At 40.3% G+C, this 112,418-nt stretch overlaps 1 protein-coding gene across 1 annotated transcript; it reads left to right on the forward strand.

The window, feature by feature from the left end:
• The first annotated feature begins 33,448 nt into the window (after nucleotides 1-33,448).
• Nucleotides 33,449-108,865, forward strand: NCOA2 (nuclear receptor coactivator 2). Its single transcript, XM_084280141.1, has 21 exons — nucleotides 33,449-33,552; nucleotides 34,429-34,601; nucleotides 56,395-56,498; nucleotides 61,365-61,542; nucleotides 62,933-63,118; nucleotides 63,944-64,045; nucleotides 64,127-64,267; nucleotides 67,678-67,825; nucleotides 69,845-71,114; nucleotides 80,116-80,326; nucleotides 83,490-83,699; nucleotides 85,769-85,984; nucleotides 86,663-86,792; nucleotides 89,827-89,989; nucleotides 91,856-92,134; nucleotides 92,986-93,063; nucleotides 93,576-93,810; nucleotides 95,414-95,591; nucleotides 97,856-98,054; nucleotides 103,264-103,353; nucleotides 107,619-108,865. The coding sequence occupies exons 1-21, from the start codon at nucleotides 33,470-33,472 to the stop codon at nucleotides 107,628-107,630; spliced, it is 4,386 nt and encodes a 1,461-aa protein (XP_084136267.1). The 5' UTR covers nucleotides 33,449-33,469; the 3' UTR covers nucleotides 107,631-108,865.
• The last annotated feature ends 3,553 nt before the right edge of the window (nucleotides 108,866-112,418 follow it).

The raw sequence follows: 112,418 nt of genomic DNA on the forward strand, positions 1-112,418 counted from the left end.
TGAAATTATAAGGTCAAATGTTCTCGTTTATTTTTAGCCTCATTTCCTATGGAAACAAGGCTCATGAGGTCACACTGCATTTGTGTACATGCATACACATCCCTTCATCTCCCCCCCAACCCCGGTAGCTTTTGTACCTATTGGTGATTTTGATCACCTTTTTTTGCACAGGGGAGGTCTCGAGATTTGGATCCCACAGATTTTGTGAAAGTAAGTAGCTGAGTATAAGTGGAGGCACCTAAAGGTGCCCTGTCAGAGGGAAAGGTTACAGCATGAAATAATCTGATTAGTTGCCTGGGAATCCTAGTGATGAGAAAAGAGAGACTTTAAACAAATGTCCCAACTGTGGGAAAAGCTTTGTTCACAGCTTTCACCTTTCTAGACGCCAAAGTCAACTAACTAGGATGTGTAAATCTGTGGGAGATGAAGTTTAATTAATTCTGTTGTTCATGGGACTGCTTGTTCCTTAGATATTTTAATAATAATAATACTATCAGTAGTATATGTTTCCATGCAGTATTATTTTTGCATATGTAATTTCCAAGGTGAATGTGTAAGGATATTCTTATGGCAATCCTAATTTTCAGAGAGAATTTTTGTTTTCGCTGTGAACATTCATTTTAGTCTCCCTATTAGGAAAAACTGAGGAGTTGCTTCCCCCCCTTTTAAAACATCCAGTCCCATGAATGCCGTGCAGCCTGGTTTTGCATGTGGTTCTGGATTGCAACCAGCCAGAAAGGCTGTAGCGTTTTGCAGGGAGAGTGCGTGGCACCACGGTTGTGCTCCAAGGGAGTTAAATGGGAAGAACGAGGTCGGTACAGTACGCTTACTGAATATGGAAATAATAATAATTATTAAGCTAACCAACAAGAAGTGTATTCTTAATAAAATGTGTGGGTATTTTCAGTGTAATCATATGACTGAATAATACAAAAATTGCTTTGAGAGTGGGTCAAAGATTACGCATAGCAGAGACGTGTGCGATTGGTTATGAACAAGCAAAAATAGGGTAAACTTTTGACCCGGCAGCAGCAAATGGAACTGTGTAAAGCACCTACAGATGGCAGGATTTAACATATAGTCGGTCTCTCGCCCTTTCACAGCAATTACGATCATATTACAGCAGGCGCAGAGGGGAAGGCTCTCCGTAACTGTAATACAGTACGTCTTTGAAAGTTTTGAATATGCAGTTGCGTGTTTCGTTTTTGTAGGACCATCAATTAGCTTAGAGAGAAGAATTCCACTTTTGTTGCTCGTGTTTGACTCGACGAGTTCCTGACCAGCGTGCCAAGTCCATTTGGAACAAAAAAATCATTTGAACGGTCTGAACAATTTTGACAATTCAGACTGCAGCAGATTTATTGCTAAGCTTGAAAGGCTCGGTGAAAAGTTTTACGCTGCTGTGCTGCTGCTCTGGGGTTGAAGGGATGAGGGTAATGTGGCTTCAGAGAGAGATCTGGGAAACTACATTCCCAACTAGTGCCTTACATCCTTGTGTAGATGTGTAGATCTTCCTGGTTAAGTTTTATGTTTGCAAAACTTAAATAGCAGAAGGACCAAGTGATAAGCTGTGTCTATTTGACAATACTGGGGAATTTAGACCGTTCGGTGGCTTTCAGTTTTGTTTGGACCTATGAAATACCTCACAAATTAGAAAAAGCGAAAGGGTCTTGTGAATTAGGGACAAATGATTGTTGTTTTCCTGGGCAATTTGTTGGTTAACAAAATCAGAAGCCCAGTTGCACTTTTGGCACAGAGGGACAGTTCTGAAGTCATCCAAGCATATTTCATGTAATTCACTGCCTTTCGGGGAACTGATTGAAGCCGGGAATGGGGTGGTCTGTTTGTGAGTCTGTCCGCACACGTGTGTGGACTTCTGCCATGTTTGGTCTTATTTATCACGCTTTGACATATCGGCATTCAGGAAAAAAGCCTGGCTTGTAGAAGGCATGCTTCCTTCTAGTTGTGATCCAGCCACTATCTCCTTTTCCGTCTCTTTGCTTTGCCTTCTGGCCTGTAATCTGATGCGTGTGCCAGATGTGGGGAGGTGGAGCAGAAGCAATCCAAGCTTTTAGACCATTTCATGGAGGGGTTATTTTATTATATCTGTGGTTCACAAAAATTTTCCTTTGGTTTTCCAGAATGACTTCTACAGAGAGTAGAAATTGCAAGCATATGGTAATAAGCTAAATAAGATACTGAAAAATGCATTTTGGAGGAAGGGAGAATTTCCAAATATTGATAAAATAAAGGGTAGTTGGTTGGGGTTTTTTTCCTCTTAAATCATGCTGAAGCTTGCACTGTACATATACTGCTGGGTTTAATTCCATTTCTTTTTGGAGACAAATTGTATTCATTTTAGCCATGCCTGTACCTGCAGCAAAGAGCTGCTGCTGAAAGCTTTTTAAGGCACGTAAACGGCTCAACGACTGCTACCGCATGAGTTTGATCTGATCACAAAAATTTCAAAACTTTCCTGGTTGTTAAAATACAGTGAAATGAAAACTACTGAAACACCACGGCACATGCTGTCATAGACGAATTCCTTCTACGGTTTTCTAACCCCCTCACACAAAAAAACCCCGACCCAAAACCACACCACCAAAACAAACTTTAAGTAATTTAAAAATACCACCCATGCATTCCCCATGAGCAGCCTTCAGATATCCAGGTTTGAGCCATGCTCGAAATTTGCCTGGACCTGTTGAAGCCCCAGCTCTTGAGAGGCAGCTCGTGAGCCAGGGTGCTGCCCCGTGTTCCCTGCCGAGCCTGGGCTGCAGAGGCTACGGCCACCTCCGCAAGAGAGGGTGGATTGACAGAGTTACCACTATAAAACCTAACTGAGTCATCTTGATGTAAAGGAAGAAGTGTAATACTTCAGAGGGAGGTGGTTGCCTCAGTGGTGTTAATGACTTGGGTTTATTTGGGCTGTCTGCCTGGCAGCTATGCCACCTGAAAATTGGGATGGTTGTCTCCAGCTTTCTGCTTCATAAGAATCAACTTCAAGTAGGTATCCTGGATCTGTTGGACATGGGAGATGCAAAACCCAAAAGCAACTGGGTAGAGGAAGAAAAGGTTCTAATAGGTGGAGTAGAAAGGAAAATGAACTAGAGAGATGGGTTTCATACTTGAGAAAGGAAGCAATTTTATCTATTTATGTTCTTACATGTTCTTTTTGAAGTACAAAAAGATATTGAAATGTTATTACTGAACTGTTATTATTGGAACATTATTGAAATATTATGGCATTATTCCCATAGTTTCACTGATTAAAATAGAAATCTAATTGAAGGACGTGTACTTTTCACAGCTATTTTAAATAATAGACTAACTAGTTTTGTATTCCAGTAACTTAAATATCTCCAGCAATTACTTCTACTTAATAGATATGTAATATGCTTCAACAAAATGTAAAACATGTTAGCACGTCAACCAAACTGAGGGATATATTAAGCATTAATATACTATATTCTATCTCTCTCTGTGTATATATATATATATTTACTATGTATATGTAGTATATAGTATATACCACAAGTGACATGTGCTTTGTAGTACCCACATTTTCTTCTTTTAAATTCTGATCATTCTTTCTTGACATGATATAACAGAGACATTCATATTTCCTAATTGTTGTTGGCAATAAAATAGTTAAAGTGAGTCTCCTAGTATACTCAAAGCTAAGTAGGAAGGTTTCCATTATGAGTTGCTCAAAATGTTCTTATCTACGCTTTGGTAAGTAGGTGAAACGCCTGTGTGTAATATATGTAAGCTTAGTTTCCTTTCGGTGTTATCTAAATATCTAATTTAGTTTTCCTTTGTATGTGCACTGAAAGAGTAACTGACAAAAGCTATCCTTTCTTAGACTGCATCTCGCATACAAATACACGTAAAGTGTGACGAGCTTTTTCTGCTCCCAGAAGACAACTTTCCAAACCTGATGGGAGTCTTTCCTCCTTGTCCGGTGTTGAAGCATTGCTCACCTGTGGCCGTACTTACCTGGTCTAACTCGGGTTTGAAATTAGCGTAGCAAGAGAGCACTGTCACCACTGCACCGGTAGTATTTAGGTTACTACAAGTGAATTATGGTCACAGGAATATTCTGGGTATTGAGGTGTTTTCAACCTGTCACATATATTATATGCAGTTGTATATATATTATACCACTGTATAATCATTACAAATAAATTAACACATAGATTGTAGCTACAGCATATAGTATAACTCATAGTTATTTGTGTGCTGCACACCCAGCTAAGTGCTGGCTTTGTAACTGGAGAATAAAAAAAGGTAATTTGCTTGTACATGTGTAGCTAAAAGAACTGTTTTTCCTGGTAAATTTAATTTGCCTGAGGAATAGAAGACAAGGTGCAGATGCAGACTTTTTTATTTTTATTTTTATATAATACACAAAAATGAAGGTGAAATATTTCTTACAAGGAAATGTTGACCATGACTCTCCTCATTTGTAAACAAGTTCGGAACTTGGAATATCCCTACTCCCAAGATGCGTGGACTTCTGAGAGAGATTTTCTCTTCAAACAACTCCCTCACAAGCTGTAGAGATTGCTGGCTTCGCACGACATATGTGACATAACACATACCTGGCAAAAAGAGAAAAAAATAGTAACTAGACACATTTTTTTTCCATAGAACTGGGAATTAGATTAATACGGCTTTTAGCAGAAGAGAAGGAGACAGAAACATGTCTTTTGTGTCCCCCGTTGGCTCAGGGGACAGCTTTGACCTCCTGACAGGCAATCCTGAGGTACAGTGGGAGCACTGGTAGGCTTAGTGAAAGCTGATTGCGCCAAGCGCCAGCCCTTCCCATGTTTGTAGACGTGACCACTTCCAGCTAATAAGCTTGTAATAATTTCTGCTTAAGCACAGGTAGTGAAAGTTGTAGTGAACAAAAAGGTGAGGGGCTTAAAAAACAGAGAAGGTTTGGGGTGCACTGTGCTGAAATGTGTGCTGTGTTTGGTAGTCGTAATTGTCCAGCTCCTTTCGCGTGTTCATCCCGGTCCGTGATGGCGATATTCCTGATTACACGTCAGCTGTCGGGGAGCCGGAGACTGAGCTCCACCAAGGAGCATTACTTATCTCTCCAGTACGTTAAAATATTTTTGCAGACGGGCATAAATACCAAGTCTCTCAATGGCTTCTTGTAAAGCCTGTGCAGGATTTTTTGATGACCTAAGCACATTTTGCTTTACTGTCTGAAGGAGTCCATTTGCACAGAGGAATACATTTCATTCCGTCGTCCGAATGATTTTACATTTTGAAAGCTTAAAAAAAAAATTTCTCTAAACCAGATTGCTCTGCTGTGGATGACTTGATTGGGAAATGGCACATGCCTCCCTGCCTGCTTTGCATTTGTTACCTAAATGGAGTAAATTCAGCTTGGAGAGGCTTGGGAAGAAGAGAGGGATTTAAAATGTTTCTTCTTTAATTAATCCCAGGAAAATTCTGTCAAATCTGTCTTGTCTTAGTGAATGCTGTATGTCTTTGAATCCATTTCCTTCTCATCACATAGCACAAAATCAGGGTATGTGTTGGGTTTTTTCCTACTGTGATATTTTGGTTTGTCAATAGCCGGGTTTTGCCTTTAACTCATTTTAGTATATGCAGAATAAGGAGCGTGTGTGGTTTATGTTTGAGGGTTGTTTTTTTATTTCTTTTTAAAAGCTAATTTTCTGTAAAGAAAACATTCCAATGGTGGTGTTAGTTAAATCTAGCTTTGATGGCCTTTTGTGAAATAAGTGTTTTACTACCAATTCTTATAAGTCAGTGGTGATAACAGTGGTGATATTCCAACCCCCTCCACCCCCCCCTCCTCCTGTAAAATATAAATCTTGGGTTTGTTTAAACATCATGTTATTTGAATAGAGTGAGCTCCCTCTGTGGCAGATTGTTCTTTCTTTTGGGGAAAAAGAAACAAACACAAGCAAAACAAATAACAACCCAAGGCTTATTTCTTTGTTACCTTTCTGGCTAACGCATAAGGACAGACCATTTATGCACCCTATATGCTTAAAGTCCTCAACAGTTTGAGACAGCATAAGGACTCTGGTCCTGAGAGGTAAAGAGCATTCTGATCTTACTCCAGGAAAGCATTTACACATAATTGTTACAGTTAAGGGCATGAATGGAGCCTTGGACTTAATGTTAGGTGAGACAGTTCAGAGAACTGCAAGATTAAGTATTTAATTTACAGCAGTATTGCTGTGGTGTTAACTAACAAATAAACTGTCCTCCCACAGCAGTACATTCTCATAAATATTCCCATATTTACATATCAGCTTGGGGTTGCAATTGAACAGTTTTCTATACAAAGATTTTTGCACTTTTTTTTTTTAATTCTTTAAAGTATTTTCCAGAAGTTAAAGTGAAGTATTAACACCAAGGAAACCACCACCTTTTAGTTCATGAAAATATGAAAGACTGTCTTAGATTTCCTAGAATTTTAAATGTGCTCTCTTCTGTCTTACGTAACTCAAGTCCTGGTAGTGTACTTTCTTCTGGTAATGCTGCTGTAAGGAGAATCAATCTTTCTAAAATGAGTTATTTTCTGTTTGGACTGTTGTCCTTGTTTGGGCTGGGACAGAGTTAATGTTCTTCATGGTAGCTAGTATGGGACCGGGTTTTGGATTTGTGCTGAAAACAGTGTTGGTAACACAGGGATGTTTTAGTTGCTGCTGAGCAGAGCTTACACAGAGCCAATGCCTTCTCTGCTCCTCACACCACCCCACCAGTGAGTAGGCTGGAGGTGCAACAGGTGCTGGGAGGTGACACAGCTGTGACTGCTGACCCCAGCTGACAGAAGGGATATTCCATACCATATGACGTCATGCTCAGCATATAAAGATGGGGGAAGAAGGAGGGGTGGAGGTGTTGAATGAAGGGATGGGAAGTGGTGAATGAATCCTTGTCTTGCTTTGCTTGCGCACGCAGCTTTTGCTTTACCTATTAAACTGGCGTCATCTCAACCCACGACTTTTCTCATTTTCACTCCTCTGGTTCTCTCCCCAACCCCACCGTGGGGGGAGTGAGTGAGCGGCTGTGTGGGGCTTGGTTGCTGGCTGGTGTTTAACCACAACAACTGTTCACAAGTTTTCGTAAAACCAATATCAGAAAATAATCTGCTGAAGTACCTCTCTGTACGATTCATATAATAGTATGCTACAACTACTACTACTTCAAGTTCAGTCTGGTATCTTCTACAGTGTCCAAGAAATTGTCGATGTAGAAGAGCACAGATTTGTTGATCCCTGTTCAGCGGGTCCTTACAGCTCTGCCTGTGGATCCAGTGCCCTTTCCAGGGGGGTTGCACATGATGATTCTAGGGCATTTCTTTCTCTGGCATTTCTGTATTATTCTGGTGCCATATTCCTAGAGTTAGTAATTTTTTCTTACACCCCCACACCCCTTCTGTATTTGTAAAAAAGCTAACATCCATCATGCTTTCTCATGGGTATCATTGAAGTTCAGGGCAGTATCTGACTGTTTTCATAGTGCCACTGTAAGTTGCAACCTGAGTTAAAAAGGCAGTGTGCCTGGTTTTACCCACTTAAATACACCTGGCTTACTGAATGACCTTGAATAGGTCATTTTATTTTCCTGTTCAGCCCGAGATCTATAAACTGCAGATAATAAAACATATACCCACCTTTGCAAAAGCTCTTTGAAATCCATGAGTAAAAGGTATCCCATAAGGTCAAAATATGAATTATTTATTGCTACATGACATGCACAGCATGCTGACTGTCGGGTTATAGAAATCTTGTCTGTTCCTTTTTCCCCTGAGAATAGAAGTCGTACCTTCAGAGCTCTACTTAGAGAAGTATTCGTCGTATGAAACCTAATACAATCTTTATGTGTATGACTATGTGATAATATTGAAACCTTGGTTGGTATCTTCAAGGAATTGGTTTCAAGTCCTAATACCCAGCTTCCTCTGACAAGTGCAAATGCAGTTTTCAAAATAATAAACATTTTAAAAATAAAGAATGAATATGAGAAGATTAGAAAGAATAGTCAAGAGTCAAGGGAAGATTGGGTTTTGAAGTAAAGGAATTAGAGTTTCATGGCATCAAAACTGTGATAGGGTTACTACAGGGTAGCAGATGACTTGACATCCTGCTGATTACCAATACTTGTAGCCATTATCTATTTCATGATATTTGAAATGCCAGCAGCAGTATGCTTTGAAAGAAACTGTTTTTTAGTATGTTTCCTAGAGATTTTTTGTAGGCCCTACTTAACATCAAACTATAGAAGTGGGAAAAAAAAGCAGTGTTCTCTGCTTACTGTTTGTATTAGTTATTTGATTAATTTAGGTACGTGTTATTCATAAGATATATATGTATGTAGGTAGATATAGATAGAAAACATATGGAAAGCAAGAGTAGGCATGTTGTAAGCCAGTTAGGGGTTTATACTTCAATGTGAGCATCTTCAACTGTGCTTTGAAATCAGCGGGCAGCTAGCACATATTTTGAAGAACTAGTAGACAAGTTCCTGCTGAGATAGGCTACTTTAATAATTGGGTTTCTCTATATCTGTTTTGGCCTCTGAAAGAGTTTAAAGAATAGTCTTTAGAATTATCTAGCATTGAGATCCGTGACATTAGCATAAAGTCTTTGGCCTTTAATCCAAGTCAGAATTGTAACGAGCTAAATCCAAAAGAGCCTGTAACTATTTGGGATAGACCCAGACTTTTTAATACTGATAACAGAGGCAAGAGGGTTCTTGCACAGTTTTTAAAACTCCCCTGGGCATAACAGACTCCTAACTTTGGTTCTCTCCTGCACTGTTGGATGAAGTGTAGTTTTACAGCTGAAGTCATGTCCAGCTGGAAAGACTGGGGAGATATTACTAGAAAGAAATTTGTGGTGGAGAAGGGAAGCAGCACTATGCCCAAGTAGGAGATTTTTGAGAAAATTCTTCAAAAAAAAATTCCTTCTACATGTAGAATACAGTTGGTTTAGAAGACTTGTACTTTTAGGCTGTAGTAAATCATCTGGTTAAAAGGAGCCATCTGCTTGATAATATTTCCCTTCATGTTGCCTTCCATCTTGGTTCTCTTCCATTATGCTTTAGGCATCATTGTGCTTGTTCATTGTATTTATTTGATACTTTAATCTAGCCCTATTCACAGCTGTAGAGTCTGAGGAGTTTGCTAGTCTGATTTTTCTTATTTGCCCACTGCTCTGACTCTGAGGTACTGCAGGCTATATATTAATAAAAGTAATTAATCTATATAAATTTACATATAACATAGAAATTATGTGAGTGTGATGCATTAAAGGTTGCCAGGATCCTGTGTCGTCAGTTTCCCGAGTACCTAGAACCTAAATGGGTACTTTATCACTTCCTCTTCTTTCTCCTTATCCTTCTCAGTAATCTCCATTGCAAATACAAGTGTTAATGTCACTATTATATAGGGATATACTCAGCTTAATATTCCCTATGTTGTTTTTTCACCTCTTGTAATATACAGTATTTAATCTTGTAAAATAATATTGCTACCACAGAAGTTGGATTTTTTTTTTAAACCCTGCTTTAGTAGGGAAGAGCAACATCTCAGCCAGGAGCTCTGCTGTCATATAGTCTGGTTTTCTAAAATCGAGGCATTTTACTTCCAGTGGGGGCTCTTCTTTCTTGCTCTTCTCAAAAAGTGTTCTCTCATGTACCCCTCCTCAGTGCTAACTAGTATTTGTATGTATATAGTATGTACAACTAGCATACTCAGAATTGTGTTAAATCCGGTCTCCAGACAGCAAGTAATTTAAGAAATTGCATGTCTCCTGGCTAATAGGGACATAGGTTTGCCATTCCATATTTCTTTTATTTTAAACATCTTTGCCTACTGATCTGTTAAGGCTTATGTTTCTGGACAGTCACCACTGTATGCTGCACCCACTGCCATATAAGATGAAAAAAAACAGAGGTGGTCTTTTTTTCAAAGGCTTTTTAAGAAAAAAAAATCATTTAGCTGCCTGCTAATACCTTAACTTCCTCTAACAGTAACATCAGCAAGCACATGAGGTATCAAACATGCTTATCAAGAGAATCGCTCCAGTTTGAGAGCAAAACTCCCTTAGTTCGCTTAAATTATATTGTGTCCACCCTCATTAGGCTCTTGTCTGGGAGAACAAGCATTACTGTCCTTGAACTTTGGCTCTGCTGAGCTAAGTTAGAAGCAATTTCCAAAATCTGAGCGGCTATCAGAGTGTCTGGGGAGATATTCCAAAACAACAGCATCCCAAACCCACAATTCCCATCATGTGCAATAAAGAGAAAATTAACCTTCCCGTGTCTGGCACCCTACATGGCCTTATCAGTCAAAATTAGGACCACAGCATCATCTGTAAAGCAGTTGATAGAAATGTACGTCATAGAACAAAACCACAAGATAGTCTTGAAATATTCCTGAGCGAGTGAGGCTGGATGGATTGCCCTTGGATGACGGCAGTGTCTGTACACATGGTGTTGAAGGTCACCTTACGGGGCATCTTGCTTCTTAGCTGGAGGCGTAGTTTGGGAGCACAGAGCACATCAGATCTCTGATGGTTACTTTGGTTGTCTGGTGGCTTGTGGTTGAATTTCTGACTTTTGAAAGCCGTATATGACTTTACGTCCAGGTTCTTTCACAGATCATCTCTGCGTCCTTTTGCTGTACAGCTGTTAAAACTGTCAGCAAAATGTTCTCCGTGAGGCCTTTTTGTCCTGATGTGTTGCATGCCCTGATTCTTCCCTCTGTGGTTTTGGGTAAGAAATTGCACGGGAGAAAGGGCAGTTAAATCTCAGGGGCTTGGCTGATCTCTTCTCAGAAGGATACCCTATACAGTCAAGGTAAATGGCTTATACAATGTTATTTTTTATTACCTTATTAACTTCAAGTTCAGAAAATGTAGGTTCTTAAGAACCTGGGACACAGGCAATTTGTAAATATGTGAATAACTTATATTAAGGGTGAATTGCTAAGGGTTTTAAGAAACAGTGCTGTGAGCTGTGAAGTACCATACTTTCAGGATGAAAGAGTCAGGAAAACCATGTGCTTACAAGATAAAGACAGGCGTCTCTTTGCCAGAAGCAAAGCAGTGAAATAGCCGAGTATTCTTCCAAACTTGACTTTTCTCCCTGTTTAACTGACCTTGTATCATCTTGTGCTTCAGAACAATATGCCTAAGCACAGTCTTTAAGAAAATTTAATGTGCAGTCCATACTGTTGATATTTTTGTTAGATTAGAGAATGCTTTTGAAATTGCTTTTCTGGAAAATTTAAAATGTGCAAACATGGTAGGGGCCACTAATACTACACTGAGGGAAGATCTGTCATCCCTGTTATTTGTAGTTGGAAGCAGTTGTAATGTGCCTGCCATCTCTTTTCAAGGATTACGTCTGACTAACTTTTCACATTGATATACAATATGACATCAATCTGTGTGTGTGAGCTCTCAGGATGGGATGGGGTTTTCTATATGTTCGAAGTATTTCAAATTAAAATGCCCGAGCCGTTTCTCAGCCTTTCCCTTTGATCATACACACACACCTACTTTGAAGTTCACTTTAGGGGACACCTAGAACAAACTGAAGTTGGAAAAATAATTTCTGGTTTGGAATTTAGTGTGTTGAACTTTTCTTTTACGAGTTAGCAACAGAATCAAGTCCTGACAGGTTTCCTCTCTTAAATATATCAAAGTATTTCATTATTTTATTGTAAATCAAATTATTTTTAGCTGCTGGTACTTTTCCTTTCACTTCTGTTTTACTTGGTAGACTGCAGTCTCTGACTTTCAGTTTTCTCATGAAATAGCGTTATCTCTGACAGCCCTTGTAATTTTAAGAAGTATTTGTGCATGGGCTCAGTAAAACCAAGTTTTTTTCATGATTCCATCTGACACTGAGAGAAATTATCACCAGAACACTTTAAAACTCTTAACAGAAAAGCTAACTTTCTTTAGTTTCTGTTCTGTACCTCTCTCCCGTATTATCCACTGATATTCTGGATGTTTAATAATAACCAAAATTTGGGGCATGGCCCTGCTTTACTGAGCACTAAATTCCTAATGGCTAAGGAAAGAGGTCAGTCCTTAGTGTTTACTGCTTATCACTGTTTACCATTCAGCATTTACTCTGACTTAGTGCTGTTTGTCATGTTTGCAAGGTTTAGCTAGAGTAGATGATGCAGCATTAAATGAGCTTATTATTTATTCTCAAATTTGTAAAGAGCAGCTGTCCCAGTGCTCCAGTTTTCCCCATGGGAAGCTAGTTGTAATGGGTAGCGTCTCCCTTCTTCAGTGGGGTCTCCTGGAGAGGTGTGAAAGCCCAGGATTTCGGGGTTTGTGTGTTTCCTCCTTGCTGCTCATGGGAACCGGCTTCTCAAATGTACTGCAAGGCCTCACAAGCCATGAGTAGTTACAGACAACTACTGGATACAGACAGGCGACTTTTACGATTTACTGGGGAATGTTAACTTTCTCTTTGGACAGAGGACTGGGTGCATTGACCCACAGGTACGTCACCAGGTACGGTAGAGTAATTTGCTGTGTCCGGAGCTAAAGGCAGAGGTCCCACTTGCATTAAACACAACAGCAACTTTCCGTTTCCGGGAGAACCACAGGCAGTGTATCAAATCTTGCTGAGTTCATGCAGTGTTGCTGTTGCGGCCAGACAGAGTGTTACACTCTGCTGCCCTGCTTGGTTGTCAGAGACCGTGACATTCTACCAAATTATTTCTTCCTTAGTCCTCCACTTCAGTTGAGTTGTATGATGTTATTTAGAAATTCATTTGTTTCTAGCTAAGACTACATGAATGAAAAACCTACCTTGTCCTTGGATGAATCAGTATGATTTAGTTCCAGTATTAACACTAAGTGTTTTCTACTCTGACTTTTGTCTAATTTAAACTTTTGTCTAATTTAAATCTCAGTCATTGAATCTTGCCAGCTGTTGGTCCACAGGTTTCAGGAATTCCTTGTTAGCAGAGGTCTTTTCCCATATAAGTAATTCTGAGATGAGATGAAGTAAAGAATTTGAGCTGATTTTAAAAATATGCTCATTGAAAGGCACATTCTATAGAGCTAAAAGTAATTTTTTTAAAAAAAACCAAACAGACTCTTCATAATTTTGCTACTTCCTGTTAAAAATAGATGGTAGCACTGGATTGCATTTATGTAACGTACTGTGTTAATACAACATTTATTTCTGTGCTGTAGTATTTCCATTCTAGTTCTGTTTTTTTCTGCTTGCTCAACTTCCTGTGCAGAGTTCCTCTCGTGCCGTCAGCACGGATGGAAGCAATCTGCTGCCTTGAACTTGTCTCTCTGTGGGTTGAGGCCCATATCCACCAGAGAGCACCTCTCTGTATATAACCCGTAGAGAGCATCGACAAGCACCCCGAGGCAGAGACTAAGCAGGGATTCTGACCCTTTTTTACTTTGTGAGAGGAGAAAGAGCTGAGCCAGGAGCTGACCATTTCCGGATGGCGCTGAAAGTGCCCCTTTTTCTTCTCTCATATGCCTTTAAAGGTAAGGGAGTGAAGCAGTAGATTTATTTTTTAAAAGAAGAAATCCCAACCAATCCTTACTCAAAAATCTCAGTTAACCTTAGTCATCAGACTTGTATTTAAAAAAAAAGAAGAGTTAAAATGTCAATGAACATGCCCATACAGAACTTATATTGCTATATATAGCACACACCACACTACTGAATTCTCCAATTAGATATTGCAGAAACTTGCGCACAGGATACTCTAAGTGGGTGGCTGGGTGCGTGCTTAGGAAGTTACAAGAGCCTTGGTAAGCCGTGTTCAAAAAGCACAGACATTTATATACCACAGCGAGAAGTCAACAGTAATATCTGAGAGGCTGAGAGAGGAGGGAAGTGTCTTTTCATTGCCCTCCTATGGACAGAAGTTGCAAGGTCCTTAGCACTGTACGTGTGAGTACGGCTAATACAGAGGCTGACTGTGAGAAGTGCCAAGTGCTCCAAATTCCAGTGGAAGTATAGTTGATACGATTTGTGTGTCCCTCAAGAGGAGATGCAAAGGTCAGATAAACTAGACTTATTTACAGGTCCCTATTTATTTTTCCTCAGCTGGTAAAAGGGAAAAGAAAAAATCTATTTAGTTTTCAAGCAGAGGTGGATTAGGAGTTCCTGAGCTGGTAAAATGTTAATATTGTTGAAAGGTAAGTCAACAGGTTTCCAGTCTTGACTTGAAAACCCTAAACATTTTTGTTACGTGTTCAGATAGAGGAATTTTTAAAAATTGACCTAGTATTTGAAAACTCTCTGCTTGGCTTCTATGTCTATTGAAATGTAACACATGAAAAATCATTGTCTTTTTTCCTGACCTGAGCAGCAATACACCCACTGTGTTTCCTGGAAGTGAATCCTGGTAGTTTCTGCTTGTCGTTCTGTGCCGGTGAGGGACTTTGCCCTTCCAGTCTTTCTCAAAAGCAGTACTTCATGCTGCCTAGTCAGCTTTCCTAAAAGTCAGCAGCCTCTTGGCCTTGAATAAAGCCTTGCAAGTCAGCTTTGTAATCTCTGAAACACATTTTGAAGTGTCTTACTATATTCTGCAGGGTAAACAAGGGCTGTGACTATAGCTGGTGATTTTAGTATCCCTTTGCGTACTCCAAACTGAGAGGGCTGACGGGTGTGGAATTAGATCCTCCTAAGTATGGTATAGAGAATGAGAGAAAGGACTAAAAAAATTCTATTTTGAGACTAAAAAGACTGAAAAGATGTTGGAGAATTTCTTTACCAGCCCTTGCCTTGGGTGTGAGTAGAAAGAAGAGCAGAGCGCACCAGCTTGTGTCATGGTGTGTCCTTGTTTCTGCCTAATTCACTCTTAAAAGAAAGGAAAAAAGAAAACACAATCTTGAGAGAACTGTGAAATGCAGGCAATGAGAGCAATTTTCTGTCTATCAGTTTCAGTTATTTAATCATGTTAAAAGAAATTATAAATGTTTCAGAGAAGGTATGGCCGCCCTGTGCCTACTGCCAAACCACCTGTGGCTGGGCAAACAGAATGTCTATTAATGAAACGCCTTTCTTAGAGAAAACTTAGACGAACCTCTTCTGCCACGTAAGATGTTTGTCTTATCCTCATATGAAAAGTACTCTAGTGCCAGAATTAGTTTTACAGGTCACCTGCTCATCCCCAAATTATGTATATGATTTTGGTGAAACTCCAGTTAAAAGAGAGCAGCAATTCAGTTGTTTCCATTGGAAGCATGTATTTGCTGCCTGATACAACCAAAAAGCCGTTCCTTCTTTGCAGTTGTGTGTTTCCTTATGTATATTCAGACTGGTGCTTTCTAACAGGAGTATTTTTTCACTGATTTCTTCTTGCCCTTTTTGTCCAGAATCAGCCTGTGCACGTTCCTTCTTCTCCATCCTCTTTAGCTGTACTCTGTGCTTCACTAAGCAATCTTGTTAACAGCATCCGTATACCTTCACTCCTTTCGGCCTTCCGATCATATTTTATTGTTACAATGACCCTTTTCAGTTACCTCCTTTTTATTTACACATAATTCCTTCCCTAACGCTGCAATTATTGCATTTGTGCTCACTGTCCTGTGTTGGTTTTGAATTTCTCATCTTATAATTCCTGTAAATATCAGCAGCACAGTTCTTGTTACGGTGTCTGACTGGTCTGCTCCCATTTATTACGTTTTCCTTGCATTCTTACTTCACAGGTGAAGTGTTTTGTGTCCGTGTTCTTGTGAAAGCTTGGGTTTTTTCTGGTGCTTCTCTATTAAGATGTTTTTGTGAATGTCAGAGATGCTCTCTGGGATCTTCACTGTTTCTCCCACATTTGTGTCCTTTTCCAACTTGGCCAGTGTGCTTGATGCACCTTCCTTCAGCTGAGGAGTTAAGATGGAAAATGCAAGTTGCAATTTGCTTTAGTGAAAGAAAGCTAAGATTGCAAAGCGGTTCTAGTTCAGTTGGGCTTGAAGTTACATGTAGCTCTGAATAATGTTCATTTTTCTTCTCCCATATAGTATGGCACTTTGAGGTGGAAGGACATACTTCCACCTCAAAAAAAAAATCAATTTAGTGTTTATATGTTTTTCTGCTGAATATAGTGTACTATATGGTCTACTTATGGCACCACATTATTTCCTCATGGATTTAGGATCATTCTCATAGATTATCCCTAAAGCATGGAAAAGGGAAGAGCAGAAAAAAGGATTCATCTGTTGCAGGAGGACCCCCATTCAGTTTCCAGGTCCTCCGCCACAGAAAGGTGGGGTCTGGGCTTCTATGGTAGCCATGGAGCAGGAAACCCCGAACCTTGGGCAGGACCGCTTCCCTGAGTAAGGCTGTCCCTACAGGGAGGAGTAAACAGAAGAGATGACAGGGCAACAATGGCAAATAGGGTGTGTATAGGATAGCCACTATTTCCTTGCAGTTTCCACCTTGTCTTCCTATATGTATAACCACAGCCTTTAACAGTAACCTCTTCAGTTTCTGGAGAAGCCTGTGAGTTTGCAATCAGTCTTTAAGGAGAATCACCTGGTGTAATGTGAAAAGATGAAAGTAGGAGAAAAGGAGCTAAATCTGTTTCCCATCTCGGATTGGAAAAGAGTAGGTACAAAACCGCAAAAGTTGCTTTGCAGGCTTGAAAATTGCTTTTTAAGATGCCTTGTGCACAACTAACTTAGAGAGTTTACAAACCCTAATGCTGAAAGGTCAGGTGGGAGGCAACACTGGTCTGTGCTCTCCTGTGCTGTCAGAGGTGGACAGACCGGCAGTGGTAAATTGGGTGCCTTCACACTCTGTGCCAAGGTGACAGGGGGATGGCATGCCGGTGCAGAAGAGGAAAGGTTTGTTCTGCTTTCAGTCTGTGAAATGCTTCAGTGAAGGTAGGACAGAGCAGTATGTTGGTGTGTATACTTTGCCGTTTATGAGCTGGAAACCTTCCAAGCAGTGAGGTGCTTGGCACTCTGTCAAGGGAGGGATGAGAAGGCTGAAGCTCAAGCTTTGGTGGGTTTCCCCACTCTGGACAGTGTATTTTCAGAATGGTTAAGGTGGTTGTCAGGATACAACCTGAGTTAAAGAAAGATCAATGATGTTCCTTTTAAAGAAAAAAAGGGGGAGGGGAGTGGGAATTTCTCATCCTGGAAGTTGTAGCGCAAATCATTTGTTCTTAGGGCTTTGCTTGTATTTGCAGGAGAGCTGGGTGCTGGGAGGAGTTGATCCATAGGATATTGCTGAAAGAGTATTTGTTGCAGCAGAACTAAAATTCCGGACAAAAAAAATACTCCAGGGAAAGACGAATAATTCTGGCATGCCATATACTCAGTATTAAGCATGCTTAATATTCAGTTTAGTCTCGGGTGACATATTTATGACCAGTGTGTGTGCCCCAGCTGAGGCACTGCCTAAAAATGTATTCGTTAATTAGTTTTGGCGCAAGAAGTAGAAAGAGTGCCTGCATTCCTCTTCTCCACTGACAGAGCAGTTTGCTTTCTTGATAGAGGAAGAGGCAAAATGATTTCAAGTGTGCCGAGTTCGGATTTCTCCTGGAGTTGTCCCCTTAAAATCAGCAGAAGGGAGGGAGGGGAGTTACTCTGTCTATTATCATCAAGCTCTGCTAATGTAGCCCAGGCGCCACGTGACTGCAGAAAAGGCTATTATCTCAATGAAAAGGAAACTGCTTTTTAGAGCAGCAACAGAACAGAAGCAGGAGGAATTTTCGAGTACTCCACCATGCTGGATTGTCAAAGGGGGATCTCTCTGATCAGCAGTTAGGGAAGGATTAGCGTGGCCGGTTTGTCAGCTGTCATTAGAAGCAGATGACAGAGATGATAAGCTGCTGTGTGTGCGCACGTCCTCACTCAGCATGTGCTTTCGTTTACATCAAGACATAACACCGGTTTGGGATAATGGAGAGCTGATATTTTTAAGGCTGTAAATTGCCTCCTTTTTTTTTCTTCCCCCCTCCTTCCCCCCCCCCCCTGTTTTTAATAAAATGCCAGTGTGATGGATGGGGAATTTATCTACATCTTGATCTGAAGACGAAGATAAACTAGTGAGATCTGCCTTCAACTGCAAAGGCTGGAAGACGACAAGGTGTGTTTCTGAAGTGCCGTGACTTCATTGTCAGTTTTGCACGTACGTGTGCTCGCTCCCGTGTGTGCATCATAGGTGTCTGGATGGGGGCGGGGGGTGGAGGGGGGTGAGGAGGGTGTCGGTTTGGGGGAGTGGGAGGAAGAGCTAATTTCTTTTTGAGCAAGAGAGTTTAAAGATAATGTTTCTAAATAACAAGTACAAAGAAATAATGTAAATTTGATTCTCTAGCGTCTGTAGTTTCCCCCCTTTTTAATGGCTACAGGTGTACTTGTGGTTGCCTGTGACAGTTTTATGGGTTTATGAGGCTAAATATATCTTAGTTCACAGGAAATATTTTTGTAAGCAGGCTTTCTGGCATGCAGAATAATACACAAACCCGTCGATATTTTCCCACTGTCAAGCAGAGGTGGAGCCTGAGAGTGTCTTTTTCATTGCAGTAATTACTATTCAGTGTTCAGTAATTTCTACGCACATGAAAAAGTACAGAGTAAGTCAGACTGAGACAGTTTTGCAGTAAAGCTTTCTCTTTCTGACCAAGGGCTTAAGTAGGCAAAACACACTGAACCATTCGTAGCTGTTATATAACTTCCTCTAATCTTAATAGTTATCTTTCTTTAGGAGTATGAGATTCCGTAAAACAGAATGACATTCAGTTAATCTTCAGACCTCGTAGTTATCCCGTGGTTGTGCGTGCTGATGTCATTAAATATCTTGGCAGTATTTACCTTTCTTTTAACCTTGGGAGGGCAACATTTAATGTTGCAGATTAATGAAATAATAATATCCCCTGAAAAAGGTTATAGGTGTTTTCTTGTAGAAAGTGAGGATGCTGTCTCCCCGGCTTGGGAAGTTATTGCAAGCTTGTTACAGGTTTTATTTTCCTGCTGCACACAGCATTAAGCTCAGCGTTGCTTCTTTACCTCGCAGCAATAATACTAATTCTACAGCACGAAAAAAGATAAAATTAAGTGTTTGGATTTGCCTGGGTGTGCTGACCGTCCCTTCTCTATAATTTTTGTCTCCAAACTTCAAGGCAGGATTGCAAAGACACGTCTAACCCCTCGTTACTGCAGTGCTCTGGCAGTTCGCTAAAAGTGTGTTTTCCCGGATACATATTGAAACAGTGGTGGTGACTATCATGCTTAGAATCCGTTTAATAATTAACTAAATACATACAGGAAATGCCTTAGTTTATTTTATTTAGGACTTTGAAAAACTCGTGCTACTTTGAGATAGGAGGGGGGGGAAGGAAAATATTATTGTTTTTCAAATTAATGTAGTATGTGTTTGAAGAGACTTTATTTCATACCGCGAGGGCAGAACCAGGAACGTAAACAAGTTAGTGCTATTTATTTGCTTGTTCTCTTTTGTCTTGGTTTGATTATTTTAATTGCAGTATACCTACATTTGATACAGATGCCTGGGGCAGGCGGTGCAGTTGAGCGGAGGCTTGAGAGCCCGTCACGTTCGCGGCACCAAATGTCGAAGCCGCAAGAACAATGAAACTTCCTCTCTGCCTCTCGTGTTTTCTTCCTTTATTTCATTACGGAAGATCTAACAAGATAGCGGGGCTCAGCGGTGCTTACTGAAATGTTGGCATCTGTGTTTTGTAGAAAAATAGATTTTTTTTTTTGTTGCTTTTACTGTTGATTTGCCTGGTGGCACTTAGGATGTGTTAAGGGAGGAGGAGATTTGAACAACCTCTGGTGTAGACTGTGTTCTTCAGGTGGCTCTGTGTTCTCACAAAACCTGAGTTGGTGCGTTTTCTTTCGTAAGCAGTTTCTTACTGAAGTATGGTATGCAGCATATGTAAAACTTCAAGCACTGTCTTTGACCAGACACATTTTGTTTGCCCACTCCTCAAAATTCTGTATACTGCTGCAGTCAGCAAGGCAATTTTCAAAGGTGTTCCTCTAGGGTTTTTAATTTAGTTTTTTTTCTTTCGTTGTTGTCATATCTGTAAGGTAAAGTTCTTGTGCAAGGAAGGAGGGAATTCATGAATGCATTGCAAAAAAACCCCACCACATTATAAGAAAAAAAACCCAAAACCCAAACCCTTCTTGGAAAGTGTGAGCTTGAGGAGTACTTTGAAATATTTCAATTCACTCCAGAGTTCTTAGCAGAATATTTAATAATAGATGCTATTAGGAAGTGAACTGACTGGCTGTATTTTGTAGTGCCATTTAATTTATTTATTTAGACTAGTAGCAGGGGGAAAAATTATTAAAGTTTGTGAAAAACAAACATGAATCTTGTAATCTACTTCATTAATAAATTGATAAAATTTTTTAGTGCGCTACTGTAGAATAGCTTTATAAGTGTAATATGAAAGCTGTGTTAAGGAGTGAGGACTGGATGTACAAGCCAAGATGTCTGAGCTGAGTGAAGAAGAAGACTGTAAGTTGATAATCACTGTACCTGCAAGGAAATCCCGATGGAGTCATCTTACTGCCCGCATTCCTCATCAGCTTTTCTTACTTGCTTATGCTCAACTGTGGCAGGCCTAGAAGGATGCCTGAATTGGACTAAAAATTATTATTAGCAGGTAAAGCTTTAGTCTCTGAAGGTGAGGGGCAATGTTTGAAATGAGCTACTCGCAATACCCATGAGTCTGTGGCTGACCCTGTGGGTAGCTTCCCTGGTAGATGGAGTTGTGCAGTGAAGGACTGGGAAGGGCTGGCTGGGATGTGAGGACACAGAGCATAAGGAAGATCACAGAGATTTTATGAAAATCCTAAATGAAGAACCAAACCAAAAGTTTATGATAAATGCCCTTCCTTTGCTCTTTGTGTGGTACCCAAATCTCCTCCTTGCTGTTCCTCTTCCATTTTCTCCTATGCATGCTGTCCTCAGACTTCATTGGGATACTGTATTGCTCTGATTTTCTTCCCCGGATAGCAAGGCTGTTGTGATTGAGCAACCTTCTAACACAAGATTCTCATGAAGAAACTTCTGTTAGAGCCATGTGGTAATGAAATTATTTTTGCTGCTTTCCCTGAAATTTTTCCAGGTGTTCAGTCCAACTGCTTTTAAATGTGTGTTATTTTTACTTCGGGGCAGTGTATTTCAGGCTTCTGGTCAACCCTTTCTATGAATGTAGTGAATGCTGCTTCTCCTCTTTAGCAATTTTATTTCATTAAATTCTGAAATTAAAAATACTTGGAAAATCCACTAATTCATTCTTAGCAATTGTGAGTCTGCTTTGCCATAAATCATTTCAGTATTAGCACAAATTTATTTCAGTGTATTTTTACAAGGAGAATAAAATAGCTATAATGAATATTCAGCTTTAATGGTAGAGTAACCTTGTTTTCCTTGGGCTGTGGGATACAAGCACAGTTGTGTCAGGCCCATGGAGCAATTTATGTCCTACCAAAGAGCAAAATAACAGTTTGACGTCTTCCTCTAGTAGACTAGGAGGAAAATCTAAGCTTCAGTGAAGTCAGTGATAAAATTCTGATTTATTTCAGTTGAGTCATAACATCCCCTCAGAACTCTCCTATTTTTTTTCCAAAATGTCATCTCTGCTTTTAAGGGAGCTGCACTAAAGCTTAGAGGGTGTTACCTGCACACGTTGTGGAGGCCAAAGGTATATATGGATTTAAGAAGGAATTAGGAACAACTGAAGATAGGTTCAGAGGGAGGAGGAGGGACAGCAGCGCCACAGCTAAGCTTGAACCACTGATTGTCAGAGACAGAGAGAGGAGGTATTGGGGATCATTCTGCAGCTGCCTTGTACTTTTTCCTGAGGCATCTGCTAATAGCTTCCATGACAGACTAGTTACTCGCAGAATGTCTCTTTCATTTGACTCATACAGCCATGTCTACGTATGCTTTATTTGGTCATAGTCTGTATTCATATATTGTGTGTTTGTGTGTGTGTGTGTGTGTGCACACATGCTTGTGGCTACAAAGCTTGTGCCCACAAGGTTTTATCCCTTTGTAGCTGACTGACTAAAGCAACAAGACTTTTACGAGTCGTGTTTTCCTTTTAAGTGACAATTAAACTTTCATCTTCTTTTGTTATTGCTGATTGCAGTATTTTACTAAAGCAAATAGAAAAGTATGAATGAAGACTAACATGAAATTTGAAATCATTAATAATTCTTGTTTGTGTTCATGGATCAGTTTTTAAACTCATGGGTGTATTAAGAATGTATTTTATGAGGGTGTACAGGCTACTATGGACATTTAGTTTTTATCAAGTTAATCATATTTCGTGTTTGCAAGACACTTGTGTATGGCTCTCACATAATTTATTCTATTAGTTTTGATTTTTGTGGTTAGTAACAGTGTGTGTTGTTACTGCTCTCAAGGTCTTTGCCAGGAGTTTAACATACATCTAGCACACATCCGTATTAAGTACAGAACTGTAATTTGGCATGCTGGGAGATGATACAAGTATAATCTTTTATGCATACAGCTGATCTCTCCAAAAGCATGTATTAAATTGGTTGTTCTTCAAGCTTTTTTTTTCTATTCTCAGCTCTTACTCTGCTGCTTCAGTACAAATGGATGATACTGGCATGGGTACCAGTATCGTCAGGAAGCACCTGCTATGGGGAACTACCTGCTCATGCAGATACAGGATAGGAATCGGGGCCAAAGCCTGTCTGGTCTCTTGGATCACATCCTTGTTGCCAGAGCACCTTCTGGGACCTCGATTTAGGCAAGTGCCTTGTAGCTGGTGAGGCAAGCAGGTCTGGTGCTGGCACGATCACTGGAGGTACTTAAAAGACATGCTGATGTAGTGCTTAGGGGCATGGTTTAGTGGCTGGACTAGGCAGTGCTGGGTTAACGGTTGGAGCTGATGATCTTAAAGGTCTTTTCCAACCAAAACGATTCTTTTATTCTATGATAGGCTGAGGAGGATGCTGGGCTTTCCGGAGGAGATGCTCTGAGTGCATTTCAGAGGCAGAGAGGATGGGTAAGCCAGGCACCTCGCTGAAGAGGATGACTAGGGTATACAATTTCAAGAAGTGGTGCAGAGTTCTGAACCTTGTGTGGGCATTAGCCACATCCCTTACTGACAGAGGATGTCAACACGAAGTTGAATTCACCTCATAGACAGCTATTAACATTACTATGGCCATTTGTGGAGCCAAGTACTAGCATTTATTTAACTTGAATATAAGTATGTTTAACTTTGGTCTGTTGTTAACATGCAACCTTCTGGAACAAAGAAGATTGAATTATTGATTCTTAAATTGAAACTTTATTTTTATATGCTGTTAAACTAAATGTATGCTTATGAGAGCATCTCTGTTTTAGAAGGAAGTGTGGACTATATGAGTGTATCTTGTAGGTATGCATGGAGGGGGTTGTTTGTTCACCATGATAACAATGTCAAAACGTGTAGAAATGCTTCAGATAACGTATAGGTTACACTTCCTGCAAATCAGAGTTTTAGTTCAGTGCTTGACATTTGAAAGAATGGCCTGAAATTTCACCATGCTTCCTAGTGGTTGGGTAGAAGAGAAAAACAAACCTCTTACTGCTGCAGCTATGTGAAAAGCAGAAACAGGAATTCAGTTGTTGATTAGGCACCAGCAAAGGCACATAGAGCTGGCCTTTCTGTACTGCAGCAAAAAATTCAGTAAGATCATGCGTTTTCAGTAGCAGTATCTACTCCAGGACTGAAGGAACACTGTTCTGATGACCAGGCTAGAGCTATGAAAGGTGGCATGCAACATAAGCATCTCCTGCTGAGGCTCCAGTGCAAGCTTGGGTTGCATATCACATAGCACCTTCGAGATGCTAAGTTGATCCTAATGACTGGGAGGACCAACACCTCTCTAGCTGTGTGATGTCATTGAAACTGAGCTTGATAAGTGATAGAACTCAAATTCAAATATGATAGATCTCTGTGTATAGGTTCCATAATTCTATCTGTTGCTTACTGCATACAACTGAAGTAGAAATGACACTACTCTCACGGGCTTTCCCCTCTGCTTTTTAGTTTTTGTCCTTATGGAACCCAGTTTCCTGAGCTTTTTTATTAATGTATTATGTTTTATCTAAAGTAAACAGACTGATCTTTGACAGGCAGTTAACTGGAGTTAAATCCTAATGTAGGCATGCCCACGACACAGAGAAGCATAAATAAATGCCTTTATTGCGTTTGGTCCATATTTTTCTCACTGTTAAGGTAGGCATCCTGAAAATGACACTGAATGGTATAAGCTCACTGATGTTTTATGTGTATCTCTGTATCAGTTATATTTATGAGATTAGAAAATGTTCCCAGATTTGAGTTTTTCCACAGTGCCTTACTGTTGTGAGAGCAGTTGTTTCCCTCTTCCCTTCTCTCTGGTCTGGTTTTCCCCTTGCTCTTCGGTGGTTTCTGGGGAGGGAAAGTTGGTGAGAGATTTTAAGTGGACAAATAATAGTTTTGAAACTGAGACTGGCAGAAGAGGATTCAGTAGGAGTTAAAATATGCTTAACTCACTGTTCCAGAAGTACCATCACTGGAAATCAAAGCTATTTAAATACAAAGTTTCCTATAATATTATCCTTTCCTGTGTTATTAAATTTGCTTCATTTCTCAGCTGTGCTATGCACAAAGTTTTACTTTAAATCACAGTAGATTTGAAATACTGTGCTTCTAAATCTGTCTCATAAGTAAATTTGTTAGCAATTGTGAACTATAAGAAAAAATCTAGATTAAATTAACAGCCTATGTGGGAATTTGGACTTTGACAGTGAAAATGTTTGCAGGCTTAATATTTCTTTGCAGCCATAGCTTGATACTTGTCAAATGCAGACTAGAGGGTTAGATTGTTTTGGAATGACTTCTCTTCTTCTCTCTGCTCTGCGCTCTGCTGTCTTCCCTTTCTTTTCTTCTTTTCTTTCACCACAAACAAAAGTATGCAAGAGTGACTGGCATATATACAAATAATGTCTTGGTATTGTATTTTGGGTTTAATCTGGTGCTTTAAGGGCAGCTTTAGTGGTAATAAGCTGCATTTCTTTTATCATTGAGTACTGAGAGTAAGGAGAGGTAGAATTGCAAACCTGAAATTTCTGCACGGGGTCTTGAACAGTCTTTTGCAGTAGTACCACTTGAATCCTCTTTGACAATGTTTTGATGAAAACAGACCTTTTCCTCTCTACAAGTGGAAGTTGAGTAAACGCATTGTAAGTTAGGTAAAAACCCGACAGTACTTTCTTCCTCTGCTATTTTTATTCTGTTGTCCTATTAAAGCCTAGTCTTGCTATTCCTGGGCATATTAGAGGTGGCTGACGTAGGCTAATCCGTAAGCAGCTGCGTGCACGGCTCGGTTAAGAGCCTTAGCCTATGGCAGTGCAGAGGGTAGGAGCCAATTTACAGCGCTGGGGTCAGCCTGGATGGGTTTTGTGCAAAGTCTTGAGCAGAATCGGGGCTTTCTCAAACCTTTGCGTAGGATTTTAAAGAAAGTCCTATTAAATAGCAGTCTGTAACACCGAACGTTAATGTTAGCCGTTTATTTGATTGTTACAGCATGTGTTAAAGAGCTGCTGCTGCCCATTTGCAGCCTAATGTGTTTATTAGATGGTCTTCCCAGTGGCATCTTGAAGTGTCTTTCAGCTAAAAAATTCATGAGCATTATTGGCTTTCAGGCTGCAAATGGAATATGTCTTCTTACTGTCTAATACACCACTCAAAAGCCATTACATGTGAGTAAGGGAAAAGATATTGTTGAGGAAGGAGCCTTCCGCTTAAACATTTGTTGATAGTCTGTTAGGGCTTTTTGTAGACTGAGCAAAAATGTGAGTACTAGGTTTTGGAGCCAGTTTTCTGTTCTTTTATACATGGGCTCAATGGCACTTGGTAGCAAATTACGCTCCTTTTCTTAGTTCTAGTTTGTGGAGTGCAGGAATGAAGTAGATGTTAGTAAATATTATCCTAAATCTTGGTTTAATGGTACTTGTAATAGGCTCTCTTTTAAATGAAATTGTATCTTCTCAGGAACAAGTGTTATTTTCAGATAGAAAAGGTACACGTCAGATTTTAGTACAAGTCCTTTAAGAGCGACTAGGGTTTTTTCAGCTTGCTAGTACCACCTTCCTCATAGATACTTGTGTTTTCCATTTTCGCTTCATGCTGCATGACTGGTGTAGGATAGCAAAGATTTTAGGCAGTTTCATCTGTACTGAAAGTGGTCGTGCTGCTTCAGGAAAAAAGCATACCCTTGAGTAAGTCAATTTGTATTTTTAACATGAGGCTACAGTCACCAAACAAGGAATTGGACATCTTTCTTACTTTGACAGGCTGGCATTGTTTCCCTTGGGGTTCAACCAAATTCCAGGTGTTCAATGATGAGGCATGGGTATACTAGTTGCTTATGTATACCAGGGATGCAGGAGGATGATTTAAGATATCTTTAACTTTCTTTTCTGTCAAATATTTTGTTGTGGGTATCTTGCTTTATTTTAAATTTACCAGACAGTACAGTCTTTTCTTTCTTTTCCTGCTCTTTTTTCCCCCTTGATTTGCACCTCTGTTTTATTACTCATTTCCAAACCGTTATCCATGTTTCTCCAGATCTGTCAAAATACCCATGCCAGAGAAGGTTTGCATGTGAGGAGGCTGAGCTTTTCCCAGCTTGGTGTGGGGGCGTGAGGTGGGTGGGCTCCATTAGCCAATTGAGATTCTGATGGGTGCTACAAGGCAAAGTGCTAGGAGTCAGCACAACCCTTCCTCCCCAACGGCTGTGGCTCACCAGTGAAGGGCTGGCCTTAGGCTCCAGTGGCTCCAGTCTCTGATCGTGCATCTTATCCTGCCTCTGACAGCAATTTCCTTTTGAAGCCTGGGAAAGTGGCTAGTAAGTGCCTTCTTCAGAAGGGCTGAAGATGTTGGTATGTATCAATATTAAATATTTTCCGACTCAGAAATGGAACCAGTGAAAAAAGAGTTCATAAGCAGGAAAAAATGTGAAGAATCAGAAGTTGCATGTGACTTCCAACTTTCCTCTGGCTTCTACCAGAATTAATACTACACAGAGTACATCAGTAATTTTGAAACTGAGACTGAAAGCTTCTAGTCATGAGAACTTCACAGGAAAAAAGTGTGAATTATAATGGATGTATGTTTGAGTGTAGAATTACCCACAGGAATATGAGCTGTTTATATTTTTAAATTGGGCTGTTAGAGAAAATTTTTGCCAAACTTTTAACTTGTAATGGCTGTCGGCATAAATAGTATTTTTGCTGTTTGTTTCTCAAAAAAACAGTGGCTTTAATAAGTCACTTCTGTATTTAATCAACGGTATCTATGCTAAATGCTGGAAGGCTGGTAGTATAGTACTGCTACCTGATTGTCTGCTATATGGTACTTTACTTTTTGTTTGCTACTTTTCAGATTGAAATAGCAGCTTTGAAGGTGTAATCCTCATTTATTCTTTAACTGCATTTGTTAGGCTTATAATAAATCTGACAGTTTAACAGGCCTTGTTTGGAAGATGGCCTGCCCTGATAAGAGATAAAATGCACATTATCTTCTTCTACATTGAGTCTGGATGATTAACTGGATTCACTGATGCTGAGGATCAGTGCTGGAAGGTTCACTCTCAGTGCCATGTTCCTTCATTGCATTTCAGCAGTGGAGGAGATGTTAAAACTTCACACAACCAATTTGTGCTAGACACCTTCATGGGGCCCCTATTGTGGTTTTTTTTTTCTCCCATGTGTTTTATTTTTGGGTTTACATTGTTTTATTTTTTTTTCCCTTTGAAAGACCAATGTCATGTAAAATTATGTTTACTATTGCTTTATAATTAGGCTAAGTCTCTCTGTGTACTCTAACTTAGAGCGGTTGCTGGTAGAGGATGTGAAGGAGGATGTGCTGTCACGATGAGAGCAGAAACACTATTGTTTTATCACTGATAACAAGACAAAAATGAATTGAAGTCTGTTTCAGGCATTTGTCGTTTCAGTCTCCCAACATCTGTTAGAAACCCGTTAGGTCTCGATGGCTGTAATTACTAACATATACTGTCCAAGGGTTTATTCGTGTCATTCTTTAGTGTTTGTGATTTACATTTAACAACTGGAAAAAATAGTGGATTTTGCCTCCAAGAATTTTGGATGCTTAGGCTTGTGGTAGTGAAACAGAGCAGGAAAATACACTTAAGGTGTTAAATGAAAATGCAAAGAAAATATTTACTTACCTGAGGTGTCCTGTCGGTGCAGATCACCTGTTAGATCCTAAAATTAGTTCGTTTGGTATTTTTAGTAGCAATAATTCCGGTTCTCTATTATCTCCTTCCTTGAACAAAAATACTGCGGTGAGGGTATTTATCTTTCCACTGCTGCGTTGCCTCTCCTTGATGCCCAGTGGAATTGAAGCTTAAGGGGCATCTGAGTCAGCACTAGAAGTTCAGCTCTTAGTTATTGTTGTAGGGTTTTTTTGTAGGACAGATGGAAAAAACCTTAATATATATTTAGAAGAAAAATCTGCTACCACCACTGAAGGCAGAATGTTAATCTGGCCGTGGGATATTGTGTTTGTATTTTGGAGTGCAGTACAGCTCCCAAACAACTTACACAATGAACAAGGGAGTGCCTGGTCTTGCATGACAGTTCATTCTGCAAGACACGCATTTAAATTCAGCTTTGTAAGACATTTTCTTTCAAGCAAAAACTGGTTTAGTTCATCATCTGACATAGCATGATGCTATTTTTTTCATTAACAAGCATGTCTCCGTCTCTCTCTCTCCTCAATGCAGTGATTACTATTGGTTTTGTTTTTACTAATTCCCAATTTGATTAATCCTTTTCCTGTTCTATACTACACTTAATAAGCCTTACCCATTTTCTCTTGACTTTTGTTGCAGAAGACATATGGTAAAGCCAATACTACATTTCCATTTCTTCTAAAGCACTAAATGAACCAAGTTGTTCAATGTCTTTATCTTTCTTCTTTCTGGAAATTCCTGCAGAGATGTATGAAAAGATCAGAGGGGCAGGGTGAATGCTGCTTTCTAATCTAAGGTAGTTCCCTATAGGGGAGTTTTATTAGAGTAAAACTTGCAGCCTCTGATTTGTCATTCTACTAGCAGTGGCTTAAGTTGTGAATTGTCATGTTTCCTGGAAAAAAATATCATACTTCAAGTTTGGGAGTTTTATTTTCTGGTCTGAAAAGCTATCTGTGTGGCTCAGGAACCTAAGAATATTTAGAGCAAGTTTAGAAATTCCTAAACTATCTTGTTATTTCATGTTTTTGTGTATTATACAACTTTTCGTAATAATGAATAACCAAGACATTTTGAGACAGATAAATTAATGAGTATGGAGGGAGTTAGGGCAGAACCTAAAAAGCACTTACATGCAGTTTCGCTGGTCCTGACCCACAGATGTTTGTATGTCTAAAATATATCTATCAATTCAATCTAAATTCATGAGGTTTTCCCCTTCTCACGTGAAAGTTTCCTACGTGTCTGTTCTTTGGTACTACGTGTGCCCAGAAGTACTTTCTTCTGAAAAGTGTGGGTTTAGTTCCTTGTTTATGTCACATTAAATCTGTAGAGGTTCCTAGACCTTCCAGAGATCTTCATCTAGTAGTATGCATAGATCTCTAATGCGAATTAGCTCACAGAAAAAAATCCGAGTAGCTGCTCTTTTAACAGAAGAGACATGAGGAAACTGGGAGGGTGTTCATCTCTTTGGCTCTGCTTGACTGGATAGAGTCATTGCTGAGAAATAGGAGATACCGTTCTCAGCCTAAGGAATTCAAACCTCAATCCCTTGTGCCTTAAAAGAGTGTTCGAACTACTTCCCTTGGAGTTTTGTGGTGTGGGCTGCACACCTAAATATTCCTGCTGCACTGCAAGAGTTAATGAACCTTGCTCTCTTTGCTTCATAAACATCTACTTTTGGCTAGCGTATAGCCTGCCACCTAGGAGGCTGTCCTGAGTGATGAAAAATACAGGTTTGAAATCCCTCTGGGAAGAGGGAACTGAATGTCCATCATTTTTGTTGGTACTCCTTATTATGGTGGAACAAGGCAGAAGATTATCTAACTGCAGCTCCTAAAAGTGATTCTTCCTCATTTCTCCTAACTAAGGAGAGGATTTTAGTTTCTGAATCCCAAGAGAACAGCAGAACTTCACCTATCCCAGCGAGTCCCAAAATCCCCGGGGAGATAGGCTTTGGTGGCACATCCTTTTGATTTTAGTACTGTGTACTCCGGTACTGCTGAGTGACTTTCACTTTGACCTTTTTTAGATTGCCTTGGTATCCATTTGTCTAGCTGTCTGCTCTTCCAGGCACATAACTCTGGGGTTTGCCTTCCGCTCTGAAGCGGAGGCATCAACAGCACAGGAGATGCAGAGACTATACAGATCTTTGACATGCAGAATATGATTTTTAATGGAGACCAAGGGGAGAGCAGAAGCCAAACCTGGTAATAGGTGGAGTGGGTGGTAGATTTCCAGAAAGACTTTTATGATGAGTAAAAAGAAATGGGTAACTCATTCTAAGAACAAACTGATAGTGGTGCTGAGAAGAAGACATAATGGCCTGTAAGTGCAAACAAAATTTTTTTAAAATAATAAATTTTTTAGAACTGTTTACTATATTTAATAAGGAGAGAAAAAGGTGCTAGTTTAATAACAGCAATACCATTTTTGTTCTCTTAAATACAGATGGGTGACATTTAGATGTTTGTGGTGGGAGGCTAGTTTTACTGTGTCCCTCCAAAGGGTGATACCGTAGACCTAGTGGAATCCCTACAGAATATTATCAGTGAGAATGCAAGAAGAATTGAGCTAAGCATTGGTGGAGCTACAGGTGAGACTTTGGTTCCTGCAAAATTAAACTTCCCTTTCAAGTAAGCCTGATATATTAGGTGGGAATTCTGTGAATAGCCGTTCCTGTTCGCTTTCTTGGTGGGGGAAGGGAGTGTTGCCCATAAATGCTTACCTCTGATTTTAATTCTTACTACTTTTGGGAGAGAAGATGACCCTTGAACATTTTACATGTTTTTGTAAATCATTGTGCTTGCTTTTCAAAATAGTTAACTTAACCAGTTTACATTTCTCAGGTATTAATTGGGAAACATAAGAAACAGAGGGATTCCCCAGCCTAATTTTTATTCTGAATTTTAGGTCACCATCTGAGTCTGGATGGAGATCAGATGATCTCGGGAATGTACAGCTTTCATCATGCTGATGATTTTTTCTCACCCCAGTCGGTGAAAAATTTAGTCATTGGAATTGAGCCTCGAGGACATTTCCGGCTTTCCCCTGACAGAGATGAGGAGCTGCTGTCTCCTCACAACTTCTCTTTAATTATCATCACAGTTTTCTTATTAGAATCTTGTTCCTTCCTTGGAACTCTACTTGGGATACTTGTGAAATCACCAGGTGCTTAACTCCAAACCAGTTAGATAAATGTAAATTTTTACTTTTGTATTTAGGTAAATTAGGATGCGAATGACTACTGGGGCTAGACATCATGAAGATAAATAGTTGTTAAGGAACAATCAGTGTCACTGTCCACTCTGGAGACTGAGGTTTCAAGCTCTGCAGTAAGGTCAGCTTTGGTATGCCACTGTGAATGCCTGGACTGGTGTCACTGGGAGTTCCCCATCCAGTACAGAGTGGTGGAGTTTATGATGGTGCAGCTTCCCTGGGAGAGCACAGCTGTGCTCTGCTGCAGAACAAGGGTCATCTTGCTCTCCTCAAAGAGGGGTGTTCTCAAAATGTTGGCAGTATGTACATACATGTAGATAGACAAGCATATGCATGTATAGACATAATTGATAAAAAGATAATCCAGGTATTTTTCAAATAGAATTTAATACTATGTGTGTCAAAGTCAGATGGGAACTATATATTTCAGAGATGGTCTAGTGTTTTTACCTGTATCTCAGAAAAGGAAATTATTCCACTTTCTTCTCAAACCGGTTAAAAAGAAAATATTTTCAGTACTCAGAAACAATTTCTGTGTTCATAAAAATGTTAGATGTCTGGATCTGAGACAGCTCCAAGTCTTCACTTGATTGCTCGAGTTAAAATAAGCAGCCTTTCTCAGCATTGCTGCAGAGCTGCTTCGATCCCAGTCTCCAGGCTCCTTCTGCCCTTCTCTTCATTCAGCCAGGTCATTGGAAAAAACTAAGATTTCCCATTTATTACCAACACAAGCTCTGGCTGCTAGAATTTGCACAGCATCAAAAATTAAAAGTAATTAGGAAGGGAACCACAGTTTTAACCCACAACAATTCCTTCATGGAGTTCAGTGCATGGCTGACCAGGCCAGCAGCATGTAGGGAACTGGTGGGGCAGAAATGAATAGCTTGAAGGTCCTGGTGGTGGACCCTCTTGTTTTAATACTAGACCAAGATTTCCATTTTTTGCTGTTGTGAAGTAATCATGGAGTTACAGGCTCCGGCTATCATTTTGTCATGCTACGTATGAATCATCCCCCAGGGACACTCACCGCCTTCATGGTCCTCGTGTTTATTTTTCTGCTAATCCCAAACAAAGCAGGAGTTCTCTGAAATGTCTGGCAACCTCTCTGCCATCATCCTTACAAAACTGGCAGCAGCTATGCAAATGGTGAGCTAGGACTGCCCTGTATTGCGTGAGATTTTTGATCATTTACATCATCTCCCTATGCCCTTCGTAAAGTGGTTTCTGCCTCTGGAATATTGGTATTTATTGAGGGGTGTGTAATCTGGGACAGGCGAGTTTCATGTGCTTCTGCAGTGCATCGGACAGCAGACAGGCAGGGTTTCCACAGGCTGTTTGTTGCACAAACAATAAGCTTTGTTGTTTTAACACATGATCGTTTGACAAGTTACTTTCCTCATGAGGTAGATTATATATACGAAATATTTATCAGTTCCTCAGCGATCTCTAGTGTTCTGTTTCTCTGATAGTGCACACAAACTTCTGCAAGCCCTGTCATCTGCTTTTTAACCGAAGGTATGTGTGCTACCTTTTTGTGCAGCTGGGATACCCGTTTCATGTGCTACCTTTTCGTGCAGCTGGGATATCTGTTTTGTTTCATGTATTTCAGTTCTGTTGTGCTTTCCCTGTTGTATGGCACTATGGCTTTCCCTTTGTTTTTCCTCATTCAGCCTTGCAAAATTGCCGTGAAAATTCAGCGAGCCAGGCACAAAAGGTACCTATCTGTCCTTACATAACTGGTGTCAATCAAAGAGATGATAACACTGTGCTTGCCTACCACAAATTTTCTTCTTAAGGAGTTTTGTATAGTGTTCTGTGTGGTCATAAACACGGTCTTTCAAGCAACCTCTGTTTCAAATTATAGATTTGCTGAGTTGAACTGGGTTCAACATGGATCAAGAAACTCAGAAATGTGAACAAAGACCTCATGGATTTTCCACCATAACCCTTTCTTGCACTTTCTTCCTTTTAGTTGCTGATATGTGTTCAAGATGAGTGGGATGGGAGAAAATACCTCTGACCCATCCAGGGCAGAGTCAAGAAAGCGCAAGGATCCCGATCAGCTTGGACCCAGGTTAGACCATTTATGCCTGAAGACATTGAAAGTGAAAGGCTTTTAAAAAGCCTGTTTCATGTGTACATATTTTTGAGTTGGAAAATGACAAACTTAACATTCTCGAAAAGAGAAGTCAGTACCAAACTGCTCTTGTTCAGTAATTCTCTGTTGATGTGGGTTTGGGATGAGGGGTTGAGGGTATTGTATTGGTGGTTGGTTGGTTGTTTTCAGTCCAATGTAGTGCCAAAATACAGAATTTTGGGGGCTGTATGGGAGCTATACAAAAATCTTTTTTGGCTGATCACTGCAAGGAGTTCTAATCATTCATCTGGGAATCCCAAGATTTTTTTACCACCGCTCCTGTACGTCATAATCAGAGACTTGAAAAATCTTTTCCAGTTTTATAGCATTTGCATTAAGAACACAAAGTTTAAAGCATAGCCGCTCATTCAGCATTTTTTCTTACGACTGCCTGTTGTAATTTCATAAGGAGGCAGGGAGTATGAAATATTTGGTGTAACTTTTTAAGCTGCTTTATTTTCTCATACGCCATCAAGCTGTGGTACTCCTTGGATTCTCAATACCATGTGGAGGGATACTTGTAAATGTTTAAATCTGACCCCACCAACTGAATTTCAAATCCCAAACCCCTTTTGAAAGAAAATTCATAACTGATGGGAAAAAATAAGTAATGTCCTTTTTTTAATGCTCCTGTCCTCGTTTCACAGGAACCCTTTCTCCTTGAGAAACTTGTTACATTTTTTTGCAGTGAGAGCAAGCAGTTGCCTCTGTTTTTGTTAAATTCCTCTCAAACCATTTGAAATAATCTTTGAGCTGGCCAGAAGGCAAGTGAACTGACATTAAACACAACGTTTTTATAAACTCCTCTTTCAGCCCTAAAAGAAGCACTGAGAAACGCAATCGTGAGCAAGAGAATAAATACATAGAAGAACTTGCAGAGCTGATTTTTGCAAATTTTAACGATATTGACAACTTTAACTTTAAACCTGACAAATGTGCAATCTTGAAAGAAACTGTGAAGCAAATTCGTCAGATAAAAGAACAAGGTAAGAAGACTTTGAATATATATTCTGTGTTGACTATTACTTTATTTTTGGCAAACCCGATAGTCTCTTCAGCTCTTCTGTAGCAAATTCCCAGGTTTTTCATTAATCCATAATGAAAAATGCTGTGATGTCATGTGAAAAGGGCGTATTATGTATCATATCCACTATTTTAAAAATAAGCTTCACAGAAACTTCAGAAATTGCCGAGAGAGTCATAAAATTGGTCAGTCCGATCTGTATATCTAATGGAGTTTAACTCAGTTGTGCTTTTACAAAAGTTAAACTAGCAGATGGGTTTGGGGGGTGGAATAAAAAGACTACCTGTATGCTCTGACATGAATGGTGAATCTATGCAAAATATGAACAATCCAGGAGAGTGGGGTATGAGGGTATTTTGCATTCCCCCTTTTGCTTTCTTTTGTTGATATGAATAGATATTGTGGACTAAATTATCTGCGTCCCTTAAATGATGACATCATATCCTCAACTACAATAGATTTGAAGCTATTCTAATCTCTAGATAGGGTCCTGTTATAAACGTAAACCAGGGAACGTGACAGTTTTCTTCCTGTTCTTATCTAGAAGATTAGTTTTGCATTACTTTTCCTTTGATATATTTCCTATTTAAAGAATAAAGAAATCTTTTAGAAACTCTTGAATTTTTGGGAGTGGGTTTTTTGGCGCGGGTCTGTCTGGTCAGGCATGACTGGCACTGCAGGTGTTTGGGGCAGGTTCAGGGTGTCAAAGGAGGTACATATTGTTCTTCTAGTTCAGAAGTTTGTAGTCTTTTTATAAAACTGAGATCAGTTCCTTTGGTTTTCAAACACTGTAATTAACTTCTTTCAGTTTTTCAGCATTCTGTGATTTCTGTGGGATAATAGTGCTTCCTTTTCCATACTGTTACATGAGAAATTGTAAAAGTAGAGATTACCTGTTGCATAATTTAGATACAGATTTCTCTCTAAAACAAGTAGGTAAGTAGAGCTGTAGTTTCAGGTATCAGCCTATTCCAAGCGGAATGGAAAGTGGGAAATGTCAAATTCCATGTCGGTTGCCTCCAACATGGCTCTAATTGAATAATCTTCTTGGATGTTACAATTTCACAGCTTCTCTTCTTATTGCTACTAGGTCGCCGTAATTTGTTTAATGGCTGTTCTAGTGGGGTTGCTGTGCCCCATATTAGAAGTATACTTATAAACCTGGCACAATTGCCATCATCATTTTGTACCTTGCTGGCTTTTGAAAAATATTTCTTTTCCTTATTTTCTTATTCCTTTTCTAATTTTCAGTTTCAGAATTTTGTTTTGCTTTCACCAAGAAAGACATTCTCCTTATCCTTACCTGAGAAAGGATAAGGAGGAAAAAAATGTGTTTTCCTGGGACATGGGAGCACAGAGAAAAATCTGTTAGTCCACTTGGTAGCTCTCTCAGCAGTTCTAGAGCATCTCATCTGAAAATCTGGCTCTAAATAATGGCAGCTTTGGCAAATCCAGTGTTTTCTTGTTCAGGACCAATATAGTAAAACCAGGTTCTGTTATTTTGGTATTTGTAATTGTTGTAAAATGTTCACACTCATCAGATGAAGTTATGTGTAAATTATTTAAGTCAGTAGAGGCCAGAATTGTACCAGAGCTGGAAATGCACTTCGTTTTCTAAGCTCATAAACTTTCATTGCAAAAACAACTGAAAATATGGTTCTGAAGACAAACTAAAAGGCTGTGAATACTTTTTCATTTCAACAAGTAGAAGTAGTTTGTAACCCTTGAGCAATAAAGATACTAAATTACTCTTTATGATGTTGATTTCTTGCACAAGGTTCTTCAAATGAGAACACTTAGACTGTCTGATAACTGTTCTGGTGATTCCGTAAAACTCAGAGGAGATGCAGACTACACTTTAGGCCTCTCTAAGAGACACTGCAAAACACTGAAACCTTCAGTGTGGCCATTAATAGCATCTCAGGATGTAGAAACAAAGATCAGAATATTTGTAATTATTCCTTTAAACTAATGAAAAAGTTTTATACTGGTTTCTGTGTAGGACCTACGTCTCTGTCATTATAGCAAATATGAAAGGCTTTTCCTTTCACAAAAAAATCTGAATGACAGCATATTCTGAAATGTAGCCTTGTTTTGGAGCAGGCATTTCATTAACAAATACCACTCACAGTAAACTGATTCAAACTGCAGGATCAGTGCAGTATGCCTGTTCTTCTGTTGAGTGCCACAAGAAAACCCTGACATAAGCAAGGCAAACAGATGGAAGTCCTAATGAGGCTATTACTATTGCTGTCCCATGGTTTTTAGGTAGTTTATGACCTCATGTTGGGAATCCTGGGCTTACACATGTATATTAATCATTTAAGTGCATTAACTTTTAGGTTGTTCCAAATCTTTCTGATTGCTTTTCCACTGCCAAGACATGTTAAAAGACCTTTACAGTGGTGGAACACTTGCATTATCTTAACAATATATATTTCAAAAAACGAATACTGAAAATAATACTACACTTGCATAAAATGCCATGAGATTCAGGTTGAAAATCATGTTTTCATACAGACAAAATATTTTGTTGTTTTTAGTTTTACACTGAATACCTGTAGGAGAAAACTAAAGGAACATCCAGAAATCCCCAAGTGATTCTACACTAGCACAGGCAAATTAAGGTGGCTCAGGTTTTACGCAGTGGGCCTGCTTTGCGTTTTTTCAAAGACAGATTAGATTATATCAGTGAAAATTTATTTTACAGTTTTATCATTTTGACGTTTTAGTTAAGAAGCTGGATTTTTAAAATAAACTCTAAAAATTTTTCACGAATTTTCTTCTTCATCTATAAATAGAATTGTACATTAAGGTTTAATCACTTACAAAAGCGCAGTCAGTTATAAATACCTTGTAAAGCCACTGAAAGCAACAAGTTTTATAGCTGCCACTGCGACTTGACAAGGAGACTTTATCCTAGGTTCTAGGAATGGAAACGAGGAAGGAAGAAATACAGATTGATATTCATTCCCCATGTCAAGCTTGCTGGGCTGGTAGTGGAAAAAAGTAATAGATTTTTTTACGGTAGTACTAGTATATAATTTAGTATAATGTTATCCTGATCTACTTTATATGCAAATATGTATTTGCAATAGTGTACATGTTATCTTTATATCATTTCTCACAGTATATACTTCAAAGATTCTTTAGTTGTGGCATGTTAGCGATTTGGTTTATTACAGTTTGAAAGGAAGATGTAAATGCATGCATGCAACTGAATCCATTAGAAGAATGAAAGATATTTTGAAGATTTAACTATTGCATGTAGTTTTAATGTGGGTTTTGAAATGGTTTTAGTACTTGGGAAAATGAAGACAAGTTCCTTTACAAAAGCTTGATTTTCTACTGCGGACTTTTACTGTATTTTATTACAGTGATTGGACGGAGATTTGTGGTTGTCCAGAGGTGAAAAAATGTGATTTTAGCATGAAGATGAAACAGTTGTATTGAAGTAAATCTTAAGTGGGTAATTCTGCTGTGGATTTGAGAATTGTGGTTTCAGAACTTGGGAAAAAAAAATATTTCTAGCCTAGAAGTGATATGAAATGGTGGACTTAGGATAGTGTTACATGCTACTGAAAGTGTAAGCTCTCCTGTTGTTTGCAGTCTGTGAATGTGAATACTAGTCATATATGTTGCAAATGTGTTCATAATGTACACAGATGAGTACAAGCACAGAAAGTTCATATTTGCGTGTGCTTAATTAAAAAATCTTGGCTTAGGCAAATGTAAAGACCGCTGGAGATAAATGCCCCTTTATATGTCAGCCAGCCAAGAAGCTATAAAGCCATTTGTTTGTACTTCAGAAAGATACTCAGTAAAATAGTGTCTGTTTGATTTTAGGATCCTACCTTATTGTTAAGAAACAACTTTAGCACTTAAAGACAGATTCATTTCATTTGTGTAAGTTCTGCTGAAAGTGTTTTCACCTATCTGAAGAAAAGAAATTTCTCACAACTATAAAGAGAGTCCGGATTCTCTTCTTCCTTTAGAATCAGTTGAACTGTTACATATTAGTCTCATTGATTCCATACCTGCAGTAGTCCTTTTCCCTGAATCTTATCATCTGCCTGACTTCTGTCATTGTGTTAGTGCTTTTCTTTCTCCTTATTGTTCTTTGTTGCTCTGTCCCCCTTTAGCTGATTTCTTCCCTTCTAGGTATTAAGCAGGATATAAAAATTAAACCTTTGCCCTTAGTTTAAAGCTCTTTTTATCCATCAGGCTAACCACAGTTGCAGCAGGTAAATAGCTCACATTTTAAAGCAAAGACTATTTGTTACATTTCATTGCTAGAAGATCTCCTAGTTCAGGCTTTGAAACCTCCTTTTCTTCATCATCTAGCTGTGCTTTTACCCTCTTCTCTGGGTATCAGCAGTGCGGAAGATAACTGAAGATCACTTTAAGCTTCTTCAGCAATTTCTCTAGCTAAGCAGTCTCCTCTGACCCCTTCAAGTAGAATGTGTCCTGACATCAAATACAATGTTGTACTTGATAGTATGTATTGGTTTTTTGGATTGTTTTTTTTCCCAAGTCCCCTGAGTACCTTTTATTAAACTCCAGGTCTGTATCTCTTATTTTTCTCCTACTCTCCATGCCTTTCTGTTTTCTGGAGTTTTTAGGATGGCATCCACCTGTCTTATTTAGTTTCACATATGGTGGGATATAACCTTCTGTGCCAAAGTATCCTCACTTGCGGTTTTAAGTCTCTCTTCCACTTTACTCCAGAGTCCAGCTTTCACGTGTCACCATTTTCTAAAAAGGTTTTGTGTTCTGTTGATCAGATTTTCAGTACTACAGGGAAAGGGTATCAAGGTGGTGATTATCAGTCTAGCTGTTAATGTATGCTTTTGAGTTGTCAGATCTTGTTTTCAAAATAGCCTTACAAGACAAACCTTGGACAGAATGAATCACCATGTGAAAATTAAATGTTGGGAGAACTGCTTGGTGAAAAGAAACATGGAAAACCTATTGAACCTCTATGAATTAAAAAAAGAAGGCTTGTTAATGATGATATATATATATATATCTTCTTTTTCTGGTTTCACATTTGATAGCAAAAAGAGTTTTTGCTTCCCTATAGCAGCACTACTTTGTAATCTCAGGGTCACTCTAGTAGATAGTTTATTGTTGCTTCCAGCGCCAGTATGCAAGTAAAATATGCTTGCTAAAGGAAAACAGCATGGTCTTAAAGCTGTAATGAGGTGTTACTTTGGCTGCTGCTACTTTGAATTTATCAGATCTGAATTTAGATTCATATTTCACAAGGTATTTAAGCAACTGCCTAACTTTAAGCAGATGAGTAATCCCTGTTAAGTCAGTGGAACTACTTAAAGGTTTAAAGTTATATGCATAAATATCTTACCAAATCAGGATATTAAGACAAGAGAGTGCATGCAGACTTGGTTTTTGTTTGTTGTTTCATGCTTTGCAAATATTTCAGTTGGTCAATTTTACTGTAATTATATTTTCTTTATGTTAATCATGTTTGAGTTGGCAGGAGATTTAAAATTGATGCCAATTTTTTAATCCTTTTTTTTGAAGGACTTCTCTATGGCTATTATTATTTATATGTGCTATACTTTCAGCCTGATAGGATTTTAAGACTGAATTCAGTGTCAGAGGAATTTGTGTTGTGAAGCTGAGCAATTTATGCAGAACATTTACAAAAAAATCTATTACTGAATTTGCTTTGCTGTCTCCTCTACCTACAGCTGAGAGTGATGCACTGAAAATGGCTTTGATCTTCCTCTGAACATTGTAAAGCTTTTTGGCTAAATATCCAGTTACGTTGACTTTACTACTTGCATGCCTCCAGAGAACTGCTGATTAACTGAAGAATTTAGACTGGTTTTAGGTAATGCAGACCATCGTTTCTTTTCTGGCTCTGATGAAAAGTAGTCATTAGCCAGCAGACCCATCAAGTGGGAAATCTCCTGAGGTTTGCTTATTTTACTGAAGTAGCGTATCATGCAGACTAGTTGGTTTAAGCCTTATCTTCTCATAAGTTGTGTCATTTTAGCTACACTAATAGTTTTCTGCGGAAGCAGCGTTATAATTTGATTGAAATAACTTATGAGAAGAGTAGCTTGAAGACAACTTCATGACATGTAGCTCTGTCCACACTGGGCTCAAACTTGAGATGAATTGGGATTGTTCAGCCTGGAGAGGGGGAGGCTCTGGAGAGACTGTACTGCAGCCTTTCAGGCCTTAAAAGAAAAGCAGAGACTTTTTATTGAGTCCTTTAGTGACAGGACAAGGGCCAGTGGTTTTAAGGTGAAAGAGTGTAGACTTAGATTGGACATAAGGAAGAAATGTTTTACATAATGAGGGGCCCTGGCACAGACTGCCCAGAGAAGCTGTGGCTGCCCCTGCCCTGGCAGTGTTCAAGGCTGAGTTTGATGGGGCTTTGGGAAGCCTGGTCTAGTGATGGGTGTCCCTGCCCATGGCAGGGTGTTGGAACTAGGTGGTCTTTGAGGTCCCTTCTAACCCAAGCCAGTCTGTGGTTCTGTGATTCTCTTGCTTCAAGAAAACATAAAAATAATCAAACTGGTAATGAAAATTGTGAAACCAGTGTAAAATATATGCACTTTATGGATTTAGTGGATTGTTGTCGGTTTTTGCTTCTTAATCATGGCTAAAGCCCTATCTCATGCTTTAGAGTAAATATAGTCTTGTTCCTCAAAGCTAATGAGAATGTTTACTTGTCATCTGATTAGGATATTTAGGTAAATTTTGGTTTTCTGTATTTTGGCTAAGAGGAATAATAGATTGGTCATCAAGATGTTGATGTGCAGGCTGTGGACTAACCTGTGGGAAAGGAGTCAGCTATTGAAAGCCCTGGTTCCACCACCCCTGCCCTCCTCTTGGCAGGGAGTTTCTCTTCCCTTCCTTACCCTGGCAATACCATTTTTGCAGCTGTGTGGTGAGTCTGAGAAGTATTTTTTATTCGGTCAGTCTAGTGAGGGAGGAGAGGATCTGTCTCCCCATGGGTCCTTGGTGGCCCCCCTCCAACACAGGTCCAGGAGTGCCAGCAGTGACTCTGCTGTGGGCTAATGCCCGCGGCTGTCTTGGCACCGTTCGGCCTTACAGGGTGTTTGGCGATGACTGTTGCTTAACAAGATATGTCTCTTGTCTGTTGACTTCAGCTTCGTTGATGATGGATGACTTCAGTTCTAGAGATAATTTGCTTGAAGTTTTAGACCGGAAATCAAAGCTTTGACTCCAAGTTGTGGCTCAAAGCTGAAGAGAAACTAAATATTCATTCCTAATTAAGATACTGGTCTTTTAGGTAGAAACAGTTATTACTGGTAGTTGTTACAGGAAAACTTGCTTGCTTGTTTTGTTTTACATCCTACTTACACTTTTCTTTAGTCTTTATTTTATTTTATTTCATTCATAGCTTCTAAATGACCAAGAGATAAAATCATTCAAACTAGTGCAGCATGGTTGCAGTCTAAGAGATCTGTAGTACCAACATTGGGGGATGCTATGAAGGATTGAGCTGCTTCTGCTTTATTTAACATGCTTTGGGGGATACATCTCAAAGACTTCCTTCTTTGTTCTTTGCAGGAACATTTTCATTAAAGTTTTGATTTTGTTACTTTAATATTTAATGATCATAGAATGGTCTACGTATTTTTTACATTTGGGAGTGTAGTAAAAATGTCTTGTGTAATAAAAGACAGAGACATTTTTTCCTGAAATTTAGGATTTTGAAGGCTACCTCCTTGCAGAGAGTGTATCGTTCTCAGGCTGCATTTAAACTGTCACTGTATACTTTAAACTTCAAAACTTTACAGTTTTTCTTTTGCAGTTTATCGTATAACGTGTTATGACCTGTAGACATCATAAATGCATTTAGCATTTTAAATTTGGGAGAAAAATGAAATACAGGCTAGCATCCAGCCCGCCACAATATAAACTGAGCTCTTGAGTCTAGTGTTTCTCAACAGCTGGTCTGTTTTCAGAGGTGTCTGATCAATAAGAAATACAGACTTTAGGTGATAAAGAAGAAATACCAAGTTTAGGTGCTAAAGAAGAATCGGGGTCTGTCGATTCGAGTCTTAATGTTTGTGTTTGCCATCTCTTATGGCTGGAAGGTATGCTGCCTAAGAGGTGCTGGCTGTAGAAGGCCAGTGCTGTGTGCTTTAGGCCAGTGAATGCAACGTACCAATCTCAGCAGCATGTAAAGCAAGTAAATGAAGGAGACATCGTGTTACCTTGACTGTCTCTGTGGAGTTTAATTTATGGAATAGCAAATTAATTTACTGAGAGTAGTGATGATACTTCAGTCAAAATAAGATCATCTATTATAAGGAACCTAGCTTTTGTCACACAGCTTTTATCTTTTCTTTCTAAAGACTGCAGCCTGAAAAGCGATAATATAATATTTACTCACAATAGGGTGCAGTGCCTTTCATAACATGTTTGAATCCTGAAAACCTGTGGATTCACAGCACATTAAAGAGGTATTGATCAAAGGCTCCTCAGTGTTCAAACCAGAACCAAGATAATTGCGCCTGCTCTAAGTCATGCAGTTTGTTATTCCCGTAGAAGATTCTATGTATGGACAACTGCACAGTTAGTTAGAAATAGGGGTCCTTTTATGTGAAATGTCTGAAGATATGCAAAACAATTACTACTTCAGCTTTCGGTTTCTTTTATGAAAACCCACAATGTGTAGCTGGGGGAAAACACAGACTGAAGTTTGAAGGATGATGTGGCAAGTGATCGGTTACTTGCTCTGTCATGTACATGGTTGAGCCCCTAGTGAATATCCTCAGACAGATGGTTAGAGAGCCAAGATACATGTGCCTTCTGTCTCCTTTCATCATTAAAGTTTGTACATCTATATGTACTTCACAAGACAATGGATACTCTTGTGTGTGTACTTACACACACATGCTCTCCCTTGTCCCTCTGAAAGCAAAACACTCTTCTTCAGCTCACACAAGATCAGAGGAAATGTCAGAAGATGCAGACAGAAAAGTACATAAATTTAAGTTCTGCTGAAGTATAAAACTTTCAAAGTAGATAGGTGCTCCATAACTGTAGATACTCCAGATACAGCCGTGTTACCTAGAGTACCAGTGTGCCCCTTTGAAGAACCAGTAGGGTGGTAGCTCTGGTAGCTGAGGCTGTATTCATCTTGAATCGGGAAGGCATTGAAATTTGAAGCAACCAAATGAAGAAATTGGTAGGTTCTGTCAGACCTCCTGAACAGATTTAATGTCCTTCAAAATATATGTTGTAATTCAGAGGATGTTCTTGGCATGATGCAGGAATCACTTGGTGAAACATTTGGGGATGCATTACAGAGCTCTGGCTAGACAGTTAGAGTGCTCCCTTGTCACCTTAAGATGTGTGAGCATGAAAAGCACTAACCTTTTACTGGTACTTTTTCTTCTGAGGCACAATTTCCTAGAAAGACTTGGAACAACACACAGTTCTCTTGATCCTTTTGAGGGAGGTGTCTTTTAGACACAGGTTATTCTATGTCAAATTAGGTCTGGGCCTGTGTACAGCATTGAAGAGGAAGTGTGCTCAAATATAACAATTGATTCACTTGGAAATAAAAAAAATAATAAAGAGGAAGGGAAGTCAAGGTTATAATGCTAAATATAGATCGGAAATTCTAAATATAGATCAGAAAACTCACAGAGACCCTCATTTAGATTTTTCTTGGTTTGTTTGTTTTGGTGTTGGGTGGAAAAATATCTAGGCGTTTTGTGCCAATAACATAAAATTCTTCCTGTCTTCCTTCTTTTCTAGAAAACCTTTTACCTCCTTAGCTTGGAGGAAATATTTGAACATTTGAGTTTATTTTTCTATCTTTAGTTATTTACTAATATCTTTCTTGACTTTTCTGAACATAATACTCCCTGTCACTAGCTGTTCAAGAGTAGTATTTTATGTAGGACAGATTTTCTTTGTATTTCAGCCTTTGTGGTTTTCTTTTCTCTCCTTTTTAATAATTGTCCTGCATTTTATTTTCCACTTCTTCCCCAGTTACACTCTCTCTTGCCTTCAGTGTGGCTTTAACCATAGTTTTAGGACCAGTATTCTCTATACCTGTGACAGTTTTATTCCGTTCACTGTTGTCTCTCTGATAACTGTTTTTTCTCTTATGCCGCAGTAAGAAATCAAGTTGTTTTAGGGACTGTGACAAAACTTACTAATAAATCGTTGAGTGTTACACAGATCGATATCAAGCATTATTGTGATTACCATTACACTTGGAAGTTGAGTCACCATCTGTCTAACTGCTAGAAATGCTGATTTTAACTGGACATTATACCACAGCTTGTCAGGCCATTGTGCTTAATCCTCAAAATATAATTACGTGTTTGCAGTTGGCAATCTAAAATGTAAAGATGCTCTGTAAGCTTTTTTGTTGTCGATGCATTTCTGTATCAGTGATACAGGCAGAGGCAGAGGAGCCAGTCCATAAAACCTTCATTAAATATAAGTGAGGGGGAGGATATTGGCTTTCTTGGGGTTGCTGTGTAAGAATACTCTTCCTTTCCCTCAGCTCTGTGATGGTTGTGGGTGTTGTCATTCATTCTTTCTGTGAAGTTCAGACAAGAAGCGTATATCCTTTATCTCAACAGCTTAAAACCCTTTCCAAAGATGGAGATTCAATTTATTTTATTTGGGTTTTGTTTGTTTGTTTTAATAAGGACTTTGGCCTATATCTACACATTACTTAGAATTTAGATGCTTAAAGACCCATATCCTTAAATATTTAGACTAAGGCAGATCCATCATTCTGTGGAAATAACTATCATTTAAAAGGCCTCACCTATTGGTGCTGTAATGAGGGAAGTGAGGAGCAGACACCCCTGTTCCTTTTTACAAGCGAGCAAGTAAAGTGCAGACTGGAGGAAAAGGTTCAGGACTATCACTTCGGACCGGATGCACAAGCTTGGTGGCAGGGAGGGACAAGGAGGGACATGACTTCAACATTTCCAATTCCATGACTGTCAGAAGGGGACACCTCGCTCCCAGGCTGCGCTGTGTCAGGAGTCTGGGATTGGGGAAGAGCAGCAAGGCTCCAGAGCTGGCTATGGCAGTGCCCACTGCCACGATGTGGAACAGCCTTTCCAGTGAGCAGCTAATTGCCTGCAGTTAAGAGGACTGTTTTTAAGGCAGGTCAAAGTTCTTCTTCGAGGGGAACTGATAAATCTTAGGAAGAAAATAGAGAAAGCAATACTGTTTGTGTTTAATTGTTTTTCTGTTTACGGATTATTTAAGTCTATGTGCTGATCCCTACTTCATGACTCTGATATGCAGAACAAGAAATGATAATGCCTAATTAAGTTGTAAGTATGGCTCAGTCTATCGAAGGGAGCCCATTTGTACCTATCAGTTCTATTAGCAGGCATTTTAAAATGTGACAGAACAAATTAATGTAATTGAGATTAAAAGTGACTTTGTCTGGTTGTAAATCTTAGCAGCAAGATAAGCCAGGCTTTTCTAGGGTAATGAAAAAAGATATTTTAATTTTAGGGAATATTTTAAACACTACGTGTTAACAGACATTACCATCCTTCTAACAGCCATGCTGTATTCATAGTGCACTTGAAGTAGTGTAGCCACTGTTGAAATACATTAAATTAATTTTACACCCAGTTTTGTAAAGGATTTGGATTTAAAAATTCCTTTAAGTAACTAGCATGCAGAAGTAAACAGGTTCTTTTAGGAAGCTTTCTTTTATCCTTCAGCTTTCCTGGCAGTAATAGGAATGTTTCTGTTTGTAAATTGACTTAAATGTTTGGTTGAAGCCTGTGCGGGTGGATCAGAAAAGCAAGAAAAGGGGCCCCAGCTTCTATTTCTGAACACTGAACACATAGGAAGAAAACTTAACTTGAGCTTTTTTGTAAAAGATTTATCTACTTAATCTGGACTGTTAGAAGCAGTAGGAGCTCTGTTATCCATGTTAGCAAGGACACATTAAATTAAACTTGTTTCTGTTCTTCCTTAGCTGTCTTCAATTATCTGTGCTCCATTTTGGCCTACGCTTTATTATGGAAATTTTTTTCCTTCATGGACTCATAGGGAGCTGAGCCCATGAACCATCATATTTCGGGTTCTTTTTGTGAGCCGTATTCGGTCGCTTGAAAACTTTTGCAGTCATCGATGGCAGTTTATAAAAGCAAAAAGATCTTTGCCTGTTGCTGTGAATGCTCTGGTGTGTCACAAAGATTTATCATCAGCATTCTAAAATAAGGAAGATATTTTGTAATCATGGCGATGTGGCATTCGAAGAAAGGGAGTCATCTGTTTCCTTTTAACAGTTGGTTGAGTACATAAGAGTGAGGCTTCAAGACATGGAGTCTGGCTAGATTAATATTCCTTTGCAGTATGTTATTTTGGCCCAAGTTTTGGAAACCTATAAGTTTAATTAGCTTGGCAATTGCGTCTGCAGATCCTAACACTCTTTAGAGTGCTAATCCTTGTATCTTTATTTTCAAAATCTTGCCTGTGTTTTTATGTGTCGAAGAACCAACTGGAGAGCTGTTAACTTTTGTGAAAGCAATATATTATTTCTGAGACTGTCATGGAGCCCTGTTTTGAACGAAATTATCAGATCCTGCCATCTTTCTTGTCTTTGAAAACATCATCTCAGCCAAAATGTTTAAGAACATCGGGCTCCCACCATTTAGACATTCATATTAAAACTGTTTTTAGAGATGAATTATCAAAACAAGATGAGGTTACTCATTAAGTAAATATCTAACACTCAGAAAATTGTAAATGCCAAAAACTACAGTAAGATTTTCTGTCCTAAATTAGTACATACCAAAGAAAATAATTACTTTGTGCAAGTGACTGATGCCAAATATTTATATGTAATATTTCAGTGCAGAGGTCAGTTAGCTTGGCTCTTTCTTTTGATATTCAGCCATATTAATGTAATAGATTTTAACTCAACATTGATGGATGCTCAGCATTTATTACCATGTACAATTGAGTAGTTTACATTAGTGTTTTGAAGTAATCTAAATACCAAAAGAGGCAAAGCTGTTTCCTGGATATGTAAGTGTTTGTGTATACAGCTACAGATACATATATTAGAATCCGCTTATCTGATGCCATAAAAGAATAAAGATTAAATTGAGGGTAATTTTGGGTAAGGCACTGATAGCCAGTGTACTTGATCTCTCATGTGTACTCCTTTGTTGTCTGAAGTACTGCATTTAGGGCACTTGTAAAATATTCTAAATTACACCACAGCCATTCAGAGATTATATGTATACACTAGCTGCTACGTGTTCCTAGGAAGTGTAAATGGGGGGAAAAAATAAAAAAGCCCCACAACCTAAACATTTAAAAAAGCATTTTAAACCAACGAAAATTCTCAGCACCATCCTGGATTTTGGCCTTTTGATAGGCAAGTCTCCTGGGCAAGCAGCACCTTTGATGATTAATTTATCTATGCTCTTTCTCTAGTCAAACAGTATACACTGGAAAGATAGTGGCAGTAGTCTTTTTGGAGAAAATAGAAAGAATATAGCTTTAAAACACCAGAATACACACACAATTGGCTTGTGAGTTTGCAAGTCAATTGCACCCTTTTATTTTATATATGTTGAATGTTCTCAAATATTTTAATTAGCTCAGACTGGACTAGAAAATCTGCAGGAGTAAAACTACACCCAGTTATATTCCTTTCTACTTTTTTTTTTTTTTTTTTTTTTAACTTAATGGAAGAAGTCAATGATGCAGCCTGTCCAGGGGGTCAGCAGGTGAAGGTTGTGACAGAAGCTCAATTCCACGTTCAGAGATCTTAATGAAAAACAACTTCCCACTCACAATGTGGTAGCTGGATGTATCCTCACAGTTTAAAATGAGGCATGGGGTGAGAAATAGTTTCCAGATCTAGTATTGCTTTTAGTCTTGGTTTAGATTTCACTTAAATAGTAGGATGGCAGTTGTCCTTCTGTGTCTTTACTGAGAAATGAAAATGCTAGAAATCATCTCAGCAGGGAAATTGGTTTATTGGTGTGTTGGTTTGTATTTTAGCTCTGTGCTGGGGAATGGATCAAGTTGTTGAGGATTTGGGGAGGGTTGTAATTCTGGGTTTTGCTTCAGTCCCCAATCTTTAACCTGCCAGAAACACGTGACGTCCTGAGGTTGTCCCAGATGTGACTAATCCCTGTCACTGCATTAAGTAGATAAATGTGCGAATAGTAAGTACATATTTCTGCAAGCGACGCTATTTCTGTAAATAAAGTTGTCACTTTTAGTTGCTGCTGTTAAATCCAAGAGTTAGAGAAGCCATTAATGTGTATTTATGGAGGGTAAGACTCGGCCTCAGTGCCCTGAACCAGAGCTGTGTGCCAGGACCGTGGCACTGCCATACCCCAGCTCACGGGGCTTGGAGCCTTCCGGCTCCTGGGGCAGGGGAGAAAGGAGGAGTTGCTGCCTCCTTTCCTCTTCCTCACTGTCAAGAAGTAGACCACTGAGTTTTGCAATCTTGAGAGAAAATATGGGAATTTAGAGGTGACAACAGAAAACACAGGGAAAATGAGAATGGGAAAGAGAAGAAACCAAGGAAAAGGTAGTAAAATGAGTATTAAAGTATTTAGCAAAAATACATACGGAGAAACTAGGCTTTTCTCTGTCCAGCAGTTAAATATTATTCTTTGTGAGTATAATTTAATTATCATTGTCCTTGACAGTCCGATTCTTTTCCAGTTTAACTGAGCTGGGGGATGATTATTTCTCAGGCACTACTTCTTATGGAAGTTGTATTGGGTGACAAAAATGCTGACTTATAAAAAAAAAAAGAGCAGTGGAGAAATGTCAAAATTATTAAGAGAACTGAAACTAGTAATTATATATTATTAGTTCCATTTGTTTCTAGTCCTAAAATCCGTCATGTTTTTTCAGTGCTTATTTTACTTGCAGTGTCTGTGAAAATTTCATACCCTGGCTGCTGTTGGTGAATTTTCAAAGAGCAGACATACATCACTCAAAGCTTGTAAAACTCGGCGAGCATTTACCCGTATTTGGTGGTTTGGTGAGAACACAGAGCTTTTCATGGACCCTAGTGTCTTACTGGTGCTTCTGTGCCCTGAGGAGGCAGGACAGGTCTGTGTGGGACCAGAGAGAAGCGGCACCGGTTAGAAGCTAAAAACACTGCAAAGAAGAAAATACGGTGTTGCAAGTGCTGTTACTCCTGAGCAAGTAATTGAGCTTACAGCTTTCTGAGGGCTTTTTATCTTGAGCCCTGGGGTCATTTACCTACCATTTAAATGTGCTTCCACAGGCAGTAGTAAATGCACCATGTGGGTGCGATGAGTGGAACAGGGCACAGGGAGGCATGGGGTGCTGCTGGCCTGGGCCAAGCGGCCCTTTCCGATGGAAGTGGGGCCTAGCCGTGCTAACAAGAGGGCTGTGTGTTGGGGAGCTGGGCAAAGCCGTGCTCTTAGATGGCTCGGAGTGAATAAACGTGCTGAGAAAAAGTGCAGCTGTGCTTTTTTAATATGCACTGCAGGAGATTTCAGCAGCTTGATGATATATCGTGCATTGATGTTGAGAAGATAAACACATTTGGAGAGCACAGGAAGGCCTTGTGTTTTTATGTTAGCAGAATGCTTCCTAATGAATAAGAACGTGCTGCTGGCTTCACAGAGCCATATGGCAGCTTTTCTAATTTTAGTTCGGTGCAGATGCATAATTCTCCCTTGTTTTACCTCCTAAAACCTTCCTGAGATGTTTCCTAGTTTTTCCTGTAAGATTTGATCTACAGTTTCTGGAGGGAAAAAAATGTATTCAAGAGCCTAATAGCTGCTTTGCTCTGGACAGATGTATGCCGTGTGATGAAAGAGCAACCTCACTACATAATCGCTTCCCTAAAATAGTAGCTAACTTTATTCATAGGGATGGGATAAGCTGGTCTTAAAACTGATTGCTGAAATAGTGGCTGCTTCTTAGGCACTGGTCTTTTGAAAAATTACTTGCTTTCAGGGAGAAAAAACAACTTGTGTCAAGGCAGTGGGAACTGGAGAAGAGACGTGAGTGTGGATATCAAGTTCCATGTGAGCCATGGATTGTAGTGCTTTGAATTACGCAGCTACAAGGCAGAGCTGCTTTCCTTGTGGTTAACCAAGCATCAAAATAACTTACACGTTCTTCACTGCTTTGCTTCATCACGTGTAGTGATCCAAAACTACTCGCATTACCTTTATTTTCTTGTTGTGTTTTTCTGGGTTTTATTCAAGCTGATGCATTTTTGTACATTCTATTCATGTTTAAAAGTTCTTGTCCATTGCCATAGTCAATATCATTACTTAGCAAGTCATACCCAGATGTTATTAAATCAAATATTTCAAATGTTATTAAATCTAATACTTAAAAATGTACTGTTCACTAAAAATTAGCCACTTGTTAAGTAGACTTCCTATTACATGTTAAGATTAGCTTTTAATATTATATCTACCCTTATCTTTGCCCAGTTACATATTTTTACCGTTTCCTTTATTTGTTTAGATTTTATTTTTGCTCGGCATTGAGGAGAGATCAGAAGGACCACACAGGGTAAACTTACACATCTGAATGAAGCAGAAGTGGTTGGTTAATGTGTACAAAAAATGGATGAGATAAGTTGTTTTCAAGACAGTTACAGTGTAAAGTTTAACTGCACATTCAAACATTATATAGCATTTACAATCACTTTCAAGTGATGTTGCTCTTACTGTGATAAGAATCTTGATTTGTGTGCTTTATCTAATGTGCAGAGTTGAGGTTTCTAGTATCCCTTATAATAAATCTCTTTGCTTCTGTTTTTTGCCTATTATATAAATGAAAGTATATGATTTGAGACAGGTGTGACATTTCAGTAGCAATTCCAGAAAACTGCAGACAGGCATTACACAGGGCGCCTGAGAAAACCTTTTCTTAAACAGTATTGGATGATAATTTGATTCTGCTTGCTACAGTTTACAGGGTTTTTTTCTCTTGACCTCTTTCCTCAGCAGTTTGTAGAGCACAGGTGCTGCCCTGTCCTGGGTTTTACCAGTGTCTCTTCCTCTTCTTGTTCTTTGAAGAACCTTAAGTGTTTTTGCCACAAAAACTAAACTAAACATGCGTTGATGCAAATTTTATCTTTCAGACTAAGCTTCATCTTTTTGCAGTCCCTACAGAGGTTACGGTTTTGTTCTTGACTTCAAAAACGTGTTTTGGTTTTGCAGAGAGCATCAAGGGGCTACTACTATTTCTGTAGTTGGTTTCATTAAGGAAGTTGGAGTACAGCTTGAATACAAAGAGAGCTTTTCGGGTGGTTCAGCAGGCCCTGCCTGACCACCTGTAGGAAGGGAGAGTTTGAAAAACAACCAAGAGAAGGTGATGCCCATCAGTCGCACTTCTGAGTCTGCTGTCAGAAATCCAGAGAGTACTCAACATAGCTTGAGTCAGGAGGATGGAAAACCAGGAAGCCTTCCGAAGTTAAAATGTATCAGGAGACTTCAAACTATTGCTTTTGGCTTCTTTTTCTCCGACTTATGAATTGCTGTTAAAGTAACGTGGATTCACAAAGGTTTGCTTTCAGGATCTGGAATGAGCTTCAAATAAAGCTTGAGGCTTTCCCACTGATAAATTGGTCAGACAATATTTGTGAGGGCTTTTTTGTTTCCCTTCTTTCTTCTGTATATTAACGTAGCAAGGTAAATACAGTTTATGATCACTAGGAAGATGCCCGAGTGAAAATATTAGTATGTATTTTGGTATATTACTGTGTATACAATTGTAAACATATCCACAGTTTAAAGTCTAAATTACACACATCACTAAAATGCTACATAATTAGATGTATATATTCTTTGCAGTATTTCTCTCAGGAGTACTTCTATTTTATTTAATTTTTTTTTCCTCTCTCTAGGCTAAACTCTTAATTGAGCGGAGCTAATAATTATTTCATGTGCATAAAGTTTATTCCACTGTAATTTACATAAAATACGCTTGATCCCTGGTAACCATATTCATAAGGATGGGACCGGTTTCTAATTCAATGCGCTCTCTCAAGTGAAGAATTCCCTGCGTGGGGATGAAGCCACGGGAAGCCCCTTTCCATCCCACTCACTTCTTCTGCCGACACAAGGCTGTATTTCTCTTTCCATACTAAACCTCCGCTCTGCTTTAGCCGCCGTGCCCGTTGCCCGGTGCCTGGTAACGCTTTCCTGATGCTTTACATGTGAACAGGGGCATCGCTGTTCTAGGAGGCGGCATCGCTGAAAGGTGCGAGATCAGGGAACTGGCTCCAGCTCTCCGTGTTAGTGGCCGCAGTGGAAAAATCTAGCGGCTGTGGTTAGTCACAGGGTAATACCAGCAATTCCCATGGGGCTAGAAAAAAGGCTTCTGAGAGGCTTTGCAAGGTTGGGCCTCTGCAACTATTTTCCTAACCCCTAACATTCAAAAATCATTAATCTAGTGTAGAAATAATAAACTCCCTGTGCTTTCAATTTGTTTGTAGGGCCCCCAGTGAACCGAAAAAAGATAGGAGAAGTAAAAAAAGGAAAAGTAAACTTCACGTTTTTGCACTGCTACTTAATGCCAGAATCTGGAACTCTTGAGAAAAGCAAAAAAATACCGACTGTGATAAATACACGAGTGTTGTCGGCACTAGAAATTCGTGTGTTGGTTGTTGGGTTTTTCCAGCCTTCCTGCAACAGATCTTTGTTCTCAATTAGCCCCACGTGGCGTATGGCTGGAGAAAAGACGGTCGCCATGCCCGTCTGTCAGGACAACACTGCTGTCAGGGCTCACAGTTAACTTTCTCTGGATGTGCTCATGGAGTCTTCTCAGTCTTCTTCAGGGTACTTTACTGCACAGCTTAACATCATCAGGAGCTGAAGTTTATAGCACTGATGTAAGTTACTGTTGGTCCTACTCAGAGGCTAAGGCTATGGTTTCCTATACAGTGCTTCTTAAATAAACCTATAGGCACCTGTGTCCTGGAATGCATAGCCTTTTCTAAGCTCTCTGGCCAGTTAACTTCACACACAATGAAGTTACAGATCAATGATGAAGTCCATGATTTTGGAGCACTTATAATTTACAGATCTTTTTGGATGCCTAAACAAACATCACAAGTAGAGTAGTGTACATTGTCACCCTCACTGGGAGGGATAAGTAGGCAATATTTGTGTCTAAAGAGCATTTACATATTTTCTCCATTCGATACACTTTTTTCCTTGAGCAAGGACCATGCTTATTGGTCTCATGAAGGTGTTGGGTCCTCTGTGGTAGAGGTTGTCTAAGGGAAAAGATAACGGAGAGGTGGAATGGTTGTGTGGGACAGCTGAGGATGGAAAAGAAGCTGTCAGGAATCAAAGGGTCAAAATGGAGAAACGGGGAGCCAGAGGGGAGAGCAGCTGCTGTCAGGCTAGATGTGAGGCTTGGGAGATCCTTGGGCTGACCTACCATCACAGATTCCACATTGATCACCATCACAGTAATTAAAAGCTTTCTCCTTTTTCTTTGTATAAAACAGTGTGTGTGTGTGTGTGTGCATAAAAGAGAGCAGTCATTTTTATAGGGGTCTTGGTGGTGGTTGGTATGAACTCCGCGATTATAAGAGTGGAAAAAGTCTTCAGCAAATGTTTTGTAGTACATCAAAAATAATCAGTAAAGATAGTCTTTGTAAATCAGTGAAACCTGGAAATACCTGCTGGTGAATGTGCCGTACCGTATGCGCAGCCCCTCCATTTCCAGCATATGGAGTGCAATCCCATGTTCCCTGGTACTCACAATGGTGTCAGTGGCTGAAGCTGTGAGAGCCGAAAGCAGAAGTTGGTGTCTGTACCCACTATAATACGTTGCAGTGTGAAACCAGGGATCGATTTATGCTACAAAGAACAGATGGGAAATAAATATCATTGCTGCATTACTGAGTTTTTATTAAAAGCTCAACCCTATTTTTAGAGTCTTTTAGGAGTTCTTACACAATTTTTAGAACATGTTCTCAGTGTTGTATCATCATATGGTGCCAACTCTGCTATACTGTAGTATGGGAAGGATTGTTCAGGTTTTTTTTCTGTTAGATCTCATCTCTGATTTTTTGCCAAAATAAAAAAAAAATAAGATTTAAAAAATAAATCCCACTGCAGCCCTCAGTCCAAACCAGAAATACTAATTTTATATCCTGGTGAGTTTAAGTGGCAGGGCAATGGTTAATAGGGTTTTTTCTGGTGTTTTTATTTCTGTAAGTGTATGCTAATCAAAATGATTTAAAATTGTTCCACTAGTTGCAACAGTCCATCTTCGGAACAATTCTGTTTCCTCATTATCCGCGGCGGTGTTCTAAGGTGTATGAATGCACCTTAACGTGACAGCTAAGATTTTTGTGACCCTTCTTTCATGAATGCAAGAAACCATAAAAATCAAGGATGAGACAGCCCAAGTGACCGAAGTCTTATTGCCAGCGGGCGGTGGCTGATGGGAGAACACACAGGGGCTCTCAGAAGCAGTTCCTTTGCTGTACTTCAAAGCAGCGTATATTCACTCTGCCCCTATAACCTCTGCCAAGGAAAGAGTTCAGAGGAACTTTGGCTGCAGTATTACAGATCTGCAGATAGTGGAAAATAACATACACTTGGAGACAGTTTAATTTGTATGACCAATGCTTTAATTTTTCACTAAGGGTGATTTTCCAAAGGCCCTTTCCTCCATCTGCACATGGTGCTTTCAGTAATTCCTGCAATGAATCATCTTCTGGTTTATTGTTGTCGAAGGCATAAATTCGTATTATCATAATTTCAGTGTGCTTTCATGTTTATTAAAATAATCTATTGCATAATATTAAAAATAAAACATCTTTAATGATTTTTAATATTCTAGATTGCGGCATAGCCATAGCTTTTACATAATTGCTTGGAAAATAATAAAAGAATGTTTTGAGAATAGAACCAGCAACAAAAAATTACTCGTTTCATTAAATTATAATGTAGAATGTGTATTTTATGTAGTGCTTTTATTACTTTTCCCTTAAACAGCAATATCATTCTTGGAATAGAAAAATTAATGCAGTCCATTACTTGATAGGAATTATAAAACCTCTTGGTTTGAAAGTTGCAGTATGTATGAATATCCCTTACATTTGGAGTTGGGTCTGATCTGTGATACTGTATGTAACATATGGTGATATGTGGCACTATACTCCAGAAGCCTTAAATTGTTATTTTCTTGCCTGTAATTTACAGATACAGCCCTTGAAATTGCACGTAGTTTTAATAACATATTGGTAAATAAGGCGGTATGAAAATTATGTGATAGTAAAAATGTGGGTGGAGGCATGGGAACAGAAATGATACTGCTGTTTCTCAGTACTGAAACAGTAGGTTGCATACTGATGTTTTTCCTTCTAAATATAGTGGTCATGGAAAAGTTGTGCAGCTGTGAGCTTTGCGTGCCTTTTTAGATCAGTCTCTGAAATACACCTTGATCCTGGTTCTTGCTTATTGCACCTTCTTGATGAGTCCTTGTCTTTTCCCAGTGTTAATTTGGTAGTTTAGGAGACTGTAGAGCAGAGAAACATCAGAAATTATTTCACTCGTGTCATGAAACTTCAAAACTGAGAAGCGGATTTACGAGTTCTGCATCTGTCGAATCATTATGAGGCACTATTCAATCTCGTTTTCAGAACTTTTGCACTGTAGCTGTTTCATAGCGAGACTCAGTACTTGGTGTGTTCTTACTGTATCACTTAAAGAGCACTGCTCTGTCATTTAATACAGTTTTCTTCGTTGCAGAAAAAGCAGCAGCAGCTAATGAAGATGAAGTGCAAAAAGCAGATGTATCATCGACGGGTCAGAGTGTCATCGACAAGGATGCACTTGGACCAATGATGCTTGAGGTGAAGAGCACAAAATTCCTTTATTTAAGCCATTTCTGCTCCCTCTAGGATGAAGAGCAGTGTAACGAAATGAAAAAGCGCAGTCAGAGGTCGCTGTAGAAGAACGCTCAAGAGAGACAAGCCGTCCTGGCTACTTAGGATGATGTTGTTTAAGATCAGGCAGCATGCTTCTGTAGGATTCAGCGATGAAACTCTCTTTAACTTGGGGTGGGGAGAGGCAGAGAAGGAGAGGTTTCCGCTGCTTTGTAATGCAGACAGCTTGAGGGGCTTCAGCTGGTAGCAAGTCTTGGGTATCTGCACGTGGATGTTTCATTTGTTCCGAGGCACAGCAGATATGGAAGACCTGCTGTACCTAAGCCTTGACTTACAGGTACAGTAGCACACCCGTGAATAGCGCTCTCTCTCAAATCGCTTGTCGCTGCCGTGCGGTTTTAATGGTTTATCATCTCAGCACTTGCAGCAGAACTCTTCCCTCTAGAATACGAAAGTAATCTAGGCGAGCTTTTCAAGCTGTGCATTTCAGTTTGCTCAGTTAAGATTTCTGTCTGGTTTTAGCTGTTATTTCGGTATCCCCAAAAGGCTGCATGTTTAATACCCATCTACATGCATTAATAGTGATGTCGGGTAGGTATGTTATCAGGAATCTCCTTGTGTCATGCGCTACTGTCCTTTGGCACTACTGCTTTATCTGCTTACGCTCACTTGCAAAGTGTTTATTCCTGTTCTGACTGCGGGCTTTATCTGTAAGGAAGAATAAATGTTGCTTCAGATAAAACGAAACACAAACTCTGAATCAGGCTAAAGGAACCAGCTCTGGCAGAAACATAATTGCTCTGTCATTTCTGAATGTTGCAGGAGCAAGATGCATGTTGTAGCAGTTTTAAGTATTTGCATTATTTTTCATGATTTGTTAGATGGATAAATAGTTTCCTGTGCTGTGTGCAAAATACAGGCTCCAAAATTACAGTATTAAATGTAAGGAAGATTAGGCAGATGGAGTGAAATTATTCTTCTTTGAAAAGTGGGGGTAACTAATTAACTGATTTAATGTAACATTTATTATATGTGCTCGCTGAATTGAATGCTGTTCTTGCTATCAAACAAGGTTAAACATTCATGTATTACATTGCTACGTTAAAAGTTATCTTTTAACTTCTGATTAATTTAATTGTAAGGACCTGTTTTAATCAGGAAAAATAAGGATAAGATGGGGGTTCCCCCCCCCCCTCTTGCTTATCTTGCATGATTGGCTATTGCAGCAAACATGATATGTAAAATCACCCGTCTGTTCTGTTACTGCATTTAATTTAGTTTTCCTTCACAGTAAAGCCATTAAGTATTAACAGTGAAAGACTTGGGGAGCTCAATCAGTAAACAGTGGTCCTTTTGCACCAAGAAATTTTAAAGGACCAAAAGTTGTGACACGTTTGCTGTGAAAAGACTACAGATACTTTCTTTGTGTCTTTATCTCTCTAAGGAAATGCAATTAAGTTATTTCATCTTTACAGAACGCCTTTATACAACCTCTTCAAAAGCCTACCCTTTTCCATTGACAAATAACAATAATGGCAATGCTGATGAACAGTTTATTAGTTGGTTTGGTTTAGGAATGTAATTGTCTGGTTTTATTAAAGAATAAAACTGAAGAATCCTCAAAATAGTGAGTGTTTCCAGCTGAAGTCAGTGAGTAAAATTCATCATGCAGCTGCTACTGAAGAATATTTTAACATATTTCTTGGTTAAAGCAGAAAGTAAATAGGAAGAGCAAGTGATAAAATAGTCAAGAGAGAGCTGACAAAAGCTCAAAGAACACAAATGTATTTTCTGTTCTAGTGTATCATCAAAAATAATATCTGTTCTCTTATTTTCTCTTCCAGCATGTTCTCCATTATTTGCTCCCCCATTGTCCCAGTAGCTCTGAAGAAAACTGTGCTGGCCTTCATTACTATTCTAGTTGTTCTTGTGGTGGCATACATCTGGGGGCAGAATTAAGAAATTATTGCAAAAGTGGAAACTTCTAAAAGATTTAAGTGGCTTGGTGCCTTAACGTGCTCAACAGCTTGCTGCTGCCTACCTTCAGGATTATTTCACTAATAGAATAGAAAGGAATGGGAGGCTAAGGCCCTGTGTAACTCTGGGCTCAGGTGGCCACTTCTGTGGTCAACCCAAGCAGCAGCTCTGAAGAAACAGCACAGAGCACTTCCTTGCCAAAGAAGTTGCCATAGTAGGAAATAGTAGGGAGAACTGAAGATGACTGTGGGATGCCAGTAATTCTCATAATCTCTTGCTTGCCATCTCTGCCTTCTCCTTAGGACTCCAATAAACATCTGCTATGGCTTTGTTTTTGCAATCCCTTTGAATTGGTGTAAGTGCAGACTGCTGCCAAGCAGAATGGTTCAACCAAACCCCACACCCTGCCAGCCATAAATGCTGTGTGGTGTCACAGTGGACCAGTTCAGGGGACTGATGTGGCTAGCTGCTTTTTTTTTGGTTTGTTTACTGGGGGTTTTTCTTGCATTGTTTTTCAGCCAACTCAGTTCTCCAGTCCAGCCTTTCATATCCTCAGACAGATCAGGGAGGTGCCATGGTGGAGAGAGGACTAAACCAAAGAGTTCATGCTTACGTTGTCTTCAGGCAGTGCTGAAATGCAGTTTGAGGCACTAATCCGTAAGAGATGCTGATAGAAAATTGTATTAGGGCCTCAATTAATTAAATCTTGTAAATCATTGTGAGTTAAACTAAGTATTAGTCAGCAGGAAAATGTCATGAATGTTATGAAAGCACATGAAAAGGAAGGGAGCACTCCAAAGAAAGTGAATTAACCAGAGGAACCAAGAATAATCAGAAAGAAAAAGAAGCCAGTGATTAAAAAAACAAGTCAGAGATTAGAGTTTGTGACAATTAACAGGATTTTTTTAAAAAAGACCTAGTTTATCTTAATGTAGAGGCAGTCAGCAGAACTATGTACTTGTACCTTTATTTGTGGGGTTTATTATTTTCCAATTTAAAAATAGAACAAACAGAGCAGTTGGCAACCATTGTCTCGGCCACTCTGCTTTCACTATTCCTGCCCTTTAGCAGGATCATTAACTAACTTTGTTTGGGAAGGGGCTCCAGAGCTTGTGTAATCCCACCTCCCACTGCAAGCAGGTCTGACTAGACTGTGTGGCTCAGGTCCCAGTCCAGCTGAGATTTTAATATCTGAAGGAAGAGATTTCACAGCCTCTTTGGGTAGCCTCTTCACGTATCTGACCACCTTCATGGTGAACTTCTTTTTCCCTTGTATCTCCATGAAGTTTTCTATGTTGCAGCCTGTGTTTGTTGTGTCTTGTCCTTCCCTGGTGAACCTCTGAACAGAGCCTGGCTCTGTCTTGTCTTTTGTCTTCTGCTAGGTGGCTGAATGCAAAACAGGATCCCTCCTTAGCCTCCTACTGTCTGGATTTACTACCTGCTCAGTAGTATGCAGTATTTTTAATAAGTATCTGTAACCAGAGGACTTGTGAATGGCCTGCTAAGACCAACAGTCCACAAGTTTGGTCATGGCAAAGAGGCCCCATACCTACATATGCTATGGCGGCTCCTCCTCGTTAAGACTGTTTTGCAGTGAGCTGAGTTCAGGTTTTAAATAACCCATAATGAGCCATGGGTTGCCTGGCTTTTGGATTTGTTTCTGTCCCTGGAGATGGCATAACTAACAACTGTTCTAGTGATTTCCCCACCAATCCTTATGTGAATAAATCAGGCAAAGCTGCAGAGGTCTGTAGGGGTTAATTGTTAATCGAATGCTTATACCAAAAGCTTTGGCACTTTAAGTTTAACTGTATCCCCCTTTGTCTGCTCATATGGCATAGCTAGAGGGATGTACTCTGAAGTTACTTCTAGCATGCACAGTCATGCTTGCATCTTAAAGAAAAGAAAGTCTGCATGAGAAATCTTACTGATACTCAGAGTTCTACTTTATCCTCATCAGGTAGAAGTGACGTAGTATTTGACTTAGGTTTCAGATAACATACAGCAGATATCTTGGAAAGAATGCTTCAGGCTAGGTTGTCACCGTCACAGGAGATAAGTGGGGAAACCAATCAGCAGAAATGACTCACTTAGACACTTCCTTGCAGAAACTTCAAGTTCTTTGGAATACCATAGAGCTGAGTTGAAGAGGTGAAAGTCTGGTTCCTGTTCCCTGGATTCATGTGTGGACACAATTAAACTGGAGTCAAAAAAAAAAAAGCAGTCCTGAGAGTAGGGACTAAAGCTATCCCATCCTCAGCTCAGTGCCTGCTCTCTGCCCCCTTTGCCCTTTTCTGCTTTTGACCCTTCACATTACTGGCTGCGTGGGGACTGACTTCTATGAAGATTCTCTGCTGGGTGCACAGGCAGAGCCTTTCACTTTCTGCCGGTGTTTCCCTTGCCTTATGCCAGCACATCTTACAATATTTTATGGGATCAGTCTCTCTGTGGTGCATAGGGGAGTGAACAAGCTCTAGATTTAGCAGAACCAGTTTCTGGCCCAGGTTTCCCTCCTTCATAGGCAGACAGATGGGTAGCAGCCACTGCCATTATTTTTGTTTCTTTGTTTGGGGTGGGGAGGGGGTGTGGGGTGTGGTTTGTTTTCATATGTGGGTTTAATTATTTTGCAAGGGATGCACTCTGCTTTTACACTGCTTTGATAGAAGTAAGATCTGATGCTCAATCTGAAATGTGTCCTTTGCCATTACAGAAAAGAATATGATAACTGGGGTGGATGCAGAAAGATTCAGCAATGTCTTCTGAAGGGAATATTTTTTTCTGAGTGTCTTAATGTTAATCTAATTGTATTATGCTTCTTTCTTTCTCTCTCTGCTTTTTTTTTCCCCCTCCCTTTAGGCCCTAGATGGGTTCTTCTTTGTAGTGAACCCAGAAGGTAATGTTGTGTTTGTTTCTGAGAATGTGACGCAGTACCTGAGGTACAACCAAGAAGAGCTGATGAACACAAGCATATACAGCATTCTGCATGTAGGGGACCACAATGAATTTGTCAAAATCCTGCTGCCAAAATCTTTAGGTATATCTTTTTATCTTATCATACCATTACTTAGTTAACTTCAGTTTCATAAATTGGCATTTTGGTAACTGAAATTAATGTCCTTCCACTACTTAGAGTTTCATCATATGCATTCTTTTTACTTTTAATGTATACATAGGCTGTGTAAATGATTAATATTGTTCTCAGAAGCATCCTCCACTCTTTTCAAATTCTTCTTTGTTGAAATTGCTCTCAGTAACTCATGATGACTGTGGTATTTTTAATGGATCTCCAGAGTGAATCACTAAATGACTGTCTAGGCTGGTTATTCTGAAAAGGACCCAAGAAAGAGGGCATATAAAAGAAAAAGCCAGAAAACTCCTTATGCTAGAATTTAATTACAGTGTTTTTAGTCTCACCAAGATTTACCCAAGATTTATCTTTCAAAACCCGTCTCTGTTAGTTGCAGCCTTTTTTTGATTCATATTACCATTGAGTTTAATGTCATTGGGCTTTGGAGGAGGTGAAAAGAAAGTGAATACTTGGGCATCTCATTTACTCACAGCAGTTTAAAAAGTATTATGCAGTTCACTTTATCATTTTATGACTTTACTTATAAACCCCTGAAGAATCAAAAAATGTAACTCTCTTAATGGCTAAACCCCATAAATTACTGCCTTTATTGCATTTTATGACTGAAGAGGGCAAGTGAAGAGTATTTTAAATATGACCCTGCTATTTCCTTATGTGGTCTTACATTAATTCGCTCTGACTGATGTCCAGTACCTATATTTGTGCATCTCGGGATTTTGTTTCCTTTTTTACTTGACTTAAGCACTGTGTTAGGCTTTAGTTTTATCCATCACTGCACCCAGGTCATTGTCATCCCTTCAGTCTTTCCCGTTGCAGCTGGGACTATGTGTTTCAGTATATTCCTGATTGTATCACTTCCTGTTTTTATAAATGCACTTTAGTTTCTTTTCATTCTATTTCTAATCCGGACGCTGATTTTTATACAGTACTGCTGTCTCCTTTGTATTAATCACTTTTAAATTCACTGAACAGATCCTACATACTGCTGTATTTTTTCCAGGCACATAAACTAACTTGATTTCCCCAGGAGGCTTTTCACTGTACTGTATAACTTTTGGCATGCACCAGTATTTTGATATTTACCCTGTTTTTCTAATGCGTGGTTCTAAGTCACTTGAAAAAATTAGCAATTAGCAGTGCTCTTAAAACCTGAGAATTGTGTAAATTACCTTATTACATGCTGGCTTGGGCACTAATATTAAAAAATCAGTCGTTGTTCCCAAATAAGCTTGTTTCCCAACTAGGCTGCAAAGCACCTTGATTAATTTCCTGTGGACAGGCAGCAGAAATGACTGCTACTGGATTTATCTCACTGTGTGATCTTTTCTTTGCTCAGTGAATGGAGGATCTTGGTCTGGTGACACTCCTAGGCGTAATAGCCATACCTTTAACTGTCGGATGCTGGTAAAACCTCTTGCCGATTCTGAGGAAGGCCATGATAACCAGGAAGCACATCAGAAATACGAAACTATGCAGTGCTTTGCTGTGTCTCAACCAAATTCCTTCAAGGAGGACGGTGAAGGTAATTGCCACTTTCAGTTTGTGGTAGCATTTTCTCTTTCCATGCTGTTGAGAGACATCAGTTTCATTGCAGTTCAGAAGGTGAGGAAAAGTTCATAAAGCAGCTTCAAAATCCTGAAAAATGGAAAAATTGTCCCTTTTTCTCATGTAACCGTGGAGGCGTACTGTCAGCTTGGATTATGGGTTAGACACTTGCATGCACCTATTTGTTGAGTGTAACTCTGTTTACGTTCAAGAGATATCCTAGTGTTCTATCACTGCAAATTGTAAGAAGAGTGTAGCTGACTGCGAGGAAAGTTTCAATGGGCAATTTTTTAAGTTCTTAGAATCTGAAGGCAATTGTGGTTCACCATTTCCTTTACCATTTACTACTTCAGCAGGTAAATTTCCTCAGATTGTATTTTAAGCATTCAGATAAGTACAAATGGCTTATTCTGAAGCTGCTTTCTCAGGGACAGCAAGAATGTGGGGCATGTTTAAGAAATGTGGTTTAGAAGGTAGAAACCGGTGAGTGTTGAAGAAATGTGCTTTCTGTGCATGCAGTATATCCTTTTCTATCGTGTATGCATAAACACCTGACGATAATTGTGGGCTGTGGTGGAGTCCTTGGTAATTCTAAAACAGAGAACACCCCCTCCGGTTTGTTTAATGTTATAGGAAATAATGAAGATGTAAAACCACTGAGTTTTAGCTGTCCTGTTATTGTTATCTATTCTTGTGGTCCAAAAAAAAATTTGAACAACTTTTAAAAAATATTCTGAATTCTTTGTGGAAACAAAGTTTTCCTCTTCTGTACAAATTGCTGAGGTAACATTTTTCTTTCAAGATTTGCAGTCTTGCTTGATTTGTGTTGCAAGAAGAGCTCCAATGAAGGAAAGACCACTTCTTCCTTCATCAGAGAGCTTTACTACTCGCCAGGATCTACAAGGTACTGTGAAACAGGAGATTTTCATGTCTTGCCCCCAGAAAACTGGGAAATTGCTGTAACAAATGTTTTATCTAATATCAGGCAAAATAACTTCACTGGACACGAGTACCATGCGAGCGGCTATGAAACCTGGCTGGGAGGATTTGGTGAGAAGATGTATTCAGAGGTTCCACTCGCAGCATGAAGGAGAAATATCATTTGCCAAGAGGCATCACCAGGAAGGTTAGGTTTCGTATTTTTAGCACTTTCTATATTTAAACTGTTTGTCATTTGTACCTGTTAGTTGTGTTCTCTTTGTTATGTTTACATGGAACAGTCAAGGGCTACTGACAGTTCCTTTTTCAAGCTGATCTGCCTAGCACAGTGATGGATCTCTCTGCAGTGTTTTCGTCCCTTTCTCCCTGCTTGTTTCAGCCCCCGTGTTATAACTGTGCCATATTGGAGGGTGCTTTAAATCTTCAAGTTGTCAGAATTGTTTTACAAAGAAACACCCTTATGGTTGCCCAGCAAAACATTCACTACCCGTTATTCTTCAGAACTTCGGCTCTCACATTGCAGTTCATTGACCTGTATTCCTTTTCTCTGCAAAAATGGACTTTTACTGTCACATTTCCTGTGAGAAACACCCAGTGTGAGCTATCAAAGACGCAGCACTCGTGCTATCTGGTAACCTACATTGTTGTACTGTATCTAGTTGATAAGGGTTGTAGAATACACCACAAGCACATCTACTCAGTCAAGATTATGGTAGGTAAGATGTAGTAGAGTACTGCACTGTGACAGGTTCCCTGAGAGGTTTCTGTGGCAGTGACTGAGTGGGGATTTTTTCTTTTCATTAAACCCCAGTAATGCTAATTCTGGTAACACGGATCCAAATGGTTAAAAACAACTAACCCTTTGTAGTCTACAGGAAAGCCCTTTCAAAACCAGTAGGGAATAACTGGAACATTTCCAGTTCAGGAGCATCGTTCCTTGGGTCCATGTTTATAGAACAGGGTTTACAGCTGGCCTATAACAAATAGTTGCCATGGCCATTAAACAACTGGCATGCTGTCTTGGAAACTAAATCGTAACTGGAATCTAAAATTATTCTGCCAAGTATACACACACACACACACACACACACACACACACACACACACACACACACAAATAGCTTTCATCACATGGCATTAGTTAAATATTCTTTCATACATTCTGCTCTCATCAAATCTTCAGTTTTCGTGTTGGGAATATGGGTTTACAGAAATACTGTGATATTTTATGTAACATTTTAGGGCTTATACAGTAGGAACACTAAACATTCACAGCCTTATGCTGTGATTTCAGACAGAGTTGAAGGAGGTAGCATGCAAATACAGTTATAGCAGGGGTTTAGAGAGTGGTTTCAGGCGAGAACCTGTCTGTACCACAGGTGATTTAGGAGTTTTTGTTAGAGCATCCAGCCACTTGTTACTTGAGTCCTCTTTGAGTGATTCCTGACCAAATCAGCAGCTCCGACACCCAGTGCTGAGGTTTGAGTGGGTCCTCTCTAAGCTACCTGTGAGGGGATAAGAGTATCCGTGTTTTGGATTTATACTGTATTCTTTCTCAGGGAAGGCTTAGGATCGATTGTCATATAAACTGTAAAATTAGTCTACATGAGGGGGCTCTTTATTTCTTGTGCCAGTGAGGAGAGTGAGTGAGTGATAAGAGCAGAAGGAAGAACCTCTGGAATTGCTTTGCTGCAAAGGAACCAGCACTGGAGAGGAATAAACCTGAAACATTTCCTTCCCCTGCCCTGCAGTGTGGAGAAGAAAAACAAGGCACATCTTAGGCAGTAGCATCTTTACACTGGACTTAGGCAAACCCTTGCATTTTTAAAGTCATGGTTTGAGAATAGAAGCAAAGAAAGTAACTATCTCCTATGTGTAATTCAGTGTTACAGTGCAGAAAAAAAATTGAGCATTAGTTCAATAACAAAAAACACAAAGCTTTCAAATTAGCTTACAGGATAAAGTGCAAAATATATGGTAAGTTTTTATTGGCCACAGTCAGAAAAATAGCATTTCCTCAAGAGGAATACGGAAACATTCTTGTTTGCTTAAAGAATTAGTTTGGAAAATGATTTAAGTAGAGATTTCACTTGTATCCTGTTGGCATTGAGTACTGGAATTTCCTGATGTGGTATATACTGAAGTTAAGAGCTTTGGACCTTCTGGTGCCCAAAGGTTAAACTGAAACAATGACATACCTAACAGTGAAATTTTGCTTTGTATTGTTTCACAGTTGTAGGTTTTTGTTTTTCTTTACATTTTTACTCTGAAAAACCCCTTCTGGTTGTTTAAATTGTGCTTCCTGTTTTCTCACTGCCTAAATAATACTTTAAAACCTTGCAGAACAATATATAACAGTGGGGGAGACAGGGAAGGAAAGCAATCATAACCAGTCCTGCAAGGCTGAAAATCTGGTAGCTCTGTAGAGGAGACTATTTAATAAAGCCACACTTGGAAAACCATGTCATTTCATTACAACAGGAAATATTAAAAGACAAGCAATGAAATGAAGATCAGATTATACTATTAATTTAAAAAAAAAAAAAGAAAACCAAAATCAGTAAAATACGTATATATGAAAAAATAAGAAATTAAAAGTATTTGTAGTACTTAATTCTTTTTTTTTTTCCCCTAACTAATTATATGAAAAATCTGGAATTAAGTATTTCCATCCTGCCATATCTGCAATCCTAACGGTTTTAGACTGTGCCCATAGCTTTTGGACGATGAATTGAAAATGATCAGACTTGTTTTATTGGTGGCAAAGAGTGAACAGTAGAATAGATTTTTGGAGATTTGTTTTTCCATAACATGATTTTTACTTTTAATTAAAGAAATGTCGCAGAGATCTACAAAACTTAAGAGAATTGAATGAGTTGGAGTTCAGGCTTACACTGAAAACTTAAGGGCTGCAGAATATCTGCAGTGAAATAGACCCCAAACCTGAAATGCAGTCATATCTAACAAGGATAGCTCAGCCCCAATACTGAGTTAAGTAATTGTATTTGTAATTTGTTTGGGCTGTATATTTTTGTAGTTATTCTGTAAAAAGTAACATTTCTAGTTCCAGTTGCTAATTGTCTCCATGTAAGGGATTTATGTACTTTTTAAATTAAAGAAGTAGTGAGAGTAACTGTTACAAGGCAATTTAAGCAGGCAATAAGGAGGAAAAGAGGCAGGCTAACGGAAACAGATGATCTAGAAACTAAAGACAGTCATATTAAACATCATAACGCAGGTGATACAGATGAAAAAATGTATGAGGTGCAGAAGGAGTTAGACATTTTGATGAAGAGTGAAATGGTGGATATCAAGGACTTCTTGGTTCACTCCTGAAATACTCTGTATTTCATAGGGTCTGTCCTGTTATTGCTGTCATTCCTTGTAGGTTTTCTTTCAATCACCTAACGGTATGAGAGATCCTTTATTTTATATGCACCCCATTTATTTATTCTCAAACTTTTTCGTGTGGTTTGGTTTGTAATACTGGGCCTGTGCTATCAGTGCCTGATAGATTTACAGCATCAGGTGCAGAGCAGCTAAGCTGCCCGTGCTAGTTTCTCACGTATCTAATTCTGCTGTTTTGCTTGCTTGCAGTACTAAGGCAGGGGTTGGCGTTTAGTCCTGTTTATCGGTTCTCCTTGTCTGACGGCACTATCGTCTCTGCCCAAACGAAGAGCAAGCTCATCCGTTCTCAGACGACTAGCGAACCTCAGCTTGTAATCTCCTTGCATATGCTTCACAGGTAACCCTCACCGCTTCGTTACATCCACACACTGCAGGGAGATGGGGAAAGTACAAAGTTGCCAAACCAAATAGATTGTTTCAGGCTGATAGACATTCAGCTGACCTAGAACTGATAGCATGACAACCAAATACATTTTTGAATTCAGTGCTGCCAGCAGGAAAAGACTGTAAGGTTATGTTGGAACTTATGAATGGCATGCTGGATTTTCACATCGAGATCTTCCATTAAACAGGCAAAATTTCCTTTAATCTCATCTTCTTAATTTCCATATTTTAATTTCCTGTATTTTGTGTAGTAGACACAAGAAACTTCCCAAATGCAATTATATCCAGAAAACTCATAGCCAGTCATATGTTGGGCATGGGTCTTCTTTAAAGAATATGTTAGGATTATTGGAACTTTATTTTAGACAAACTGCATGCTTCAACTCCTTGTTTCCCTTCATTTCTTGTCTTTTCTGGTGCTTGGAGTAGTGACTTTGACACGTCCAGTCCTGAGAAATGCCACCACTATTAAAAAAAGAAAAAAAGGCACATGCAAAGATATGTTGAGGATAAATAATCACTGACCTCAAAACTTCAATGTGAAACTTTATTAAGTCATTGATGTCCTGGTATATTTGTGTCAAATTTTGTTTCAGGTTTTATTTAACTAGTGATAATTACAATGTTGTTCCCCTGTATCCACAGTATCACTTTTTTCAGAGGAAGAAAACAGCTCTAAACGTAATTAAAACTGAAACATTTTACAGACTGTAGATTTGGAAACTGACCTGACCAGAAGCTGTTTGAAATGTGTTTCCTTTGGATTGCTGAATATATTTGGTATTTCGCAAAGTGATAAATTTCAATTTTTAAAAAGCATCATTAAGTTGAATATTGCAAATACTCTTGCTTACATTGTTCACCTTTGCCTTTATAGCTAAGGTAACCACCACTTGTCCACGCTTTACCAAAATGCAGAGGTTTAGCTGCGTTCATCCTGTGCAAGCGGGAGCTGTACATGCCAGGCACATTCCACCAGTGTTTGTTGGTGGAAGTCTGGAGTTGATTTGACCTTTCTCAGAACCTAATTTATTTTTTTTTCTTTATAATCTACTTGACTCTGTCTCTTTTATAGCTTTTAGCATTTGGGAATATGTCTGATTTTTCTGGTTTAAGTTTTAGCGCAGAAGTAAAAAGTGTATCGCATCCTCTCATAAACTAATTAAAATCTACTGAGGAACAGAGAAGTGACCTTCAGGTGCTGTCACAAGTGCTTTTTCTCTGTGTGTGCCTCTCTTCCATTTTCTCCATCTCGCAGCCTACATCTCTATAATATGAGTTTCAGCTCCTATCTGTGGGGTTTTTCTTTCTTCTCCTCTTCGCCGAAGTGCCCATGGATTGCTAACAGAGTGTTCCTGTTCTGAAGCGGTACCCAGTAGTTCTCTTGGCTCACATGCTGTTTTGGAGCAGTATCGAAATACTCTGGCAGTGGAGAAATGCAACTTGATTTCAACTTCTCTTTTCACTACGAAGCTGGTGGGCAAGTAGCCCGCTCCAGCCTTGTTGCGGGGCGAACTCATAGAAATTCAAAACTCCAGCAAACAGCTGACCACAGCTGCCTTGTAAAACGTGGATTTGTTTGGGTCATATGTTTCAGATGAGATTTCAGTCAGTTCTGGAAGTTAGCTCTTGCCAAATTGTAGAGGAGAGATACACATTAGAGGGAGGGAGCCTGAAATTGTAACCTATATGCATTTCTAATGACTGTCATTTAAATGGGGTATAATTTTGTTTTTCCTCTCTTCCACCAATTTGTTAATGAGGTACTGAAAAACTATATACACTGTCAGTGAGCAGCCATGTTAGGAGTTGCATATCACTTCTGTCAAATTGTCAATTTGTTTTTAATTGGAGGTTGGTTGTGTTATTTTAAAGCAAGGTTTGGGGTTTTGCTGCTTTTTCTGTAATATAATTGCCGGTCGGCCACTGTCATTTTAGCTAATGGGTTGTTTTTCTTCCCCTTGCCACATAGAGAGCAGAATGTCTGTGGAATGAATCAGGATTTGACTGGACAAGGAATGGGGAAGATATTGAACCCAATTAGCTCCAGCAGCCCTGCTCATCAGGCCATGTGCAGTGGGAACCCAGGTCAGGATATGACCATCAGTAGCAATATAAATTTTGCCATAAATGGCCCAAAGGAACAAATGGGCATGCCAGCAGGCAGGTTTGGTGGTTCAGGGGGAATGAACCATGTGTCAAGCATACAAGCATCCACTCCTCAGGGTAGTAACTATGCACTAAAAATGAATAGCCCCTCACAAAGCAGCCCCGGCATGAACCCAGGGCAGCCAAACTCTATGCTTTCCCCAAGGCATCGTGTGAGCCCTGGAGTGGCAGGAAGTCCTCGCATCCCACCCAGCCAGTTCTCCCCTGCAGGAAGCTTGCATTCACCCGTGGGAGTCTGCAGCAGCACAGGAAATAGCCATAACTACACCAACAGCTCCCTGAACGCACTTCAGGCCCTCAGCGAGGGCCACGGCGTTTCTCTAGGATCGTCGTTGGCTTCACCTGACCTAAAAATGGGAAATTTACAAAATTCCCCTGTGAATATGAACCCTCCCCAGCTAAGCAAGATGGGAAGCCTGGACTCTAAAGACTGCTTTGGACTATATGGGGAGCAATCGGAAGGTACAACTGGACAAGCAGAGAGCAGCTGCCATTCAGGAGAGCAGAAAGACAGTAGCGATAGCAACATGCCACCAGTTGTCAGTGGTGAGAGACCTGATGGACAGAATAAACTGCACGATGGAAAAAGCCAGACAAAGCTCTTGCAATTGCTGACCACCAAATCGGATCAGATGGAGCCTTCGCCTTTGTCCAGTACCATGGGAGATGTTAGCAAGGACTCCACGGGAGGGTTGCCTGGGTCTGGTTCGGCACACGGAACCTCGCTCAAGGAGAAGCATAAAATTTTGCACAGACTATTGCAGGACAGTAGTTCTCCTGTAGATTTGGCCAAGCTCACAGCGGAGGCCACAGGCAAAGAACTGAACCAGGAGTCCAGTAGCACAGCTCCTGGTTCAGAGGTGACTGTTAAACAGGAGCCAGCGAGTCCTAAGAAGAATAATAATGCACTACTTCGCTACTTACTAGATAAAGATGATACTAAAGATATTGGCTTACCAGACATACCCCCAAAACTGGAACGGTTGGACAGTAAGACAGACCCTTCTGGTAGCACAAAGTTAATAGCTATGAGGACGGAAAAAGAAGAGATAAGCTTTGAGCCTAACGAACAGGTAAGCAAATCTTTGCATTACGTGTGAGTGAGATGTCCTAGGTCTGCATTCCTCCCACCTTCATTTTTTTTCCAGACTTCCTCCAAGAGTAATTTCTTGACACTTCAGGAGGCTGTTACCGGTCTCTTGAAATCCAGGCCACAGGCAAAACCCCAGCCTTCACTCAGTTTTCCAGTTGGTGCTACTAAGTTGAGCGCATCACTTGTCTAAAAGAACGGGCACTGCCTGGGAGGAGATGGATAGCACAGGGACTGAAGGCTGGGAAACTCTTCCCAGGCTGTAGTCAGATGAAGAGAAGATACATGGAACTGTTGGCTAACGCTAACTTCCTGACAGCTTCTCCCATAGACTGTTCAACCGCTGTGGGCTGGATGGGCTCAAGGACAGGAGTTGTTCGAAAAGCCTCACTGATACCAACTTTGCATCGCAGGTCTTTGTGCTATACTTGGTCTGCAAATTAAAATCAAGAGAAATAGACTTCTCTTGTTTCTGTGCCAGTTAGAGGGGGTTGTTGTTCTGTGGGTTTGGGTTTTTAAAGTTTTTATATTCAGCCCCAAGTTCCCATGGATTATTAACTGTTCAGTGCGGAGCTTGTGTCTCTGTACAGCATTATCTGCATTGAATTTTGCATTCAGAATTTCTCTGTGTTCTGTGTGTAATTGTTTGTTGCTGTGCTGCAAAACATATTAATATAATAAACGTTGTTAGGACCCAGGCTGAAAAGTGTTATTTCACTGGCCTGTGTGCAGAATTGGCTTTCCAAAAGTGCCAGGGTCATGTTGCCCAGAGCACTCCACTTTTCCGAGCTTTGCGAGGAAGAGGGGTGAGGCAGAAACAATTTGCCACTTCAGTATTACTGTTTATTTTATTTATAAAATGGGTGATTACAATATCAATTTTAGTATAAGGCATTTTCTGGGGAGTTTATAACTATCTGGAGGTAATGATCCTTAGCTTTGTCCTACACTATCAACTCTCCCAGCTGGTCATTAATCCCTAGACAGTGCCCTGTGCATGAAGCCTTAGTTTTTAAATCATGATCAGATTATATACTATAAATGTTCACGTCTTGTCATTCACAGCCATATCCTTCACTTTTAAAATACTGTGCGTTTTCAATATGTGGACTGGCTTTGAGCTTGTTTGGTTTTGTGAATCTACTGTATTTTTATTATTGTGTCTATATAAATGTATCTCTTTTTTTAATATGTATTTTCTATATCATCTTTTGATGTTGAGGGGGGACAGGCAACATATTCTTAGTCCTAAATCACAGCATTGGAATTATTTTTTTTTTTACTTTGCCCTTTCAGCAGTCTCTAACCAGGAGACAGGCCTTCCAACCGTGGTTATAACCACAAAGCATAGAGGCCAAACATACCACTGCAATGTGGATGAAGCATTGTTAAAAGTCTCAGTTATCCATTCCAAGTTACTTCATTTCTATTTCAACAGAATTTGACAGCTATTGCCATTATGTAGGAGCAGTTGTGGGTTTTCAACCCTTCCCGTGCCTTGGGAGGAAAATGAGCCAAATTACACTGATTTCTACAGGGATTAATCCTCAAGCCTGAATGTTAGTTTAGTTCTGAATTCAGCTACTATTTTGTGGCGCCTATAGGGAGAACTTAGATTCCCTGTGAGAACTAACGCTTTGTTAAGCTAGAAAAACAGATACCAAGAAATTCACAGCTAAGCTGGCAAGAATAAATTATTATAAAAATATGTAATTGCTTTCAGTTCCAAGCTGACATCCAACACATGGAAGTTAATGTCATTATCCTTATAATACTGACACATCCATCAAGTCCTCAGTATTTGATACTGGACAAGAAGGTTGAATTTGGTAGTCACCAAAAAAGTTCTGTCTGGTTAACAGAGTAAAATTGTGGCCTTCAGATGGTTTACTTTCCAAGAATTAAATTTCTAAACTAATGAAAATTTACTCTTTCATGATCTCTGTGGACTAGCTGAGAAATGGCTTAGCTTGTGAACCCATTCGTGAAGAGCAGGTTTTGTCCCCTCTAGAAACTGGCTGTCTAGTCCAAGGTCCAAGTCATACAGTGTCCTTTTATCACTGATGGAAAAACAGGAAAATAACTCTATGATATTTTGTTTATTATCTTATCCTAATTTGTGTCTAAAATGGGAGAGGTAAGCTGCTGGATAGTGATGGTCCTGTTGAGTTGCAGTAGCCTAGACAGCTAACTTAAACTACTTGCTTTACTTTTTCATGACTAAAGATAGGCAAGTTGTGTCTCACCCTAAATGTAAATGCATAACTATAAGACTAACATTAAAGAAAGAAACTTCAATGTCTACAAGCATTTCCAACCTCAGGCATTTGGAAATCAGGTTCACAATATTAGGAACTTTGTGAAGTGAATAGTCTATTCATTTTTTATTTTTAGGCTTTGTGTTTCTGAGGTCAGGGGAGGGATTTGAGGGGGTTTGGAATATGGACTATGAAAGAATAACCTTTTCTTAAAATTTGAAGACATTCCTGAGGTATGGGAAGGTCCAGGAGTTGGGGCTGTTCAGAAAAGCTGGAAGCAGTGCAGGAGTTGTGATAAAGTGGCAGGGGCTGAAGTAAGTGCTGAGGCGTTGTCAGCACCGAGGTAAGAAGCAGCCGGTCCCACAACGGAGATGGAAGGCTACTGGATAATGACAGAAGGGCTTTTGTCTCTCCCATTGGTTGTAAAGACAGTTTTAAAACCTACTTGAAATGCAGTGAATAAACAGGAGAAGTCCAACATGGAGCAGGAGAGGAAATGGTGGGGAATATAAAATAATGTAAGCATTTATCTAGCTGAAGGCCAGGCCCTTAAACAAATAACCACTTTACCCCAATTATAAAATCACTGAAAATATTTAGCATCAGAAACTCTTCAGCTTTGGAAGACGGTCTCCCACAGGAAGTGCTCATTGCCTAAATTTAGATCAAAGCTGGAACTATTTAGTACAAGACTAGAACACAGATTCTTGTGCTAAATTCTTCCATCCTCCTGCGTCCTTCCCCCCCCTCCACCCCCCCCGCCCCTTCTTCCTCCCGTATGTAAAAATTAGCCGTGTGCTTGTGTTACCTATTTTGCAGGTTTATTTAAAACTTCTCCTCCCTGAGGAATGTAGTGTTTTTTAATTAGTCACCAGAATGTGCAGTTTCTCTGGAAACTGCGGTGGAGCAGCAGCGGGATGGGCCTCTGCAAGGGGCATCGCGGTGTTGGGAGGCAGCAGAGCCATTACGTTTTCTCCTTTTACTTTTGGTGTGACTTTTCAGAGCAGGAAATGCTTTGAAGTGCACCACTGCACTAAAAATAGCAGTCTTCTAGGTAGTGTGTTTAAACATACACTTCTGCAGAGAGCAGCAACTGACAGGAAGCCTTTTTCAATTGGCAGAGAATGTTTCCAGTGCCGGCGTACCTTTTCCCCTTCCTTGGTGAGATGATAGTTATCAAGCTTTATTAGGCTGATTGCTATTCCAGTTAAGGCAGCTGAGGGGGAGAGGATGAAAGGGAGACCTGCTGGGGAGGCTCAGCAGAGCTTTTCCTACATCACTGACAGTAGTAGGACTGTGGCTATGAAGCAGCGCGAGCGCTCGTATCGCTCTCCACTATTAAAAAGGGACAGCGGTGGAAACATGAGTCCCAATTTATTACAGTTTTGTTTTACAGGGCACCCCCTCAGCAACAAGCCTATATTTCCCTTGCTGAGCCCCAAGCTACAGTAGAGTAGCTGTGGTGGGACTTCACCCTGCATCCTCCTTCCCTCTTCCCCGCTCCTCATGATGTCCCTCAAAAAACTAATCCACGTCGTACTTCTGGCCAGAGCCAGCACACAGTGCCACTGGTCAGAGCAGCCCCTGGGTCAGCAGATGGTTGCATCTAAGAAGGACCAGCTTGCAGGTTGGGGGGAAGGAGAGGGGGAGTGCAGGAGAACGTCAGAGAAACGTCATATGCTGAACAGTGTCAGGTACTGCCTTGCTAAAGAAACACTTCACTTAGCCATACTGTTTTGCACCGCAAAGCTCTTCTGTAGGATTGGGTGTGGATTATTGTGTTTGTGTTGCAGATGAAGAAACCAAGATGTAGGAGAGTAGCTTATTCTCTGAGAAAGCACTTGGCTTGGTGTGGAATAAAATCCTTATCTCTGCAAGTGTAGTCTTCTCCTTTTTAGCCAGTAGCCAATACAGGCAGCCTGTTTGTCTGACAGGGACTTTGCAATGTCACAGTCTCCACTAGTGCTGTTCCAGAAATCACCTTAAATGTGTACCTTTTTGTCCTAAAACTCAGAAACTGTTCTCTTGTTCCTCACACATTTTATCAGCTCTGCTGCCCTCTTGCTTTATCCGGAAACCAGTATTTTCCCAATACAAGAATATTTTTTACACATGCCCCTCTTCTTCCAAAAAGCAATAATTCTTGTTGTCCAGAACCCATTAAATTCATGAAGAACATTGATTTCTTCATGAATTTTTATCAAAAACCTAGAATGGGGTTTACATTTTCTGAATTTCTTTCAATTGGAGTTAATGTTTCCAGAAGTCAGTGGTAGATAAACCTGATAATGTAACAGGATTCCTAACATTTCTAGATTTTATTGCAGTTACCAGGGAGAAAAAAATATATATTGATTCCACTTCTGATTTACTTTATCCCTCTTTTTATAATCCTTTAATTTATGGCCAGTTCGGAGCAGGGGTTTTGTTTTGTTTCCCTGTCTATGCTCAAAAGTTTTGCCTGTGCTACAGAGATAGCTAATGAGCTAACTTGGGCTTTATATAAAGCGGGTATAGCTTCAAGTAGTGCCCCCACCAAAAGACATCCTGTTGTAAAGAAAAACTCCCAGATGCCCCTGGGATCCACAGCTGTAAAGGTGGTGAAATTTGGAATACAGGGGCTCAGTGCAAGCTATGGGCATAGCTCATGGTGGAGGGGAGATCTCCAGAGAGTTTAGGACCTTACCAGTCCTTTACAATCCATGGAAGCTAGACTCTGACATAGCAATTTCTGCAAACCAAACTTCATGTTGAGGTGCAAACTGCCTTCCAGTAGCGCTGAAAAGGATCTGTAAGCAATTAACACATTAATCTGCCGTTCTCTTCCTGACGGTGATAACTGCAGGTACTTTTTCAAATACAAAAATATTTCTAGGCACAACTTGTCTTCTATTTTTCTGGCACTTGGTGTCCCAGTTCTACAGAAACTGGTGTAATTGCATTGCTTAGAGACAGTGAAAATATGTGCAGGAGAACTTTCTTGCGAAGGCGCTTTATCAGGATTTTTTTTTTTTAATTCATGACAAATAATTGTTTTACAGGGAGGTTAGGGTGTGCCTTCTATTTACATAAAGTTCAATTTAGACCATTAACAAAATAAATATAGAATATAAATAAAAGAAAAATGCCATGAAACTAACCAAGTAAATATTTTAATGCTAGTTTCTGCACATACGGTGCCATTTGAGGGTGGGTCTGGAAAGACTTGGGCTAACATCATAACTTGGTGTTCATTCTAAGTCTATCTTGGGAATTTTGCAGCAGTTGAGAACCCTCATTTCATCAAAAAAATAAAGATTAAATATTTGATATGGATTATGTTAAGCAAAGAAAGGAAGGTTATGTATTTGTGTTGTTATAATGCATCTGTTGTATTTGGCGGTTCTTTGCCATTTCCTGAGAGGAGTTAAAAGCATCTCAGGGAGCACAGTTTTCTGACACATTTGGATCAATATGTGCTTCCCTAGCTTTGTTTTGGGTTTGTTTTCTTGTGGCTTTTTTTTTACATCTGGTGTTTAAACAAAGAATTGCAGTAGCCAGAATGTCGAAAAATAACAAAAGGGAAGAAAAAAAATGTCACAAAGTCCCACACAGAACCAACCAAAAAGAAAAAATCCTGCAACATGTAAAACTTCCCTTCACAGTTGTCTCAAATATATTTAATGAAGGCCATACATCTTAATTCTCTCAAAGAATATCGAATCATCCTTCTATAATTTATGATATCCTACATCAGTCTCCTCTACCGGCTTTTTCAGTTGTCTGGTACCAAATCTCCCAGGGCTCCAAACACGCCTGCTGTAAGCATCACTTGCTACTGCCTCTCCCTGAGACTTTTTTAATCTGTTTATCACCTGATAATTATCACCTCATTATTTAGGCTTCCTTGATTCCCCCTGGCTCTGTCTTTTCTGTTGGTGGGTGTCCTGTGTCTACCCAACCACTTTTAAGTGCCTGGAAGTCAGCGAGTCAGCAGGGGGAATTTGTCAAAAGCAGGTGATGTCCAACCAACCTGTCTTCCTTCAGTGAGAGGGGTACCAGGATTTTTGGTATAAGAGAAACAGTGTGTGTCACGTGTCTTGGTTTGAGTGAGGCTCTTTGGCACTCTTAACACATGGCATTCTTGCCAGCATGTAAGCGATGCATGGTCAAGATGAAACTTCTGTGAGCGGGTGGAAAGCTGTTTGGCAATCCTTACACCCCCAAAGGAGTTATTTATGGATTCATTGTCAGAATGGAGCTGTTGCAGATCATGCAGCATCTAAAGCTGCTTAGTGTTTGACCTGATAAGTGAATAGAGTGTATGCTCGGTAAAGCTGCGTGTGTGATGCTTGAATGTCTGCAGGTATGCTGGAGGACAGAATTCAGATTCATCTGCAACCAGGATATACAGAGGGAGAATCTTGGGTGAACATTCAGGATGAACAAATGCTAAGTTTTGCACTTTGTCCAGAATAGTGTCACAGATTTATTTAAAAGAGCAAAAACAAAAATGAGGGGGCAGTTAGCTATACTGGACTTCCTCTGAGCTGTGTCTGGGGATCATAGTAAGCACAAGATGACTGAGAGTCAGTAGTGTCCTGTAATTAAAAAAATCACAGGCTTTTCTGGAATATGCTGTCAATGTGTTCTATGTGTAGAGATTCAGGGGAGGGGGCAAAGGAAGGTTGCTTTATTCAGCAGTTTTAAGGCTTCATCTTAAATCCTATTCTGGACACAGCACTCTAGAAGAAGTGTCAATGACTGAAGGCAATCCACACAAGCAATGCGAGGTCTAGAAAACAGGTAATATGCTGAAGAAAATTCAACAAGTTGAGATGACTTATTTATTTAATCTTAAAACCAAAAAAGGCACATGTTTTCAAGTACAGAATAGGGTAGAAGAATAAGGAAGAACAATTTGTTCTCCAAATTCAAAATACAACAGGAAGGAAGGGCCTCAATTTCAGTGAGGGAGATTATGCATTGACATTGGGGGAGAAAATCTTAATAGTAAGGATGGCAGAGTGCTGGAACCAATTCCCTGGGGAAGCTGTGAATTTTCTGTCACTGGATGTCTTTAACAAGAAGCTACATGAACTTCTGTAGGGAATGGCTTACACTGATTTTGCCTTGAGGCTTTACATTTCTTCCAGTCCTCTGATTCTGCAGTTTCCTACCATTTTGCCAGTAACACCAGCCTCCAAATCACCCACACGCTGCTTTTTAACGGGGTAGACTCCTTCCTCCTTTGCACCACATATCCTGAGCTGTAAGACTAGGAGGTGATGTGGAAGGAGTAATTCTGTGTTTTTCTGCGGTCAGTCATCCAAAAAAAGGTATGTAGAGATGTAACCTCGAGGTATCTTAGCTACCGGTGAATAAACCAGCTGGGCTTGGCAGGAGCAGGTTAGCTGTGGCAGCAGGAGTTTAGTACAAACTAAGGCACAGTACTTCCTAGATGGGCTGTGAGAGCCTCAGCAGGTTGATTAAAGCCATCTCAGGTGTTTCTATATTGTCCTGACATCTGCGGTGTGAGCTTGCCCTCAGTACTGAATGAGTGAGTTCACGGTGTGGCAGCAGGACATAAAAGGACAGGAAGAATTGTATTTCGGTTGTGTGCAAGTTTGTGGTGTTACTTCTCAGTTCCCCATCCTTCACATCTGGCTGCTCACTCTCTGCCTCTCTTCCGTCACTGCACATCTCCTAATGAAGGTGATGACTCTGAGTAGGTTTTTCTTATAAATATTGTCATGAAAAGTTTCCTGTGCAACTGGGTGGGAACTGACACTGGACTGCCTGTTGGTAATGATTACCCAACCGAGTTTTACCTTATTTAAAGGGTTAGGATTGGAGAATATACTTGTAATAACTTCCAAATTTCAATTAGAAGAGTTTCATTTTGAAGGTTTATAGACGGAGAAGGTAACAAAAAAATTACTGGTGAAAATCAGTGTTTTTAAGAAAAACATGCAGATTGGTATTTATGTTGGCATAAGATGAAGGTAATTTTTTTTCTCATCTTTATTTCATTATAAGCTTCAATTGAATTAATTGTGGCTAGATTTGTGGGTTTTTTTCTTTACCATAGAGAAGTTATTTTCATGGTTTTGGGAAGTTGTGAACAAAATAAATTCCTAAAGCTAGGAACTAGTTGACAGGTTTTAATTTATAGAATTTCATTGAAATATTTATTTCTTGCCAGTTAACTTACATGGAGTTTTTCAGTGTTAAGGTTTTGAATGTAGCAAAGATTATGTGTATGGGGAATTGTTTCAGCCATGAAGCAACTTTTCCACCATATGCTTTTAATCAAGTCATAAAGAGACTAGAAATATGACTGTGTTGAAAGGAATATCAGTTATACCTACATAAACCCTCCTCTTCATCGCTGTCAGATCTCTTCCCCAGCCAAATTATCCCTGCAGTCTGCACCGATCCCCAAGTGCACAGGGAGAATCTCCCTTTGCCCAAGGTACAGATCATGTGGCTGTTTGTATGACCTGTTGCTGAGGTTTTGAAGCCACACTGGGCTCCTCAAATGGAAGGCAGACGAGCCCTGGAAAACCTGCAGAGTCCCCTTTCGACAACTTTTGTGAGCTTCATCCACATTGGGCCTCTTGGAAGAAGCATCCAAAGTCGGTGCAGGCGTAATGGTTGTGGGCTGCCCGTCTTGGCGGGAGCAGGACGCTGACAGCCAGTGAGCAGCGATGTGTACTGTGTGCTTGTGTGTTTCTTTTATTGCAGCCAGGCAGTGAATTGGATAACTTGGAGGAGATTCTGGATGACCTGCAGAACAGCCAATTACCGCAGCTTTTCCCAGATAGCCGCCCAGGCGTGCCAGCAGGCTCGGTCGACAAGCAAGCCATCATCAATGACCTCATGCAGCTCACCAGTGACAGCAGCCCTGGCGCGGCTGTGGCCACCCAGAAACCAGCAATGAGGATTTCACAGAGCAGTGAGTCTGCCTTTGGCGCACGCGTCGGCAAAGCTTGCAACCCCCCAAAAGCAGCAGTCGAGGTGCCCCTGGGTCGGCCAGGGAGGAACTGGGCAGCTCCTGGTCCCGGTCTGTCTGGTCTTGCGTGATGACATAGCGCCATCTGTGGTCGTGGACCTGGTGTCTAACTCTCACTGCGCCCTGGAGATCGCTGCCCTCTCAGGAATTTTAAGGGATACCCTCAAAATAAATGAAAGGTCCCCTGCTGTGGTTACAGCTGATGGTGCTGCTATGGGGCTTGGGCATGGAGAGCACCACAGGTTGCTCCTTGCCAGCTGCTCCTTCAGGAAAAGGGATGGCAGAGGCTTTTCTAGGCCTGAAGGAGAGTCACCTTCTAAAACCACAAGATTAATAGAAAGACATATGATTAAGAGGAATGACTGAGTTTAATTTGAAGTCGTGGCTTTTAATCAAGGCACATCCAGCTGACGGTGTTCTTTAACTTTATTAATTAACTTACAGATGAGCACTGAAATGTTGGTCTGCCACCATAGAATCATGGAAAGCGAGCAAGACAGGATTCTTACCAGTTACAAAGAAAATAGTATAAAAAGACACTGCTTCATCTTTTCTCTCCTGCTGGCTAGGGTGGCAGCATCTATTTACTCCCCTGAATGTACACTGGTAGTTTTTTTTATAAAATATTGGACATAGATAATATTTTTAGCCATTCTGATTATATTAAAATAAACCCATGCCACCTTCAAATTAACTCAGATCATTATTTAGAAAAATTTGTGTAAATATTAATATTAATAACAACTGTTAATGTCTAAATTTCTATTAAAACCACTACAGATCATTAAATTATCATTTGTGTTCCTCAGATAAAGATGCTTGGATTTAAAGTGCTAGTTTTTGTCAGTATGGGCATGCTAGCAGCAGCAGCATGTAAATCAGAAGGGAATCTGTGCATCCGAAATCTTCAGCATATTCTTTCTGCAGCAAGGTCTGCTGGTTCCTTCCACTGTAACCTTCTGGCTTTCCAAAGTTACCCTGTCTTTAATTCTCCTTTCAAAGCTACCCAGCAATACAGTAACATTATGACTGTAAATGAGACTGTCTTGGTGGTTAGCAACAGTTCTGTAAAAACAGCATCCTGTTTCCCATGTAAATTAAAACCCTAAAACTTTTCCCCCCCAGCTCAGTCTTGTGTCTGTGCCTGATTCCCTTAGGGAACTTCTGCCTTGCTTTCAGTACAGGAGCATGCTTGGAATAGGGGCACAGAAATAGTGAGGGGCTTCTCATTTGCTCCCAGAAAAGCAATGAATGTCAAGTCGCATACAGTTCCAAAGAGGTTTGGGAACTTTTTCCTGTAGAAACAACCAGCTTTCATTTTACAGGTTTTACATGAAAATATTTTACACTATTTTTTTTTTCCTGTGTAAAATATATTATAAGACCAGAAAGCTGCCAGATTTGCCAGATTGCTCAAGTTTCTTACATGTGGAACAGGGTCAGTCCCATCCTGACCAAGAGTAGAACGTGCCATCTGAGCACCATCACATCTCATCAGCTGCCTTGTTATTTTGTGCTGCATTTCCAGCTTTCCTTTCTGAAAGATCAAAATTATATGGGTGCTGAAAAAACTACCTATGTAATAACTTACTCATCTATGTGATTTTTCAAACTTCTGGGGGAAACTGTTCTGCAACTGTGACTGAAAAGTTCAGGTTTGCTTCAGTCCTTCGACTTTATGATGCCCCTTAGCTTGGGAAGGTAATTTTTCTCTCATGAGGAGGTTTTGTTTGGTTGAGCAGATGGTCAAGAAAAAATTTTGATCTCGTGGTTAGGAATTAGGTGTAAGGTTTTTCCCATACACACATATAATAAGCAAATTCACCTGGCATAGAACTTCTATTAAAAAATAAATAAAAGCAATGAGTAGTTTCTATTAAAAAATAAATAAAAGCAATGTAGTCTGGTTTTATAAAAGGAGAGTCAGAGACCTTTGTAATAAGAAATTTCTGTACTTTATTTTTAATATCTTAAAAATAAAGATATTTTTAACAGGCTTGATAAAACTCATCTAAGTTCAAATTCAAAAGTACCACTACTGTGGTGTAAAGTAAGAAAGAAGTTCTTTAACTGGTCTGTAATGTGGTGAATCTAAAAATGCAGAAGTCACTTTAAGGATGCTGTTATACCAGAGACTCTCCCAGGGAAAGGTATCAGGAAGTATTGCAGATAAGAATTTCACCAAAATGGTTAATTTACTTGTATGTATGTTGCTGGTACGATTGGAAATGGAATAACAGGCCCAAGGTCAGTGTTTGATTCATGTTTGAGAACTAGTTGTGCGCACAGGGGATGCTTTCAGGCGCTGGAACATTGCCCACACACCAGCTGAGCCAGATGCTTGCCAGTCAAGGTCTGAAGCTCGCTTTTCTGAGACAGTCTGCAGTTTTCTTTGCAGAGGCTGGTTTTCAGAGCACAAAACTCCTCAACAGAAGAAAATAGTTACGTAAAGGTGATGGGAACAATCTGGCATGGCTCTGTTTACCAGAATATGATGGTGTCACAGCTTTAATTCTGGACTGTTTATTTGTTGTTACTGAATCATGGAAGTGTTTATTTGTAATGACTCAAAAAAAGTTAAAAAAAATTTAAAAATAGGAGATGTAGAAATGGGGCTACAGTATCCAATATAGATGCAGTTTGCCCTTAATTTTGGTAACTTCTTCAGTGGCACAGCTTATGCTGGAAAACCTTCAAAACAGAGATAACTCCTAACAGTCTGCCTCAGGATGACATCTGTGTGCAATTACAGTCCTCTTAGGTGTAAGATTAATGGGCAGTAACATGCACATCACATAGTGGTTTGTTTTGCTGTAGTGGCTCTTCCGTAAGGTAAATCACGTCATCATTTTAAGTTTTAAAAATATAAGTCATACCTGTTTTAGTGTCAGAATGTTCCATTTTGAAATTTACATAAAAATGTCAAGAAGGGATGTTTCTCAGACAGATATGCAGTGGGTAAGTTATGCAGCATTAAATAGCTCAGCCCAAGAGCTTGAAGTGTGTTTGGGTTCTTTTCTGGTTTGTTTTTTTTGTTTTTTTTTTTAACAAGTGAAGTTTCCATTCTTGTAACTTTGCTCTTTTTTTCTCTACTCCTCCTGTCTAGCTTTTAATAACCCACGAGCAGGGCAACTGGGCAGGTTATTACCAAACCAGAATTTACCACTTGACATCACGCTGCAGAACCCAACAGGTGCAGGAACTTTCCCACCCATACGAACCAGTAGCCCCTATTCAGTGATACCTCAGCCAGGACTGATGGGCAGGAACGAAGGGATGATAGGAAGTCAAGGAACTTTAGGCAACAGTAGCACAGGTAAGATGGCTTTCTGGTTTTTAAAATATGCTTGAGTAACAGACTGTAGCATGTGTAACTTAATGCTGGGGTTATTACAAGTGCAGGTTATTAGAAGTACTTTTTAAAATGTCTGGGGAAAAAATGTGTTCCATAGGCTGTTATGTACTGGCATATATATTTTGAATTTATGGGCTATTATGTACTGGCATATTTATTTTGAATTTCTGTTTCTTTGGTTTTTAGTCCTGCTCTTTCTGCACTGCTTTTCACCTACCTGAAAAGTTCTAGATGAACACAGTGTACTGGTATTTAGACTGCGTTCATATCAGTGTTCCAGATTCAGCTGAGGCTTAGATAGGCAAAGATCTAGCCTTTTTGCCCTGAAAAAGCAAGTAAATGAACTGCTTGTCTGTAGAGGTAGTTCTTTCAAAACAAAATTGGGGGCAATACTGTTGCCCTTATGCTGTGCATGTCTACAGACCTTGGTTTTGCCCTCGGCTGTCCTTTATTTAATAGACTTAGTCCTCATTTTTAATTAAAAAAATGCTAATCTTTTAATCATTTTCTGAAGCATAAACTTTTGGGGAACTGTCAGATGATGTTGCAGCAGTATTGCCTCCTGTCATGGATTACGCCCGATCTGTGGTGAATTTATTTCTTCATGCTGCCCTAATCTTGTACAAAGATAACATAGGGGATTTCACCAGACAAGTGTGGGTGATTGACTTATTTCATCTGGCACATAGTCTGAGACTGTGCAAGTGTGCAACAACCGCTAAGAACTCTGAGTAAATGAATGGGTATCGTAAGACCTTTCAGCTGGCTATTCGCTGTCAAAATTTTATATTTAGTTTGCATCAGTATTACAAAAGACATGCTGCCAGACACTGAAATATCCTATTTAAGCAGTTTAGAGGTCAACTTGTAGTCTTTCAAGTGTCCTATTACTTTCATGTTCTGTATACATATTAGAGGATGTTATTCATCTTATGTATACAAGTTAGAGAGAATTATCTTTGTTCCTGCCACTTGCCCTAGCACACCACATATGTCAGCTGATAGAATATGTATACAAATAGAGCAAACCTGAGGACATAACGTTAAAGCAACTTTTCTACAGCAGCTGAAGCAAAGACCCGTTTCATCAAAGGGGGCTCCTTGGTTATACATCACCAAATAATTGAACTGACAAGTAATAATTATTTGTGTGGCATTTTGTATTTATTTAAGGATATTGCAAAATGCAATTGGAGTCCAGTCTGAAATCAGTGCTTAATCTGCTCTCTTGACTGTATAAAACTGAAATGTATAAATACCATGAATGCATGTCTTTGGGTTTTGGGGGTTTTTGTGTTGGGTTTTTTTTTCAGTGGTTTTTTTTTTTTTGCACTACTGTTAGGAGCGCAGTAGTCTATATATTCCAAGTGTAAATAAACTGTATCAGTTGTTTACAGTAGATGTAGGAGGACTTCCCCTAAAATAACGGTAATGAACTTCAGCATCTATCGGAAAGTTCCTGTGAGTAATTTCCCTGCACACCATACATTAGTTCGAGATTATCTGGGTAATCCTTGAAGCTAAGAAGGCTCAAGGTTCCTAATAAGAGGTCTCACCAAAAGATGTTTGCAGAACGCGAATTTGAATTCAGTCCTCCTAATTTGTAAGCGTGTGTAGTGGTAGCATGTTGTTACTCAAGTCTTCATTCTCACTTAGCGCTTGGAAAGTAAAGCACTGACACACACATCAGCAAACGTGATTCATTTCCTGAGGAAGGAAGTCAGGGCTATCCACACACCCGCAGCACCTGTTGCAGACTACATGTGGGAACACTTACTCTGAACAGCGTTTCGGAAATGATAAAAGGATCTTCCTCATGTAAAATGTATAATAATCTCCAGTCCCTTGACTAAGCAGTGTAAGGCATCGTTCTGTAGCTTTGCACATCTGGACAGACAGTTGTGGTACAGTGTGCTTTGAGTGAAACTACTGCGTTTTTGTCGCAAAAAATGTAGCTCATCAGGCAGTTGTAATGCTAAAGCTGTTCTGGATCAATTACTAGCACTTAAGTCTGTTTGGCTTTCGTGCAGGAATGATCGGTGGCAATGCCCCTCGGCCTGCCATGACATCTGGAGATTGGGGAAGCCAGGCTTCTGGTGTGAGGGTGACCTGCGCGCCCACAGCGAGTGCCATGAACCGGCCAGTGCAAGCAGGCATGATCCGCAACCCCACGGCCAGCATCCCCTTGAGACCCAGCAACCAGCCTGGCCCAAGGCAGATGCTTCCGTCTCAGGTCATGAATATGGGTAAGTCAGGGTGGGTATGGAGTTGTGCTTTCTGGTGTCCACTGGATTATCAAAGGTGAAGCAGGAAAGAAAAGAAAAAGGAAAAAAGAAAAAAAAGAGATCCACTTCAGTCATAGATTTACTGACAACAGTATTCCACAGTGAAAGTTGCCTGTTGCCTGTGGTGGTGGAAGTGGGAAGGAAGGTGTATAAAACGCTTTAACTTGTAAGCATCTGTTGCTATGAACAGTTCCTGCTACTCTCTAGCTCCACAGCGGTGTGGCCGAAGAAAGAGGATATGAACTTGCTCCTGTTTATTTAGCAAGACTGTTCTGGGGCTTTTTAAGCGGAAATGCTGGGGACATTATCACTGTTCTTGGTCACTTTTAAAGCAAGTACATTACTATATTGATTCTATACGCTGTCTTTTTAAGCTTATCTTACTAATTTTTTGCGTCTCTGGTGTTGTATCTGCTGTTTTGTGGTTTAGAACCACTTTCAAGTTCTCATGTTATTTTCTCAAATTTAAAAAGCAATTTTTAACAAAAAAAAAAAAACCCGTGATGCTTTTAAGTGTGATGTTACTAACGTCTTAATGTTTGTATTTGGTTTTACTGTAACACAGATATTTCAGTGGAAAGAATGAACATGAAACTAGTTTTTTTCACAAAAGTTATGTGGTTATTTTTCCTTGATTAGGGCCATCTGAATTGGAGATGAACATAGGAGGACCTCAGTACAGCCAACAGCAGGCACCTCCAAATCAGACCGCGCCATGGCCTGACAGCATCTTGCCTATAGATCAGGCAACTTTTGGCACTCAGAGCAGGTGAGTCTTCCTGTCACATCAGAACATGGAGGGATTTTACAGGCCTGTATTTCACACGCCTCATGGAAATAAAGCCCTACATAAAATACTCGTCAAATGTGTACCAATTTAACGCCTGTAGTTAATACTTGTGCAATACATGTATGTGCCTGCACTAGTTACAGATGCCTTCTTTGCCAGTTAACATGTGGGAAGAAATGGCAGCTCTGTATTGCTGCGAACGCTGCCAGCGCTTTGGGTAGTTGCACCATTTTCACCTCTCGAGCATTAATATGGGTGTGATTCTGTCTGGTTTGGCTCGTTTTATTGTTAACAATTATACTTAACACTAAATGTGGAAAAATGCCAGAGGTTATATAGTTATGACATAGTTGTCTCTTCCTGCAATGGGGGAGAGTTTTAAGAAGTGCAGGACATCGTTAATTTGGTTTGTTTGGGGGGTTTTTCATTGACCTAAATTCTGTAAAAGGTGAAGAAGGAAAGGTGAAGTGAAACAGAGGCTGCCTTTCCCCTGAAGTTAGATCCTTCTCGGGTATCCAGGACCACAGTTTGATCACAAGTAATTTACATAATGTATTCATGCTGTTCGTTATTAAGACTTTTAAATGATGCCATAACTAGGAAAAGCAATTTACACTTCCTTAAAACTGGGCACGTCTTCTCCAGAAAGTTTGCCACTTAAATTAGAGAGTTTTTATATATGTACACATATATATATTTCATAAGTGATACCAAATAGCTAAAGGAGAAATGTTGAAATTTTTTCAAGTGCAAGAGTTGGGGTACTTTTCAGTAGTAAATGGGGAAGGGCTGATGAAAATCAACTGAAGAGGAACTAGTTGGTAAAAATGTGTGTTTGAAGAAAGATTAATCTTCTGTCTATGTTCTCTTCATTTTCATTATGAAAAGATTTTCGAAAATATTATCTGTAAATTTACATGTGGCACCTTTCATGCTTTTGAAGATGTTTTCCAGTGCTAATTCTCTTCTAGTTAGGGTATCTGTATGTCAAAACCACCGTTTGCACAACTTACTTAATCGCTGTAGGAATGACAGTGTAAAATAAAATTCAGGGCCATGTTTGGTCAGCAAGCCAGGCAGGTAATTTCCCCATTTTGATACCTTTGCATTTCTCATCATTTCCTTGTAGCTGAAGATGATGAAAAAATATTCCCACTGCATTGCATCTGAAAGTAATCATAGTTTGATCATTTACACACAACCAGAGATGATGAATTGTTTGGTGTTGCCATATCTCATTTTATTAATCCCTTGGATTTGTAATTTTATAATCCGATTATCATCATATTCAATGAAAGTTAAATCATGTGTAAAAATAATTCTTTTAGATAAAAAATAAACATTATCATTGTAGTACCATAAAAGAAATGGGGGAGAAAAACAAAGTCATTGTCATTATTTAAGCTGCAGAATTTGACAAATGTTTTAAACTTTTTCTTACCGTATGTATTCAGGCCTGCTTACAATTTGAGGGAGGGGTTTTTTTTGGCTAGTCCCATCGATTACTTTTACAGATCCTAGGTCCCTCCTTACAAGTCTTCTTTACAGTTTGACAACTAATTTAATTCAAAGAATTTTTTTTTGCTCTTCCCTTTTGCTAGTTTAATATTCCATCTTTGAGAGTTATAGAAACTCCTCTATAAATGAGATTGATTAACACTTTGCAATGTTTTATAGGCATGTTATATATCTATATACCCTCATCGTTATTTTTTACAGTCCGTGATCTAATTAAAAAGAATGCATTTTTATTAGTTTTTCTGCCTGCCAACCTTTGGATTTTTAGGTGTATAGCCTGACGATGCAGCTCTTTCCTTCTGCTTAGCTTTGACATAGAGATTAGACTTCCATGGCAACCATATATCTCATTATGGAAACGAAATACACAAACATGTTTCTTTGTTTTTCCAAACAGACATGTAAAAAGGGTTCACATACAGTGCTGTTTCCTCCCTCCATGTGTGACAGCTTTTGTTGTCTCTGAGTAATTATCAGGGATGAGATGCTCCCACGATGTGTATATAGTAGCTGCCCTTGCACAATGCTTTGCTCTTTATATTTTCTATTGTAGTCTTGTTGTATTGTGCATGAAGTAGGGCTTGTGTGCGAACTGAAAAATGAATGTCTTGTCATTTGGCTGCAGATAAGGTCTTGTTTCAGATGTAGTTTGTTTCTCGGTAAGTTTTGTCCTTTGGGTTTGGAATAAACCTTTATTCTGCCTTTGTAGTTGCAAATGTGCTTTGCATACAAATTCAGGGGCGAGGTAAGTAGGATTTATAGAGCCAGCACGCTCTGCCTGACGGTATCCAAATTCTTGCTGACACCTTTCTGAGGCACATAACCTAGTGCATAAACTGGTACCCAAGTGTGCAGTTCCGTATGATGGGTTGAGCTGGTGCAGTGTTTTCCTGTGAACAAAGGGGGAAATGTCCTTTTCTCCCAGCGCCCTCATTCCTTCTGGCCAGATCTTCCAGATGTTCAGATTGTGTGAGCGCAGACAGTCCTCGGACCCCTCTGTGACCTCTTCGGCTTGGTTAGTCTGACAGAAAACCAATTAAGAAGAGTGTGTGTGGAAATCGGTTCTTGGGTTTTTGTTCTTTTTTTTTTTTCACTTGTGGTAGAGTACTTAATCTAATGCCTGAAATTCAAACTTAGAATTAGGGTTTTTTAAAAAAAAAAATCAGTCTTCTGTGTTCAGTGACTATTCTGTACTGAGACTTCTGTGCTCCTCTGTTGACCCTGCAATGTGAAAACTGCACTCGAGTGTACTTCTGGTGTGCTTGCTTACTTGTTGGATACACCATGCTTGTAGGGTCTTGACAGGCATTATTCACACTATTTAGCTATGTCTTTGGGTAACATAACTTTCATCAGGAAGAGCTTTCTAGACAAAATTGGCAGTGATTAAATAATTTCTGTCTCCACTTGTTAGTTCAATTTGAGTACTAATCCTCTGATATTATTTCTTGTTTTTCAGCAGCTGTTTACCAACGCTGTATTCATGTTTTCACAGACAACCGTTTGGCAGCTCACCAGATGATCTCTTATGTAATCCTTCATCGGAGTCACCAAGCGATGAGGGTGCTCTCCTGGATCAGCTTTACATGGCATTAAGGAATTTTGATGGTTTGGAAGAAATCGACAGGGCTCTAGGAATACCAGAACTAGTTAGCCAGGTATGTTGGACATCGCATTGCATGTATTAGATAGCGCTTTTAAAGAATATGCCATCAAGATGAAGGTAAAACATGTGTTGAGAAAGAGGGTTATAAAACACTTCTTTCAAGCTAGGATGGAGTTATGTATTTTGGTGGGAGTCCATCTAACGGCTCAGGGTCACCTGAAAAGCTTTCTTCAGCCTTAGGTTCAGTCTTCCTTCCTCTCCCCTGTCGCGCTTGTCTAGCTCTCCTGTTTCTGACCTGTGCTGAGCTGCTTCGCTTTATGCAACTGACCAAAACAGAAAAAAATAAATCAACAGGCTTCTGCTTATCTGGTGGCCAGAGGAACCACTCTGTGCGGGAGAAAGGTAAGGTCACAGCCAGCAACAGGGTATAGGAAGAAGAAAAAAGAACATGATGGCCTAGGAGCAGAGGAGGAAGATCACACTTGTGTGTGCTGGGTGCAGCAGGCTTTTGCATCAGCAATTCCATAACATGTAATTGCACCTGTAGTTTTCCCCTTAGTTGATTAACATGTGTTGAGGAGTGAGTTTCACCTGAAGCAGCTCATTTCATTCCCAGCACTTAAATATTTCTTTTTAATTACAAACATGCTTTCTAAGCTTTGCAAACTCTTGTTCTATTCTTTTCATCTTTCACACACACACACAATCACTTTTATTAGCTTCCAGTTTGTTCTTGTCCATTTCAATCTTATATGATGCAAAAAAGTGCAGTGAAAAATAAAAATTGGGGGGGAAAGTTAACACTTGATGTTTCTGGTGTCAAAACTGTATTTCCAAAGGCAGCTGTACATATCTATGATAATTTAATATTCTCAGACGACAAGTGTAGAGTACCTTTTTCACTTCCCACCACTCATCACCATCTTAAGCGTAATTCCTGAACTAGCTCTGCAGTTTAGATATGAACTAGGACCCATGAAATCCTGCTTTGGACATGAGAAAACTGTCTGTAAGCCTATTTGGTACAACACAGAACTCATTGAGCTGTTAAGCTGGAGATACAGTTTATTGATGAATTTCAATTTTGCAGTGTGAAATTTTAATGCAATATGACATAGCTTTTGGAATACCAGCACCAAAAAATATTTCAAACTAAATGGTAAATAGCTTTCTATTTAATTAATATCTCACTGGAAACAGTTAAGTAATTTTGCAGAGGAGACAGTGAGCTGTTGCATTTTAAAACATGGTTTTAAAATACCCATGAAACATTTTTTCAGAGCTTAAAGTTCTTCATTCATGAGGGCACTGTAATTTATATTAACTTGATTTCCAAGGTCAGCGTGGAATAAGCTATAATACTATTCTAGCCAAATATTAGGGGAGTATCTGGAATGGAGTGTAGAATTGTATTAGCTTTTTTATGCTAATGGATAATCAGTTTGTGTGAAAGTGCCCTGAAAGAATTAGGTATTCTGTTCACATTTGCTTCTGTAATAGTTTCAGGCATTATTTTGTTTGGAGATACTGCTAAAAATCTACTTTCTTATCCTTACTCATTTGTAACAACTTTGAATTTATCTCAGATTCAGTGGCAAAAATATGCTGGCATCACTGTCTTACAGGCTTCCATCTAACATTTATCATTTCAGGGTTTTATTTGGTAGTAGGGTGATACAATGGTGATGTCAATAACATGACAAAGATTTTGTTTAAAAAAAAAGCGAGAAGAGGAATTTGTCTCCATGAATATGTTTTGACACTCAGAAATACAATTCTATTTATTTGTAAGTTTTATATTTAAGAACAGTTTTGAAAGATGCTCACATCCTATTGCAGAGTGGCTGTATCAGTCTCCTATAATCCTGAGAAAAGCCACGTCCCGCCAACTGTTCCTGTCACTCACGTATTTCCGCAGAGCCAAGCTGTCGACCCAGAGACCTTCCCCAGCCAGGAGTCAAGCATCCTGATGGAGCAGAAGGCTCCGGTGTTCTCCCAGCAGTACGCGGCGCAGGCTCAGATGGCGCAGGGCAGCTACGCGCCCATGCAGGACCCGAGCTTCCACGCCATGGGGCAGCGCCCGGGGTATGCAGCCCTGCGCATGCAGCCCCGGCCCAGCCTCCGGCCTGCCAGCATTGTCCAGAACCAGCCAAACCAGCTGCGGCTCCAGCTGCAGCACAGGCTCCAGGCACAGCAGGTATGACCCCTTCTATGCCCGGTTTCATGCAGCACCTACTGACTGCCAGCTTGCTCCAAACAAAACAGGTCTTCACTCTCTACCCTCTTTTCTTACAGCCTGATGCTAAACTTCTAAACTAAACTTCTAAACTAAACACAACCCCGGCCATAATGAGTTTGCTAAGGCAGTACCTTGCACATTCTCTTTTTTCTAATCTCTTTTGCATCTTTCTGTTATTTTTTCCACAGTACTGTGCAAGAACATGCCTATTATTTTAAGCCTAGGTTTCGCTAATCGTTTGAGCGAGGCTACAGTGGTGCTTTTTGTTATACAAGTCTTTTTCTGTTTGTCATCCCTTGACTCTTCCAGCAACCTAAATGCTTTTACTGCTGCCTACTGCCTACATCTTTTGTTTTTTTCCCCTTGGCCTTGCTCCACTTTTGAGGATCATTTTAAGTTGTCGTTTCTTATTTCATTTTTAAATACATAGGCTTGTAGTGCTATAAGATAGTAATGCTTTTGTAGTGGAGGAGGAAAGATCATTTATTTCTTCAAATATCAGGATGGGGTCTAATTCAGAGTAAACCTCAACATTCCAGTCCCAGACTCAAAAAATGACAGGAACTGTAAGGGCAGCGTGTTTGGTAAACAGCGTAGTGGCCGTGTCCTTATTTGTATGGCATATGATCTCTTTAAGAAACAGGATGCCGTGTGTGATAATAGGACTTGAACAGGAAACTAGTCCCTGCTTGAAAATGTAAAACTGAGTCCTCAAACCAGCTGATGCATTTACCTCTGTATATAAAATCTCCATTTTCTTGTTTTCCTTCTAAACACTCTTGGGTTTGGTGGTGGGTTTTTTCCTTTAGAATCGGCAGCCACTGATAAATCAGATCAGCAGCGTCTCCAATATGAATCTGTCTTTGAGAGCTGGAGTGCCAACACAGGTGAGAGAAATAGTACTTTAAAAAAAAAAAAAACACCTCTTTGTTTTCTTCCCACTTTCCCAAATACACAGTAGTAATGCTCTATGGTAAAAACATACAATAAATTCTAAAGCTTGGATACAAGTCATGCAGTCTGTATGATAAGTATACTACTGTTTTATTTCCAAGAGTCTTTCCCATATTTACATGTGGTAGATGGTTGTTTACTAGAGATACAGTATAATTGCATTTTAACCAAGCTTCTCCATTCTTAAAGATGCAGTTTTTTTAATGAGTTACTCCGTTTGCAGTTACAAATCACAGCAACATTAAATGCTGCTATTATTTCAGTTACCAACTCGTGCACTGTTGGAAGCCTTTCCCAGCAGAAGCATTAACAGGATTATTTTCTCCCATTTGAAATTGTTGTTAGCTGTGTGGTGGAGGAAAAGAAGATCTGGGATCTTCCAGGTTACTCCAGTGGAGATGCCTTATAGGGGGTTATTGATAGGTGGTGGTGATTTTCCCTGCAGGGCCCTATCAATGCACAGATGCTGGCGCAGAGGCAGCGGGAGATCCTGAGCCAGCACCTGCGGCAGCGGCAGATGCAGCAGCAGCAGCAGGTGCAGCAGCGGACGCTGATGATGCGAGGGCAGGGCTTGAGCATGACCCCCAGCATGGTGGCCGCCGGTGGCATACCAGCAACCATGAGCAATCCGCGCATCCAACAGGCGAACGCACAGCAGTTTCCGTTTCCTCCGAACTACGGTACTGGTTCCATCCCCCCATGCGTTTTGGCAGTCTGTACTCCCCTCTGTGTGTCCCCAGTGCTGGGTCCCAGGCCCCTCCCACAGCCCCTTGCCTGGCTCCCTGGGAACAGTGGGAAACATGGAGCTTCAGGCCCCTTGGGAGTCCTCACACGGCATGGTACCTTCCACCTTCCTAGCTGTAGTACCACGTACTCTCTGAATGCTGCTCCTTTTTGGGCAGCACCAGAAGCATGGTGTGTGTGTTTGCATGTATCCACACATACAAACACATCCAACATGCATACATGTGTGTATTGCCTTGATAGACTCTGGACTTTAACTGAACTCAACAAACCAATATATATATATAGTAAAAGGTGCAAATGAAGAAAAAGATAGGGACTGATGCTGTCATATGGCAAAAGGTGACCCGAAGCTTCATCAGAAGCAAAGCTACATATGATCCTTTTAAATCAGTTTTGTATTTGTGGTGATTTTTTGTGGTTTGGTACTGAGATAAGAAAGTACTTTCTGCTTAAGCATTGGGCAGATTCTTCCTCAAAACACGTAACTCTTCATGGGTACCTTAGTTTAAATAATAGCAATTTGTTTCAGAGTAGGCATTCCCTGCCCTCTCCTTAAACTTGTGTGTGGTATGTTAGTTAATACTTTGTTTGTACGTTTTACAAAGCTGCGTACTGCTTTGTTCTAGCGGCGCATGGGGCAGTTACATCCCTACAATTATAGTTACACAGCCTCTTTCTTTATAAGTATTGCATAAGTTATATTATAATTACATTAAATTGTATGTAATGTGCCAGTTCTGCTGATACAACAAATGATGTCCATCCTGTTCTAAATTTTATATCTGCTTTTATTGATCCATTCTCCTTTTTACCAGTAAGAACTCAAGTCATGCAGACAGTGAATACAGGAATACATGTCATACAGCCTGATTCTTACACCAGCATTAAGTGTGGCTTCTTTCTGTTGAGTACACTGCTCATGATGAATCTAAACAAGACCAAAATGACAGTTTAAAACAAAATTTCTGCACAGATTGGCATTTTACAGATTAAATTCGGGGGGTTTTTTGCATCTGGGTATTTTATTTTGCAGAGTTATTAAATGCTTGCACAAAATGTCATTGCCTGTTTTTGCAGAGACATGGGAATAAAGATACTAATGTTTTAGAGACTTCAGGAAAAAACTGAAAATTATAGCTTAAATGCTAAAAGATGGTGCCACACAGTACATAGGTCATGCACAGCTGTCACCAAAGTGAATTTATAGACAGAAGTGAAATGTGTTTATTTGTTGATTTGAATGCAGTTTTGGGGGAGACAGGGTCACCAATATTCTTCTTTTGGTCTGTAGAGAGAAGAGTCTGCTTGTGTGATTAGGACACCACAGGTAGCCAACATCCTTACGCAAAATGGTATTTTTAAGGTTCTACATAACTATTACTTGATGTTGTCATGCTTTTAATCTGGATCTCATGTTAAGACAAAAGGTTATGGGTTCCACATGACATGACTGTGTGAAGATATGTCTGTGGGTATAAGCTCTTGTCTTGTATTAACTGAATGTGCAGTGGCTAAATTTCTTGTTTTCTTCTTCAGGTATTAGTCAGCAGCCTGATCCAGGCTTCACAGGGGCCACCACTCCTCAGAGTCCACTGATGTCCCCACGACTGGCTCATACGCAAAGCCCCATGATTCAGCAGACTCAGGCTAATCCTGCCTATCAGTCCTCTACGGAGATGAATGGGTGGGCACAAGGGAATATGGGTGGAAACAGGTAAATCCAGCACAAAACCAAAATGAGCACACAGAGTAGTAGTGTAGGGTTGTTTATAGGTAATTGTTTGTTTGTTTATGGTTACTTATCTATCCTAAAAGACATTTCTTTTCAATTTGGCTTGGAGAAAGGGTTTAAATTCTGTCCTCATACAAGGCAAAGTGAGTGCATAGCTAAAAGACCTGCATCCACACAATGAATGCATTGCTGCTTCTGTGGTAACCGGTAAAACACTGTGGGTCCTTAAGAAGCACCTCTGCTGCTCAGTGAGCTCCAGCCCCTAACATTTCTGTGGATGCATTTCTTCTGCATACAATTTTCATGTGCTCCCACACTGCTTTCCACACGGCTGGATCAGCTGAGCCAGAGCCTCTTCATTCCCTGCTGCTCTGGAATTGCACTGACTGGGTATCACCTCCCACTTTAAATGCTGGAGTGCAACCAGGTTCAGTCCATGAGTGCTTGCACATCAGCATATAACCACCATCCTCCGAGAGCACTGTAGCATGCCTCATGCATGCGGTCACCTTTTCAGTTGAGGCCCATGCCCCAGTCAGTGTAGCTCCAATAACGGGTCTGCCCGCATTGTGAAGGGGTTGGGTGTTGAATGCTCTCAGCAGGCACCGCGAGCTTCTGGGTGGCAATGGTCCGTGCTGTTCAGTGGAAAGAGGGAGGAGCTATTGGGTCGGTGTGCAGCCTGTATCACTTGACGCAGGGGTGCACGCAGTTGCCTCTAGCACAGTGCTTTTGTCATCCTGAAGTTCTTGTGCTGCTCTTACTACCCCAGCCCAGCAAGAAGTCTTTTGCCCACTGGTTGACAAGGACTTAATAAACCCAGAAAAACAGTATTTCTGTGATGAGGCTGATCCAAGTTTCCCTTAAGGCAACTGATTAATCTCTTATCCCCATCCTTGTCCATGCCTCTTCCTTAAGTCTTCCCGAAGCATCTGCAGGAGGCATCGCTACCACTGCTGTGGCTTCTGCTGAAGCAGCAGCAGGGGCAGCTTGGTAAGACTAATGGTTGGCTTGCTAAACTGCAGCTCTACAGCGAAGACATGTCAAATGTGTTTACACAAGCCACTGAGTATTCACAATGATCTGTAGTGTACTGTTCCAGCCATCCAGATAACTACTTAAAAATGGGGTTAGGTGGCCTGAAAAGACATGGAATTGGAAGGAAAAGAGTGGTGGGATTTTCTGTGTTTGGTCCTGTGCCCAGAATGCCATTGCCCTCCACCAAGTGTCACAGTGCGTGGCAATAGCCTCATGGAGTACCGAGTGCAAGGTTCATCATTAACCCTGAAAGATTTCCTCAGCTGTGGGAGCAGCGCTTCACTGGGACGTAAAACAGCCTTTGATACGGAGGTGGTTACTGTGCACTGTCTGACACGCAGCAGCCCTTCCACAGCGTTTCAGTCTAGTGCAGATCCTCTGAACAGACGCATCAGCCATAATAAATCCTTCATTGACTGGTGGATTATGCCCAAAGAGTAGAAAAGACTGATATGTAAACAGTGAAGTGCATTCTGGGGAATACAAAAAAAGTCTCTCTCGTGACTTCCAACATAACGGGAAGGAAGATTCTACCCCAAAACCACTTGACTTGGAATAAAATCAGGGGTGGGGTCTTCCACAGTTGGTCCTACTTCAGTTGTTCTGAAATGGTTTTAAAGGAACATAGAGGGTAATTTTTTTAGACTTATATTGTTTCTTACAGTGCTACGTGTTCAAAACTTGATGCTAAGGTTTAGTAAATTAATTGCTGCACAATTGCATGTCTATATTTGTGAGCCCACTTGCCATAATTGTATGTGCAAATCTGTTATTCCTATGTGCAAACAGCCTCTTTTGCAGAAGAAAGGTCATTAGACCAGCTCCGATTTCAGCTCAACAGTCCTGTGCTGCTGGACGGAGAAAAAGGCACTTTGCTTTCATTTCAAAAATGACTTGCCCAAACATATTTCAAATGCATACAAAGCCCATTTAGTCAGCTAATTGGCTGTTATTGCACAGATGTAACAGATTTGTACTCTGCCATAGTTTCACACGCAAAGGCATGCATTTTTGTGCACAGACATGGGACCTTAAATTTTTTAAATCTATTCTTTAGACATTAATGTGGCTGAAAACTAGTTTTTCCTTTGAAGTTGGAGTAAAGAACAGCATATATAAATTCTAGCTTAAGATATATTAAAAAGAGAGTAGTTTTTAGTGGCTTCAGCATTCTAAGTCTGACACATTGCTTTTTCCATTCCTTGCTGTAGCATGTTTTCACAACAGTCCCCACCACATTTTGGGCAGCAAGCAAGCACCAGCATGTACAATAATAACATGAACATCAGTGTATCCATGGCAACCAACACAAGTGGTATGAACAACATGAACCAGATGACAGGGCAGATCAGCATGACCTCAGCGACCTCTGTGCCTACATCAGGGTTGTCCTCCATGGGTCCTGAGCAGGTGAGAATTTAAGGATGTGAGATGACAGATAGAGGATTTGCTTTGACTTTCAGTAGTTGTTCAGGTCTGCTGCGCTAGGCTGTAACCGCTGTAAGCCTTTACCATTCTTTTACTAGTCTTCTTGAGAAATGATGATGTTAAAAAGGCTTTGTTTTTAGCTCTGCACTCAGATAACTAAGGTGACTGATGAGGTAGAGAGCACCTTTTGCATCTAAATTTCCCATTGTGACCTAGCACCACTGTAGCTAGCGCATGTAGTTGGTCTTGGAGTTCCATGGACAGCGCGTGCTGATCTAGCTCCTGTTCTCAGTAGGTAAGTTTCCATAGCACAATTAGAGGTCACCAGCGTCCTTGCTGATTTTCTGAGCTGTGGAAGCCAGGACTGAGTGGCAGGCAGCTATTTCCTAGAGATAAGCGCAAAAGGTGCTGGGCAGTGTGTGGGAGATGCTTCTACTGCCACTGTGTTTGTAGTACCAGGTAATAGGCTGTCAACTTCACGAACTATCAATCTGGCACCTTCACAAGCATAAAGTCCACACTTCTTGTAATGTGGTGTGTATAAAATAAGATTGCTGAATCAGTAGGTAAGTAACCTGCTCTTTTCTTCTGAGAGGAGCTTTGCACACTCATTTTTATTTGAGACTGCTACTTGGGCTATATAAAATCAGGAAAATAACATCTCTGTCGACCTGCAATTAAATTCTAACAGTACATCAGTAAGTATTTGACACACAAATCCTCTTAATTAACAGGTTCATATGTTTGTTTTGGAGCTGAAGTCCCATTTGTTCAACACACAGGCTTGAAATTACGGACTCTTCTTAGTAATACTGCCAAGTGTCTTCAAGCGGCATCTCCTGCTATGGTGGACAATATCATAAACTTTTCTTCTGAGACCATAATCATAGGATCATTTAGGTTGGAAAAGATCCTTAAGATGATGAAGTCCAACCCTTAACCTAACACTGCCAAGTCCATCACTAAACTACGTCCCTAAGTGTCTTTTTAGTATCTCCAGGGACGGTGACTCAACCACTTCCCTGGCCAGCCTGTTCCAGTGCTTGATAACACTTCTAGTGAAGACATTTTTCCTAATATCCAATTTTCCATCCTAAATTTGGTAACAGACTGTTTACTTTTCCAGCATTGTCCTTTAGCTTAAATAGCTCTTTTCCCTTCTTGTATTTTAGAAAGAGACATTCTATCAACAATATTTTTGTTGTTGTTCTGAGGTTCTTCTTGTAAGTTAAGCAAGCCAGTGTTTCAGTCTCTACTTGTAGGCTTTAAATTCCCTTTCCTTTTCTGCACCTGTTCCGGGTTGAATCAGTGTTTCCTAAGTACCAGAGCCACATGCGTAACACTAGTTCTTCCCCATTTCTCTTGGAATACTCCAACAGATATAGCCCCAGATCGCATTTGTCTTTTACAGCTGCCGCATACTGGTAACCTGAAGTAATTTTGATACTCCCAAATCTGTCACCTTCTCTGATATTCCCAGTTGCTAGACCCAACTATAGCAAGCGGTTTTTTAATTGCTTTTAGTTCCCAAATGCGTGCTGTTGCACACATTTAATGTAGGAAAACAACAAAAAAGAAAGGAGCAGGAATATGAAGGTGACAGCCCAGTCTAATTTCTCAGCATGCAGTACTATGTGATTTTCCCCAGCAACCTGAACTGAGAAACGTGCATTTATAGAAAGAGGTGAGGGGTTATTTCAAAGATTTCCACACAAACTACTGTTTCCACTAGCACAGTTGTGGCACTGCTTTCCCTTCCTGTTAGACTACAAGATCTTGTGTCAAGATAGCATTTATCTAACTTCAGTAAGCTGAATAGGCCGAGGTTCTTTATTCATCTCCGCATTTGTTTTTCAGTCCCTTCTGTGGATCGACTTTAAAGTCTGTTGCTGTAACCGCCTCCTAGAAGCACGAACAGGGTAACCAGAGTTGGTGATTTAACAGTGACTGCATCAAAGCTGTGTAAAGTCAAGTTCTGCTTGTATTTTTTCTTCCCATCTACGGGTTGCCTTGGCTCTGTTGGTGTCAGGGTCACATTGTAGGGCACATACTGAAACCCTTATGATGGCCCCCAAATCCTCCTCAGCACGTTCTACATAGATAAAACCTGCATTCTTTGAGTTACCCAAATGTATTACCTTCCTTCAGTGCTGTGGCTCATTCTGTAACAGCACCCTGCTTTCCTCCTGGTTTACCACCCCAGCACTGTGTCATCTGCAAATTCTGCATGCAAATGTTTTATGTTTCATCTAGGTCAGAGGTGGCCAACTGGCAGCTGAGGGCCATTTCTGGGCCACAAGACAGTGCTTTTTAGTCCTCAGGAATGTTTGCTGCTGCTTCACATTTTCTTTTCTGAGAAACAGGAATTAAAAAAACAATGTTTATATTAATACTATTTTTTTTCTGCGTTCAGGGCATAGTGTTTTATGATTTGGTGTCTTTATTTAGCAAATTACCTAGGCTGGGCTAAACTTTTTTTTTTGTAACTGGTGGTTTTCAAAATGACTATATTTTCTTTAATTCTGCTGACTGTCGCCATTTCGTTCATTCTTTTGGCTTTTTTTATACTGTCACCTACACTTTTACTTACTTATTCATTGCCATTTTTTGTTCCATAATACGTAATTTCATCTTCACATGCTCATCTCTTTCTAACCACAGTGAATAACAGTGGTTACGTTACAGAAGTGTTTCGGCTTTTGAAAAAAGAAAAACCGCTCAGTATGTAACTGGATGGTTTTGGAAGGAATACGTATTCTTTAAAGTTACACCTGGGCTTATTTAACAGGCAAGAAGAAAGTATAACACCTTTGGTACCAACCAGGTCTGTTCAGATCTGTCTCCTGTCTCCCTTTGTGGCACTATACCATGTCATACAGACATATCCAGAGCTCAGAAATACTAGGCAAATTGAAACCTGTGCAAGAAGAAGAGACTTTTCAGTATATGAAATAATCCACTAAGCCACTACTCCAAGTAGATGTTTATTAATGCGCACGGGTGCAGTAGTCCCCGGGTCAGAATTACCATGGCATCTACAAAGAGCTGTCTTGAAATGGCATTTTGATTTTGTTTATTGTACTGGATGAAAGGAGCTGTGGAGTGGTAGGAAACTTTTCTTATTAGACCCCTTGTTTGTAATTCTGCTTTCTCAGCAGGAGGCTGTATTCAGGTGCTTAATTGCAAAGGAATTGTAAAAAATCTTCTGTCTTTAGTCAGATTTCATATCTGCTAACACCACTTGACCTGTCTTCAGAAAATGATAAAAACCCTTCCATTTCTTCGTCCTGCTCCATAATTTTCTGATGGCATTGTTACTGCTATCAGAAAAGCTCACATTTGAATGTGGGCTGTTTTGTTTCAAGGACTTCTGAAGCAAATGTATTCATAGAACAGAACAGTAGATTTATTTTTTGTCTGTCTCTCTTACCATGCCAGTCAGGATTCTTGCATCATCACTGGTAAAGAGATTCTGTGATAGGAACTTCACTGGTGCATTTGCAGCTTCTGTGGTGTGCAGCCTGGAACCATCTTCCTTTTCCATACCTCTCCTACTTTCTGCCAACAATGCAAAGCACACACTCATATCTTTGCTCCAGAACTGCTCTTGGTTCAGTATGCAGTTTTTTTATTTTTGCTTTTTATTTTTTTTCATCCTTTGCCCACCAAACAGAAAAGGCATTTCTTGTGTCTGTGCGTTCTGATGAACATTGATCAATAGCAGACCACAATTTTCAAACATGGATTCTGTTGCCTAGTCAGATGCAAGTAGATTTAAGCTTCACAGGTGTCTACTTGCTGTCTGAAGAAAACCAGTGTGGTTCTTTCCCCTTCTGATTTCAATTTTCAAATTCAGGTGTAAAAACGTGCTCATTTGTATTAAGAAGCAGAAAGCATCACTAGAAGGCTTGCGGTGCTGAACAACCGCTTTCTTCAGAGTTGAAATTCCTACAGCAGACATCTTTAAACTCTTCACTTTTCCTGCCGAACTGCAGTCTTGTCTCTGGCAGCATTTGAAATCACCTCTTTAGAAGGTTTGATTGCATTTAGCTTTGCACCATCTTGCAAAATCGGTGAATAGCAACAGAAACAAGAGTCAGGAGGACCCAAAACGAGAAAACTTTGATGTGGTAAATTCAAGGCAGTCTTCCCCTCTTGTTGCAGCAGGTTGCTGTAGCTGAAGTGAGGTAGCACAGTGCAGAATCTCCTCTCCCTGGCAACATGAGTCTCCTAAAGGGCAGGTGACACAGAAAACATCTTTTTCCTTCCAGCAAAATCTGGAGGGGCATATCTTCACTGTTAGCACATCGATCTGGTCTGAGGGAAGTAACAGAGAGAACAGAGTCAACAAAGACTCCCTAGGAAGGTATTTCTTTCCCTGTAAAGATTCTAAGGCAAGCTGAATTTCCTAGCATTTCGGAGCAGTGCTGAAGGGCTGTGTTTTGTATTTCGAACGAGTCCCTACACGGTGAGATTAATCCTTTGATTAGGAAAGCAGTGCCGTAAATTTGGCAAGCCGCCCCTTCCACATAACTAAGCATGACAGACCCTTTAGTTGTGCAGTAATACACAGCTTCAATACTTACCCGCGGCCGCACTCAGAGAACTGTTGAGACTGTGCCTTGAGGAACAGCGTGCTGCTGCAGGTTGCTGTCTGCCTCCCATTGCTTACAAGCAAAAAAAAAAATGTCACTAAAGCTAAGTCAGTAGTTGGTGTAATTCAGCTTTCATGTTACCAGGCTTTGATAAAAAAATACCCAGTGTAATGATTCTACCAGCCTGGTTACTGAGTCTTGATTTCAACTTTTCCAAGGCTTCAGTTTGCAAGCAGAAGAGCTGCGCGCTGTTGAGGTTAGGAAAGCAGTTACACCTTTCTGCTGTCGGGATTTTTACAGCAAGGCACGTGCTCTTCAGATAATACTGACCTGATTTATGGAGCCTAGGTTTGTAAAATGTGCACGCGGTTCGTAATACCAGGAATGAAATCTTTGTTGTTGACTGTGAGGCAGAACAATATGAGTCAAACACATGCTGCCCAAGAAGGGTGCTCAGCTGTGTAGTCACTTCTCTGATTGCGACATTATCTCAGAAGTATATATGACTGTAGCATAGGGGTTTATATGACTTAATTGCCAGCCCTTTTCCTGATGCATTTTTTAATTTGTTTTCCTTAATGTCTTGTTACCACTAGGTTAATGATCCTGCTATGAGGGGAGGCAATCTTTTTCCAAACCAGCTGCCTGGAATGGATATGATAAAGCAGGACGGAGATGCAACACGGGTGAGAAATGGCATACACGGGCACACAGAGGCATGGGCACTATGAATATACTGTAGTCTAGAATGGACACTCTTATCTTTTTACTTACAATGTTAAAAGTACCTGGGGTAATAGTAATTCAGTTTTTTGCAGTTAAGTGGGTTTTTTAATTCTGCTTTTGGTGACATCCATATGAAGCTCCTAGTTAGATCCCAGTAGCGTTACTGAAGTAATGCAGAACACGTCTGCATGAACAGAATGCATCACGTTACCAACACAGACGTTCAGCAGACGTGTGTATCACTGCATTTGCTCTCTGCAGAGCAGCTACATGACCGCTCGCTGGCCATGGGCGAGCCTTGCTGTTGGTTTGTATTTGCACCTTCACGCTTCGTCCTGCCTAGGCCTTCTTCCCCTTCCCACTGCGTTACACTTAGGGCAAAGCCCTCACCCATCACTTAACTCATTACTTTCTATATAATGCCGCTTCCCTGAACTGGTTTGCACGCGGATTTCCAGCTGGCAGGGGCAATTAATTAGCGTGAGCTTTGGTCACGGGCGAGAAGGCACCGTGCCGCTCTGGGCGCGGGGCCGCCTGAGCGAGGTGGGTTTCAGGAAGCGATGGCCGTGCGGCGCAGGCCGCTTGGCAGCGGGCCCGCTGCCTCACGGCCCTATGCGATTTGAAACCCGGGCGCGACCTTCCCCCGGCCGGGGGCAGCCGACCCCCTGCCCCTCGGGGCAGCGAGGCAGCCTGACGTAGCAACGCGCGCGCACAGACACACACACGCCTCCCGACCCCCTCCCTCCCCCGCCCACCGCGCGCATGGCGCGCTGGGCGTGCGGGGCGGTGCCCGCCGTGGGGAGGGGGGCGGGCCGCGGGGAGCCGAGCGGTGCGGGGGAAGCGCCGCCTAGCGGCTGCCGTGCGTGCCCGCTGGTGCGTACCGCCCTCAGCCGTTGCCTCCCGGCGCTGCCCCGGGCGGGAGCGGGGAGGGGAACAGCGTTAAACACACCGCCTCGGGCCGGCCGCCTCCCGCAGCCCCCGCGGCCACCGGATCCGCCCCGCGGGGCCTGCGGAGGACGTTGCGTTGGCCTTCCCACCAGCGCGCCCCAGCGTCTCCTTGCCCGCCGCGTCGAGGCTGGAAAGGTGGCACGAAACAAACGCGCTTCCCCCCTGTGCTGGCTCCCAGAGCGAAATGTGAAGTCTTGTGCTGTTAGGGAAGCTTGAACAACAGGGGAAGTGAGGGCAACGCTGACTGCAAATGTGCCGGGATCCACGGCGGCTGTGGCAGTGCTGAGGAAAACCTTAAACACGCCTGGCTCTCGCTGTATCCCGCGCGCTGGTTCTCGTGCGCGCTTACGTGTTTAACGCTTCCCAGGGGGCCGGTCTGTACGGAGGGGTGTCTGTCACAGAATGACAGAACTGTAGGGCTAGAAGGGACCTCCAGAGATCATCAAGTCCAACCCCCTGCCAAAGCAGGTTCCTTAGGACAGGTTGCACCTGAGGGCGTCCAGATGGGTCTTCAGTATCTCCGGAGAAGGAGACTCCACAACTCCCCTGGGCAGCCTATTCTAGTGCTTTGTCACCTTCACCATGAAGTTCTTCCACGTATTGGTGCAGGAGCAGAGGAGGTGTGTCTAAAGAGTCTCTTCTGCCACCATTTTGTACCGCTATGCAGTACGTTCTGCCATCAAGGAAGCTCTCCTACACCAAGGAGCTCCCCCCGATGCCTGTGTAGTAGTTCCCTGTGCGAAGAGAAGCCAGAGAGCAAAACACCAAGTACCACTACGGAAAGAAAAGAAAAAAGGGAATGAAGCTGGAGCGGGGGGGATCAGACTAAAGGAGAGGAAGGAGGAAGTAGAGTTTAAAGAATGGTCAGACAGTGGATGTGACAGAAGAGGACGCAGGCAGAAGGAAGCAAGTGGTAGGGAGTCTGCAGTATTTAAAATTAAAATAAGGGAGTTGGTGCCATGACAGGTGGATGGTGGCTCTGTGAGAGCGGTTTGTCCCACACAGAGAAAATAAACTTAAAACCTGTTGAATGATTTTGTATGGGTACATTGGGCTGCACTCTCTTGATTTTACTTTTATTCTCCTAATGTAGCTTTGACCATCAAGGAAAATACAGGTGATTTACATGCACTATAAATACCTCTCACTGAACTTTGAGCTGTAATAAAGGTTAAGTAGCTGGTGTTTTCATGCCTCTGCACTATAAACCACTCCTATGTAACATTTCTTTCAAAGCCCAAGCTGTGTAATTAAAAAGCTGAGGGGAGGATTAATGTGCTTCATCCCTTGGCAGTTGCGGCTTTAATGTCTGAAAGCTGAGAAATTCATCTGACAAATGGGAAACTGAGAAACTCCTCTGACAGATTTGAGGATGTTTTTCAATGTTTCATAAAATTGGTCTCAACAACTGTGTTATTTGAAGGGATTGGTTCTGTTTCAAGTTGAGTAACCAGGAAATCGCATGCTCTTGCTGAAATCTGTACAACTATGGATATCAGATCTCTGCATTTACTGCTTTCATTTGTTGCACTTTAATGTCTTAAGGATAAAACTTCTGCAGCTCAAGACTTGCAAAGATGATGCTAATAGCTAACAGAAAAACTGTTTTTAAAGTAACTAGAGGATGAAGAAATGTCTCTTCCGAGGCACAAAGTACCCTTAATTTCTAGCGATGGATATAGTCACAAGTGGGACAGTTTACTATATTCTTTTGCTGTTATTGGAAGAAACTAATTACACATGGGAAAAGGAAATTTTGAACCCACCTCTGTTTAAATACCTGCAGTGTACTGTTTACAGCTGAGGTTTTTGAGAGGGATCCAGTTTAACTTAAGACCATATAGCAGTCAATGAATGACCTTTTATGACCTTATACAGTCAATGAATGACCTCTGGGGTTTTCAGATTCCTTCTGTGCTCTGAAGTTACATACATCAGCTATGAAAGTTATTGTGAGCATTTTTTTCCCCCACATTTGTTATCAGCTTGGAAAGAATAATTAGATATATTTCTTTAAAGTCCTCTTCAGTTGTATCTGAATAAAAAGGAGGGGGGGAAGGTTTTCTAGAGGTACAGTTGAGCCTTCTTTGACTGGACTTTATACATTTTATCACCCTGACTGGTATGATTTATATGAATCTTAGAAAAACCCTTTTGCAATTCATTTATTTTTTTCCAAGTCACTGGTATAGTGGTAGTGTTTTTTTAGCCTCCCTGTCTCCACTCCAAAAATGAGGACATCTTTGGATTTTCACTTCTGTCCCACACTTGATGATCAAAAAACTGCCTCACAGCATGTCAGAGCCAAAGTTTAGCTTGTCCATATGAGTCAGGATTTGAGGGGGGGTGCAAGTGTAGTTGTGTCTGTGTGTGGCAGAGTCCAAAGCATGGCACAGCTTCCAGAAGGCAGCCTAGCAGCATGCACTTGGACCGGGGAAGAAAACTGCCAGTGCTGTTCCTGAGTGAATGGGGCCTTCCTTGTGCATGACAGGAGGCTGCGAGCAAAGAGCCCCTCGGATGCCGGAGCCACTGGATATGAGTGAAAAGCAACCCCAGGGGAGGAAAATAGCGGGTTTTGGCTCTCGGAGCTGACTGACCACAATGCCCCATGGGAGCAGGAGCTTGCAAGGGGAGGAAGGCAGAGAGGCACAGATTGCAGTTGCTGGAAGGGACAGCCTTAAAACAACTGTGAAAACCACATCCTGAGGGTTTTTTTAAATAAGAACGTACAAGATAATCAACTCTGCTGAAACCAGTTTGTTCTCTGTGTAAAGACATGTTAAGGGCAGTAAGCATGAAGTAAAGAACATCTCTAGGGATCAGTAGCTGAAGCTTTTTTTACTACTGTATTCCCTTTTTTATTATGATTCTTGGAAAAGTGAACCAAGGCAGTTGTCTCCTTGGAGAGTATTGCAGCAGTAACACAGATTGTGCACATACTCCAAGGATGAGATTTCTCTTAAACCCTATTGCTGGGCCTTTAGCTGGACTCTACAAGAGGCAGATGATCCTGAGTTGTTATGACATCTACGAGCCCTGGAATGAACTAACAACCAAAGAATTAACCCTCCACTGGATTGAAACCACAGGTCAATGGTATCAGTGGATGCAAAGAATAACCTAGTTTTATGCATTCTGGTTAAATTTCATGTTTATGGTATGATTGCTGCAGTCCAGCATCCAGCTCCTGCTCACCTATCCATTTCCACTGTCCCAGAAAGAAGAATTAATTTGCGTTTCTCCAATTTGTCTTTGTTTGTTTTTCTTTCCCTTGCAGAAATATTGCTGACCCTGAGGGTGGTTCTGTTGCTCCTTTCTTCATCTGACCGGGCTTACAGCCCCAAATCCTTACTGGTTTGAAGAGCTGCGTCTGTTTGTCGCGACCCAGCTGAGCTGCCAGCGCCGGTGGCGGCTGCCTGCTGCCGCCAGGACTCAGTCCCTGCTTTCCCGAGGGGAGCCGGGCCGTCGTTGCTGAAGAGCAGCCTCTTCTTTGACAGTCTGAAGCTAGCGTACAGACAGTTGCTCAGTCTGTTCACTGCATTCACCTTAGTGCAACTTAGATCTCTCCTGCGAAGTAAATGTTGACAGGCAATTTTCATAAACCATGTCAGATTGAATGTATTTAAATGTATGTATTTAAGGAAAAAACAACCATGCTCTTGTTCTGTTTCTGTTTAGTTCTAGACCTTGGGGGTTTTGTTTGGTTTTTGGTTTTGGTTTGTTGGGGGTTTTTTTTGCTTTGTTTTCCCTGGCTTACTCAGTCTGGTGCAAAGGATTCAGTTCCACCTGAAAACTGGTGGTTTAGACGAAGGCCTGCATTTTGGGGCGGAGAGGAGGCGTGGAGGAGGGTGCAGAAGCAACGTCTGGTACATACAGAGACGTCCAACGAGCGCGTTCTACTGACGACGAGTCAGAGAAGATGAACCGATGCAGAAAACTATACAGATCGGTTTTGAATGGGGTTAAAGTTGTAAAACATGAAAATTACCCTGTGAGAGGGCTGTTTATAAGGGGCGTTCCGGTTGGGTTTTGTGGTAATGTTTATAATGCAAGTCATGAATTCAAAAATACAAGTTGGTTACGGTCTTATTTAATTAAATTCCTAACAATCAGCAAATCCTGATATTTTTTTTTTTAATTTTTTTTTTAACCTGGCTTTCCTGACCTCTGTCATCTTCCTCTTCTTTCTAATAGAATAAAAAAACCAGGTTACCCCTCTGTTTCCCTAGGTGTGATTCTGGACAACCAGTTACTGGATGCTGAACAGCAAAGTTCAATGGTAATGCATGTACTGATTAAGGTAGTGGCAGAATTGCTGCATAATATCAAAGAGCTCAAGATAGCAGCTTTAAAGCATGATAATTTCTGGTTTCCATCCCCTTAGCTGGGAAAATAACAATTCCTGTAATACTTATAGCAGATATCACTACAGACTTCACCACTATCGTGTGTTTCTGATTATTTTAAAGCAGCGTGGACTACGAGGACGTTTTGTAAGGTACATAAAACCCAGTTTATATGTAAACAAGCAATAATTTAAGTTGAAAACTTAAGTGTTTTACTTGTATAATTTTTGTGAGATATACATGTTGTGAAGTTGATTCCAAATGAGGTACTTCAGTATTAAATTAGATATCTTCTTAGCCGTGTGTGTCTCCTGGAAAAGTGTTTTGTAAAGGATCACAATGCCTTGATTAGACCTAATTTGTAGGCTTGAGACTTCTCATTTTCTAAACCTTGTGATTCTGCTCATAATGTCATTTAACTAACCTATATTATATGCAGCCACTGTAGGAACCAATTCTTGATTTTTGTATGTTTATATCCTTTCGTAACAAATCTTAGAAAAACTGTTACTACGCAGGCCACTGTTGGGGGGGTGGCGGTTTTTTTTCTTGCCCACTGTGCTTGGAATAATCTTTTACTAAACCGACATCAGTTTCTGAGGACTTGAAATATTAAGAAATTGATGGTTTTGACCTCTTGTTTTCTTCCTGCTGACCCCCCAGTCCACAAACTTTCTAACCTTCGATGTCACGTGAAACGCAATGCGTTTGATACTCTCTCGTCGACCAGGCCTTTCAGGGGTGAAAGGTTTTATTCCGTTGCCATTGAATTTGTTTTGGTTCTCGGGCGGGAGTTCAAGTGAAACAGCAGCTATTCTGTGTAAAGGCTGAGGAAGACGTTGGTAAAAGGTGCTTTGAAATAGGCTGTTTCTGTAGAAAGCTTTTGATGCAAGCCCGGGAAACGTACCTTTGTGCTTGTCCCCAAGGAGGGCAGTGCCGCCGCTCTGGAGAAACGCCGCCGTTTTTCAGCTGCCACCGTTGTGTTACCAAACTCATAAGAGAGTAATGCTTGGTCAGCTGAGCCAGCCTCTTACCTGCTGATGGGAGACCAAAATAACTGTCGGCCCTGAGCTCCACAGCCTCGTTACTGCAACACCATCCGTGTTACACGTGCGTTGTGTATCTGACAAAAAAAGAAATAATCATACTAGAAATGTGTAAGTTTGAAGGAATTAACTTCATGCACTGCAAAAGTGTAAATGAGTTTTAATATAATTTCGTTTCCACGCCATGCTTCTTTGGTTCTTAAGCGTAACCGCTACAGATAGATTATTCTTTTTCACAGTGGACAAAATAGTTAAAATTTGTCCCGTTTCATGATGGACCTGCAAATCCTCATCATCTGTAGTGATTATGATACTTCTTCATCCATTTCCATTTTGACAGAAAGGAGATTGTACCTATCACTTTGGCTCCCTTTGGGTTCATCGTGACTTTAGTCGTCTTCTAACTAATGAAAGAGAAAAGTGAGTGAAGGAATCTTCTGATCATATTGATCACTATAGAAACAAAAAAGCCAAATCAATTCCCTTCATTATCAGTATTTTTCATCCTGTATACAGTAAATTTGTCTGATTTTGTTTAACAGAACAATTAATCAGTGTTCTACTTACATTACTAAATGTGAAAGACGCATAATGTGAAAAATAAGCATATATACACGGTCGTACGACCTGTTTAAGTGTTCATGTAATGTGGTAAGTTTAAAAAGTGAGGTGAGCTGTTTTGCTACGATGAATTAATTTGTACTCAATCTTTAAAACATTGTCCCACACCGGTCGGTTTCCCTTTGGGCCTGTATTAATTAAAAGCAATGTTTTTGCAGTTTATACAATACATTTTTTAATCTTTGTTTAAAAGCAGAATTCATATGGGCTTAACAGATGAAATGGGTGGCACAGCTCCACTTGCAGAACCCAAAGATACACAATCAGTTTTGAAATGCAACTTAAGCCATTAATTGTTGGTGTGAATTTAAAAGTTTTCTAGTATTTGTATGGTAGTATGCTGCCTAAGAGCAAAAGCATTCTCTGCACAAAAGAAAATTTACTGTAGTGGCTTTGATTTTAATTAGAATTTTCTCCCTGGTGTTTCTTTGTAGACTAAAACAAAATCTTTTAAGTTTCTTACTACAGGTAAAAGCTATGTGCAAGAACCTCAAAATGCTAAAATCTAGCATAATGCCTTAGATCTGTTTTTAAGTCTTGTATATTCCTACATAGCTGTCTGATGTATTATATTTGTATAGTGAATTGTGTACAATTTTGGAATAAGTGCATCATCACTTAATCTTTATGTTGTTCAATAGAGATGATGGACACATTTCTTCAAACATTTAACTGTCATTTAATTTTTTTTTTCCCTTTATGTCATTCGTGGGTTTTATTTGTACAGTTCATCATGAAGTTGCATCTGAGATGTGTGTATATGAAAAGATTATACAAGGGTAAAATTAAGCAATATATAAACTATGGTTCTTCAGGAGAAAGCTTACAGTGTTTCAGGTTGTGATTTATTTTCAAAACGGAGTTGACTCTGAACATCACTTTGTTCACCTGCATTGATGTTTGTATTTCTAGTGTGAGCAGTTTATGCAAAGGTAGATATATTCAGAGAAATTTTAAATACATTTATGCAAGTTAATATTGCTTTGCTGATGCTATTTGCTTATTTGATGTTAAATAATGCTATTGTAAATAAAGAATTCTGTTGTTATTGCATCATTTAATAAATTTTAATGCCTTCGGGTTTTACATGGCTTTAGAGATTTCAACGTGTTTCTGTTGTGTCTTCATTTGCTCACAGAAGGGTGCAAGAAGTAGAACTGAGGCACTGGAGGGTGGATGAATTGGCAGGTTTTAAGAAGACAGTATGGTTTCTCTGCTGAGGGCTTTTATATATTCCAGCTAGCTGTTACTCTCCAGTGCTTCTAGCTCTGTGGTACTGTGATGACACTGAGCTTAATGTGAAAACAGTTCATTGCGAGTACTCTTCTTCTATCCCAGGGGGAGATGGGCATCTCCCGTGCCTGGTTCGGCAGAGGCAGAGCTGGAACGGCGCACAGTGGGGCTGAGTAGAGCTCAGGCTGGTTCCCTTGCTGGCCCAAGGAGCTTCGTTAAGACGGGCGATACACAAAATGGAAAGACGAGCAGCTACGAGAATGCTTGCTTATCAGGAGTGAGCTGCTGCTCTCTCTGGGAAATGGACAAGGGAGAACAGCTATTTATATTACAAGTTTTAGAAGCTAATGTCATTTTAAAGACCTCCAGATGCTGTTAACCTCATACCATTCCTACCAAAGCTAGGCTTACCATCAGTTCTCTTGGCTTCGGCGAAATGATGGTGATCCTTGGACGTGAGGAAAATACTGCCACAGGAAGGAAAGAAAGGAAGGAGGATGTTTCTTCCCAGTGTAAGCAAGTAGATGAAACATCCATGTATAGTAAGAGGCACGGTGTTTCCTAACAGAACTTCTCCCCTAGGCACAATTATCCCCTTATAACTGTGAAAAGTCTTGACAACCACTTTAGCTAAAACTCACGGCATCAGTCTAAATGCTGTGAGCTAATGGTGACTTTACAGAACAGAACTGCTGCCTTTTACTTTCCAGATCAGGTTTTGTTGACTGAGGCCGGTCCATGTGACACAGGGACAAGTTCTCCTAACCTGACATCATGACAGAAGGGATAAAAAGTGACACTGCCTTTTGAACCGTCTGTCAAGTCATGCAG

Source organism: Gallinula chloropus, assembly GCF_964237585.1.
Source record: "Gallinula chloropus genome assembly, chromosome: 2".
In the NCBI taxonomy this organism is placed as follows: domain Eukaryota; kingdom Metazoa; phylum Chordata; class Aves; order Gruiformes; family Rallidae; genus Gallinula; species Gallinula chloropus.

What these genes read in the sequence shown, in the direction of transcription:
- NCOA2 (XM_084280141.1), top strand. Translation starts at nt 33,470, where the DNA reads ATGAGTGGGATGGGAGAAAATACCTCTGACCCATCCAGGGCAGAGTCA. An exon ending in TACTCGCCAGGATCTACAAG is followed by an intron (nt 64,046 to 64,126) that starts GTACTGTGAAAC and finishes ATCTAATATCAG; the next exon opens with GCAAAATAACTTCACTGGAC. An exon ending in TCCGTTTCCTCCGAACTACG is followed by an intron (nt 93,811 to 95,413) that starts GTACTGGTTCCA and finishes TTTCTTCTTCAG; the next exon opens with GTATTAGTCAGCAGCCTGAT.